This window comes from Falco biarmicus, chromosome 5 (assembly GCF_023638135.1).
Source record: "Falco biarmicus isolate bFalBia1 chromosome 5, bFalBia1.pri, whole genome shotgun sequence".
Lineage (NCBI taxonomy): Eukaryota > Metazoa > Chordata > Aves > Falconiformes > Falconidae > Falco > Falco biarmicus.
In genome coordinates, this window is record NC_079292.1 from 17,241,788 (window position 1) to 17,370,897 (window position 129,110).

General features: G+C 39.2%; 1 protein-coding gene and 1 long non-coding RNA gene across 3 annotated transcripts; one reads left to right on the plus strand and one right to left on the minus strand.

The window, feature by feature from the left end:
- Positions 1 to 25,346: 25,346 nt before the first annotated feature.
- LOC130149904 (uncharacterized) lies at positions 25,347 to 31,760 on the minus strand. The gene is made up of 3 exons (XR_008822057.1): positions 31,637 to 31,760; positions 28,605 to 30,613; positions 25,347 to 27,818 (listed from the first exon to the last, which is right to left on the minus strand). It is a non-coding gene; the product is annotated as an uncharacterized LOC130149904 (long non-coding RNA).
- Positions 31,761 to 31,891: 131 nt separating this feature from the next.
- PTPN12 (protein tyrosine phosphatase non-receptor type 12) lies at positions 31,892 to 109,489 on the plus strand. Of its 2 annotated transcripts, none has more exons than XM_056340108.1 (18): positions 31,892 to 31,913; positions 64,677 to 64,785; positions 68,403 to 68,479; positions 69,812 to 69,907; positions 70,766 to 70,804; positions 72,582 to 72,653; positions 75,503 to 75,562; positions 78,666 to 78,808; positions 80,255 to 80,321; positions 80,942 to 81,019; positions 81,119 to 81,217; positions 91,119 to 91,204; positions 99,827 to 100,785; positions 104,173 to 104,250; positions 105,554 to 105,642; positions 106,378 to 106,408; positions 107,467 to 107,583; positions 108,187 to 109,489. In XM_056340108.1, exons 4-18 carry the CDS (start codon positions 69,884 to 69,886, stop codon positions 108,246 to 108,248), a joined length of 2,004 nt encoding a protein of 667 aa, XP_056196083.1. In that variant the 5' UTR covers positions 31,892 to 31,913; positions 64,677 to 64,785; positions 68,403 to 68,479; positions 69,812 to 69,883; the 3' UTR covers positions 108,249 to 109,489. The 2 variants fall into 2 exon arrangements, with proteins under 2 accessions (XP_056196083.1, XP_056196082.1); XM_056340107.1 differs by lacking the exon at positions 31,892 to 31,913 and adding an exon at positions 31,987 to 32,285.
- Positions 109,490 to 129,110: the final 19,621 nt, after the last annotated feature.

Sequence of the window (129,110 nt, forward strand, 5' to 3'; positions counted from 1 at the left end):
TATTCATGAAAAACCCCAACACACAGAGCCATAAATCATTGATGTGTTCTGCATTAGGAAATTATACTTAAGACTGCTTATGAAGAATGAATATCTGAAATAATTATTTAAACGCATGACAGCTTGGCAAATAGCTCATGACTACTTTGGGAAGTCCTGCTTACTGAGGGCAACCTCTTTTCCTGCTATTCCAGCAACAGAGGGTTTATTGTCAATGTGTCTAGACAGTTGTTTCCTTGAAGGATGTTTTCAGCCAGTCAAACACAAAATATTTAAATAAATTGTTTTTCTTAAGGAGGTGGTCAATATTTATTAAACCCTCTCTGAAACACAAATAAGATGTGATTAGGAATTGGTATTTTGGTAGTGAAAATAAAGGCTGTGATTCAGGGTTGGTGGAATAAAATACCTTTATTTCAGTGTGTGAGAACAGCATTTTTTTCAGTATCTTCAATCACAGAATATCAACATAAATTGAAGTAGTTTCACTGAAGTCAGTCAGCATCCGTTACAGATGCCAGTGCTTCATGGATGTGCTTTTCTATGCTTTGTTTAATAATTAATCATAGGAAATAGTCTCTTAACTACTAAGGAAAAAAATTCCATTTTGCTATTCATGCTTATACTGAACAGCACCTTCTTCTTTTAAATAGCTTTATTGAAGTCAACATGCTCAAGCCGGTAACATATTTCAAGTCAACAAGGCGTCTGAAACAATTAAGGTATTCCTCAAAGCAAGAGAGGGGAAGAGAATGGGACCTATCGAAGTCTCTGACTGTTGTCCAAGTGGCCTTTTTGTTTCCGCCGGTTCTCCCCTCTGTTGCTCCCTCTGAGGCTCCTTTGTTCTTTCCACAGACTAACCCCTGCTAGCGCTGGTGAAAGCTCTGTGAGTGCACACTGCCTCAACAGCTGTTGAAGGAGCTCTTTGCTCTGTGTTTATTCTTCCAGCTACAGCCTCATTAGGACTCACCAGTAGTATCTAGAAAAATTGCCCTTTTTTCCTTGTGATCTTTTGGTTTTGACGTAATTTCGCATTGCGAGAGGACAGTGTTGATACTGTGCAACAGACTTGCAACTTTTTTGGGAACAGATATAATAATGCCTTTGTCAACAGACCAGTTCCAATTTCTTTCACTTTTTAGGTGCCTTTACATTTTCATTGTCATTTTTATTATAAAATAAATATTTTGTACAAATGCATTCCTTCAAAATGTAAGGCTACAGCATGGTACAGTGAAGACTACAGACAGGGACAGTGCAGGATGAATGTATCAGCTGAGTTTCATCTCATTGAGCTTCAGCTGTTTTGAAACTAGGGTTCTACTATGAGTTCTTTGTCTAGGCTCCTTCTAGTTAATGAAGAAAGATAAGAGCTCCAGAGGGCAATTGATACAACATGGGTTTTGGCACTTACCGTATGATGAATTTTGCTTGAGTCTGGGTGCTGGGTCTCCTGTACCCTCCCATCTGCTGTCAGGTCTACCAGGAATGTGCAGCTGGAGGCCTAGAAGGAAGTGGGACTGTCCCTTTCTGCGTCTGCCTCCAATTAGATCATGTACAGTGTAATATGGAAGGGGGCCCTGAGGGTGTGGTTTGACAAGCAGCTGATCTAACAACTCATGACTGTTGAAAGGATGATCCCAGCTTTCCATCCCTTCTCATTTTTTTTCTCCCTACCCTCATCTCCAGGTCATCCAGCCCCTTTGCCAACTCTGCTGCACCTCTGGTGCCTCTGTTATCCAACTCTACTTGCTAACCCACTAAAATCTGTTTACTTTTTATCTAATGGTTTAATTTTTTGCCAGGTTATGAAGGTGCCTCTAGTCACAGAAGCCTACAGCCATTGTAAAGGGAAGTGGTGATAGTGTGCATCTGGCAGCAGGGCGGGGGGTGGGGGAACAGAAGAATAGAAGACCTCCCTGTATGGGTAGCAGTGAAATGTTAGGCCTACATGGCTAGTTCAGAGCCTTTGCCAAATGCTTTCTTCTGACTTTCAGGTTGAAAGAAGCAGTCATTTTTGCCCGGCATTGCTCTGGTCCATTGCCCAGCTACTGCTAGAATAGTTTCCAGACCACAGAACTGATCCAACTGAAAAATAACCCTGAGGGGAGAAAGGAGAAGGTGGGAGATGTTAGTTTCAGTCATACCAGCTACCTGTTCAAGTTTACTGAACCCTTATATCACCAAGAATGAAGATACTCTACAGAACTGGGAACAAACTACTCATGCTGGGCAAAGGGATTTGGGAAACTGCCTTTCCTTATGTTAGTGCTCACTTAGGCCAGTTTAAATTTATGCCAAACTACAGCCTTAGGATGGGGTTAGTTGTCTGTGGACAGCACAGAAACTTGCTTCTCTTGACTTACAGCAAAAGAAGTCTAGGTATGTCAGACAACTAAATCCCATTCTTAGCATCCTTGGCCTGATTTCCTGTTTCCATCAGGATCAATAGAAACGACTAGTTTTTGATAGCTTATTTGAATGCTGTAACAACCATTCCTTTGATGCAGTGCAACACTTTAAATACATTCAAATTATTCTCTCAAAATCTGAATACATTTCCTTGGCACATCCTAAAAATATCTTTTATTTATTATATGTGTTGGTTCCAAACAAATGTCACATTAATAAGCAGAGAGGCTTGGGTAGGTGTACGTCATTAGTCACGCAGGCAGTGGTTTCTTTTTCCAAAATACTTCCAGAATTCAATCTGACCTCTTCTAACAATGAACTATTTATAGGATTCATAAGGGCCTTATCCTCCAACCCTGACTCAGCCAAAACTCACCACTGACCTTGACCTCCTATAGTCTATTCTTATAGCCTTACTCATGTGAGGAGCTTTTATTCGCTGACCTGATTTAGGGAGTGTATTCTCATGAGTATGATTTTGCAGGCTTGGTTCCCAGCTCAGTGGGACTTGGTAAATGTCACAGAATTGAGTCCTGAGATACATATATTATTTTTACAATGTTATAAATAAAAACCAGGGGGAAAATGAGCAGCTAAGATCTGCTTCCAACACCACAACAATAAACTGAGTGTAATTCCATCAGGTGTTTACCAGTAGAAATAAAAGTATTGAATACTCCTTATTTTGGAAGAGAGTGCGCATATTTTTAGAAGAAAGCAGTCACTAAGTTTCTGAATCATAACAATTATTACTAAATAAAGTAGCTGTTTTTTCGCAACAAGATATAATTGTTTTTAAGTAGAATATTATTGCAGTGTTAGGTGATTACACTAGCACAGTATGACAATGGCAACTTTTTTCTGTATTTTTTGCGTCTTCTTCTGTAACACCTAAAAAACCTCTTGATCTATAACTAACTGCCCCTAGTTATTTTCTGTTCTTCATTGTGATGCAGGATGGTACCTTTTTAGAAGCTTGTTGTTAGTGGAGCTGGGTAACCAGTGTGTTGTCTTTAACAAAAAAATACTCTCACCAGTCTACTATCTTTCAATTTTTTTGAATGAGTCTTCATTTATAAAGAATATAATATACTTGATGTGTCTTCTTTCCAACTTATATTGTGTTACATATCTCTTTCATTTCCTTTTTTATTTTCTCGCTTTAAAGTGGAAGAGTCCAATTTTTTAGGTGCTTTCGTAAGTCCTCAGTGCTTTTTTCATTCACATTTGAACCACTGCTTTTTATTTCCCTCCATTTTATTGCACGTGTTGAAAATGTCTTTATTATATACTTGAATCATCAGTATATTATATGGTGGTCTTTTGTAGCTTCTGTATTTTATTTGTTCTTTGGAATATAAGCATGCAATGAGCAAGTGTCTTCAGTTAGCTGTCTACTACAATGCCTAGGCCTTTCTCTTGAGTAGTTACTGTAAAGGTGGAATCCATTATGCTTATGAGTAACTAAAGGAATGCCTTCCAGTCAGCACTGTCGTGCATTTATCAGCATTTGACTTTGTATTGATAAGGAGCATGGTTGGCTCCTTAGTAGCTCCATAGTAGCACCCTCTACTCTGCCCTGGTGAGGCTGCACCTGGAGTGCTGTGTCCAGTGCTGGGCTCCCCAGTTACAGAGAGACAGGGAGCTACTGGGGAGGGGCCAGCAGTGGGCTACGGAGGTGATGAGGGAGCTGGAGCATCTCCCTGATGAGGAAAGGCTGAGGGAGCTGGGCCTGTTTAGCCTGGAGAAGAGAAGACTGAGAGGGGATCTTATCCATGCATACAAATGCCTTAATGGCGAGTGCCAAGAGGACGGGGCCAGGCTCTTTTCGGTGATGCCCAGCGACAGGACAAGGGGCAATGGGCACAAACTGCAGCACAGGGAGTTCCATGTGAATGTGAGGAAAAGCATCTTTACTGTGAGGGTGACAGAGCACTGGCACAGGCTGCTCAGAGAGGCTGTGGGTCTTCTTCTCTGGAGACATTCAAAACCCACCTGGATGTGATTCTGTGCAACCTGCTCTGGGAGACCCTGCTTTAGCAGGGCATTGGACTAGATGATCTCCAGAGGTCCCTTCCAACTCGACCATTCTGTGATTCTGGGATGGTTTTCCTTTACATGGGCAGAGCTGTTTGTCAGGCTCATGGTTAGGCCTTTTATGTCTGTTGTTAGAGACTCTGTCAATCACTTGACCTGTGATGAAGACCTCATAATTCCTAGAAATCTTTTTTAGTCTTGATTTTCTGGATATATACACATGCTACAGATTTATAATACTGTTAGATAATTAGATGATTTACATGAGAAAGTTTGTATGTTAGCTCAAGAGCTTTCTCATTCTAAACATGTGGTTAGATGTATCCTGCCCCATTTTTATCATAAATTTATCAGTTTATATTAACATGTTATTTACTCTGTAATCCTTCCTCTGTTGTATTTTTATTACAAGTAAAATATTATTGTAACCCATGTTCTCTACTGGGAAAAAAAAGCTAAATAAAGGTGATTATTTGCTTTCCATAGCACTTCAGCCTAACTATGCCAGTCACATCAAAGGTCCATCTAACTAGCATCTTGCCTCTGACAGTGGCCAGTAATGGATGTTAAAAGAAAGCATATATAAAACATAAAAGGTTTTGTACTTCCTTGTGTTGTACCTCTTCCAGATTATAAAAATCAGGAATCAAGACAATCTGGAACCTATTAATTCTTTTGGCACCCAAAAAATTCCTGTGACAATTAGTTTAATGATTTAATAAATGTGAGAAATTACACCTGTCTGCTTAGTTCTCCTGACTGATAATTCTGTGCAAGGTACTCCAGTTTTTATATTGAGAAAAATAGTGCATAATCATTCTCTAATCAGGATTTTATATACATTTACCACATTTTCCTTCCCTATCATCTTCATTCCAAGGTGAGGAGTCTATTTAATGTCGCTTCATGTAAAATCTATACCTCTTATCATCCTTATTACATTTCTTTGTGGTTTTCTGTGACTGCATATTATATTTGAAATAGGATACACAGCCTTTATTCTTTGTAATTGTTTTTATTTTCCTGGGAGTCTCATTGATCTATAATCTGTATCTTTAATATTGTAATAAAGTTCCCTGTAATTTCTCTTACGTCAATGCCTATTTGCTTGTCAAATTTTCACCTAGGTCTTCTAATTTCCATTTTATACTTTACTTCCATAAGTCTCTTTTATGAAGGCATGTAAATAAGTGGTTTGCTTTTCACAGACACAAAAGCCATCTAATGTTAATTATCAATTGTAGTTCACACATTGCTTTTAACTTTAGCCCTAGGGCAGGTAGCAGCTGTCTAGGACAGCAGACTGGTGGGGACAGCAAAATTGGTGTAGAAACAGTCTGTATTTAGTGCCATCCACAATGAAGGCTTCAGAATACCAAGAGGAACTGAATTCTTCAGCCTCAGTAGTAAGACACTGTAGCAGCATGTGAACCTCATGGGGTTCAACAAGGCCACGTGCAAGGTCCTGCACCAGGGCCAGGGCAACCCCTGGTGTCAACACAGGCTGGGGGATGAAGGGATTGAGAGCAGCCCCAGGGAGAAGGACTTGGGGGCACCGGTGGATGAAAAGCCGGACATGAGCTGGCAGTGTGCGCTCACAGCCCAGAAAGCCAGTCATATCCTGGGCTGCATCACAAGAAGCGCGGCCAGCAGGTCGAGGGAGGTGACTGTGCCCCTCTGCTCTGCTCTGGTGAGAGCCCCCCTGCAGTGCTGCGTCCAGCTCTGGGGCCCTGGGCACAGGAAAGACACGGACCTGTTGGAGCGGGTCCAGAGGAGGCCTCAAAAATGATCAGAGGGATGGAACAGGTCTCCTATGAGGACAGGCGGAGAGAGTTGGGGTTGTTCAGCCTGGAGAAGAGAAGGCTCCAGGGAGACCTTATTGCAGCCTTTCAATACTTAAAGGGGCTTCTGTGAAAGATGGAGAAAGATTTTTTACCAAGGCCTGTGGTGACAGGGCAAGGGCCAATGGTTTTAAACTGAAAAGGAGTAGATTTAGATTGGATATAACGAAGAAATAATTTACCATGAGGGTGGTGAGGCACCAGAAGTGGTTGCCCAAGGAAGTTGTGGATGCCCTATCCCTGGAACTGTTCAAGGTTGGATAGAGCCCTGAGCAACCTGGTCTAGTGGAAGGTGTCCCTGTCCATGGCAGGGGGGGAGGACTAGATAGTCTTTAAAGGTCCCTTCCAACCTAGACCATGCTATGATTCTATGATCATTACTTGCCAAACCAATTTTCTTACCTGCTTCTTGCCCAGCAGGAGGAAAGTGGCCACACAGAAGAGTAGTGTCATGCAGTTACAGTAGGGTTTACATGGTCACACAGTCCTGGTGGGGACAGTGACTAGGGGAATGTGCAGGGTGGTGCTGGGCACACAGGCAGTGGGACAGTGGTTCCTGCTTATGGGAACAAGAAGCTTGCTTAGTTTCCATGCTCTGAACTGTTTAAGGACCTGAAATTAGATGCTTTGAACTGCTTTCTGGACTGAGAGCCTAAGGAGGTTAGCTAATGAGCTGTATGTCCCATATTGTGCAGAATGAATGTTTCTACACGATTTTATTTTAAGAACTCCATGAATAATAGACTTGAGTGGTATTCTCAGGCTGAGGAAAAAAAACCAACCCCAAACCCCCACATTTACATCAAAAATGTAAATACAGCTTTAAAAAAAAACAGTTTTAATTATTTAGGAGCTAAATGCACCAAAGAATGCCTTAATTCTAATCATCTGATTGTTGTGTGACTTCCCTCTGAAGTGAGGTTACAGTTGTTTAGGGACCTTAAGGTTACATTGCTATTTTAACTTACTTTATTTCTATATTCTGGGCATAAAAAAACCCATTTCTTTTTGTTAATTACCACAATCTTATTCTTTATTCTACACCTTAATTACTGGTACATAGTCTGTATCAATACTAGTCTCCTTTTCTCAAAATCCTGAAATAATATTTTTCATTCTCAATGTAAAGGTCAGCTTCATGTGGGTCATTTTAAGTATCAGTACATCTCAAATTGCCTGAACTCAAGCCAATGAAGTCAGTGGAAAGTAATACAGTGTCCTGCTGATCTGCTTTTTGTCATTTCTGGAAAGGTTTGAAGTTGTTTAATGTATGGAAAGTTTGCAAAAGAGTAACCTTTCTTAAAATCTAGGCGGAGCTAGAAAATTGGCTCCACAAAACAACATGATGAAGTAATCCTCAGGGTCACCAAGAAGGCCAAGCAGCATCCTGCAGAGCCACACTTCCAGCTCACTGATCAGGCTCTGCTCATGCCACTGAGAAGTGCGTTGAGGAGCACTGTACAAATGCACATGCAAATCTAACCAGTTGTACTTTTTGTAGTTCTCACATGACTAAGAAACTAATGATCATGAGTAATGTATTTCAGTCTTTTTTCCTATGTCTTTTTATCTAAAAGTGGGATCCCAAAGACATCACCTTCCCCATACCTTGGAAAGCACAGAGCATTTATTTGTAGAGATCCTCTCAGTGCTTCACTTCAGATGTGTCAGCCTGTAAAGCCACCACTTCTCCAGCACACCCAGTGGGCTCACCAGGCACGCTTAGTTTACCTCCCACTTTCAATCAGTGTAAGTACATCTGTTTCAGTGGCCTGCAGACCCTGTAAGAGTAGCTCTGTGTCTGCCAGCTTTTGGTTTGTTCAGGGCACCAGCCCTACTGTAATGGCTGATCTCTCACCATCCTTTCAGTTAGAGTTGTCACAAGCAGGGGAAGCTGAGTTTTGAAACATGCTGTTGTTCCTGGAAGACCAGTTTAGATAGAACAGGCTGGTCCTTTCAGGTGAAAAGCCATTCATTCACTTCGAAGTCCCGGATGCATAAGAAAGAGTCAGTGTGAGGTGGAAGACTTTATCTTCTGCAGTGGGAGCTACAAAGTTTCAAAACATAGCCAAGGATAATTAAAACATCCAAGTCATTGAGAATTACCTAAGAACCTGGGAAACTATTTAGCCAGTGAAGGAAGAGGGGAAAGGCTTGTTGTTGATCCTCCCTCCACCACCCAGCGCCTTTGTAACTATCAGTCTTGTAATACAAAGCCATGCAAGCAACGTGTAAGATTAACAAACTCAACTGGCAAAATGATTGCAACCAGAGCTGGGCCTGCTAATGAACAAAACTGGGCTTAGTAGTCCGCGAGGATGAGTTGTGTTCATAAAGGTGGTGGAAATGTGTGGTTCTTTCTTACAGGTTTGTTGGGGTTGGACTAGACAGGGATATAGATGTTGCAGAAGCAGAAAAGCGCAGGAGTTACTGCTGGGCCTAAAAGATAAAGCTGCAAATTTTAGCACAACTATGCATGTGTAAGGCAGGGGTCATTTTTGCTTAATATGGGGCATCTTTGAACTGTAAGAAGTAGTTATTTTAGGGTCTGTAAGTACTACAGTTAAGTATCTTCTATTTTTATTTGCCCAACAGAAAAGAGAATGTCATTGTAAATTAACTGGCTTATTGGTTTCAGGCTCTCCTAGAAGCTAGATTCATTTTTCAGCTGCTCTTACCCCATGAATATATAGTTGAAGCTACTAGGTGTTACATTTTACAGCATACTTTATAAACACTGTAATCCAGTCTTTGGTTAGGTTTCCATCTCTCCCAACCCATCTAGAATACAGAATAAATGCAAAGAGAATTAGAGGCAGATATTAAACTCTTGGCAATATAACTAATAAATATAAAAGCTGGGAAAAGATCCTGCACAGCAAAAATAAATTAGCATGATTAGTGTAGCATCTTTAAACTTTCTTTTTTTAATTGAAACAATTCCAGAATTAAAGTTACTTAAGGCTTGTCTTCAGGCCAGATTGACTGGAAAATGTTTCAATTTCAATAAACCACTGTTTCGTTTAGTCTAAAACTGGTAGGACGTGAAAAACTTCAACAAAACCTCATTTAAATATAGTAATGCCCAATTTCGGTAATGTAACATGTATAAACAAGATGTCCATCAGTTTACTTTGCAATTTTGAAAGATTTCCACTAAATACCCTGCAATCCTCTGAAGCATTTGAGAACCACAAATACTACGCAGTTATTTTGTCTGCTATTTAGAGAATAAATGCAACTTACTTTCTACTGTTATTTTATGCTAGTATTTTTTATTCCTGCTTCAGTGTGGTTGGTGCAGTAAAGCTTTTGCTCAGAGCTCAGCTAGAGCCTTTTGTTCGGTTGGCTACTGGTTGTGCCTTTGACCTGTGCTGGGGATTTACTGGTGCAAAACTGGAACATAATTTGGTTTGGGTTTGAAGCAGAATTTGATGTAATGTTTGTAATATTTGCATTCCATTTGCATCTTTACAGATTATACTTATGGGTAAAGTATGGATGCACATTTGAAAATCAGCTACTAGCTTTCTAGACACTAGCTAGACAGGTAATTTGCTGGTGAGAATAAAATCAGGATTTACAGGGGAACATTAGTGAAGTTTATCTGCTGCTGGTTTTGTTTTCTTTCCTCTAATATTAATTAGAATGACTGTATATTTTCAAATGTATCATTTCAGCTTTCAGTTTCTAATTGTGCAGTATTGAATGGCCAAGACTGCATTCAGGTCAGAGTTTGAATTTTTACTGACAAATGTAATTTGTACCATAAAAAACACATGAAAAGTCAAGACACAAATTTGCAATAACTGAAGAAAGTGGAAGTCAGGTTTATACACATCAAAGGAGTTACACTAGCAAAGAATTTGGTTCAGAGGCCGAACTCTGGCAACTCAAAAGGATTTGCCCTCTCTAAAGGGGCGATACAGACAACATGACTGCAATAAGGCATCAGTTTTCAGTTTCGTTCATTTAAACTATTTCTTTACCAGAAGTGCAGGCAGTTAGCCATGAAAGTGGCCAGACCAGGAACGTATTGTTCTGATGTTTATGCAGTAAAAAAACTCCAACCTCCATGTAGAAACCCTTCAGCCATTCTATCCCACTCTTCTAAAGTCTTGCAAAGACAGGGTGATATGAAATATGTTTCATTTACGATAAAACGTTCCCAGAGAAAATTCTGAGGGCATAAGCCACATTGCTGAAAATTGCAATGACTCAAGTGACCTCTTGTTCTGACAACTGCAATTTTAAGCCTGTGCTACTCTGATCTGTAATCAAGATAGGGAAAAAGAAACAGTGATGTGGGCAACATAGACGGGACTGGATTGCGTCAGAATACGGTATTTGTTTTCTTGGCTGACCCAATATAATACATAACTTCGAGATAAAGAGTAGTAAGAAAACTGTAAGGACATTTCCTTTCTCTTAACTTTATTCAGTTGCCCAATTGTTTCAAGTTGGTCACTTGCTTTCAGGATTGTTTGTATCGCACCAGTCTAAGGGTAGTCTTGCCACTGTGGAATCACAGTACTGAAAAGCTGGATCAGATTTCAAGACACTGGTGGTCCATTCCCTTTACACAGAGTTGGTCAGCTGTACTCTAGACCACCCTTAATGACAGTATGCCTAAGTGTTCTTAAAACTTCCAGTTTCCTAAAGCCTTCCTAGTCTATGGCCTCCTGAGCTCTTCTGTTTTGTTTAACAATCCTCTAGGTTGGAAAGCATTTTCCTAACATCTACGCTAAATCTGCCATGCTAAAAAATAAGCCAGTTATTTTTTTGTTTTTCTCTTGTGGCCACGTTTAAGAATTAACCTTGTGCTCTCATTTAAAGAGAGATTGTTTAATTTTTTAAAATCTACAATTAATTAAATATATTTTTAATATGATAAAATGCAGTAATACTGGTAGGATGAGGATTTGCTGATTTGGACCTAGTTAACAGTCTGTAGGCTCACTCTTCTTTCTCTGTGCCAGTCTACAAGTGTTCCTTTGCAATAAGAGAAACTCTCCTTTCTGCTGGATGAATGTCTGCCTGTATCTACATGCACTCATATAGCCATGAGTAAATTCAGTAACATCTTGCCCTGCTCTGAATTTTTACACTGATAAGGCAGATGTAGCAAGGACCTAGGGTGTTGGCAAGTTTCTGTGTTCAGTGAATTTGTCTCAGTGGAGTTTTATCCCACATAGTAACCCCTTACACAAGCTTAACCTCAAAATGAGTAGACCCTGCCATTGCTTAAAACTATGGAATCCTGTAAGACCACAGCAATGCTTTTGCAGATCAGGAAAAAATTTGATTCAATGTTTTAACCTCTTTAAAATATTTGTAAACACTAAAAGCCCACTTATATCATCATATAAAGCTGGATAAACCGAGTTCCGCTGAGTTAATCCTGAGTAACACTGCTGCCCGTAAAAACAAGTTTGACCTCAATGTGTATGACAGGATTAATCAATTAAAATGCATTCAGTATTTCAGAAACATTCAATACTATGTCAGTGGTAAATATTAATTTATTTACATAATGTGGATTTTAGTTGACAGTGGAAAAAAGTATTTACCCCAGTGACCAACATTTGGTCTCGATCTGTTATGAACTGTAGCTCTGCAAAATGGCTGTGATCATCCTGCTCTTACTCTGGACTGTGTAGATGGAACTTAGTGCAAGCATAGTAAATGGGGATAGTAAAAAGTTTGGATTAATGAAAGCTCAAGACCAAGTCAACAAAACAAAACTAACTCCAAGAAATAACAAGTATGTTTCAGCAGATCCCTTTACTTCTGTCCCCCTGAATGCTTTGAAACAGGATTATCACATACATGGAGTGCACAATAGGTTTGTGTCCTTTAAAGGGGCGTTTATGGGGACTGGCAATAAATTCAGACTGCCCAGAATTTCAGGAATAATTAACAAAAAGGGATTTCTTTTACCTCATAGTTATGGAAAAATCTCCAATGTAAGCCATTTTGTCCAGGCTGCAGAACTGATGCTGCACTGTCTTAATCAATTTGCAGAGATACCAGAGATCTCCAATGTGAATATTTCTGCCGTTCTTTAGATCCTGTGACAGTTAACACCTTAATAATATTTCTGTAGCAGTATCATCTAACTGGTTAAATGCTGGCCAGATTCTATACCCTTGATCATTGTACATACCATCCCCTGGTAATAACTGAGAAGTGACTAGGGCTGTAAAGCGCAGACCTGGAAATTCTGCATTCCCTTAGCCTTTCTGCAGCTCTGAACATCCCTGGCAAGATGCAACATCATATTCCTGAGTGTGAACTTAGTGTGATAGCTTCCCCAAAGGCATCCACATAACACAGTCTTATTCTTTGGTTTCATACACTTTCATACAAACCTAAGTATTGTGTTTAAAATTCAGTGGGATTTTTCCAGACAATTCAAAATAAGTGGGTATTTCCATGTGGGACAGAGGAACAGAAGCAACACAAAATGGAAATAACCCCACATCTTGCACTTACTACTCTAATGGAAAACCCAAGCACTCAGTTTCCCAGTAAAACTTCTCAGTGCTAATTTTCATGCAAGCAAACTACTGCTTAGAGTGCTAATGTGTCTTTTGCTATGACTTCTGAGACATGTTTCACTGTTTTATGATATTCTTTTGTAGATGCAATAGCAACCTATCGCCTACATAAGATTACATTTTCAAAATGCAGTCTCTTTTAATGTATGCGCCATTGTTCTGGCAATTTGAATTGCATATAAAATTGCATAAGAATTTTTGCATTGTAAATTGGCTTTTAGTGTGCAAATTATAGTGCATGCACAGAAGTTTTGAGTAAAAACACTGGGAAAATAGACATAAAATGCATTTTTTAAAAATTAACTGATCAGGAGTTATGTGGAATATGCACAAATATGTAAGAAAGGGTAGATAAAATGTCATTTTTTTCACTGCTCATTTACATGTTTCACAAATGAAATAAAGTTCAATAAAATGCCAGATCAGCTTTTATTTTCCTTACTTTTAAGCTGCATTTTTAATAATTAAGGTTAGACATTTACTATCTAGTGCAGAATTGATCTTCTATAGACCTAGCTTTAAGCTGTTACTTTCAATGAAAGTTTTCCAGAGTAAAGACTTTGAGATTTGGTTCTCCCAAAACATGGCATACAGTTCTTGGATTAATTCCTTCGGCTTGAAATGGGCTTTGCTTCTCAAAACAAAGAAGGAATGGGATGGTATAGCTTTATTCTGTGCTTGCTGCAGTCACTAGGAAGTCTTCTACAGAACAGCGTCAACCTCATAGGGAACTTTATAACCAGTAATGAGCATTTTTTGCAGCAGAGCCTTGATTGCAAATTCTTCTTTGTATCAAACGCACAGCCACCAAGCTATTTAAATACATTAGAGCTCTTCGGAGTTGCAAAAAACCCTCGAGTGGGCTTTGAATTATTTCCAAAGGGCCTTCAAGACTATCTATACACTTAAACTTGTTTTTGGAGCCCTGCAAATGCATTGTATTAATTTTTTATTAAATTTCTCCTGACTTGTTGTGCACACAGTACAAAAAATGAAAAGATGTTTTAATAATATAACTACAGACCTCTGAATGATAATCAAATATTAATAATCGTCTTCTCCTTGTTCACTTTTGCTAGAGGCTAGGGAAATGAAGCCTTCTAGGTGCTGTTCTAAAATGGAAAGGCCATATGAGGAGAAAGTTCATATAAGTAGACTATACAAAATAATACAAAAAAGTAAACACCTTGGTCAAATGGATATGTTGGAGAAAAATCAACAAGACCTCTGTATGTGATGTGGTGTTTCACAAAGTTATTAAAGATCTTAGAGGTCAGTGGGCAAGGGTCATGCAGTGTTTATAGTATACTGATGTTTTCAAGTTTTTTAAAAGCTTAGGTTCCTCATCAAAGTCTTTGAAAGAAATTGTAGTATTATGTAATAAAAGAGAAAGTTCTCTTCAGGGTTCTTGGCTTCACAATGAAGGATGTTATGAGCAGTATCTGAAAATATCTGTACTAAAATGGATACTACTTGATAAACTAGCCATAAGCAATCTTGGATACACAGAGAAGATCCCAGTAATAAGTTTGAAAATGGTGGAGAACTATTCAGGATAGTCAAGTCTAAAGATGACAGCTGAAAATTGCAAATATTGAGCAGCTAGAATAGCTTCTGTATGAAGAAAGCCAAAATAGGTTTGTTCTAAACAGCTTACAAAAGAACATTTAAGGAGGGATTTGAGAGAGAACTCTGAAATTGTGAATGCAATGGAGGCTAGTCATCATCTTCTGTAATACAAGGAATTAGGAGGAATCAAATGACATCCTATCAGGCAACAGACTTAAAATGAACAAAGGGATGTACTTTTTCACATAACATATAATTACATTGTGGAACTCGATACCACAGAATGTTTTGGACAACAATTATATAGTGTCAAGAAGAGGAGCTGATAAATTTGCAGATACTGTTTGGTAACTATAGCACAGGAATGTCAAAGTATAAACTCTAATTAAGGGTCTCCTTCAGCTGCTGAGTGCTAATGCCTGTGGAGGACCACTCTATGGATGTGTCATCTCTTGCATTCATTCCCTTAGCATCTACTGTTGGCCACTTCAGAGACAGGTCACGGGTGGACATGGACCCAGACAGACTGTGACCTGACCTAGCATGATGAAAAAGTGTAACACTTTCTTCGATGACATTTTGGAAGGAAACACGATTAAATAAGTTTGCTGAAATTCACTCTTTGACCTCTGTGTAAAGCAAGTACCAGTACAAAAAATTAAGAAGCATAAAAATAGACCAATTGTTAATATTAGGGCTTTTAGTGACTATCACTGAGTTACCATTAACTGATCATTATGGTGGGAGACCATTACCTATAGACTGCCCACCTATTGAATTTGAGGGGAGAGGAAAACTGGGAAGGATTTTAATTTGTGTTGTTAGTAGTTACATGTACAGCAGTATGTCAGGTACATTCAACCGACCTATACTTTCCACACTCAATTCCTAATCCTTAGAATTTTATCTTATTTCAACTAACATTGTTGGAAAAAATCCTTTTCTGTTGAACTATTTCTCCTGATAGCAAAAATTACCTGAAAATGTTCTCTCCACCTGTCTCACAAACAGTTGTTTAAAATGTAGAAAGTAAGATGTGCTGGCTTTTTAAAGCTTGGTTCATGAATCTTTCTTATTCAACTTTAGTAGAAATGAAAGCCTTACTGAGCAGAAGTCTACATTTAGTAACCACCTACCATAATCCATTGAGAATGGTAGATTCAGAAAGTGGCAAGAAAATAATAACTGAAAATGTATTAACATAAACATTTCTGAAAGGTAGGTTCTTCTGTGAAGAACAAATGAGATCACTGGTAGGTCAAAATGGAGAAGTTTGTGTTAGACAAGTCTGTGATGAGCAATGTGTACAAAAATGACAACAAAAGGAGCGAGAGGATTAAGTATTTGGCATTCATAGGCCATAATCTACATCCAACTAAATTATGAAGTAATAATAATGAAAAATAATTAACTGACCTTTGAAAAGCTGTTTAAAAAAACCCAGCTTTTTGAGACAGATGTTTCACAGGTTTTCATGCAGAAGCTGAAAGTATTTTAAAATGTTAAAGCTTCTTTGTGCATTTTCTGCCAAGATGTATTACGGTATTTATGAGATTGATTTTGTTTCTGCCTTTGCAAATTACTGTTAATGACAGAATAAAAGTGCACATCAGAATCCCCCAATATTTATGTTCTTAAGCTCAAGTCTTTGTTTCTTGTGGCTGCACCACAAAGAACAGATTCAGAATTCAGCCGCTATTGATGTACTGTTAATAAACAACTGCCAAAGCCAAAGCCGATGCCGACTAGACTCCAGCAGCACTATCAGTAATTCCCCGTACCCCTTTTCCTGTGGTTGACCCAAATGAGTGTTCAGGCTGGCTACCTCCATTCTTCCTCACAGAGTGTGTGGAACAAGAAATCTAAGCAGGGCTGATCTCCTCTGGCAGAAATACTGTACAGGAGAAAAGGCCACAAGTGTCTGCTCCCTCATTGTCCCCTGTCTCCTTTCCAGTTGTTGGCTGCACTGGAATCTCCCGCAGAGATGGGATTGCAGTTGCTGCTGGAGGGGTCTGCAATCAACATGTATTGTCATTTGGGATGTTTTTCAGCTTAAAATATGACATTCTGTAAATATAAACTAGGCTGTTCATTACTGATGCACTAAATTTCCTTAAGCCTTCAGGAGGTGAAATGAGAAGAATCTGTAATAAATACCTATACCCATGTATAACACTTCCTTTAGAAAAGCCAAGAAGTCGAAATCAATGGAGGCCTCAGCTTCTTGGTGATTGACTGCTTCTGCTGAGCTGACTGCTGAAAGCAGAGCATGCGCTGGAAAGCCTGATAACTCCTGAATGTGTGTGAAACAAGGGAAAATGCTACAGGTTTGTAAGCTGCTTCATAAGCAGCCCTTGGAGCAGCCTCGTGGCAGGAGTGGAGCAAAAAGGAGAACACTGATGCTGGGGTAGCAGAATTATGCTGAAGCAGAAAAAGAATTATTTCACATTGTCACTAGATGTCAGAAAGTTTATCTGTGGTCATTCAGCAACAGTCAAAAGCACCAGCCTCCTCCAACAGCAAGTCACGTTAGTAACAATAAGAAAACTTTCCATTCTTTGTTGTGAGACAAATGAAAATTATAATGTGTCTACAAGAACTCTGAAGAGAGACACAATGACAGGGATAGCAAGGATAACAGTCTGGACAAGTTCTGGGTAGGTGAACTGTATAAATAATTCCTAGAAAATGTTCTTGAGGAAGGTTTGGTTATCTCTGCTGCCAACTTTTATGTGAGAAAACTTAAAAGATCGAAAAATATAGCTTGTAATTTAATGTAAACATCCAGGTTTAGATTACATTTTGACAAACAGGTCTCACTTACTCATTTCAGAGTACAAGGATATTTAAAAGATGTAAGACCAAGGAGAAACAAAGGCACAATGCACTTACCATGACCTAAAAATAATCTGTCAAACATAGAAAGAAGCAATGCTATGCTTTTAAAGAAACAAAAAACCTTCTGGATGGCTGGTAGAATACTTCATCAATTCTTACAGGTACCTAAAATAAAAATAGAGAATTGACTGCAGGAAGTGGACTAGTCCTAAAAGAAAAGGAGACAGTTCTTCTGAGGAAAATGCGTACATCTGGGGAAAGTCCCAGAGAACTCCTGCTGGTATTGTGCTGACTGAAGAACATGCAAAAATAATAATTAAAAAAATCCAATACAAGACAGAAACAGAAGAAATTATTAAAGAGAATATTAAGGATAAACTTACAATAAGCCTGTGCTCATTTGTGAGGCAGCTAGCAGAGCCTGGAAGCATTTGGTAATGGATTTACATGAATGTAGAGGTGACCAGGACCCGCTCTGAATTGACTATTGTGCTAGTTTTATTAAAGAAATTCAGCTAAGCAATCTGTTAGTCAGCAAGAAAATCAATCATAACAGCACAGCATTAGCCAACAACATCTATGATAAAGCTGTTTCAGATAACAGAACATATTAAATATCTCAGGAATTTCAAATATTTTAAATGTATGGAAGTTTCATAGACACGCTTGCAGCCTGTATTATTCAGAGGTCAATGGACTTTGAAAACTATGTTGAAACAGCAAAGTAAACACCAAGGCAAATGAAAATGATTAAGCCCCTATCTTGGTTTGCTTCACAACAAAGCCACACCTCTGCATTCAAAAGAGCCTCATTCACATGCGTGATACGGACCAGGAAGAACAGCCTAGCAAAAACGCAGACATTTAAGGGTGGTCTTATGAATTCAACCACCTCTCATTATAGGAGTGCAACTTGGGATGACAAAAATGGCGAGGATAAAGAAAAGTAACTGTCTAACCAACCTTTAGATCCTACCAGCAAGCAGAGACAGAGGCAGCTCATTTGCAGACAATGAAAACGAGAACCACCAAATTATATAAAACCTATCTTTCAAGTCAGAGAAGCCACATTCACTTCAGATAAAAGAGGATATTCCAAGTAGGACTACCACCCTTCTGTTTTCTCATGAATACATCTTTCTCACTTAGAAAGCTTGTCTGGCACAGTATAGAGGAACTCTGTATTTATCTAAGATTTCAAGGTATGCAGCTGCCCTTTTCCTGGTAAATCTGATGGTTTTGCAATGACATACATTGTCATTGCATACACAGTTCCAAGTGGAAGCCTGACTTAGTTTTGGAAACCCTAGACATTCACAACACACTGGAGATTGTAGCTCCAGGTGTACATAGGGCTGATGTTTCCCCCAAAAGTGCGGGTGTGTGGGCACACTGTGATAGCACTGCCCAGAAATTCCATGCTCATTCTGCAAGTCCAACACAGAAGACTCTCATTGTGCACAATGACTCTACACTGACAGCGTGTAACCCCAATTCAAATCTGAATAATAGCAGAACAGGTAAGATCAGAGTTTCATCTAGCTCTGCACCTTGTCTCCAATAGTGACCACCAAGCGAGCATCCTGAGAAGATTATAAGGACCCTCTAGAGACCTCTCCCAAAATATATTTTGAGTATATAGTGATCAGTTTTCCTAGGGCTTCCTAAACTAGAACCTGTAGTTTTGTATTGAATAGCCCTTGGTGTCCTTTTCTTCCATAAATTTATCAAATTCTATTTTGAATTCAGGTACATTCTTAACATCCACAGTGTCCTGTCGCAAGTTCTGCTGGTTAATTGTGTGACAAGACACAGCTCCTTTTGTTTGCCTGGAGGATGGTATCTTCTGGTTTCATTTGATATCTTCCAGATTTTGGATTGAAAGGTTTATTTCCTACTCACTTTGCTCAGGCCACTCCTGATTTTACTGATCTCTATCATATGACTTCTTAGTGCTTTTCACAACAAAAACCTCATCTGTTTTATTGTTCTTCCTGTAACCACTCTGCATCTTTAACCATACTTGCTGCATCTGTATCTTTTACAGTACTTCTATATCTGTCTTCAGACGGATGCATAACTATAAACACTATTGAAGATGTGGATGTGTCATGTACTTATACAACAGCAAAAGGATATTTTACATTCTTGATTCCTTTTGTAGTAATTTCTAGCATTTTTTGCCTTCATTTTACATTCCTCTACAGTGAATTTTTGTTGCCTAGTCATTATGAGGTAGGAGGTTCTTATGTGAGTCTGCAATCAGCTGTAGTCTATATCACTATGACTAATTCAGAGTCATCCGCAAACATTTTCCTCCCTTTTTGACACTGTTTTCTGATCATTTGTGATCTGTGTTGAGCAACATAGACTTCAGCACAGAGCCATGTGGGACTCCACGTGTGATCTCTCTACTGTGAAAGGCAACTATTAATTCCTCTCCCTTCTTCCTATCTTCTGAACATTTCTTCTTGTCTGGTTATCTTCCTCAAGAGCCTTGAGAGAGACAGCTCTCTGAGTGCCTTCTGGAAATCCAGGCAGATGGTACCAAACAGACCTGTGTGGCCAACATGTTTTATTGACTCTGTCAGAGGACTTTGGTAGATTAGTGAAGCACGACTTCCCATTACAAAAGCTATGTTGACTCTTCTTCACTGTACCATATTTACCCCAATGTCTACTAATTTTGTTGTTTATTATCGTTTCTTCTGGTTTAACTGGTACAGGTTATTAGTTCAGAGTACTGAAGACCTGCCCTGGAGTCCTGCTTAAAAACTGGTGTCAGGATTACAAGCAGTAAGTTTAGCAATGGCTTCTCTAAGCTGTCATTTATGGGCGACGTGTTCGACGGTACACAGTTAGGCAGCTGGAGCTCTGTGCCTTTAAAATACACACAGGAGACAGCTCCAAGATGCTACGTCCATGCTACAGCGTGGCTTGAGCAGTGTTGCTGGGATCACTGCATTTGAGAAGCCTCTTCGTAAAAATCCTGCTGAGTGTTTGCTCTCCTGTGCGGATCTCCATTTCTGTGAGCAACACAGAAGACAGACAGACATGTTTCATTCAGAATGAAACAAGGCTAAAAAAAAAAAAAAAAAGCTCAGGCAGCGTCTAGATTTGAGCTTAACCATAGATCAGGCTTTTCAGGAATGGTGAAAATTAATGGCATATTAAAAGACTATTTGGTTCTACTAGTTTTACAGTACTGTGATTATTGACTTCACTGGATTTGTATAATGGAAGTAAAGGCTAAAATTAAAAGCAGATTTAAACCTCAAGTACAGCTAATGTTGTGAGCGTTCTTCTTTAGCAGTTGTGTGTGGACCCGAGAGTAGTTTGGGTTTCTCTATATTTAGTATTCAAAGCATTCTGTCATGATATTACCTACTCATTGGCTTTTTTATGGAAAAAAAAAAATCTGGTTTTATTATGATACAGGCTTTTGGGTTCTTGGTCGTTTGGGAGAAAAATAATGTAATCCAAAGAGTTCCTAATGGATTCTGCAGGTATTTCCAATAAAATAGTAGTAGATTTGATATATTAAATGTTTGTCAATTATGTATGTTATTCTGGGAGACTTCCTGGCCAGTTCTTCAGCAGATATATCCTTCCAGCATGCTGACACCATAGTAATTTGTAAAAAATACCAACAGTCTATCACAGGGCATGTACCATTACTTTAAAAAACATTAATGGAACAGATTTGCCTCATTTTTTTTTATACATTGCCTGTCATTAATGCTATCATAGATTAGAAGTATTCAAGTGTGCTCTCCATCATGCACTCTTTTGATTTGGCTTGAATGTTGTCTGTAATGAAAGGCACAACTTTGTCTTTGCTGCTCTGCCCATGTGCTCATGCCGTCTTTCTCTTTTGTGATGTTAGTTAGTAATTTCCATCCAGTTACAGCCTTTGATACATAGTGCTTTGAAAATGCTTAGTATATGCTATGATACATAATGATGATTTATATCTTGCTTATTTAGTGTTTGATATTACATCGATGGAGGAGGAAAAGCCATTCTCAATTTGTAAACACAAAGTCCCTGGACAATATAAGCATCCAGATGGCAGTGAGTATGAATTTTGCATTTTGATTGAGATAGTTAATATTGATGTGAAAACAACAAAAAAAACCCCGTGTTCGCAGAAAATTGCCTACTGACTATGCATCTGGCAATGTAGCAGGTACATCATTTATTTCACATACAGAGAACATGTTGTACTTAGGAAACATAACAAAGTATAATGGTTTCTGACTCTAATCAAAGCAGAGTTTCTTTGTGATGAATGGAAATCGAGGTGTTCCCTGCTTACAGAGTATAAATTGGTACAACAACCAGTAAGCAAAAAACCAGCAAGTGAGCGGTTTTACAGTTAAATAATTAACCAGAAAACATATATACAACCAATACTGCAACCAAGTTATGTTAATGCTGAAGTCTTAGCACTTTCAAGAGAGCATGCTCAAAAATGATAGCCAAATACATGTGCAAAATAGCTTTATGACTGATTTATTTGAGCAATTACTGCATTTCTGTACATAAGAGCTCAATAAAAGGAGGAAAATAGATCATTTCAAAAGACCTGCACGCTACTTTTCTTCAATGAGTGATGCTGAAATGTAACAGCTGCATTGTTCTGTGCAGATTTCCTTTTATTGCCACTGAATCATTCTTTTCTTCCTCTTTCTATTTTAGTTCATAAATTTATAGATTTTACCATCCATTTTAGTTTGCTATGCAACTAAGAAGCACAAAGTCTGTACTATGAAAATGGGACAGTTTTAACTACTGAACATGCAATGCTAACATTTTTGATTCTTTGGATTCTTTTGTTCCATCAAATTTAATTCAACAAGTGTCAATATAGGTGCCAGCAGACAGAAATCAGCTTTTTAAAAAGAATATTCCGTCATAATAGTCCAGTCTGAGAAGCCAAAACTGTATGCCAGCATTTTTTAAAATGATCACATATGTTAGTATCTAGCTTCAATATTGATACTTATTTCTTCATAAAACAAAAACAAAGAAAAGGAGATAAATCTAACCTTTATAAACAGTCAGGAAATGCTTATCAATAACCAGTTACAGTAAGGAGAAGGAGATCAGATCAGGAATTGCAAGGTAAGTATGAAGCTGTATGAAGAAGGAGTGGGCTGTCCTTACAAGATGATCTTCTGGGTTGCTACTTGCAAGTTGAATGTCTCAGAATTCAGTCATGGGCAGAGTATCATTCAGTGGTTTTGTTCATCACCTTCACTAATGGTCAAAAATAATAATATACTAATGAAAATTTTGGCAGCAGAAGGATGTAGTATATCAAGAAGGGAGAAAGGCAATCCCTGAGGACATGAGGACTAAGAACAGGGTGGAAGTCAGAGTGAACTGCTTTAGACTGGAGGGCAATTCCTCTACAGGCCTTTGTCATGGTCTGTGTTTACACCTTGTAATCATCTTGTCATCTTCTAGATGGTGTAAAAATCCTTCCCCCTCAGAGCTTGCACATGAATGAGAACATGCACCATCTCTAATATATCGTGATTCCTCTTTCTCATGGCAGCTGCCTAAATTCTGCCCCTGCCGTCCAGGATGCCCTTCATGAGGTTCTAGGCCAGAACTGTGTCTCCTGAACCCGGACATTCAGCTCATGGCCAAATCTGTCTGGACTTTTCTCCTTCCAGAGCCTCTAGGTTTCTAAGGAAGTTTCACACTCGGGGAGAGAATACCAGGAACCTTATTTACTTACTTACTTTCTCAGCATTTTCAGTGGGCCTGAGGTGCCAAGACTGAATGGTATGGACTGTTTCCTGCAGAAAGTGCCCTCCTTGAATGCTGGACCAGCTGACTTGGTTTCTAGGTCCTGTGTCAACACAAAATCTGTGGCAATGCCACTGCCTTGATTAGCTGTTAATGGAGAGTGTTATGAATGCTTATGGTTTATTGATATGTGTTGTGTTTCTAGTGTAATATGTGGTTTATGGTGGCAGTAATGACAGCTACCCATTAAGGTACCTTTGGCCATTCCTCGCTGCTGTTCTCAGGCAGCAAGCATAGATCCTGTAAGTGACATGCTGGTCTGCTCTTGCTTACCACTAAGCAGCAAAACTCTTAATGAAAAGCTTTCTCCTGTGTTTGCTTTTCCCTCTGAACTGCATCTGTTCGTTGTATCTTTTACTTTTTATCTATGGGAAGCCGTCCCAGACGTTAGGGAAGTTTTTAAATAATTTGGAACTTGAAACATATCTAATATTCCTTATCGAAGAAAAATTGATTCAGCTTAAAGAATTACTTAGATTCTCCAGCCTCAAAGAAGACCTGTTAGAAATTATTAGAAGTTTATGGTGTAAAAGGAGAGCAAAAGTGTAGCTTCTGTAATATAGTAAGACAAAGATGATTGGAATGAAGAAATATTTTGCACAGGAAAAAATAACCTTGAAAAAATGAGTTTGGAAATAAGAAAAACCTCCAAGCATTATCACAGTGGGGTTTTGGAACAGTATTCTTATGTGAGCAGTGGAGACAATATGGTTTATTTTGAGATGAAGCTTGACAGTGTTATTAATCGAATTATATCCAAGTTTACATGTGATGGCAGGAGCTTGGACTTGGTGACTTTTGCTGCTCTTTTCCAGTTCTTACCCTGTGTTCATCTGTTCCTAAAGTCAGGGGACAGTTGTGCCTAATTTCAGTCCTAGAGATTTAAGCTATATATGAGGCTTTTTTACTCTGTCACTAGCAGTTTGTCATGCTCCAAACCTGTTGTATGGCATCTGGCATACCTGATGGAGGTGGTGAAGTAACAAAGGCTAAGTGAATTGCCACATTTTTTCTACATTTTCATTAAGAACCTGATATGTGTCATGTCACAGTGTTTAGAACAGTACTGCAAATAGATTTCTGCAGAAGGGGAACTTCACTAATGGTTTGTGTATAAATATGTTTTGCTTGGTGGTATATATACTATATTTTGTTTGGAGGTATATATTGTTTTGTGTATATTTCTCATGTACCTAAATAATTGTGAAGAATTCTTCCTTTTCTGAAAGACTTCCTTTCTTAGATAGACCTGATCAGCAATCAGAGAATTCATAAGGAAGCAAGGTCTGCAGGGGATCTCGCAGGTGAAATCCATATGATGGTCTTGAAGGCAATAGTATTAGATAAGTCTTTTACAGAAAAAACAGCTTCTCTGTTCTTCCTCAGTCTGTAAAGGCTTCCTGAGAACTCCTTATTCTTCTCAGAATAAGATGCCTAATCATTTCTAGATTTCACAGCCTGTATTTATTTATTCTTATGATAATGTCTTTTAGCTTAACTAGAACATCTTTCCCTTTGAGCTTTTCAATCCCTTGTTATATTTATAAAGCAGTCATGTCCCTTTTCAATGTTCATCTCCAAGTCCTTATTATTCTCTGGAAAGAGAGACTTTCCATTCTCCTTTTCAGGCTAGTAGCCCCTCTGGAAGTGACCACAATGTCATTACTGACATACTGATAAAGCAACTTTAAAACTAATTTTATTTTAATTTTTCTGTCAGGTCTTGAAAAATTCAAGTTGAAAAATGAGTTTACAGAGAGAATTAGCTTTCCTACCTCTATTCAACCTGTTTATTTTTAGCTGAGTATTACTGAATATGGAAGCAGTCCAGTTTACATCCTGGTTTGATTTCCTGTTTACATGAGCCAGTCTGGTGTCACCATCATATTTCTGGACCAGTGTGGAAGCCTGTGTGCAGCCTTCCTTCCACCTCCAAGGAGAGCTGCCCTACACAATAGAACTATTGTTGTGCTCTCTGATAACAAAATAGGAATTTTGTTGAACACCGTGCATGTTGGGCTTATGTCACTTTATTAGATATGCACAGCTATAACAGCAAACCTGTCACTGAAATGTGGGAGAAAACTCACATTGGAGAGTGAAGTCAGAATTGTACCCATATTTGTTTGAAGTTAACATAAAACCAGACCAGGTTACATACAGGGTGGTTCCCCATGGTACAATTTTCACGGGCTTGAGCAGGAGGGGTGCCTTTAGTTTTCTTCTTCCCCCCTCCCCCCCCCCCCATCTGTTTTTGTTTCCCAAGCTATAAAGCTCACTATTTTCCTTAAGAGACGATAAAAAATATTATTTTTTTAAAATCTAAAATAGTCAAGAAACTGAACTGGCCATTATGACTACTAATGGTCCTTACAGCAGGCATTTCACAGGAGCAACTCTTAGGAAACCGTTTCACCGGCATATCTAATGCATCAGGAGCAGCAGTCTCAGTCCTTGTTATTATTATTTTAATAGGATTTTCAGAATAAAATGGAATAGTATGTACATCCAGAGAATGCTAATGCCAGGTAAAAAACCAACATTTAATCATTCTGGCTCACATTTTGCCTGATTGTTTTTAGTTTTATTTTCAGTAAAGATATGTTTTAGAGAAGTGGAAATATTTTAATTTGTATTGATTAATAGCCTGGGTTTGTTTAAGGATAATACAAATATTGCTATACTAATGGATAAGAACTGGTAACGAACAGATTCTTTTGTTCTTGAGGCTGATACACAAAACTAAACAATAAATGATGTGAAGCTCATTCAGTTTTTACGTTTCAGATTCATTGATGCAAGATTTTAGTACTAATAATTTTTGTTTGGTTTTGTTTGATACTGCAAACTTGATTGTTGTTCAATTACCTGTTTTCAAAATAATTTTTTGAATTACTACCTCCCAACAGAAAATCCAGATTCCTTCCCTGTGTCTTTTAAACATGCCGGGTTTTTTAATGATGCTTTTTCTGATACTTGCAGGCAAAGATTTGAAAGCACAAATAACTAGCATGCCCTGTGCACAGACTTACCTTCTGCTGCTGGTATTTCCATTTCAGATGTGGCGCAGCCGTGCCTGGGGAATACCCTCAGTGAAAGCTTTGTCACAAGGAGGCAAATGAGGTTCCTCCAGAGCAGCCCACTGTAGTGCTGCAGCTGGCTGCTGGCCGGCAGCACACCAGGCCTGTGTCACATTGTCAAATGTACAGCGTAGTTGCAAGGTAGAAATATTCCTGCTTCAGGAATCATACATCCAATTTTAATAAGGTCAAAAAATACAGATGGAAAATGGCTCCTGATTTTCCTGATCTTATGTCCAGTAGTGCGATGTAGGTATCCTACTGAAATCAATATTCCTACATTGTGACATGTATAAATAAAGCATCAGGCCTTTCAGTGATTTACAATTAAACCATCAAAAAATAGCTATTGAAAGGACACACAGCAATTAATCTGGGGCCTGTATGCCGTTGATTTTAATACCGTTAAAATCTTGCAGAAAATATTCATTGTATTCGGATGCCCCCCCCTTTTTTCTACATTCACAAAAATAATTAAAAAATACCTCAATCAAGAGAGAATATATTTATTTAAATGAAAAATGTAAAAAGTTAAATAGAAAAATTTTAAGTGTGGACATTATTTCGCTGCTGTTTTCTTTTTAGAACTGGTTGTGGTAAAGGATTATGTTGATGACCATAACGTACACACTTATTTTTGTTTCAATTGCATGTTAGCAGTACCTAAAAACCACTTTAAATCTGAATGCTGCTACAGTAAGTACAGCAGCAAGAACAAAGTTTCTTCTATGTAAGGAAACTGTGTGCATATGGTGTGTGTGTGTGTGTATGTTACAGCTAGAGAGGAATCTAAATTATGCACTGATTATGAAACTCAATAATTACGATCTAAAATATTTATTAACTGTATAAGAAATGTCACAATTAAAGTGTTTTAGCAATATTGTGCAAAGAATCCCAGAAGATGGTAAGTAAATAAATAAAAACGAAGCAAGGCAGGTAAAATTACATTGTAGGAGTAGTATTTTCGGTGGTAAATATAGAAAAGGAGTCTGTCATTGCCTAACAGAGTAATAGAGGAAAATGTCAAGAAATCCAGCAATCACGTGGCACTTAATTAATATGAATGGAACTTATTATACTGACATTGATCAGGTCTTTATGACTCATTTAAAATGAGATTAGCTTCAGGTTTAAATCAGAAATTCAATCTGTTTGTTGTATACAAAGGATAGTATGTATCTTCTCCAGATTTATTGTCTGTCATGTGGACAAAATACTCATGTGTTCAACATTAGTACTTTGAATATCCATGAGGACTGCTGGTTTTGTTAGCTTGTTACTTATGATCTAAGTGGCCAAATTGTAACTGAAGATCAGCCAGAAAACATGATACACTGTTTTTATCCTCTTTGGAAACAAAAGTGACTAAATGCCAAAATGTTTTGAGTGTCAGAGTATTCAAAAAGTACTTGATGCTGATACTCCTGAATGTTTCATTTAGCTATTTTCAGCCAGCATGAAACATTTTTACATTTGTGGAAACGTTGCATTTCAGTTTGTCAGATCAAAGACAAATGTTTCATTTGGACTTAGTTTTTATGTGTATCCTTGAGCTGTTCAACAGCTTCCTGGCTTTTATGCTCCACACTCCAGCTCTGTCATGTCCTGGGTCCCTGTCCCAAGTTGTACTGTCTTCAATGGTAAAGACATTTCTGCATCTGTAAGTATAACAATACATTGTTCTTGTCAGAAAGCAGAAAAACATTGGCAAAACTGTTTCCTGTGGAAAATTTAATTTATACAGAAACAGCATTTTCCATTGAAACAGCACATTTTTAGAAATCTTCCAACCAAATGCACTTAAAATATATTCCAGGAGTGTTATTTTAAAATCCATGAATGCTAATATCTATTTTTGATCCTAAATGATCCTGATTACAAAACTTTTTCAGACTCTCAGTATAGATAAAATTGAGGTTTCATGTACAGGATATATTGATTGTAACTTAGTTATAATTACAGTAATATGTTAGCAATTACCACCGTAACAAATATGTCACTCCAAGTAGGTAGTCAAAATCTAAGAGTCTGTAGATTACTGCAGAGGGGAGGAGAAACTGGTGGCAGTGAGCTATCATTGTAATCACACCAAATTACAAGGAACGTACAAAGTCTTGTGTTGCTGGACACATGAGGAATCAAACCATAGGAGATGATGCCCTTACTCAGAGCTACAGGGTTCTTTCAGCCTTCCCTCCCACCCCAGTTCTTTGATTTCTCCTGAAACACAGTTTTGGGTAGATATGCACTAGGTTTTGAACATGGCTGCAAGCCATACAGACACTACAGTCAAACAGCTTTGAGGTGAGCCTGTGCTCCGTCTCAGTCTTCAGGGACCCCTCTGAAGCTTGGTAAACTCGGCTGTGTGGTACTCCTGCCCATGGACTGGGCATAACCACGGCGTGCATGCCAGGAAACACATTTACCAGTTAACACATGCTTACCTTGCGGGAACGTGAGAGGCCACCTTTGCACAGAAAAAACTGGCTGTCTTCCTTTCCTGCAGCAGCTGGAGTAGTGCGTGGCAAGGCAAAACGAGATTAATAGCAGAGAACCTGCCAGTGATCTATCTACTTGCTTTTCTCCAAGGACCATGCTTGTGTGCATTGTTAAGACACAACCACAACTTTCTTTTACAGATTTGGGTTCCAACTTCCTGTTCTGTCTATAGGGTGAGTAATTGGCCCTGCGTCTCTCTTGCTTTTTCCACCTCGCCCCTACAGCTACACAAATACACACTCATGCACACATGCTAGATTGGTCAGATGTCTGGGTTTAACCCAGACAGTTTGAGTTTCAGATCAAAAGTCTTGGTTAAAGCACTGCTTTTGCTGCTGAAAGTTTAGGTTTCTGCGTTCACAGCCAAAATGAGACAGCCTCATGCAACATCTGCAGGGCTGCGGGAGATAAAACTGGTGCTATTGGGTTTGTGCTCAGGACTGGCAGCTCTCACAGGTACACATGCATATGCAAACAATGCTAGGCAAAGTTCTCCACCCAGCTATTTCTATTTTTTTTGTTTCATATATGCCTTTGTTTTGGTTAGCAACTCATGCCTAGTCTGGGGGGCTCTTTTTTTCTTCTGAGATTATACATTCTTATCAGTTAATCCAAATGAAAACTCAGTTGCACTTGCTAGTCTACAGAAGTTTATTATAACGTAGTGATAGATTACAAATCAGGCCAGACTGATAACTGGATCCTTTCAATGTGAGGCAATAATGACATCAGATTCAAATACAATAAATCATGATCTTTCCTTCTCCCCTAATCAAGTCCTCTGTAACTCATATTGTGTGAATAAATGAGCGGAGTGAAGAAAACCATACTACATTCAAGACTTCATCAATGGGTTGCTTAGTCCCAAGTATCACTTTTCTAAAGCTACATGCCATCTGGCACTGGGAGCAGGTTTGCCAGGATAACTGCTGAGCAAACTAAGCAACCTTCCTGAAGCAGATGGCATTCAAGCAAGGTAGCATGAAAAAGGTTACATGATGATCCAAGTCACAGTTATCCTTGGTGATCTCTGTGCCCTATCTGTCTATCTACCTTGTTTCTGAATTTCCGTTTAATGCTGCTTTTTGGTAGGGGAGAAGGAGAAGGTTTGGAGGAGGAAAAGGAGAAGGAAAAGAGGAATTAAAGCAGCCATCTTTGTGGCTCTTCAGGGCTGATTGATTAGCTTACTTATGGAGGCTGGTGCAAAGGACACGGAGAGGAGACTGAGGTCTGACAGTTGATGTGTTTGTGTGGGATGCTTAGGCTTCAGTAACTCTCAGCACAGAAGAACTGATGCCCTTTCCCCATTCTTTGATGTGTCCTTATGTCTGCTGTTATGTTAGGCTCTATGAACATCAACTGCTAAAAAATAATGCTTTTATAAAAGGCTGAAGTCTGCAGCATATCATGTGAGAATGCTAACCCTCTCAATTTTCCAACCCGCTCCTCTACCAGAGATGACTGCTTCTATAGCAGATGCAGAAGAAAATGTGTGTCCATGCATCAGCAGCTACAGTTCAGCATCCTACACTGTAGCTCAAAACTTGTTTCCATTTAGGAAGATGATGAGTTGATGGACACGGAATTGGGCTGAGGATGGTAACATGCCATTTTGCTCATTCTGGTGTAGAGGTGGTGATCTTTGGCAGTCATCTAAAACAGTAATATCTTGCACCACCACAGGAAGACCAAGCTTTTATGTAGGTTTGTTTCAGTAGCAAAGCCAGCTTAATTGAATCATCTGAGAAGAAAGAAACACAGATTTTCTGTGGGTTTACACTGCAGCTGAATCAATTCCCTGAGCTGGTTCGATGTATTGTCCAACAAGCAGTTGTGCCGATGTGACTACAAGCGCAGCACAGTGCAGTGGGTGGAAACGAGTAGTAGAAACATGCAGTTTGGTAGGAGTGCCTTCAGTGGGTTATGCTTCTCATCACAGACCTTCATCATTAATCTGTGTGACAAAGTTTTATTGGATCAACTGCATCAATAAAGGCTATGTAGTTCTTCACCAATAAAATTACACTTGAAAAGACTTGACTTAGTATATTTGTTATGCTATAGGGCTATACACGCACACACCTCTGAAATTATTTTGCTTTGCTGAAGCACAGGTTATAAACATAACCAAGGCACCGCACAGGAAGATGTTTTAATGTTTAACTATTTCACGTAAAAGGCAGGAATAGGCTTTTTACCATGCTGGCTCGTCATGTTTTGACATTGCCAAAACATCCAACATGGGGTAAGAAAGACATTTTAAAGCGTTTCCCAGCGGGAAGGCCCGAGGTGCCCGCAGCCCCCGCGGCTGGGGCGCAGAGGGGAGCGGGGCGCAGAGGGGAGCGGGGCGCAGAGGGGAGCGGGGCGCCGCCGCCTGTCAGACGCGCCCAGCCCGCCCCGCCCCGGGCTCCCCGCGGCCCCCGGCCCTGTGCGGGCACCCACCGCCGGCGCTTCCGCGTCCCATCTTCGCGTGCCGACATCTTTATTAAGTGTGTGTGTGTATATATGTATATACATACACACATACCCGTGGGGAGCAGTGCCCACACACGAGTCCGCGCCCGGCCTGTCACCTGCCCGGCCCGCCATCTTCCTGCCGCCCGGCTTTTACCACAGCGGCGCCCGCGGCCCGGCCCCGCGGGGAGCCCTTGGCCCCGCCTCGGTCACCGCCACCCGCAGGGACCCGCGGGCACTTTCCACGGCTTCGGCCTTCCCACCCGAGGAGGAAGTCCTTTTCCTCCGGGCGCTTCAGGAGGACGCTTCGTGAGGAGGCGACAATCCCCAGCCCCCTAGCCCTCCCCCGCTGCGGGCCGCCGAGGGCGGGGGACGCAGCCGTGGCGCGACTACAGGTCCCGACATGCCGCAGCGCCGGTCGCTGCCTCCCGGCCCCAGAGCTGTAGGCACCCACCGCCGCCCCATTGTACTCTAGCCAGAGGAAACCGCACTTCGCTGCGCTCAGCCTCCCCTCCCCCCCCACCTTCCAAGTGGTCCCTTCCAGAGCTCCATTCGGCGCCCTGCGGAAGGTCCCATCCGTGGGAAACGGGAGGGGCTGGCGGCGCGGGGCGCGGCGAAGAGCGCAACGATTTCTCCCTCGAGGCTGGGCTAGCCGCTGATTGGCGTGCGCCGTCACCAGTAGGACGAGGAGGCCGTCAGGAGAGCCAATGGACGAGCGGCAAGGGCGGGCCGATTCCCGAGGAGGGGCGGGCGTAGGAAACGCCGGAGGAGCGGGAGCCGCGCCTGCGCGGGGGGAGGAGGTGGGGACTTCGTCGTGTCCCTGTGTCGGCGGCGGCGTCCAGGGAGGGTCGGGCAGAGGGAGGGGAGGATGGAGCGGGCGGTCGAGCGGCCGTAAGCGGGGTGGGGAGCCGTGCCGCGCCAGCAGGCCGCGGGGCAGGCCCGGGGGCTGGGAGAGGCGAGGCAGGGCAGGCAGCCGGGTGTCGGGCTTGTGCGGCGGGGGGGGCTGGTAGACGGAGAGCGGGCGGGCGGCCGGGGCTGGGGCTCCCGCTCCGCAGGGCGGCCGGCGGGGCAGGATGAGCCAGGAGGAGATCCTGAGGAAATTCATTAAGCGAGTCCAGGCCATGAAGGACACGGACCACAATGGGGAGGACAACTTCGCCAGCGACTTCATGGTGAGGGGCGGCGGCGGTGCCGGAGGGGCGGGCAGGGCTCCCGCCTCCCCTCGGGGCGTGGGGGGGAGTCCCGCCGAGGTGCCGGGCTGCCCCTGCAGCCCCTTCCCCATCCGCCTGTGAGCATCGCTTCCCTGGGAGTGACCTGCTATTGTGTAGCCCGGGAGCTCGGCCGGCTCCCCCGTGCCCCCCACCACTTTCCGAGCTCGGCGCGGCGAGGGGGGGGGGGGGAGGTGGCCGCCTTAATTTGCCCCTCTTCCTGCCCCCACCCCCCGGGAGGGTTTGTCACCGCAGCCCTCTGCCCCGGCCCTCCTCTGCTGCTGAGGAGGTGGCAGGGGATCGGCTGTTGCAAAATTAAACGAAAGCCCCTCCTCCCCCCCCCCCCCCCCCGCCCCCCCCTTCCTTCCCTGAGCAGATAAAGGGGACAGAGGCGGCTCGGGGAGGGCTCTTAGCGCTTCCTCTCCCCTGCAGCCCCTTTTCTGGCGGGGTTGCCATGTATAATGTCATCTGGGGATAATCGGGCACTCCTTCCCTCCTTTCCCCCTTCATCTGCCCCTGTAGCTGCCTGCTTGAGCTCTCTCTTCTTTCTGAGATGTGTTAAACGTATTGAATAGTCCTTGGAGGAATATTCATCTTCCCTTCCCTAACATCTCCCTTCGCTCCCCATCCCCCATCGCAGCCCTGCCTGTATCCCTCGTCCTTTCTTCCTTCCAGATCAGTTCACCGTCAGCCTTTGGTTAACGTGTGTGCTCTGGGGAAGAATTTATTGGAGAATTAGCTCTTTTCCTGGTTTGTTTTAGCTGTTTAATCGAGCTGCTCAAATGTTTGAGGAGATTTATCTTTTGAATAGACGGTCTGAGCTGTGAACAATAATTTTGATTGGGCAGATGTCACTGGCACTTTCCAGTATTGTTTAAATACTTCACATCAAAATACGGTTTGACCTACAGAAGAGCTGAAGATGAGCGGGTTAGCAACCTCTGTATACGCGTATCTCTGTAGCTTTATTATCTGGTGCTATTTGGGATTAAACCTACATTGTTAGCCTTTTTAAGCTGTCGGTCTCTGCCAGTGGTCTGGGAACAAAAAAAACCCACCCCAAAACCTCAATGTAAGTGTCGCACGGGAGGTAGTCTGAAATGTGGGGAGGAGGCCACGGATGTTGTGCAAGGCGGAGGGTTTGGGAGTGCTGGCAGGTCCAGGGGTGGAAGAGGAAGTGGAGTGGACTTTGGGAAGTAACGAGTTCATCCAGGGTGGGGTGGGAGCCCGTGGGAAATCGGCCACGCTCTTTGGGCAGGATTTTGCAAATACTGAAAGTATGCTGCTGAAACATCTGAGCGTGTGGGAAAGGAAGAGAGAAATATGTGAGATGAAATATGTAATATGTAAATGGCGTTGGAGCAATAGGACACATCTAAATCTGTTTTGCTGAACAGAGCATCTTTACACAAGAATTTAAAGGTTAAATACTTTGACAGGACAGTTGGACAGTTTAGTTAAGTGATAGTTTTAGTAATATAATTGTTACTAAACACAAATTGATGTCTTGTACTGATGGGTCTGTCTTGTTCACGTAACTACGTGTACCTTACAGTAAGGGTGGCCTAGACTCCGTGGAAAACGGAGGATTTTTTTAATAGCCTTTATGTTAAATACTTTGTACTAGATCTCCTAACCCACTTCTGCCATTTTGTATCTGATAAATAGCTTAATGTTGTAGCCTTCTTATAGTTGAATCGTATACAGTAGTTTTGTCATCCTTTCTTCTAAGTAGTGGCACCTCTGTACGGAAAAATAGCTTTTGTTTCAATTTCTCTATCGACAGCTCGTTGTTTCTATAGCTGTCCACTGTATAGTCAGTACGCTTTCTCATTGCTTTTATAGAGCAGCAAGGAAAGAATGCTGCTAGAAAATGGGAAAATAAGATTGTAGGAACTGATTGTCAAGGCATTTTGGGTGAAAGGTGTATTACCTGAAATGATGCTAAATGCTGTGGAAAATACTGTGTTCAAAATTTCTTTTGTCCTTTTAACGCTTTGTATTCCAAACATTCATACTTGATTTTTGTATAATAAATTATAGGAAAACCAGGAAACTAGGATGCTGATCTTTGGCATTAATAGTCACATAAGTCTCAATATTCATCTCTATTTAGTAAAGCAGATGCAGATTAGTGTGGCGACCAGAATTGTAATTGCTGATTTCTTGGGTTTGGATTTTTTTCCCACTGTGAACATGCTAGGGTATTGTGTTGATTTTTTGTGTATGTGTTTTGGAGTGGTGAATTGTGTTTGATTTTGATTTTTTTTTTAAACAGAGCCATGCTTAGGTGCTGTTTAAAATGATTGAAAAGGGAGACGACAGGTGAAGGGGGTAAAAGCTTCAGTATTCTGTTTTCTTCAAGACTTAGAGATTTTTCGGCAGGGGAAGGGAGGAAGTTGTATTTCCTCATTTCAGTGCAGGATGTACTGTTCCTGTGAAGCAGTGGCAAATTTGTGGAATAGGAATTGCTGTTACTCTTCGCTTCACTTCCAAGTCAAAATGGAATCTAAAATAGGTATGAAATAGTGGGTAAATGCAATTGAAAACAATTCTTTATTTTCACATCTTTATTACCTTTGAATGTGTTGAGTAATAGGCTTACAGAATTATATTTAGGCCTGAGTGAATGAACTAAAAGTACTTGACAGATGGGGGCCAGGGAGTGCTGGAAAAGAGGGTAGAGAAGCTAGAGTTATGTGCAGGTAGACTGAGTAGTCTGACTGTTACTGAAAGTCCATAGCGTAGATGACTAAGACTGCTATTTAATACTGCTATTGACATACCTGAAAACATATTCTACTTGGAAGGTGGAAAACTGATTATTCCCCCTCAACTCTCATCTTATGAGATAGATTGTACTGGAGGGCGAGCAGGACTTAGTAGGAAATCACTTCAGCACTATAGGTGTACATAGTTAGGTTTAAATGAAGGAGATTGTTTGAAAAGAGTATAGGCTTTGTGTTTTGCTGGTAAGCATGTATCTGCGGATATAGGGGCAAGTGGGCTTTTTCGTAAAATAATGTCGGTTAGGATTTTACTCGTATGGTTACAATACATCCAAGAGTATACTTTTTCCTTGATTTCTGCTGACATTGCTGTTTAGGCAAAAGGAAGTAAGTATAGATTGCTTCCTCTTGGTGTTTCATGTTGTATGAATACAACCAGCACGGTCTAGATTCTGATTTTCTCTAATGAACATGTGTCTTAAATCAGACAAGGGTAGGAAGTCAAAGCTCCGTATGGAGGCAAAGAAAACAATTTTTCTAGATTTTAGAAAGACCTCATTAAATATTTTTGCTGGTTTTTAGTTTAATGTTTCCACAACTAACACATTTTTGGGTTTTTATGTGATTTTTTTTGTCTCAACAAAAGCATTCTGATGCTCCCATTTCTATTGTTTGTCTGGTGTAGACTACCACTGTTAAAGAGCATGAATGGTGTAAAGCTTTACCTTAAAAAATCAGATGTTATGTTTCAAATGTTTTGTGGTCTATGACATCTTGCTTAATCTTTTGGTTTATATCTCTGGCTAATCTGTTGTTACGGAAGACAGAGAATGGTTGGAAGTGTTTGTGGTGTTTGCAGTGGGTACTGTGTAGGGGACCCCCAGCTGTTGTCTGGAGGTAGTGGTGTCAAAATGATCCTGTCGTAGATCATCAGTCCAAATAATACTGATTTTTAACAACTTTGGAAGGAGTTACTAGGTAGCTATGTCTGGTGTCAGATCTTTTTACACCTTTCTTTCAAGAGGACACTGGTAACTAACTCAAACAACTGAATATTGTGTATCTGTGTTCTGTTCAGTCCATCTAAGCTGGAACCCTTAATCTGGGAATAGTAAAGAACTTGATGTGCTGTTTTCTAAAGTATGAAAGAGGGTTTGAACAGGTCATTGATTTGAAAGGGGTAAAAAGGTAGTTTCTGTGCTTTTAATCTCTTAATGTTTTTAATTTTAAGTACTTCGTTTTGTGAAAGTCCTGTTTGAAAAAACGGGAGGTGTGGAACGTGCTTGACTTCTAAGGGTAAAAGCTAAGTTGATCATAAGCAGTGCTAGGCCAGATGTTACAAAACTTGCCTTCCCTAGTTTTTTTGTCTCATTTCTCAGGAAAGCGCGTCTTTTCTAAAATGTCCAAGACTACTAAAAGTGAATTGGCAATCTAGACTATTCTAAGTCACTGATCAAGACTACTAGGATATGTAGCGAACATCCCAGTACTAATGGCAATCATGACACTGATTTTGTTCCAATTCCTGTACATTCTGGAATAGCATTAAAGATATTGCTATATTCAACCATAGCCCTTGGGAAACAACCTTCTTAAAAGCTCATCTGTATATTAATGTGCGTTTGTGTAAATCTTTCTGATTCAGATACCACTAATGCACCTTTTGAGTATCTGTGAAGATATTTTTCAAATTTATAAGGAAGCATATAAACTGGAAACTTAGTGAAGAAAGATAGAGTATTATATCTCTCTGCATTACTTTAAGCTTAAGAAAAGATAGCACTGTGTAGACATTTTTGGAAATGATGTTTTCTAGTATTTATTTACATAATGAATTGTTTCATGCTTGTAGCACATAGTTTGAAACATGAACTCTCAACTTAGGCTTTATTGTATATGTTATACGATATGCTGTCTTTTCAAGAGCAAAAAAATTAAACTAGGAAAAACACTTTGGTAGAATCAGCTAGATGATAAACTGTTTCTTGAAACTTCAAAACTAAGATTTAATTGGTGTAAGTATAGGTCTGCATGAAACTCCTGGGGGCTTTTGAATGAACATCAACAGTTCCGAGCACTTCTCTTCCCTTAAGGGTGATAGAAAAAGTAACTGGAGAAAATGACTCGTATATATGTTGTACATCTGGTCTGTTATAAGAAGCTCTGCTTTTAGAGATGTGTTAATAGGCCACAGGCAATTGTCACTTTAGATGTGCTTTAAGCCTTTTTATAATTTCAGGGTAAAAAATGGGTCCTGTTACTACTCATCTTCTGTATTATGCTTTAATTTTAGTGTTGGTGTGTTTTTTAAGTTTTATTTCCATTAACCATATTTCAGCTAGATGCTGTTAATTTGATTGGGGGACACACACATCAACAGATTACTTCATTGTGTGCAGTGACAGTCATCCAGGCCGTTCATAAAGCTTTATTTACATAGGCTACATCTGGCTGGAGCAGTATGACTGAATAGTAACTTCAATAACCCTTAACTTCAGAGGCTTCTGAAATTTTGTGAAATACCATTGTTTAAGTGTTATCCAAAAACACAACTTGCTGTGAACAACCATTCAGTTTAAAATATTCAGCTTTTTTGTCCCCTTCTTAGGAAATGAGAGCTGTTCCTGTTGTTTCCAAGATGCCATTCAGAATTTTCATAGAGGCAGTTGACTAGAACCACAAAGCTGCTGTAGTGACCCTGGGGTATAAGAACTTGGAAACTCTGCTTAAAATTGCGGTAGTTTTTTCAGCTAAATGAAACTAAAACAAATCGGGCAATTCTCTGGGTTGTGTCAAATAGGTTGCCTGGTAGTAAGTTCTGTTTGCTCAGTCTCTAAAGATAGCAGCATGTAAGTCTGCTGTTCTTATGGAATAGAGGTGTTGTATACTGATTTTGTTGAATATTATAGAATTTTTCAGAAGGAACAAACTGTAATCTTGACCTTGCACTTCATGGCATACTATATACACTCCAAATAATTTAAATAGCATGTCAAATACATACTTTGCTTATAGTCAGATCTCAATCCTACAGTGCCTTTTGCTGTATATAGTTATATACGTATATAGGTATTTAGGTATCTCTATATATAGATATCTCATGTGACCATAGTTCGTCAACCCTAGACCCTAATCTGTAGTTCTGTAGATCTATGTACATGCAGACATATAGGTATATACCTGGATGTATGCTTATATACTGCTCCGCATATTTGTGTGACTGATTGCTATAGCACAACTTTCTTCTTTTGGAGTGTACGTCATTTACTTTAAAACTTCAGTAGGTTGAGGGTGTTTTTCCTTGATGATGTTATCACTAAATAGAAGCTTAATAGAAGGATAGCGAAATAGAAGTTATAGCTAAATAGAAGCCAGGGAAAGGTTAACCTGAAATTTACTTGTCTGATGTGTATGCATTTGTTAATAGTAAGTGTAATAAAAGACCAAGGCTTTTAACTTCATCTTAAAGCTATTGATTTGTAGTAAATGGACATTCTGGTTGATATTTTTCACCGTTACTATTTAAGATTTGTGGATTTTATATTGTGTACTGCTACAGTTGCACTGTAATGTGCTTAGTAGCTAAGACATTTTGGCATAGGGAAAATAATAATGCACTTGTTAGCACTGGCAAAAGGTGGAACTATAGTAGTGCCCTGAGTACACATTTGTAGAACTGAAATCAGAAGCTGGATGATGTTGTTTTTCTTGGGTTTATAAAATGGCCTTTAGTTAGGGAGAGGCATTGGTGTAAAAGGTCAGATACAGAATTGAGTAAGGCGTAACTTCACTGGGTAGTGCACAAGGTCTTTGTGCTCTTAGGAAGCGCGGTGTTTGCATCCTGATATTTTCTTCTGGCTGTTCTACTCCACAATTGCTATGGTTATGCCAGGGCAGGTTTGGCTAACTCAGCTGTGTATATTTGCCCTAAATGAAGCATGGATATGCATTTCTATTTCTGTTAACTAGCATGTGAACGTTGCAAAGAGATTAAGCTCGTTGTTTTCCTGCTTCATCTGGCAAAAAACTTGCCAATGTAAACTTAACTCATTAATTATTTGTTCAAATTTGGACAGTTAGGACATGTTCACAGAAGGAGAGTGCTCTGGTACAGCTGTGGACTTCTTGATCCAGAACTGGGAGCCTCAGAGAGCAGCTTATTGTTGAAGAGTACTGTCTTGAGTCCCTCTACATCTTTGAGAAACAAAATTGTGTTCAGACTGTATGCTATTGAGACAGTACAAGTACAAGTAGCTGGTAGCTTTACTATGGAAGCTGAGAGTGCAACAGGAAGGTTAAGGGAAGAGCTGTAAGAGGAGAAGAGCGTGGTGAAGTCTGTCAGACTTCAGGACCATTGTTCTGCGTTGAGAACCAGAAGTATCTTTGGATACTGATGTCAGGATGTTTCAGCCACTGCGAGGTTTGTGTAGGAAAAATTAGTGCTTGTCTCTCTGAGGGCCTTGTTCTAGCTACCCTTTTGCTATCAGCTTTGGAATGAAGAAGTTCTTACACAGCTAAAAAGATAGAGAAATAAGTTTCCCAAAAGGTACCAGCTAAATAGAGGTATAAATGGATGACCTAGTTTGGTTGACCTAATTTTTCCTCTTATCTATCTTCCTACAAACCGATACTTCTAATTTCTTTAAAAGGTAATTTCATTGGTGGTAATCAATTTTTGGGAAGACTTAAAGGCAATAGTGTTCTAATGGAAGTGTCTTATGAAAGAAAAGCCTAGAAGAATTGAATTATCAGCTGTAAAAAGTAGCAAGCTGGTGTAGCCAGTTACTTTAGTGGGGGAAAATATCTAGCTGTTGTGAGAGGACTATGAATGATGTTGCCTCATGGGCTAGACATGTTGTTAGGAGCAAGTGCAAATAAAGATACATTTCATTCATTCAGATTTCTAGAAGGAAACATCAGTGATTTTGAAGGAAATCCTACCATGATGCTTCTGACCATTAATTTTTTAAATTTATTTTGTTGGAGCTCCCTTAGTTCAGTAAAAAGAATGGAATTGCTTAGTGTTAGGAATGCGCCAAGGGCAACTACATTAGTAGACTGAAAGTTGTAAGTGCTGTACGAATCAGTTGGCTTGTTCAATTTTTAATTTGCTATCATTTAGAGAAATCCTGTTGCAGTTATTAAGTGTTCATAAGCATATCCATATAATTTAGTTTCCTTTCTCTTTGGAGGAAGTGCCGTACTCTCTATTTTTTATATGTTGGAGAACAGGGCTTGATTGTTAAATGTTATGGAAATGTATTAGTTTTAATTGTACAGTCTTAGCTATGAGTTTTGGTGTCTGAAGTCATGGATTGGAAAGCATTAGTTTCTAAGGAGGAGTTATTTGAAACCATATTGCTTTAAAGAACATACACACTACTTTAATCTTTTATTTAGTTATAATACTGAACTTGTCGATTCAAACTTTTTTACATTAACTTCCTCCTTATGTAGCCTTGTAAGTTGTAGCTGGTTTTGTTTGTTTTTGTAAGGTCAGAATACAGTGGTGTCCTCTTAAATGATTTTGTTGTCTTGCTGCATTTGTCTGTCTTGTTGTTCTTACTGCCTCATGTGGATGACATCTGCTTTTTGTTTTTCATCTGAAAACACACAGATGTTTTTTATTGTTTGTGATCACAGGAAGAACAGCTCCTGTGGATCAGTGAGATTGAGAGCAGTTCTTTGGTTCTGAACAGGTAGATGGCGTTTTTTCAGCTGTGTAGTTGGGCTACAGTGGGAGCAAGGGGCCAGGACTTTTTCTTCTGGACAGCTAATACAGGGCAAGCAATGGGAAGCTGAAAAGAATGTGGCACATCAGTGGCATTGTCTCATCTTGTGCTTTTATTTGGGTTGGGCAGTTAGCACCTCTGCTGTCATTGCTATCTTTCATATCTGCTATGGGGTCAATATCATGGATGAGAAATTTATTTTTTGTGTTGAGCTGGATGTCTACAGCTGTTTAGACAAGGTTTTAGTTCATGCAGGTTTTGGCTGGACTTTAGACACCAATAGGCATGAGTCCTAGCTACTCACCACATTTGAGAGTTTCAGGATGCTGTTGGTCCAGAATTTTTGTATTGTTTTCAGTTTTTTTGAATTTATCTTAATTTTTTTTCAAAATAGATGTTGTCTCTCATTTATGTTAGTATGGTATTATTTTTATTCCTCTGATAGCTGTGTCCTCCAAGAACTATCTTTGAACAGCTGGGTTCCTAATTCAGAGGATGCTGCGTGGGTTGCCTGTCTTTAAGTGTTAGGGGACTTGCCAGTGTGGATTATGCATCAAGTTGAAATGACTGATAGCTATGGGAACTGCAAAGCTTTTGAGAAGCTTGAGTCGTGTTCCACTCTGTCCTAAATGTTTCACTTCTTATTTGACTGTATTTGACTCTTTAATGCATAACCCTGTGGTGGAACAGTATTGTTTTTTCCTCAAAGCACTCAGTGTTCTGGTAGCATATGTGGTGTTTGGGTATAGCATTCTACTTAGAATTTCTTACTGAATTAGCTGTCCAGTATTTCTGCGGTCTTATGCACAAAACTGAGAAATGGATTAACATAAACAACAAACAAACCCAAGTGCCTTGTGAGTGAAATTGATCATGGGGATGCCTCAATGGTATATGTATTACGTCCTGCATTTTTGCAGTCCGTAGCTTTTTTTTTTTTTTTTTTTTAAACTGCCTTTCCACATGTAGAAAATAAGTCTCGATTCTTCTATTTTCTACTTGAATCTTTGCCTTCCTGCCTAGGAAGTAGGATTACAACTGGAAGCTATGCTTTCATTATTAGTTACTCCCTCATGTGTATTCTTATAATTTTAGCAAATAGGTAATTGTTAATTGAAATGAATAGCGTTGTCCAGTAGGAGTACTCAAGGGAATCATTTAGTTCAAAATAAAGCTGGAAAATGAAACGCTTTTCTGGAGGGCAGGGCATATGTAGGTTAGTTTAACTACTTCAAAAACCTGAGAATTCCTGCAGAAATGAATTAATTATAAATTGCCTATAGGGCAGTACCCCTATTGCATAAACTGTTAAAGGAAGGAAATAATCTCTTAGATATTGTGAGTCTCCCCAGACAGCTCTTAGTATTTGACAATTTCTTCTAAGACTTCCATTTTTAGTAGAATAGGTGGTTACACAAAGCCACGCTGATTTTTATTGTCATCAAATTAAAATGTAAAACTAATTTTAACTCATTTCCTGTGAGGTTGCATAAACATAACCGTGTGTAAATATTAATGAACATATAGGGAACTATACGTAAGTCTTAATGCAGAAAAATGGCTATGATTTTAGACAAGTGAAACAATTTTGGAAAGTACTTCAGGCGCTCACTGGAGTTTATTTTAGTAAAGAAATGTGTTGTTTTATAGATACTTTTATTTTTCTTTTCTTTCTACTGCATGATGGGTAGGCCCAGAAGGGAGAAATGTGGTTTACATTGTGTCTTTTAACAGCTTTTTGCTGTAAATCTGGAACACAGGGCCTTTGCACTTAAAGCTTTGGACAAGAGTCTGGTTTTCAAAATGAAGGTTCTGAAGTAAGTTGTCATTAAGGTGGATGTTAAGCCATATAGTCACTCACAAATCGGTCACAGCCTTTGATATTTTCCTTATAAACAGAAGAACCTTTCCCAAAGGCTATTTCACAAAACTGCTGTGGGAATTGCCCTGATATTCTGTAGTGACATTGCTCCAGTTGCTTCTTAAACTGGTGCCTTATATTTTCTTAATGTTTTGATTAAGGTGATGAAATTTGAGCTTTCATTTCTATTCTTTGGTTTCTGTTACAGTGAAAATCCAACCTGCAAATTATTTGGAATGTCAACTTGCTGTTTTTGTTGTTCTGAAAAGAACAGGTAGAAACTTGAATACTTGAAACTGGCAGAGAGAAGCCTAGTTGTATTTCTTAGAAATTACAGAAATCTATAGCTTGTTAATAAATGATTTCAATTGATAAAAATGTATGTATCCTGAAGTTGGCAATCTGTTGCCATAAATCCATGTATGAGCTGTGATTTCCTAAAGGCAAATAATATTTGCTTCTAAAATTCAAGCTAATTCCGTAACTATTTCTAATACGGAATACCCTGAATGAGAGTTTACATTTGTTAACATATATGTTGCTAAACAGTGTGGCATTTTTGGTGCAAAGCTATATCGATGTATCTTTCTGGCACAGGATTTTAAAAAGCATTACCATTGTTTAAATTGGTGATTGTGTGAAAATGAAGCCAGCATCCTGTTTGTATGGTCTTATAGCATACATAATAGGCTTTGCTTCCTGTATTCATAGAAAAAATATTCCATGTCTGGTTAAGTAAGGCAATATGATCATCCAATGAAGAAAGTATGTGGATATAAAAACCTCAGTGATGATATTTTTAGCTCTTAAGATAACTTCCAGACATATTAAGTGTACATCAGGCCAGGATGTGTTTAGAAGTGAGAAAATTAGCAATGAAGTAGAAAGGAAACTCAGTGCAGGGATATAATTAAGTAGTGAATTGATTTATTTCTAGGGAGACAGTATGTTTGAACTAAAAATGACCATGATTTTAGTGAGGTAAAGGATTTTGTAGGACATGTTGTCTTGCATTTTAGTGCTATGTCCTTTAGATTTTATGGGGCCATTGTGTCACTGCTTTAAAACCTCCAGAACCTGATCCTGAAGCCACAAGTTTCCCGAATCATGTAATGATGGTATAGATTTTCAAGTAGTGTTCCTTGCAAACTAGTCCAAGACAAGTGATAAAAACACAGCAGACAGTATTTACTTGTAAGATTTGTATGTTTTGTGTTGTTTTTTTTTTCTTTCCCTCTTATCAGATTCTTACTAGTGTGGTATTGGAATTCAGTGTTTATTGGTAACAACTGAGAAGGTGAAATGTTCTGTTTGTAGGAATGTAGTTTACCAACTTCATATGCTTGAACTGAAGATTTGTTTGGATTAGACATCACAACCTTCTCTCCTTCCTGTGGTAGGTCAGTTTAATGGGTATGTGATTGTCAGATTGTGTGGAAAGTTAAGTACATAAAACCTTTCAAATGATAAACTGGACTTAAGAAAATCTCCAGAAGAAAGTTGGAGAACTTTGCTTATGCAAGGTGTGTTGTGAATTTTAAGGGTATCTCAATTGCCATGGAGGAAGGGTTTTTTCAGGAGAAAAAATAGAAAACATGACAGCTCGTGTGGGCTCCCTGTTGCATTCATACTGCTGTCTCTTGATTTGTATTTAGCTTGTTGGATCTAGCTTCTGGACATTGTATAAACAAGATATGCTTTAGGAATTCGGCATTTATGTCAGCTAGTTGTTGAATCATCCCTGCAAAGTGTGTAGTTTTCCACTGGGCATAATACTTCTGTCAGAACTTATGCAAATTGCAATGTGTATTTTTGATTCAACACGTCAATTCTGATCCATCTTGAATATTTCATTTTCATTTTGCTTCTCTTTTTCTGTTTTTCTGATTTTCTTTCTTCACTTCCCTCCTGTGCTTGTGCTATCCTATCCCTGTACTACTAGAATTATTTCTTTATTTTTTAAATCATTGGCTATTACTGTTTTTGGAAGACAGAGGCCATTGCATGATAAGCGGATGAGTGGAAAACCATGTGAATAAGTTAAATATCTTTGTTCAACTTCCTTTGCCTTGCTTTTAGACTGGAAGCTCTTTGGAACAAGCATTAGCTTTATACAGGTTGTTATGGATTTAATACACTGAAGGCAAATGGTTGCCTATAGTGTAGTTTGGCACCCTTTTGAGCTGGGCAAGCATTGATTGATTGATCAGTTGTTGGGTTAGAAGAAGAGAGAAGGTATATGGGTTTATTTTTTGTGGGGTTTTTGTTTGCTTTGTTTTAATTTCATGGTCAAAGCAGAACTGGCTGGTCTATTTGAGCCTGCTTTTAAATTCAGAACAGAATAGATTAGCCATACATATTACTGGCTTTATTATCATCTTAAAGAAAAAGTTAAGGTTTCAAATGTTACCTAGCTCTGACAATCAGCAATTTTTAATAAGTAAAAATCTTAGAAGCATGTTAGGTCTGGACGATGGGACAAGAAGCCTGGGAGGCAGGACAATAAGGCTTAACCAAACTGCTTAAACACAACTGGAAGAATTGAAAGGGTTTCTGCAAAGCTGTTTTGAATGTAACAGGCGGTTTTTCCTTCGTGTCTGAAAGCTGGTCTTTTTTGATTCTCTTTGGAAATGGTCTTTGTAAGAATTGTCATGCAGACTGTTGCTTATGAGTTTTCATGATATGGTTTGCTCATTTCACCAGGATTAGTATTCCAGAGTTTGTAGTGGACCGGTGGACCAAGTAGTATTGCTTATGGATCCCTCTCCTCAAAAGAGGAACTGTGGTATTGAACTGTTGTCTAAACTTGGTTATTACAGAAATTCCTGGATACCAAAGCCTAATTTGAGTGTCAAGAAGTTAATGTTGACCCCCGAGAGCTAGAAGGGATGCAGTCAATATTCAGAGAGAATAGCAGTGCAGCTTGCATTGGGGTCGTGATGCAGTCTTTTAGTAAGTAGTGTACTTGAGTGTTCTCACGTAATGTACTGTTTGCCATAACACATCTATAAGAAATGCTTGCATCCTGATACGATACTTCACTGCTCCTCTGAATTAATTCACTTTAGCTGTAGAGCATATATTTCTGTATTTTGCATTTTAAAGCCAGGATTTAGCAATCCTGTATGTCTCATCCTATTACTTGTCATGCAGTTACTGTCTCTTTAGAACAAATGTGTATTCGTGTCTGGGCTTATTAGCATTAATAGCTGTTCTGGTTACCCAGTGGAATACTGATGCACAATGCTAGCAACTGGGAATGAGAAGAAGGTAGCCTTTAAGGGAAGGCACAATGTAAGGATTAAAGAGGGCATTGCTTTAGAAAAGCTCCTGTTCCTTAAAGTCAAACTGCAGCAGACATTGGGGTTGAGGTTAAACTTAATTGACGCGTTTGAAAATAAATTGAGATCTCTTAAAGCAATTGATTTTGTTTTGTCACTTCCATCAAGGGAGAATAAGATTGAGAAATGTGGTTTGTATCCTACTTACAGTGTGCTTAAATAGTGCTCCTTTTAGGAAGTGTTGGGAGTTCTGATACTTGGAAGGTGTCATTGTTTCTCCCTAATTCAATCTGCACTCAATATCTAGCCTATTTCCCAGTTAGAAATACTGCAATACGCAGTCTTCCACATCTGTAGGAATTTAGAAGTTTTCTAAATAACTAAATAATTCTAAATGTTTTCTGACTAAAGGCATATCTGTTTCCACACTGAAAACCAAGTCACGTAATTTTCATGGCTGTAAGCAGCAGTACAACCTGTTCCTTTTAAGTTGTTCAGTGCTATGTAGTCTCACTTTCCCAGTTCTGGTTTTTTTTCTTGTATAAAAAAAGAAGCTCACACTTTGCTTGCTTTTAGTGTTTCCTATCTTACTTTGTAAAATTTGAGATTACATTCTTTCTTATCTAGCCTTTCCCAAGAGTGGCTTTGATAGATCTGAGGAAGTAACTTTGGTAATGCGACTTTCCTCATTTCCTGTATTTCATCTACTGATTTTGTCATTCTGAAAAGCCATGAGTAGTCGTTTCACAAACTCACATTACCATTATCTAAAAGTGTAATTAAGTATCAGTTCTCCAATTTTAGATCTCTAACTTCAATATGCAGTAAAGTGCTGTAAAGTGTACTTTTCCTTGAGGGAGGTAAAAAACCCATCTGATGGAGAAGGAAGCAATGAAGAGTAAAAGTTAGGAGGAAGCTATTCAAAAACAGGAGTTCTTGTGGCGATTACAACGTGTTTCGGTGAGCTAAACCAGAAAGGTATTCATAGCTTATTTGCGTGCAGGTTAGCAGCCTGCTGTGCTCTCTGTGAGTAGATGTCTGTTGAGCAATATATTGAGTTGAAAGAGCCAGTAAAAAAAGTGGAAGAAGTTCTGCTTGTGTCAGGAACTGTCACCGGTATTTTACAGTCAAATAAGGCCTGACTCTGGTTTCTGCAGGCAGTGGGCTTTGTGATGCTAATCTACCTGCTGCCTCTCTTATGTGCCCACAATCGTAGTGTCTCACCCAGTCACCCTGTTGATTCTGTGGCTTGGCTGAAATGGTTTCCACTTTTCCAGAATTAGAATGTGAATTTGGCCACAACTGTAGTATTTTCTTAGATTATTTTTTTAAAATATATCTGTAAACAGAGAAAAGAGGAATACTTCATCTAGTGTTGAGCAACTTTCCTGTTCCTAGATGGGCAGTGTCAGTAGCAAGTTACTATACAGACAGAATTTGCTCTGATGTGAGGAAGGAATGGCAATAGAGTATTAGTGGCTTAGAAACTAATGTTAAAGGAAACACAACTGGAATAAAAGGCTAAGAGGTAGAAAACTGTTAAGATTTGGTGCAGTGGTGAAGTGATGGGTATCTGACATCTCAGTATATAATTAGCTGTTGTCATTGATGTTAACTATTGCTACAGTGTATTAAATACAGTCCAGCTAATCTGTGTCTGTAGGGGTGGGTATGAAACCATCCTGGTGACAGTTCATTGTACTGGAAATTTAACAGTCTTGCATTGAAGGAAGCATGACTCCTATCAAACTTAAAAAAAATCTCAAAGCTGTAGAAGTAGGAAACCCCTCTATATCTTATAATCATGTAGATCGTTAAAAACTCCTTCCTGTATTCCATTTTTTGCTTCCATAATGCATGATGGGAAGAAGCAGATGAATAGGAAGGAGTTTATGCACTTATGGTTATAACTAGAGGGAGACTTTTTTTAAGATCTGAAGTATGCCATAGAGTTGTATCCAAAGTGGTTACTTGCCTTTCCCTAAAAGATGGAAAGGCCTAGAATCTGCTACTTTTGCTGATTTCAAAAAATAAGAAACTTGTGAATTCTAGTAATCCTGCCAATCCATTAGCATTTGTAACTTAGAGGGGTTTGATGGTGTCTAAATGTTTACATACATAATTAATAATTATTAAATCAGAATTAATAAACCACTGAAGACTTATTGCTTTGTAAAGGCTACTTGTATGCTGAGGTGATGGGTTTGTTTCTTGAACACAGTAAATCAGTTGAATATTAATATTTTTAATTGTGGTGATCAAGACTGTCTTATGCTGCCTGGAAAGGATCTCAAAATGTTATAAACATTTTTAGTTCCATTTTTGAACAGTGTTAAAATCAGAATCTGCCATACCTGATACAATATATTCATAACTGGGGAGAAAAAGGAGTACATGAATCTATAGATCAGTTATGTCGGTGCTGAGTACACCTGTATTTGACCAGCCAATAGTGTCAGCATTGGTGGATGAAGATACAGTGTAAATGAGACTGACAGGAAATGTTGTTGCATTTGGAATGTGGCTAGCATGCTCTCCTTACTGCCTTTGTTTAAAGGACCACTTGTGTTTCCAAATTATCAAAAGTTGTCTTGGAAAGAGATGGACCAGCAAGCAAGGCATTCCTGTAGTGCATATATGCATGTGGGAAGAAAAACCTGGACTTATGTCCATATTGAGGGCAGTTTTCTTGAGATTTCTTTGGTTTTGTAGCATGAGAGTGAAAGTGTAAAAATGTCTGAGATTTGCTCAGGCAAATAGGAGCTGGGTAGAAGACAGACGGTCCCTTAAAAGTAACTTGGTTATAAAGCAATGAACAGTTGAAGTGATCATAATTATATTTGTGGTGTTTGGGACAAAGCAGTAACATGAATGAGATCATATTTTGCTGCCTGGAAAGGATAAAAAGTAATCTGCCATACATGGTGCAAGAGGCATATTCTTAACTGGGGAGAAAGATAAGCAGCTAAATTTTAGGATTATATGATTCTTCATGGTTTCTTCAGAATACAAAAAAAAATCTGTAATGTGTGTTCTGACTGGTGAATACTGAGAGAAAGAATATGAGAAATGAAACAGCCATCCTCCCAGTTTCTCTCAATGGGAGATGCTGAGTAGGAGCTCCCAGACTATATACATGGTCACAGCAGCTGACGATCACAGGACGGCAGGACCTATCACTGCTATATTGACAGTCAGGATAGCAGCAGTTACTGCTACCTGGCATGTGTAAACAGGCCCTGTGCTGCTTAAAAATGTTTTATTTTTTTAGTTCTGTATAATTTCCTTTCACTCAACTTCATAATTTTATTTATTTATTTATTTTATTTTAAGTTCCTATTTCTAAAGGAAAAAGTTGTGGTGAATTTTTTTTTAGCCTTTTCCTGTCTGGCAAAGATACCAGATATGAGTATGCAGTAACTAGAAATGGTTCTTCTGGAGCTGTGTCTTAAGGCAAGTCCTGCATTGCTCAAATCTGCTTTAAGGTGTTTTTCTTGCTGGGGAATCAAGTGAGAGAGTTCTCTGGCAAGTTGGTCTGATATCTTCACAAGGAAAGAAATCTCTACTTTTTACCCTGCTGAAATTCTTAATTTCTTATTTTTCCAGCTTCATAGCCTTCCAATTCTCCTCCACAAGAACCACCAGGTTTCTTGTGTGTGCTAGATCTCTCCCAGCATGCTCTGGCCCGTCAGTCCTTCATAATTTCTAGAGGTGGCATTAGTTTCCGAGGTCCTGCTCCCAAGTTTAAGATTCCTTTTATATCCTTAAGACTCAAATGTAGACCTTGAACCCTTGAAATCGTCAGGCAGTTGGACTAGATGATCAGTTTAGGTCCTTTCCAACTGAAATGTTCTATTCTAAGCATATAGTTTATCTCAGTATCTAGATTTTTTGCAGGTGAATAGAAACATTAGTTTCTTCCTGCAACAGGCGCTTAATGTGCCTGAACTTTGGCTTCTGCTCTGTCCTTTAGGGTGTGGTGTTTTCATGCCTATCACAGAGGATTTCACACTGTGCTATAATAATTTATTTTATTGCTTCTGAATCTAAGTCTCTTTAAGCTTGATTTGTATTTGGGGGGGGGGGGGCATTCTTGTGTCTAGTTTTGTTGTTTCTTTTTTTGTTCAAGTGTTATTTTGTGTTTTGGGGTACTCTGGGAAATATACAAAAATAGCTATATCTTGCAGCCTTTTTATCACCCATTTACAGTGTGCCTTAATATCTATTGACCAATGGGCTGTACGTTTGATCAGTAATGTTGCATGAAACAGCTGTTGGTCTTTAGCCTGTTACTATAGTGGCTAACATTTGTGTCTAGAACTGTATTTGTTCTGTGTCTGGTGTTCACAAATGCTGCTGTTGCTAGCTGCTTCTATTGTGGCCCAGGTGATGCCCAGGGATGCTTTTTAAGAATTTCCTTCTTTATAGTTGACCTGATAACCAAGGACTATCAGCGGCCTTCTTGTTCGTTAGGATCCAAGGTTTTCCTCTGCCCAAGAGGACACTGACATCTAGTGGATGGGTCCCACAGACACAGGTCAAGCAAACTGCTGCTTTAAGGCCATCTTTTTTCTGGACTTTGATCTCAATTTTGCTTTAGTTTAGATCCTGAGGGTTGTTTGGAAGAAGGGGAGGGGAGGGGGGAAGCCTAGAGAAAAAACCCCAAACCCTAGCCAGTTTTGTGTAACTTCTGGGATTTAAGGTGTAAGGCTTGTGCAGTCAAACATTTTTTTTTGGTGGTGGTGGGGTTGGTTTTTTGTTGGTTGGTTGTTTTTTTTTCTGCTCAGTCAAGTTGCCTGTGTGTGAGCCTCAGGTGTTTGTAATAAAATGATTCAAGATATTACATTCCCCTGTTGTCTTCCCAGCCTGTGAAGAAAAGTTGTCTGCATAGCACAGCAAGAAAAGACAAATGTTCTAGTTTCTTACCCAGGACAGACAGTGCCCCCAAATACCTTCAGTTCTGGGCCTATCTTCTCAGTGAAAATTGAAGCCTTATAACATGTGGTAGTGTAGCTTTGCAGCTTGTCTCAGGAATCTGTTACTTTAACTGGGAACTGTTACTTTAACTTTAGCAGGAAAAGTTTTAATAAAAACACAGTTTTTCCAGGAATGTTTCCAAGCAGAGAGCAGTGCTTAAGTACTGAAACTTTCTGAAAATGTTCATCGAAACGTTAATATCACTTTAAAAATAAAAATAGACATTTTGGTTGAAATAGTAAAATCCAAATTTCTTTATCAAAGAAACACTGCATAAAGCTTGACAGTTTAACTATTAAACATCAAATCTTCTATCAGAGACAGTCAATGTGAACTGAGTAATTGATTGTGTCTGTGAGCAGTTAACACCATTGCTGCAGATTATTGTTTGATCTGTGAGGGTTTAAGCCATTCTGCACTGGTGTTTGTTAAACAATGAGGCCCTGATGTTGGATTTGTTGACTGTCTAGTAACTTTCTAAATGAGATGAAAACAAGAGACAGTTTCAAGGCACTTAAATTATGACTTAAAATCAAAAGAAGCCTTTCAGGCCCCATTTAATGGTGGGAAAAGTCAGAGAAAGTGTAGACTGACAGTGCTTAGAATCAGTGTGTTAGACTTAAATGTTTGGTAATGAAAGGCCTTTAAAAAGGAAAATCTTGCTTCCTTGTCTGGAGAAGACATTGAATTTTTTACTGAAAGATGCAGAGATTATTCTACTGTTTGCAAGCATTCTTTGGTGATGGTGAAAGTTTCTCAAGTAAAAACAGACTATCACAAGCAAAAACAGTAACAGAAAAATGAATGCATGTGTTATAAGAAATACCAGAAAATAAAATATAAAGGCTAACACATTTTCTATGCTAAAGGGCACTTAAGCAACGCAAGCAATGGATAAAATAGAATACAAATGTTTCTGTCCTAAGGGGAGAATTTTAGTAATCTCACGTTGAATTAGTTTTATTAATATTAGACCATGAAGAAAAAATAAGAACATACAGTCCATCAAAAAAGAAAAATCACAGCCTCAACTGACTTGTTATTTTAATTAAGAAAGAAGAAAAATAACTATCTCCTGTTGACTGTTAAGAATTTATATTGGCTCCTCTCTAGAAATTTCCCAGTATCCTGGGCTTACTGCTAAATACAGCTTCTTTATCAGTAAATACGCTGTGTCTGTATTTCCTTGGTGACTATTGTAAATGCTTATGAGATGCCACTTAGTTAATTTGTGACAATATACATGTGAATTTCCTTCGTTGTCAGCTTCTAGTATACAACTGTATTTGGCATTTTTTGTTCAGTCTTATTTCTTTTACCCTGAAAGTCTGTCTGCTTGGTTTGTTACAGTCTCATCTTCCCCTCTTTTGATTGTTTTCTGGCTTTGTCATCAAATGTCAGTGTGCTCAGCTTTTCATAAGAAGTCACGAAGGAAAATGCCTAATTAGCTTGGGAGGTTTTTTGAGAAACTCCACTCGTGAAATCTCTCCAGTCATCTGACTCTCCCCCCCCCCCCCCCCCCCCCAATATTTTTTCCTTGTAAAAACAGACTAAAGAAACTTTTGTCTTGCCTGAATTTATGTAAAAATTCACATACTCTTCTTGCGAATTGGCATTATATCAAATACTTATTTGAAGCTCCGATTAGAAGAGCTTCCTTTCCCAAGAAAGGAAGTGGAGTCTTATTACTTTGTCACTTATGCCACATAGATGAGAATTACAGATAACAACTTTGAGGTATTCCTGTGCGTTTCTGAAATATCTGGAAGTAAATCTATTATCTGGAAGTAAATCTGTTATCCAGAACCCTGGGACGTTGAATAAAGTTGTTTATATTTCAGATAGAAAAAACTTAATGAGGGTTTGCTATTGTTTACCAAACAAACTATAGACTTCTGCATTCTGGATCATAAATATTCACATCTTTAAAGTGATGACAGTTGAGGGTTATTTTAAATTTTCCATCAGCTTGATTGGCAAGGCACTCACCTGAACCAGATTCATTTTACCAGTTGACTTTAGTACTTTTTTATTTGTTGAAATTTGTTACTGTAGAAGGACTTGCAAATTACATTTCTAACAAACATAGGCTGCAGGGTACAAACATCAATGACAGGCTACTTTAGAAATCTTTTATGTGATTGAGTGTATACTTCATATGAGGTAAGCATTTTCCTGCTCTTCAAAATAGAAGAATTTCAGAAGTAATTACATTATAAATGTAATAAAGACATCCTAGAATCTGTTTAGAAATGAATTTAAGGTTTTACTTCCAGATTTGGTTTATGAAGTGCAATAAAATGTAAAATGTATATAAAGGCTTTATTTTAGAAGTATCAAAGATTTAGGTTCTCAACAGTAGTTTTTAAAGAGGACCCAGACAATGTGTTTGTATGGACCCTTTAGTTTGCAAGCTTTTATGAGTCTTCAGGACAAAAAATTTCCTCTGAAATGTTCATGATTTAAAAAGGTTAAACTTCAAACAACTTGATTAAAAGAGTATCTTATTTTTAAATTATTTTTTTTTTAGTAGCTTCACTGTGATATTCTTGTTTGGGTATTCTAATGAAATGATATAGGGCTGCAGAAGAAGCAACTATTTCTTTTGCTGGTCACTTGGATTTGCATGGCCTGAGAATACTTGTGAGTAAGGTTACTTTGGAACTTTGTGTTAATGGTATGTCAGACAATGTATTGGAAATAGTTATGTTTGAGGAAAAATCACAGCCTTTTCTTTATTTCTTTTAAGTGGCTTGTTGAATAAAATATGAGGAAAGTAAGAAACATTTTCGGTATGTTAGTACTATAAGGTCATAGAAAATGCATATATGCCTATGTTAGTTTTGTAGAAGAGAATTGCATGTGATATACATGTGTGGAGGAGGTTTAAAGACTTTTTTTAAATTCAGCAGAAACAAACTGAATGGCAGAGTTTTTGTTTTCAGGCATTTAGCAGTGTTACTTTCAACTTTTGAATATTTAGCCATTAAAACAAAAACTTCCAAGAGAAAGAAATAATCTAAAATCATGCTTGTTGAGTAACTGATTATTTAGGTCTGTTATTTCTGTACTAGACATTGCTGCTTTGGTCTTGTTTGAGTCATCGTTTTATAGCTCTTTCTGCTGGAATTAGGAGAATTTTGTTGGCCATTGCATCCCCTATTTTATCCCTTTTTGAAACCAGAATTGGCATGATCTGGTTGGAAGGTGTGTGCTTTTGAACTGCTGGGGACATACTTGATAGGCAAAAATTGAGAGATACTACAAATATAAACAATTAAAACACAAAATTCTTTTGCCTATCCATAAACGTTGTGCTGGTTATTAGCTAGGGTTATTACAGTTGAAATCTTAGTACAAGTTTGTGTCTTTAAAGAAGCTACTTCTTTCTGGCTCTTAAAATGCTATTGAACTCCATCATAAATGGCCTCTTTATTACTAGCACATTCCTTAGCTTCCAGACACAGCCTCAACGAAAGGGTGAAAATAGTTGTAAGCATGCTTTCTCCAGTTAGTAGAAATTTATTTTCTGTTTGATACCTCCTCTTTCCCTTTACATTGCTTTACATACACCCTGTGTATATGTTACCACATGGAAGTACTGATTCAGTGCTTGTCAAAACTTTTCTTTATTTGTATTTGTGTCTGGTAAGGTTTTACACTTGTGGGTTTTTTGGAGAGGGAATAGTTGTTGAAACCTTGTGAATGTTCTACGTGCCTGTTACAAACACATGTAACTATTAGCAGTACCTACCCTAATCTTGCCTGCTGAATAATTCTGGGAGTTCTAAGCTACTGCAAGTCTGCAGGTCTCTACAGATACTGGATTTCTATCCAAGGTTCAAGCCTGCATTGGGGGGGGTGGGGGGTGGGGAAGCAAGACTTCTGGGGAAAGGTAAAACTGGTGTATTTTTATTGGAATTACCTGCATGTCCAACATCAGCATATTTAACACTGAACTCATGGCATCACATAGCAATTCAACTGTATGCTACAGGTTGTCACATAACTGAAAGGAGAAGCACCTTTGAGTTCTAGAGATGTTTCAGTAGGGTAATTTGGACTCAAACCCAGATCTCAGTTGCAATGTTTCTTGACTGTACAAACAGCTATGCTTTTTACCTAGAGCATTTGTTAGGCTCCAGAGTTTCAGCTTGAAGTCATTCTTGGTGACAGTCTTACAGGGCAGGATGGCAGTTTCAGACAAATTGGCAAGACATAGTTGTTAAAAAGCCCTAATGCCTTTTTGGGAGGTAGAACATAATCTCTATAGCAGAAGGTTTTTTGGGGGGTTGCAGGTTTATTAAAAGGCTTTAAGAGTATTCTCCTGTGCCTTTATTTATAGCAGCTTTGTTAATGGGAGCCATCAGGTAGGAAATTCTAGTTTACTTCTGTTGGAGTGAAAGCTCAGTGTTTCCTGCATCAGTTGTGGTGTTTTTTTTTTTTTTACTTGGTGTGAATTGGGCCACAAACAAGCACTGACCTCAAGGAAATGTGTTCCAAGGCGTGGGAAAAGAGGAAGAGTTCTGCAACTTATGAAGGAAGAGGGAGAAGAACTTTGGTTGGTTGTTTTGATTGTTTTTGTTTTTTCTTTAGTGCTGAGCAGAAACAAAAACAAAATATAGTCTCCATGGAACTTTATGCTTTATTCCACATACTATGAAGTCACAAGCAAGTAAAGACTGTGGGGAGAAGAAAGTTTTGATGGTAATACATTATGAAATTTCTCTGCAAGAATTTATGTGGTTAAATTAAATGTTCTTCAAAGACAGAGGCTTAGCTGATACCTATTTAGATATTTATGTTGCTTGCTCGTATGAATTGTACCTAGTCTGTATTGGCTATACAGGTCTTCCTTTGAATGCTTGTCACAGGGTGCTTTTGACTGTTTAAGGATGTTGTGTCTCTTAAAGCATGAGCACTGAAACCGAAGAGAGAGTCATGTCCAACAGTGACTGGCCCAGCCAGTCTTGTGTGGCCCTGAAAAAAAGCGTAGCTTATGTTCTTTTTAACTGCCAGATTGAGCTGGAATAAAACCTCTTGCCTTTGGGTTGTTCTTTGTGGAAAAAGTCTCAACTTGCCTTTAAATAATCTTTGTGCTTCCATGGGCTTGTCCCGGTGATGCTGATACTCTGGTATCTGTTCTTACTATGTCATAGCTGTTGGATGTTACCTTCACTTAGAAACTTACATCTGATCTGAGGGAGGTAGGACAGGTATCTGCTTTCATCTCTATTTCAAGTGAAGGGCACACTCTGTAGAAGTCTTCACTCAATTCAGATGTTACACTGATGCTGTCAGCATTGCATCCAGGATGTCAAAATTTGTTTGCCTTCAGAACTAGTCTGTCTAGATAGTGGACTGTAGTATGGTCACGTCTCCTGGATGACCCAAAGGGTGGCTCTTGAGAGAAAGTTTACCTGGACCTGTAACCAGTTTTTCATTTTAAAACATGCAAACAAAACCCACTTCTAGCCTCAGAGTGGAAAGTTCATCGCACCTGTCTCATACTTGCTCTGAGACTTGCTCCTGGCAAGGCTTTCCAGCAGAGCTCTGCTGGTGTTGCAGGTTTGCTTGTGCTTGCTTTTGCAGACCAAGTTGAGAGAAGAGGTGGCCACTTAAACTGTTCTCTGCATCTTTGTGTTTAAGGCTAAATCTCTGCTTAAAATCAGTGATTCCGCTTCTGGTTATGGCCTTACTGAGCAGCTACAATCACTGGGACCATAACAAGACTGGGCAGTCTTCCTCTTTATTTTGGATGCCTTATAGCAAGATGCTCTGGATTCAAGGTGTTTGTGCACACTCCCAACTGACCTGTTACTGTGTTGTTGCGGAATTCCCCCAGAGATTCCGAAGGCTTTCATGGTCTAGGGTGAGATAAGCAGTTTTGTTTTGCTTATACTGTAAAAGCCTGCATTGATTACATGTATAGATGACATCTCGGAGAACAGCTACAATACGTAACCTTTCCTATTGTCCCCTATGTGTGCCTAACCCTACTCTGTAGGAAGCTGCTGAAGGTAGAAGGGTTATACGTCTTTGTACCTTTGTTATGTGATAGTACAGTAGTTTCCTGCTACAAAGGAAATACACATGTAATGAAAACTGGATTGAGTTTGACAGTCATTTTTGCAAGTCATTAATAGCCATCATATGATAAACCCTGAAGTTTCTAACTGACCTGAATGCAGATTCAACCTAAATGAGGCATAAATATGCATCCATCAGTTTCTTGAACAAATCAGCAAAGCTGGTGAAATGCTGGCGATAAACTGTATTAGTAGTTCTTGTACAATCTTATCTACAGTGTTGTGACAAAAAGGTCTGGAGGTGGGGAAAGATGTATTTTGCTTCCTTATTTCAAGATATTTTGTATTCAGTAGATTGGCACGCATTGCTATTCTGCAAGTTCTAAAAGCTTAAAAATTTTTAGGTGTCAGTAATTCCCTTCACACGTAAGAACAATCATCATTCATTTGCCCTAAAATGAATGATGTTAGTTGTCTTGAAAAATTGCAGAAAATTGTATGAGCTCAAGCCTTTAGTTACCATCTTGACTTGAAAGTTCAACTACTTGTGAAAAATGAATCGGTGAGGTGACTGGCATAGAAGACTTAAATATGAAGATGGCCTATTTTATATGCTACTGTTAACAGACTTGCTGCATTTAGTAGCTGTTTTCTTAAGAAACAAGCTGCTGGATTTCTTGCAGAGATGTTGATTGATTCCATTAAAAAGTTTCATCAACTGGAGTGTTGTAAAACCATTCTCTTAAACTATTTGCCATAGCTTTTTTTAGGAGCATCTTCCCTTTTACTCGCATAGCAAGGTAAGATGAGTAAGAGCTGTATATGTTCAAGGAAAGACTTAAAGGGAAAATCAAGATTCAATGCAGTTTTTTAATGTACTTGTGCCGTCAGCATACACAAATCCACCAAAATCTAGGACTGAAGGAATAAGAGGAGAACAGTGAATCTGGTAACTTGGAAATTGTGCTTTTAAGCAGGTTCCCTGGTTATGAGTTTCCTTGTTTGTTTCTTTAAGTACTTTGCTTCCTTATGCTGTTTGTGTTTGTTGTTGGGTTTGAAGATCATCTTGTTGCAAAAATTCTGAGGCTTATTTCTGTTTTGAATTATCAAGAACTGTTACAGAATTGCTTTAACACTGTTAAGAAGCCTGTTATTTTATATTATTTATATTTATATCATGTCATTCTATTTATATATAATTTATATAATATATATAATTTATGCAATATAAAAATATTATATTTATATTATGTTATTAAAAGCATACATTACTATACATAAGTAGTGTATGCTAATTTTAAATGCCTCCTCTGGTTTTGCATCAAGACATGCTTCCCAGCCTTCAGCCCAAAGCAGTCTTCTAATCGCACGATTTCAGATAATAGAAACTTTTGTGTTCTTCACTCACAACCTATAATGATCACTGCTGTCTTGTCCTGCATGTTTTCATTTGATGCAATGCTTTCATAGTGGTCTCTGCAATAAATTGACTGTGCTAAGGAAACAGTATGGTTCAGAAACAGAAAATTGTAATCACAGTTCTTGCATGTGTTATGAATATGCTGCAGTGTTTTCTTAAAGTATCTTAGAATGTACATTAGTAACTTATTAACTAAAGCCTGCTTATGCTTTAGTAATTTCTATGTTTTGCTTTGTCTACTCATTTAATTATTCCTCGATAGACCACATACTTTAGTTGTCTTCTTGTAAAGCTAGCCCGTTACTAGCAGTAGCTATGTTGCTTAACTATTATGCTGAACATAAATTAACTGCAGCTGTAATTGATAGTACTGCTGCTGGGTTTAGCATGCAGGTAGCATAAAAATAGTTTCAGAAATGAGGGAGAGAGAAGACTTGAAGCAATCAGCCTACATTTTGATAGTATGCCTGTGTAAAGTTATTTTTAGGTAGCAATGTGGGAGACATGCCTGGTTCAAACATCTTTGGGAAAAATACAGGTTTGGAAAGATGGAAAATACTGGTCTTACTCTGGCAGCACTTAATTCTTGAGAATATGCTGGGTTTTGTTTTTTTTTTAACTTGTTCCCAGTTTTAATGTGATGCCAAAGAAAGAAGAATGTACTCCTTAACTGGCTCCTTTCAGTACTGTCATTTGGCCTTCTCTGCATGAGGGTGTACCGGCATTGTCTTCATTGATGGATGCTTCCTTATTGAATATAAATATCCAATTAATAAAATAACATGAATTCCCTTCTTCCCTGGGAAAATACCAAACAGATTTAAGATCTTATAGAGTACACTATACCACCTAATACTGAAATGATGCTTTTCTCAGTTCCCTGGGTAATGTTGGAGGGATTTTTCTTTTCATGTGGTTCACACAAGCTTCCTTGAATGCAGTGGGGTTTTTCTTTTAGACCTGTCATTCTCCTGCTATGAAACATGGAAGACAGAGCTCCCAAGGGACTGGAGTTTTCAGGCTCATCTGTTAATCATTTCAGCAGCAACTTCCCTTGGAACACCTAGAGCCTGAGAGTTAGTAGGTGTTGCTAAAGAGAATACCAGGGTAGTGAAGACTCCTCCTTTTATTCTGTTCTTTCTATCAATTCAGTTTGCAATCTTCTTTCAGAGAAACAAGTTAAATGCAGACTCTTCCTACACAGCTTTTGTTCTGGTAGAGTGACTAAAGGAAACCCAGCTCACTGTGTTCACTTGGTACTTGCTATTGCAACCTGGAGCTGCGGAGGCACCCCTGACTCAGAATCTTAGTCCATCTTCCAGCTAAGCTTATTGTCTTGGTGTTTCCCAGAGCCCTCACTGATAAGAAAGTGTTATAGGGAAATTCCAGTTGGATTTGCAAGGACTTAAGCTATAATACTTCTGGATTCAAAGCAGTTTTAGAAAGTCAGAGTGCCATTTGTACAGTGATATAGCTGAGTCTGCACTTGAGCTGTCTTTTGACGAAGGCATCTCTGGCATCTCAGTGTTCATAGTATTGGTACAGAATCTGAAACCTGTGTAATCTGACCATAGATAGCCAGAAGATAGTTATTTTGACATCTTTGTGGTAGTTTGCTCCTTACAGATAGATTTTTCTCACTGTATAAAAGTACTGGAAAATTTATTCTGCTCTAGTAATGCTTATCTAAATGTTTGGGACGAGAGCACAGCTGAATATAATTCATGCATTTTTCTTCCCCTGCTGCTAGTGAGAAGAATGCAGTGTCAAGCTTATGATAGAAATAGCTGTCTTATTTCATTAAATAAGTGCGTTAATACAACGCTTTTAAAGTGTTTCCTAGTATCTTTTATGTTTTTTTTTAAAGGTAATTTTTATGGAAGCTTTTCTTTTCTCTGAGTATTTCTTAATGCACTTTAACAAATTTTGCAAAACAAAATATGTTCTTGTGTGATTGGTGTTATCTCCATAGCTGGCCATGTAGAGTTTCCTAAGCCTGGTGCTGTTGCCTGTTGGCATGTAACAAGTGAAATGTGGAGTATTATAGCAGCTGATGTTTGACACAGATATGTACTGCTCCTCGGGTATCATCAGAAAGGAGATTCAAGCAAGTATCAGTGTTTTACTAACTGATGTTTTGATCATCGGACCTGTCAGCTAAGGCTTAGGAGACCATTCGAGGACTTTAAGTGAAGCCCTGGTGAAATATTTATTGTACTTTCCTTGAAAAGAAGTCCAGAAAGGAGTCACTAGTACTTTCGTATTTTAAATAATGTTCAGGCTTTTAAAGTGGGCTCTTCAAATCTCAATAGCCAGTGTATATATTTTATTTAATCCACAAACAACATTTTGATGGCATTAAGCAATGTGTCTTTCCAGGCTTTCCAAATAGATTGACTGCAAAAGTCAGAGATCTGTGTTTCTTGAACTGATCGGACTAATTTCTCCTCAATATGGTAGGATCCACAAGTTGCATTTCAAAAGTTGGTTTGTCTTTTTGTAAAAACACTGAAGTAGATTTGTAGTACAGGCTGCAAAACCACTGTGGAAGTTGGAAGTATGTTTCTGAAACTCAAATTGTTTCAGAGGCTCATCTCCCCACCATCACATGTAATGTAGTAAGTGTTTGTCACCATTCCGCAAACCACTTTTGCAGTGAATAAGCAAAATTAAGCTCAAACTTTTCTAATGAGAATGGAACTTAAGGCCTTGTGAATGTAGTTCTTGAAGTATAATGAATCATGAATATACACTCACTTTTTGACTATTTTGTTCTTAAAAGAATATATAAAAGAAGCTTTTTGTGATACTAGAATAGCAGTTCCAGTGAATATGCAAGTGTCACGGAAGCATCCACTGTTATCTGCAGAGACACCAGGCTGGATCTCAGATGTCCCTGCTGTTGGTGTCTCAGTATCTTCTGGGAAGTGATTTGGCAGTTTACTGACTTAACCCAAATGAGTGCTGCTTTGTACTGCAGACAGTTGTTTATTATGAATTAGCATGAAACTGGAGTGTGATGGATCTTACTGGCTATTTTGTCATCAGTTTACCATACTCTGAACAAAATTCTTTCTTTTTCTGCCCTGTCATTACCCCCATTCGGCTATTGAGTACATTCTCCTCCTTCTGGTCACTCTAGGCTGTAACCTTGGAAGCACTGAATCTCTTGCATCCTACAGCAGGCTGTGTGTGCACATTGCAGAAGCTTTCTGCAGAAAGTTTCTGTTGCGAGTAGGGCCAAATCTTTTGCTGAGTCTGACACTTTTCCATTCCTGTGGTGGTTTGTTCAAAGCTCAGCTTTTAGAATTCTTTCCTTACTCTTTAGTCAATTCTTTCTCTTCCAAAACATGAAGTAGATCCTGTGCTATGTAGCAGAGAATATGATTTGTGATAGTACTTTTTCTGGTTGCACTCAGGACTGTACGTATCATCTATTATCCATGTCACAGAACAGTTGACAAACGTGCATTAAAAGCGTGGATCCTGAAGTATTTTGGGAACAGGTGTTGTTAAAATCAACCTGTATTTGGCTTCCAATTTTTTGCCTTAGAGCTGGGCTATGCTAATCCTACTTCTCAGTCTGTTTAGCAGATTGTCAGCTCTTTGAGTCATGCTGGGGAGAAGATCATGCTGAATTCCCATAGCATCGCCTTCTAGAAAATGAAAGTTGGTACTAGTCACTCCAGCCTTTTTGGCTTATGATAGGTCCAGTTGTACCTGTGAAAGGTTTTTTGGTTTTGTCTTTTATTCAGCTAGTGTTTTATCATTCAAATGAATTTCTTGCATGCCTTAAAAATGGGCTAAAGCAAAAAGGATCCTCTTACTAGGGTGCGTTGTTGATACCTGACCTTTTTCCTGTATCGCTTCCTCAAGTGTATCCTTTCTAGAGGTCGTTTTTTCTCTGAACTTCTTTCTGTTACTTTTTCTAAGCAGGATCATGGCATTTGTCCCATAAAAATTAGTAAGATGAAAAATAAACCAAACCCAAAACTCACAACCAGGTTGAGATGTAGAACAACATACAACATCATAGTGGCTCTGCTTGGAAAGGATTGTTTTTCTTAACCCCCACCCCCTGCAAACTGGAGGCTTATTGCTCAGTCTTACACATAATATAGCTATATCAGCTAAGAACTGCATTTATTTTTCTATTTCAAGACTCCAGTTGTTGCGTCCGGTCTTTGTCCTGTGTAACATAGCCCTTACCTGTGTCAAAATAAAAAATACTGCCTGTACTATCTGCCATGTGTAGTGGTATTCTTCATGTCTGTACCATGTTACAAACCAGGTTTTTCTGCCTGCTGTGTATACAGATTATGTTGTGAATTTGTTTTTAGTGATGCAAAGATTAGTGTAGTCTGGATGGAAGCTTCCTTTAACTATTTACGTGTCTTTTCAAGGATTGAAGCATCCTATTCTTTACTGTAGCTGTGGTTTCAGATAATGTGTTTAGCACTTTGATCACTGTGTGGTCACAGACTTACTGTCCCACCTCCAAATATTAAGTATTTTTTCTTCATTGACTAACATTTGCAGTTATTTCAAGAGCAAGGTGTTTTAAGAATATGCCCCCCCCATCCCCTTGCCCCCAGTGTGATAGTTCTGTTAATATTTTTAGTGCTCAGTGATTTTAATAAGTTATAAAGAGATCTGAGACAAGGGAAAGAAGTCTGAAAATTGGTACTTGATTTGCCTTTTTTTATTTTACCTTGCCATTGTTTCTGCTCTGTAAGTGGCACTTTTATAGATTATTAGATGCATATTATTCAACTAAATTAACATAAACTTTTATCCTTAGCCACATTTGCATATGAAATTTGCTGTTTTTTCACTATATTCAGATGAATTTTAATAAAGTGTTTTTTCTGTTTGTAACAGAAATGCTAAATCTTTTCGTGTGTTTTTTCTTTTCCTTTTTTTGCTGGAAGAATTATTGGAGGACTGACTTGAGGTGCAAATTCGTTTTTCCTTCTTTTATAAAAAAAATGAACTGTGCAGTGAGTCTCCCAAGTGTTTTAGTAGTTTTAGAAGAATTCGAGAAGAGAACTGGCTTTCCAAGCAGATCATCTTATTTATGATGCCCTTCTGCCTGTGTGTGTTGCATAGTCGGTGATAAACGAGACTTACGTTTTTAACTAGCAACAACCTCCCCCATTATCCCCCTTCTTGAAAAGAAAGCAAGCAATGAACAGTTTGGGTCTTCAGGGATGATAATCAATCATTAAAGATGGAGGGAGGGAAACATGAACAACCTCTATCCTTCTACCTGTGCTGAATACCACTCAGTGGAGATACTAAACTACTTCGGAGCTCCGTTCTCTTTTTCCTCTTGGTCATCTTATATACTACCACCATGTCAGTGTCAACAGAACGGTTGGTTTTGCAACCACCTAGGTTTAGCTGGAAGCCAGAGTTAACTTTCTGATTCCTTCAGGTTCCTTCTTAAATCTCGATGTCTACACAGTGTAAAATAACAAGTACTGCTGGCTCCCCTAGTATTTATTTTTTTTTTTCTCCAAAGAGAATTTGTACTATTTTCTTTCTCCTCAGTGTTAAAGTTGTAAAAGCCTAATGTGGGTGGGATGAAAAAAAACATGTATTGCTCATGCTATTTCCTAGGTTGCTGGAAGGCATGGGCTGGCTTTTATTTTTAGGTGTTTTGACCATTTTAAATTTCTAGGATTTGAAATAGATGGACAGGGGGAAGTGACCTATTGTGAATATGGCAGACCTCCTGTCACTCGTGTTAATTGCAAATACCTTGTACCTGAGAGTCAGGGACCTTCTTTCTCTGGGAGAGCTGGAAACTCAGCAGGATTTGGCTGTTAGGAGTAGATGCCTGTTAAATGAGATTATGCTTTCTGTTCAGTTGTCAGTGTTTAGAAGCCATGTGCTTCAGAGCAAAGTTCAGTTGCTAACAGCTGTTCCTGAGCCAGTCTGCTCTGTGCCCTTCTTCCAGATATTCTGAGCAATAACAGATTTTTCTCTTTGTTACAGGTATCGTTAATGCAGTTACTACTCCCTAGCAGGCAGTGTGTTTCCTAAATAAAATATCTCTGTATTCCAAACTGGTGCTGTAGTGGCTTTTCTAAAGATCCATGTCTCATGATATGTAGGACTGGCATTAATTTGGTTGTAAACAGATGAGGAGCTAAAAATACTGGATAATTAGATTGTTAAACTTCTTCATGGGTATTGTAGAAGGAGGGAAGGGGTGGGGGTGTGGGTGTTGAGTGATCTTATACTTCCTCAATGAAACTAATGCCTTGTGATGTTTGTGTTATCTCGAGACTTGAGAATATAACATTTTTGTTATATTTCAGAGGTTAAGAAGATTGTCAACAAAATACAGAACAGAGAAGATCTACCCAACAGCCACTGGAGAAAAAGAAGAAAATGTTAAGAAGAATAGATATAAGGATATATTGCCATGTAAGTCTGATTTACATGTTAATGGAAGACAAAGGAAAGTGCTTGTTATTCTTAATGTATTTTGAAATTCACTATTTAGTTATTACTGAAAGGTGAAATTAGAGACAATGTGCTGAAAGATTAGTTTTTTTATTTTTAACTCAGAAAGCAAAGTACATGGGAAGTATTTTCAGGAAAGCTATCACTTCAAGGTAAAATGTGTTCTAGGTCCCAAGCTGTTTCAAGGTTACACTTTGATCTTAGCTTGGAATGGTCTAGAACGTGCTTAACAGTATTTTTTTCCTTAGGAGCATGTTATTTGTGGTAGAAAACAAACAATGTCAGCATAAGTGCGAGATGAAATTTTAAGGACCTTTAAGGCACCTGGTTTTGTGGTTGGCAGTAAAACAGATCTTTTTTGCTTGTTTGTATGCTGCAAACGGTGTCAGAGAACTCTCAGTGCTGGATTGTCTTTGGTTTGTATTTTGCTAGAGCACAGATGAAATTCCACTTATGTACAAACACAGAAAACAAGGGTCAGAGCAGAATTTAAATTCTGAAACCACCAATGTGTGGATCTAATAGATCAGTGATCTGTAATGACAAGATTAACTTTTACAAGTTCACTTTGTTTAGCTCATGAGGCTGCGTATTTAGGAATATTCTTCCTGTGCTGCTTGATATCAACAGCCAACAGTGAGATTAAAGGATAGTCTTCTGGCAAATGCCACTTTTCATATCCCACAAGGTTTGCAACAGATATATTTTACTCTGCTTAGCTTTCCCAGAAGTGCTAGGAGGTTTATAACCAATTTGAAGTTGAAAATTGTTTAGGCATCATTAACTTTCATTTTCAAAATATGTTCTAGCAGTAAATTCCAGTGAATTATCCTGTGTTTCAGATTGTTGTATACCTGTGTGGTGTTTTTTTCTAGTGCTGTTTATTTTTACTGTTTATTAGTGCTTGGAGCAACACTTCTAGCAGTAACCTTTGCCCTAAAGCCACAGACCCTAGATTCTTTAACAAGCTGGGCGTAGTGCTTGCTGCTGCACTGAGAAGGAAAGGCATGTGCTCATATTTTGCTGGAGGATATATGTGTAACATACATCACATGTTGAAGAGTAGTAATGGTACTTAACTGCAGCAAAATAGTTAAATATCATTGGGGGTTTTGTGTGTGGTTGGTGGGGGGGTTTTGTTGGTTTTGTTTGTTTTTAGTTGAGAGGAAACATGTTTAATGGATGGAGTAAAAACACATGGGGAAGTTGTTATTGTCTTCGTAATAATAATAGTTGTTATATTTGTTCTTTACTGCCGGCATTTTGGTAGATAATCAACAATGTAGTAAAATCTTGGTAGCACCTAGGCTCAATCTATGAGACACTTAGTAGCTACCACAATAATGAATGGCTGCAACTATCATGCTAGATATGCTTTTCTTTCATCTACATAAAAATAAAAACTGAGTCATTAAAATGTGAAAGCATACACAGATCACAGTGGGGAAAATCAGCGAACCTCAAAGCTGGCATTTGGGAAAACTGAAAGTATATTTCCAGTTGAAGTGAAAACATCTTCAAACATCCGAAGGTTGCAGCAATAAAGTGATGGGAGACCAGCTTGACAGAAATGACAGCCAGGAGATGTTTTGGAGGAAGAACGGGGGTGATACTTTGCCTGTCTTTCATAAATCCAGAAAAGAGCTTACAATGTAACTTAATCAGAGATTAGTGGTGTATTTATCAGAAATTTTTACTGCTACCAGAGAGATCAGTACCTCAATACTGGCTTCAGAATAGAAGATGTGTGCATGTTCACGTTACGGTTTACTAAGCCATCCTAAATGCTAATTAAATGAAATTCAGTGTTCACCGGTTACCGGAAGACACCAATTGGTAATTGTGAACTGAGGCTTTAAGCTATATATAAATATCCAAGCGCTTTATCTTCTGAAGCTGGAATCTGCAATGGTATTTTTCTTTGAAAACTCTGTTCCACGCCTAAAACTCTGCAAGAGCTGAGCTGTGGCAGATAAGAGGCAGGATGGAAATGTTGACATTTGGAAACTGCACTAGAATTTTGCATCTACTGTTCTGGGAAGATAGGAGCCCTCATTAGCCTACCACTTTAATTAGTCTGTTCCACCATTTAAAAGTATTTTTTAGTATTAAGTCTGTACTAATATCGCCTGCTTATAAAGTGTTCTCTCACATTATCTGTATGAGTTAATACAGCGTTATATGTTCTAAGGATTTCTCTAGGCCGTTATGTGAGAGTGCATTGTCTTTAGGTCTGTGATCCAGTTGTCTTGTAACCTACACTTGTGCTACTTTAGGAAGCATTACATGGTAACAAAAACATTTTTTACTTGTTATCAGGACTCTGGCAGAAACTTGCTTCCAAGATGGTGAAATTATTTTGGAAGCTTTTTGGAAGAGCTTTCTGTATAGAAGCAGTTCTTAGCATGTACTACTTGTGGGAATGTTTCCCTGTTTTATTACCAACGATGATTTGAAAAAAAACCCAAACACAACAACCATATTTCCTACTTTTAAATAGACCTGTTATTTATGGGTTTTCTTGATTTTAGCTGTAATAAAAGTTTTAGCAGCTGTTCAGTGGTTGAGGAATTGACCCTGAGAGTAGAAGGTAACAAATTGCTTGAGCAGATGCTGTTTCTGCAGATACTTCTGTTTCCCAGTTCAAAGATAATTATTTTTGATCTGGGTCTCTAACTAAAACAGCCTCTGTTGTAGAGACAGTCTGAATGATTTTTATGTGATAGATAGGAAGTGTTGGTATCAACAAGAGGTGGAAGGACTGACAGACCTGCCAGCTACCTACCCTCTTTCTTAGTGAGAATCATCAAGTTGTTTCTGTATTAAAGATACACTTCATTTTTTTCAATGTCCAAAAGAATTCCAAGATGTTTAGTTTATTCCGTCAACAAGTAATAAAGGCTATTTTTAAGTCTGCTGAGGATTTTTGTCTAAAAAGATCTGCTGCTTTTTATAAAGCTTTCACTGAGACAGTCAGTAATGCTTGAGGCAGAAACTTGAAATGTAAAAACCCCCTAAATAAAGGAATCTGCTGCTTCTAGTTTAAAAGTACCTAGCCCAGTGTTTGGGGGATAGAAGTCAGTCTATACCTGAGCAATAAACTCCAGTGCACATTTCATGGTGTAATAGTTGATGAAGTCCTCCTTGGCAGAGACTTTTAAGACCTGCCAGCTGCTTTAACTATGCACTAGTATTTATTCTTTATGCTTTCTATAAATGTGCCTTTAATTCTGACCATCATGATTTATGTTAATATTGTGCAACTAAAAATTTGATGACTTCTGATCAATTGAATTTTGACTCTTTGTAATTAATCACTCTTGGAATTTGAGTAACTGGTACTTTGTAAACTTGAGCATCAGAGGCATGTAGCAGCAGGAGCTATTCTGCTTATACCTACCTGAGTTGGTTTACTCGTAAATTAAATTGACTAGCTTGTGTGACTTATCTTTGGGGAACGTTCTTTAATGTTTAATTTCTTCTATGCATACAATATGTGTTATATATTATATTTACTGTTACAGATTGGTTTACATGTGTTGTAATTCTTTTTTTAAAAAAAATAATTATTCTTACAGTTGATCATAGCCGGGTTAAACTGACCTTAAAAACTCCCCCCCAAGATTCAGACTACATCAATGCAAACTTTATTAAGGTATGGATTACTGTCTTAACAGTTCTTAGATTATTTTTAAGGTTTTATTTTGTATCAGTGCAGTTTTAATATAGCGTAAGATAAAAGAGAATTTAAAGCTGTGAGGGAAGATTTTTATTATGATCAGTAAATTTGCAAACGTGATGCCATTTATAGAGTAAATATTACAACTTTAAAAATTGCTTTAAGTGTCAGTATCATATAAAATACTTCATTTTAAAGTACCAGGCTGTCATGGTATGAGTGGTTTAGGTCAGGTTGCTTAAAGAATCTCCACTGAAGGGCTTGAGGGAAATGGATTTTATGTGAATTTGTGGAAATGTGACTGCACAAGATTTGACGACACAATTCACTCTACTATTTATTACATGGAGCAAATGCACAGAGGTAAATCAAACAGAAATAAAGTCAGAATAGAATTGGAAATAGGTTATAGAGATCAAAGCCGTAAGAGGGTAAAGGAGATCTTCCCACTGAGTCATGAGGTTCAAAGTAGACCCCCTTGCTTTCTCATTTTATGACACAGACAAGCAAATTGGAACTTTATGCCATAGGAGAATTCAGATACCGATTATTTTAACAGTTGGTAGTGTTAAAAATACCGTATTTTGAGAGGCTGTTTTTAGGGATAATAAATGAGGCCTTTGACACAAATTGTCTATGTTAATATGCACTTCTTGCTGTTCATGGCAGAAGTGTGGCAATGGAATTATATTCAACATTCTTAAAGAGAAACCACAATTTGGCTAAAAGCCTGTTACACTTTTGTTTCAAAGTGTGAATATCTTTGGCTTTCCTTGTAGCCTTATTCTGGTGCTGTTTCTGCACAGTAATGTTTATTCAGAAACAGGTGTTCTTATAAACCTTATTCTCAAATGTTTAGCTTGAAAAGCTGAATGTAAATGTCTTCCAGCTTTATATAAAATAAATTTTAAAACTTGTTTTACTTGAAATGTGATATTACTGGAAGAAGGGAACTTAAATTTGTTGAAGGGGATGCTTTTTAGCAGAAAGATTTTGAAATTTTTGTTGTTAAATGTTTGAGTAACAAAATGTGGACTTAAAGGGCATCTTCAGAATCTGAACATGCAGAAATTTAATGTTTTCTGTTACAGTCTCTGGCAGCACAGTAGCTGTTGTAATCTTGGGCCCCCTTGAAATCACCAGCAAAATTCTCGCTAATGTCAATGGCACTAATTTCATATTCACTCTTACTCTTACTGTTGAATCAAAAATAATTCTAATTTTGCATGATTATAACCTAAAGCCTTTCTTATTTGGTGCAGATAAGTTTTCTTTATAAACATTAATGGTTCCTTTGTGCAATCCTAGGGAGTACATGGGCCAAAAGCATATGTTGCTACGCAGGGACCATTAGCAAATACAGTAATAGACTTCTGGAGGATGATATGGGAATACAATGTTGCTGTAAGTACCTACTTAAAAACCAGAATTCGGTATTGCCCTATTTCATGGCACAATGATTGTACCATTACCGAAATTGTTGACAGTGATTTAGTCCATTGACTTCTCAAATCTTGACTCTGACTTAATGTGGACTAACAAAATGAGATACAGAAGCAGCATGTGGAAAAAAAAAAGTGCCTACCTTTCTACTTAAGCTAATTTTGGTTTACTTACTGTTTTATATATTCTACATCTGTTTAAACAGCTATTGTCAGGAGTCAACTTTGAAGTACTGTTAAAATCACATATGTTCAACAAATTATTTCTGAAAATATTTTTTTGCTTTATTAGACACTTAAGTCATGGTTACTTATTGTAACAAATAGCTTACCTGTTGGTGCATTTTTATTGTGCTGTTCATGTTAATGTATCTGAAATAGCTTCCCCCAAGAAGTTTGATTCTTGTTTTTTAGATAAGTTTTTGCACCTTTTTTATGTAGTCTATGTCATTTTAGGTAAATATAGTTATTTCTTCCAGTTAGAAAATGGTTCTATATTTTTGTTATTAAGTTCAGACTCCATAGTCAGGCTGAATAAATAAATAACGTGTTTGTACAGGATTACAGTGAGTTCAAATTAAGTAACCTTGAAACGTTGTATTAGTGTTGTAGATCATTTTGTCCAGGATAAAGCTTGGATACCATTTTAGAATTTAAAGGAGTATGCATCTGCCAGTAAGAAAATAGTATTAACTAGTCTCTTCAGTAGTAACCAATTAAGGAGTAACAGTAGCTGCCCAGGCAGAAACAAGCAGTAAAGCGTTGGTGAAGTTACTCCATCTAAAACTTGCTAATTTCAAGCATTTTTTTTTCTTTTCAGATAATTGTAATGGCCTGTCGAGAATTTGAAATGGGAAGGGTATGTATGCAAAACTGAATGAGCATTGGCTGTGCAGGCAGTATGCCAATGCCTGTGAGGCTTCATGTGCCAAATCCATAACTGTAAAAATAATCTGCAAGGTTGAATGAGAATGGCTATCCTTATATTAGTATGCACAGAAAATAGTGAGTGTGACAGCTTTTCTTTGCTCCATTTATAGTGTTACGTTATTATTTAGATGTCCTCATAGTGGAATAAATATATGTGTCTGTGTGCAGAAGTGTACCAATGGTTTCTTTCTGATCATGTTAGTATGGAAAAAAATCTTGCTCTTTGTGGGATATAGGCCAACTATCAAAACCCAGAGTCCTTCAGAATTTCCTGTTAACTCATACAGGTGCAAAACCAGCCTGTCTTTTAAATATCCACAGTATAGGGGCCAGCCCTGTTTAATGTCTTCATCAATGATCTGGACGAGGGGATGGAGTGCACCCTCGGTCGGTTTGCAGGTGACACCGAGCTGGGGGCAGTGCTGACCTGCGGGAGGGCAGGGGGCTCTGCAGAGGGGGCTGGGCAGGCTGGGCCGATGGGCCGAGGCCACTTGTAGGAGGTTCAACAGGGCTCAGTGCCGGGTCCTGCCCCTGGGTCACACCAGCCCCGCGCAGCGACGGGCTGGGGCAGGGGGCTGGGAACTGCCTGGGGGGAAGGGCCTGGGGGGGCTGGGTGACAGCCCTGGGCAGGAGCCAGCTGTGTGCCCGGGGGGGCAGAAGGCCAGCAGCGTCCTGGCTGGCATCTGAAACAGTGTGGCCAGCAGGGCCAGGGCAGTGACCGTCCCCCCGCACTGGGCACTGGTGAGGCCGCACCTCGAACACGGGGTTCAGCTTTGGGCCCCTCACTTCAGGAGGGACGTTGAGGGGCTGGAGCGTGTCCCGAGAGGGGCAACGCAGCTGGTGAAGGGTCTGGGGCACAAGTCTGGTGAGGAGCAGCTGGGGGACCTGGGGCTGTTCAGCCTGGAGAGGAGGGGGCTCAGGGGGGACCTTACTGCTCTCTGCAGCTCCCTGACAGGAGGCTGTAGGCAGGTGGGGGTCGGTCTCTTCTCCCAGGTAACAAGAGACAGGACAAGAGGAAATGGCCTCAAGTTGCGCCAGAGCAGGTTGAGGTTAGATATTAGGAAAAATTTCTTCCCTGAAAGGGTGGTCAAGCATTGGCACAGGCTGCCCAGGGAGATGGTGGTATCACCATCGCTGGAGGTGTTTAAAAAATGTGTACATGTGGTGCTTAGGGAGATGGTTTAGTTGTGGACTTGGCAGTGCTGGGTGAATGGTTGGACTTGATGATCTTAAGCGCCTTTTCCAACCTAAGTGGTTCTAAGATTCTAAATGTCTCTGCTAAATTCTGACCTGAGGGGGAAAAAAAAAAAAAATGGCCCAGAATTGTGAACTCCAAGCTTTCTCAAAAGCTAAATTAGCTCTCTTTGCCTCCCTCTGTATGATGTGTGCTTGTGCATATGTAGGCAGTCTTATTTTCATACCTATAAGTTCATGTCCTAATTTACAAAGTGTCTTTTGGCTATATTAATTGGTAATCTAGGGGTTTGGCTTTGGTGGATTTATTTTTTTTTTGGTGTCCAAAAGAAAAGACATTTTACTATCTTAAAAGAAGTCCAGCAAGGCACCAGTAGGCAGATGGTAAGGCAAAACACCAAATAAGAGAGAGAATAAGGCATTTGAGGTTATCGTTGTGTCTACTCTGCTTCTGTTAATCATCATTTTTCAGTACTACGCATGAATTAAATTAGTGTTCTTTGCTTTAACAGAAAAAATGTGAACGTTACTGGCCTCTGTATGGAGAAGCAGCTGTAACGTTTGGACCATTTCGTGTTTCTTGTGTAAGTATAAAGCTTTAGAAATTAATTTTGGAGTATTTAATGCTTTTATAACTTAAAATAACTGTTCAACTAATAGTTTGTATTACAAAACAAATGCTTGTTTAATTGTTTGGTACCAAATTTTACACAAAGACTCTCAAAGGAATGTAGTGGAAAACAATGTGTGTGTTTAAGCTGTGTGGTTGTGTTGGTTTTTTTTTTAAATCCTTCATGATTTTGTAATTTTTTTTAAGTAGGAAACTTGTGTGTCTTGGTCTTGTATCTTTTTATGTATCATTTCTTCAGCTTTACATGATGTGATTTTGAATGTACCATACTTAAGAAATCAAATAATATTTGTATGTGTTGTTTCTGTCCATTATGACTTGCGTGTTCCAGATGTGCACGAGTAATGACAGTAACACTGGAACAGGCGATTTTCTTTAAGTTGCATGAAGAAAGAAAATGGAAACTAAACTAAATTTCTTCACTTGTTTCTGTTGGTAACAGATACAGGTTTATTTGAAAATACTTCCTTTGTTTCTATTGTTGCCTTTAAAATCAAACCAAAAATGAATAGCAGATCACCATGAGGTCTGAATCTTTTCCTGGAGAGGTCGCTGGGGGATAACTGTCAAGTAAGCTATGATTCCAGAAAGATGGAGGAAACCTTGAAAGTTTGTCGCACGTTGTGTTTGTGTTATCAGGAGTTCTGATTGCTGAGCTTAAGTACTAGGGCCTCTTCCAGTTCTGATATTTGCTCATAAATCATAACAGAAGGGTATCAGGCAGATTAATAGGCAGGAAGGGGGACCATGGATGTCTGCTACACCAGGCACAGTAGGGAATTGAAAGTAATTCTTTTGGCAGCTGTCATCTTGGCATCGCATGAGATGGGTGTGGGTTTCTGCAATCACCTTTCCTTGGTAGTGAAAAGTCATAGTGCAATCACCATTTCACAAAAGAGGACCGCTTACATACCAGAAATTCACTTCATGAATTGGGAAGTTTTCAGGGTATGAGTGAGGATATATGGTATGTGGGAGCATAGCCACCAAAATCAATATGGTTAGCATTCCTTACATGTGGGATAGCATCCAGTTTCCTCTGTACACACCTGTTTATGTATCTTTATTCCCTCTGGCCTATCACATTGTGTTCAATGACTGCCTAATTACTTAGGGGAAGAGAATAGAAAAAAAGCCATATATAGGGTGATCCTTCTTGTATTTGCTGTCAGCTTCCAGCAGCAGACTAACAGGACTTCCTTAATTGGATGTTGCCTCTGGATTATCAGTATTTTTATAATGCAGTGGATGATGAATTTGTCAATTTTATTTTTGAGTTATGATTTTCGTCACTTACTCTTTCTGACATTCACATCATTGTGTTGTTGGAGGAAAACACTTCTTCATGTCTTTATGTTTAATCTTGCCACCTGGTAGTTTAATCAGGTTCTATTATGTTCTATTAGTTACTATTCGGATATGAACAAAACCTGGCATTGAAGTGTTGATTATAACTGTCATCAGTATAAATTATCTTACTGTAACTTTTTACACTGCAGTTCATGATTGGCCTTTGCCTGCTCACTTACTCTAATACAGTGGAATTGTTCCATTCCAGATTGATCTCAAAACTATTTTGTTTAGTTTTTTTCCTTCTCCTTAATTCAGATGTACGTGGGTTTGGATGTGAATTGCTGCTGTCTTCTAGCCGAAATGTTTTAAGGTGCTCAGAAAGAGCTAGCATGCCAGTTTATCAAGCTATTCCTAATACTACTTTGAAATAGCCTACGAAGAATTAAGTACGCTTCAAGTTCATCTTGTCAAGAAAGCATATACTTAGAAATTTTGGTCTGTAAAGATTCCAAGTACCCTTTGCCTACCTTAATTTGATTTAAAAATTGACTTGTGAGTTTGTTTTTTTGTGGGTTTTACTTTTGGGTTTTTACCCTGTACCTAGTAAGTGGTGGTTGCATACCTGGTAAGTATTAGAGAAAAGGAATTGTGTGTATGTTGTATTTGACATCTGAGAATGTCTTATCTTTGGATACAATGATGTATATGGGCTCCATTAGCTGCTAGTTAGGCATTATCTCCTTTAAACCTGTAAAGTGTTGCAATTGCTTTCTTGATTGGTAAATGGTAAAATCCCAGTAGCCGATGGGAACATGTTAAAGCATATGTGCAGTCTCCTAAATTCACTGTGGAAGCTGTAACGCTAAGCTTTTGAATGCATCTTCAAATTGTGATATTACTGATATTTTAGGTACAGTAATATTGTTTGGTGTCTACAGCATAAACTTTCCTTGATGTTCCAAAGGCATATTTGAACATCCCAGGAGCCTAGAGACTGCTTTTTGACCACAACGAAGATAATTACAATGATCCATTCAGATGCATCCTTAAGTGAAAATAATAAGGGGTGTGTGTGTGTGTGTGGAATGAAAGATGTCATAGGATAAAGTGATTAGAGGCTGAAGAAGCAGGAGTGTTATAGAAGGATGGCTGTGGGAGGCAATCTGTACATTAAATATAAATTTATGGAGAAAAAAAAAGAAAAGGGAGTACTTTGAAATACTCTTACAAGGTTTACTGTTGGTTTCAAGACCAGGCTAGACACTTACTGGTTGAAAACTCCCATTTTTATTTTAAGTAAAAGTGACATCTTCCACAGTATCTTTTGTAGCAAGCTAAGTTGCTGCTGTTTTAAAATCAGTGTTTTGATTGCTCATCTTTTGGGGAAATTGTAGTACAAAACCAGTACATTAAGACACCTGAGTTTAAAGTTTGGGTTTTTAGTTATAATCTGTGTGGTGTATATTAATCTTTTTTTTCCCCAATTTATTACTGTTTTCTCATGTTTAGGAAGCTGAGCAAGCAAGAACAGATTACTTCATTAGAACATTATTACTTGAATTTCAAAATGTAAGTATATGATCATGTCTGGTGCCAACAAGCGGTTGCTCAAAGGTTTCTGAAATGATACAATGAAGGAAGCTCCTGAAAATATCTTCACTTTTTTAGTTCTGTATGTAAAGCAACAAGTTTAGAAGTGATGTTAAAAGCTTAGCGTCTAAGAAAAGAGTAGTGAAACTGTTTCCTTGTCTTTTATATATGTTCTTGTTTAGCCAAAGTTGTGTGATGGTCTTCAATATCATGTGTTAAGAACTACAAAGCTACTGTCACCCTAGGAGAATTTCGCTGTTTACCTCAACTAAAAATACCATGACAAACTGAATCAGACTTTTTGTTTGTTTGTTTTTTAAAAAAAATCAAACAAACTTGCCATCTGTTTCCTCTAACTCCACCTGGTTAGCTTCTTTTTGGATGAAGTCTGTGTGCTTGTTAGAATTTGCCCTATACTTATTGTCATTGTTTTACAATGTTAAAAAGACACTTCTTATGTCCATTTCTATATTTGTATTGCCAAATAAATAAAGTAATAATGACGACAACTTAGTGGTATTTCCCCTCCACCCCCAAAGTTTCTCATTCTAGCTTGTAAAAAGTCACTCTTCTTGTAATTGAAATACATGTAAAAATATGGAATGTTCTCGATTAAACTGAGTTGCACTGTCTTTTTGCTGGGGGAACTTTTGGATGGGGGAATTGTATGTAGCATATTCAAGGGTCAAGATAGAAATGTACTATTAAGAGTGAGCTCAAGGCTTTGGAATTCTTGAAGATTTGATATCCTAGTGTTCAATATGTAGAATTGGCTTACCAGACAAGTATTTGGTAAACCTGTTTATTTCCACTGTTTGTTAAGTTGGCAACTGTAAGTGGTTACAATTAGTCTCTTTATGGAAGAAATTGAGTTTATTCATCTTAGTGAAAACTTGTGATGCAAACTACTGTAAAACATGAGACCTACTTCATAAACTGAGTATGTTATGTTAATTGTGGAAATTGTCATATTTTCAGTGAAATGAAAAGCACTTGCATTTTCATGTAACTGTTAAGAATGGATGATTTAAGCTTTTCTTGCAAACTTATACATAAGCGTCAGGTTTGAGGTGACTTGATTTGTCTGCAAAGCGACTGTCAGTAAGTGTAGAGCTGTCCTAGAAAAACATGAAGGTTAACTGATGAGATGTCAAAAACCCCAAAGCAGAATTTAATTTAATTTTATTTTAATTTAATTTAATATTACTTTTAATACCTGAATAGCATGAGAACCGGTTACTTCAGAAACTAGTTAATTTGTTTTGCTTGCATATACTATACATGCAAATCATGTTTGACCACTTCCCTGAGTTCTGTTCCGGTTAATTTTAATAGTTTGTATACGATACCTGTGTACTACATAAAACTTAAGTAGTAACAAAAAGCTGCAATTTGTGCCATGGTTTTGATCTTAGCAAAGAGCCCAAAGTTTCTGTTCCTTTAAGGAGTATTGTAATTGAAAGAATTAACAAGATAGGTTGATATTGAACTTATGTGGCTGATAAAACTATCTTTCTTCAGACTTAACCTTTGCTTCAGGATTTCTGTGGGCATACAGAAAACCCACATTTTGGTAATGAGTTACAGATTTCATCTTACTTTGAGGAATTCTAAGTGTAGAACTGGGGAGGAAAAATAGGTATTTGTGGTATAGAGTAATATCCTTTTAAGTTCCTTATCTGGTTTTCCAGAATAACAAAAAGTTTTGTCACTTCTTTAAACTTTTTGATGGAGAATCATACAAAATACTACACAAAAGAATTTTAAAATTCATTTAAATATACAAAGTTACTTTAGTTTCTATGAGGAAAACCAGTTTGAAACTTGAAGATTATTTTAAGCTAAAACATCAGGTTCTTTCTTAAAAAGTGGCAGTAAAAAAGGACTATGAAGACTCCTTTTCATTTTTAGTTTCCATATAAAAAGCCTAAATTTGAATAATTCTTTTTCCTGGCAGTTCTGCTAATGTGAAAAATCACTGGGTTTGTCTCTTTTAATCTAATTAAGTTAGTTCTTGGTGGGCCTTATTTAGGCAGCGGTAAGTTTTCTTCCTCCTTACTGATGAGGTTTTACATAATCAGTTGGATTTTTAAAATGCCTTTTCTTAGGCTGGATTTTCTCTTGCTTTTACTAGCTACAGTGTTTCCACAAGTCTGGCAAAAGTAAAGCATCAAAAATAGTTTGTTCAATTGGAAGATTATATACATTTCCATGCTCAAGGGGCCCACTATGTTGCTTCTCAAATAACGACGTAGAAGGTAGCATAGGTCTTGAAACTTGCAACCTGTAACGTTGATCAAAAAAGTCATATGCTTCTCTAGGACATTACTTTGAGGGCATACGAGAATCCAGAGGTGTGACAACAGTGTGGAAAGGTGCAGTAGAACTAGTTGTATTGCAGATGATTTAGGTAATAGTGAGAAAGAGGATTTGGCCTTTCAGGGATTTAGGTAGCTGAGTGATTAGGCTGTTCCAAAGCTTGCTTCTTAGTTGTCTTTTAGTACTTCTGTAATATGAGCTAAATAGAACAAAAGTGTACCTGCTGTTGTTGCAAGTGTGATCGGTGTTTAGATACCGCCTGAATTATTTCTCTCACTTTCTTAATTTCCTTCTGCATGTGAATGTACACACTTCATTTTGTAATGTGACAAAACAGTAACTATTCCCTGCCCCCCATTTTTTTTTAATGTAAGTTACTGGAGTATGATTGGAGAAAGAACCTTTCATGGTGGACTTTCCCTTTCTTTCTCTCTTTCGAAGTTTTAGACTGTAAGGACAGAGAATCTTCTAACACAGTTCAATGTTGTAGGACTTTTAACCAATATATTATAGAGAGGGGCTTGTGTGAACTGCCCCATAGTTCTTTCTTCTGTGCATTAGCAGCACTCAAAATACCACAGCATTTGCCTTGAGTTTTTCTAAGTGGTATAAGCTGTAAGTTTGGGGTTTTTTAATACAGTAAATGGCTTTGCTTGTCCACACTTTATCATGGAAAAAGTGAAAGTTCATTGAACTAATTATCTCATGCAGACTCCTCAAATATGTGTTATCATTAATGCATTTCCCCCTCCTTTTCCCTTAGGAGACTCGTAGTGTATATCAATTTCATTATGTTAACTGGCCTGACCATGATGTCCCTTCATCTTTTGATTCTATTCTGGATATGATCAGTTTGATGAGAGAATACCAGGAACATGAAGATGTACCAATCTGCATACACTGCAGGTATCAAATATATTTAATTTTTAAGTTTATATACATTTAAATTTTTTTTGAAGTCTAGGCTTTTGGTATGAGATGAAGTAGTTTGAGTCTAAATCAGTAGTTAGTTTCCTAAAAAGGAATATTTCTTCATGTCAAAACTTGGCTCAAAATCAGTCTTCACTGTCTTAAAACGCATGACAGTGAAATTTTGCTTCTACTTCAGTTCAAGACAGAATATCAATCAGAAGAGATTTAGTCTTTGAAGGGGAAACAATTTTGTGGTTCTTAAGACATTTAAGTCCTCATTAGGGCAAAACAGACTTTGAAGATCACTGCAAATCAGGTCTGGGAGTCAAGGTTCCATTTTCAGTTGGAAAGACTACATGGCAGGTACATCACAACCTAAGCACTCTTCTACCTGTCTTCTAGTATAACAAAAAATATTTCTAATGAGCAGGCTGTAGATTCTGGTTGGTAAGTCTTTGCTTCTGAGCAGCAGTTTCATCTTGGATCTGAAATATGGCTAACAGAAGGACTGTTGAAGCTAAACTGCCATAAAAGTGTTTTGGTGAATTGACAATTTCTGACAGTAAGTCTGGAAAGTTCTTGCCTATGATATTTGATGCTTTTTTTAAGCAACAAAAGTTAATGCATTATATATCAGAATAACTGAATTCAGATTCATAAGCCAGGTAATGTTAGGTTGTTGGGGCTTATTAACTGTTTAGAACTTGGTTATTCTCTTAAAGTGTATAGAAATATATTGTCTTTAGCTGCCTTCTTTTTCAGCTTGTCATTTTAAAGTAATCGAGGTCCAAAAGCATAAGAAACTTACTTAGCACTGAAATCCATTTCACTTTGTCCTATTTCTCTTGAATGTCAATGTTGTAAAGAACCAACATTCACGACTGCAGTGTAAATATAATGTAACAAGTATACATGTGTTAAAACTCTTTGTGTAAAATAGAGAAATTCATACTGCTAGGTAGGATAAAAGTGATAGTTCGCTATCATTTTTATAACTTTCAGATTTAAGTTTTTTTAATAACAAGAAGAAAATACAGAGATGATACTAAATCAGAAAAATGTGGGAAATCTTTAAAGGTATTCTGTTCTGTCATTTAACATATCTATCATTAAATTTTGACATCCTTACTGTTGTAGCAGTGGTCACTAGGAATAGTGCGACAAAAGTGGGAATAAAAATGTCAGCATTGAAGCATCTTTCATGATTACAGTTCCAACTGGCTATGAAAAACTTGCATTAAAAATGTCAATGCTCCATTTTGCATTTTTCACTGTTAATTTTTTCATTTTTAAGACATTATAGTGTCAGATTGAGTTTAAAATGATAATTGAGAAATTTTGATATTTGTTTTCACGTGGACTCTGGAAACATAAAGCGTATAGTGTATATTTAACCAATTAAAATAATTTCTAACATACCGTAACTGTTTATGTTCATAGTGCAGGGTGTGGAAGAACAGGAGCTATTTGTGCCATAGATTATACATGGAATTTGCTTAAAGCTGGGGTAAGGAATCTTAAAAGAGCGGATTTTTTTGTCATTCTGTCATTTTATAACAGTGATTGAGCTCTTGAATGTTCTAGAAGAGTAAAATGTTTAAGACCAGAACTTTTTTGACAGGTTGACGTTTGGTTTCATTGCATTCATGCTTCAGTATGTACTTCATTTCCTTTGACAGCAAGCTTATACCTAAAAAGTCACTGTAAAATTACAGATTTATAAAATATATTTCAATATAAAGTGGTTTTTTAAATTCAACTTTATCAACATCTCTGCTTGATCTTGCAGCTCTTGAGGCCTGATACTTGAAATATACAGGGATAACTTAGTTTTGGGATTTTTCAGTTGTGAAGCATCATTAATGTTGCAGTGTCATATTAAAGCTTTCATTACATGTCTAATTTTCAAAATACTTGAAATGCTCTCATCTGTTCTAAATCAAATGTTTAAAACCAGTTCTGGAGAGTAATTGCTTTTTTAAAAAAAATCTTCATAGCTGCAATGTAGAGAGAACAGATTTGCTTTACCTACAGAAGCTAAACGTACTTTTGGATGTCTAACGGCTTTTGTATTGCTGTTCTGACAAACGGTTTTGTCAATGTAGTTGACTTTCTTCTATGTTTCAGAAAATTCCCGAAGAATTCAATGTATTTAATTTAATACAGGAAATGAGGACACAGAGGCATTCTGCAGTACAGACAAAGGTATAGCTTGTTTTGAAATAAATCTCTACAAAGAATGATGGTATATTATCATATGATAAAGATCTTGCGCACTAATTTTTATCTGGTAATCTACTATAGGAGCAGTATGAACTTGTCCATCGAGCCATAGCACAACTGTTTGAAAAGCAACTGCAAAAATACGAAAGTTGTGCAGATTGGAAGATTGCAGATGGAGTGGTAGGTGTCTCTCCTCTATGAGTTGAAGCTGTTGGCTTCTGATAAAGATTTTCCTTTACAGTCTATTTTTTTAAATTTATTGTGAGGCACGTACAAAACTTGTTTGGACTACATGTGGGTTTTTTTGCCGAGTAGGGACACCTAGCCTGTGCTGAACTTACACTGAGGACTTGGTTTTAGAAGTAGAGTCAGATAATTAAAGGAATATTTACCATGTATAACAAATGCAATTGCAATGGGGGAAGCAATTCTAGTATGGACGAAATGCAGGACTTAAATATTTCAAGTTGTGAAATGTGCCCTTGGTGAGGTGGCAGTAGTTGACAGCTGGTCTGTTGCTTTGATTGGCAGTACTTACCCCAATTTTGATACATTGGCAGCAAAAGAAATTTTGTTGAAGCCTGAGCTGCTGCAAATTACTTGTTAACCAGTGTGATAAAAAGAAAGCTAAGTAAAACTCCAGCCTGCATATACATATATATACACATAGAATTTATCTATATACACATATGTGTATTTATTTTTATCTGATCTCTGTTTAGGTTAAACTGTCTTGAGAGGGAAAAACTTAATGGAATTTTTCTTTTCTTCCTTCTCCCCAGTGTGATGTTGGGCCCAATTTTAAACCAGCCAATAAGCATTAATGTGACACTGGGCTATTACACGCTGTTACGGGCTGCCTTGGTCTTGGCCCAACCCAGCTTTGATGTAGTTGAGCAGGACTAAAAGTGCCTTTGATAGGAAGCTTCATACTGTACCCTTTTAATAAAGGAAATGAAGAAAACCTTGGAAAAATAATATTCTTCATTGGTAATCATAGTGTTTGAGGATTTTTCTGTCTTTTTAAGGTTTAAATTTTTTTTCCCCCTTTTTTATGTTTAGATATTTTTTTCTTGGCTATGAATGGGCACCAAGTTAAAAATGGCTTTTTGGATCCATATATTCTTTCTCTCACCCACAGTCCAGAACTGTGTACCATGCTTTATCCTTGCACTGTATTTTGTTTTTGCAGTAACTTTATCTGTCCCTTCAGTATCCTATTGGTGTAGGTCCTGTTGCTCTCTAGAGGTATGAGAGTTGTATTTTCAGGACCATTTGAAATATCTGGAAGCAGTTTTAAATCTGCCTTTATTAATAAGTAGCCTTTTAATTTTAGGGCTATAGCTATTCTATACTGTGCTTTCTAGGAAGCCTAAAATGTTTTTCATTCTTAGAAAAAAGGCATATACCCTTCTGTTAACTCCTAAGAATTTATATCAGTTCCTGCAATAAGGTCTTTAGTTATGACAAGAAACCTGATGGACTAAGTGCAATATGTATAGGGCAGGCTCTTTTAATGTTACTGGTTTGATATTCAGCCTAGCTGATCTGTGAATTTTCATTTACTTCTGAATGATCTCATTGTGCTGGAAACGGGGCAAAATGAATTTGTCACTCTGACTAGATAGAGCCTTTTTTGCATTAGGAAATTATTCTTCTTCATATTGTAGCTTGAACACTTCTGCAGGAGGGTTGAGGTAAAAAGCCTTATAGGCGAAGAGTTTCTCTATCTAAAAATTCGGTACTTAAATTTGCTACTATTCATTTGTTAGGAAATTTGCCTTCAGGGGATTAACTGGTGTAGCTTAGCTTCTGTTTTAGTTTTACAAGGTAGTCTACCTCACATATCCAATTAAATATCTCCTTGTAGCTTTAACCTGATTCTCAAAACTTTGAGGCTTACTTGAGACAGTGTTTTTGCTATTCTGAAAAAGCTGGCTTTTTTCCTCCAAGGGTGTTACGTAGCTTCTGTTGTATATAATATCTGTTTTTTCCCAGAAATGTTGGGTGTTTTTAACTAAGATATATTCCAGAATGTTTGGCTTTGAAAAGGAAACAAACTGATGCAGAAAGTTTTCACACAACTTTATTACATATAATGTAATATCCTAAGGCTCCTTCCCAGATCTTACTCTGTCTGCAGGTGCTACAGCAACTGTGGAATGGTGTACATGTGAAGAGTTTTAATTATGTGAAGAGTTTTAATTATGTTTAGTGGAAACAATTCCAAATGAAAGAATGTGCCTTCTTTGGATATATTACTGTTATATGGGAGATAGTACTTAACTGAAGAGGAAAGTTTCTTTCATTTATTGTATTTTGATGGTACTCTGAAGAGTTGGAGTACTCTGTAAGGTTGGTTTCATGGTTCTGTTGTCCAATTGCTTTTCCCGTTTCAAGCAGCTTTTGAAATAAATTGTTATCTAAGCCTTGTAAGCAGTGTTTGCCAGTAACATCGCAGTAAAAAGTTAATCTGATTGGCAACGAGTAGCAGTATTCATAGGGAAGTAGCTTGGACGCAGTCCTGAACGTGTGTTCCTGTGAACTTGCCAGCTTTGCCCTGCTGGAAACAATACTGTAAAAAGTCAACAAAAACAACACATGCAGTGTTTGAAAATAGGTTTATCATAGGGTTAGAATTTCTATTAGCATTTGATAGAAGGATTCAAAACCATGTAGAAAATGCACATGTGATGTAACGTAGTAATTGTATGCTCTTGCCATATAATTAGTTATACGTATTGTGAATGTAGAGAACTACAAATGTGCTTAAAATAATGCTAATTATGTAAATGAAATTATATGAAGAAAAGCTTTCTTCAGATACCAGGCAGAGTACTTTCAGCAGTCCCCACAGTAGCCGAATTTCAGGGCAAAGATGAAACTGTTGCTCAGAAGCAGGTTTTTTCTGATAAGAAAAGACTCGGATGCTGAGTTTGATAATTGGAACTATTTTTCTCCCCCACACCCCCATAGTAGGACGCTTTTAAATTTGATAGACTCAGCCCCCTTCTCACTGAAACTCTTGATCATATCATCAAGTATTCGAAGTCATTAACTCTGCTTCTCACAATCAGTGGTTTTGTTAGTACTGTTGTGAAAATATTACACTTGGTGTTTGGAAGTTTTGAAACATGTGAGCTGATTAGTCTTGATCATCTGATAAGATACTGGTCAGGCTTGTATGAGTAGAATATTTTGTGAGTTATTTGAGGCATCTTTGTGATCTGAAGTGAAAAACCATAGTTGTCTTGGAAATCTGAATCAGATGGAATTCGATAAAGTTGGATGTTCTGTACGTAGAAAAAGGAAAATTGAGCGAAAGACAAAACAACAAAAAGTTTACTATCTTTTTAAAAATATTTCCTGTTGAATTTTGTCTCTTGACAGTAAAAAGCATGTTACAGTACTGCAAGTCCTTTATCTACCCTTATCCACTAACAGAAGCTTGTATTACTAAATACTTTCTCCAATATACGACGTTCCTAGTACTCTCAAGTATCTCTTGCATTTCTTCCTGTAGAAGTGACAGAATTCTGTTGCTGCGGTTGATAACACTTTTAGAAGCTGTGGAGGAATCAACTGCTATAAGAAGAATTGATGGTATTCAAAATGTTAGTGGTTCGGAAACTAAGTGAAAAGACTGCTGTTCAGGTTCTCTTTGCTGTTTTGCAGCTTGGAAAGAGATTTTTGGCCATTGCAGCATTCTAAAAAATCATATCTTCAGAGATATTTATCTTGCTGCCTAAGCTTGGAAAGTTTTATTTAATTTGAGTGTATCGTTTCTGTCTGAAGTATTTCTCATCCACTGATGCTCTGTGGTTCCCATGCTGCTTTATGATAAGGGCAAAAGGAATGCCTCAATTCCTTTTAAGGGAAACCAAGATATTACTTCTGCAAGAGCATTTGCAGTAAATTTGCTAGTACTTTACCAGTACAGAAGGCTTCTGAATGACATTAAATGTTTCCACTGTGAGTTCCAAAGTAAAATTATGCATTGTAATTCCTGGGCAGAAGACTTTGAATTGTAGGCAATGCCTGTGGAATCTCAGTATAAAACTGTGATCCTCTAATTGTTCCAAGTTAGTGACAGCTCTGTTTGGTGATTAAGCCGTTGGAGGAAGTAGGTGGGGAGAAGAGCCATCTTTGGGAGGTGACAGCACAATTTAGGTCACCTTAGGAAGTTTAATTCAGACGCTGCATCTGCCATGAGAATTCCTTGTTCCTCTGCATTACCACAGGAGCATGAGTTACCCTGTATTGCTGTAGACTAGATGTAATCTACACTAAATATTTAACTTTATGGTCTTTTCATTTGTTAATGTAGTCCTTTATAGATATACACACATTTCATATATATATATATATATATAAAAAATATGTGTGTGTAATTCAACAGAATACCTAGAAATTCTGAACTATGAGTATTTTCACTTAATCTTGGTAGCTGCTCCCTCAAATCAAAGAGGACATTGGAACTCTCAAACTGTTCAGGAGTTAATGCATATAGAGGTAAAGGTTGGGGAAAGCTCTTTTTCTTTTTTTTTTTTTTTTTAACCCACTTATTATTAATGTTTTTGTTTCCTTATAGTGAGAAGCCTGCCACAGTAAGATAGGTATCATCTGTAAGAAAGCAGGGCGCTGCACCGAACACTTATTGACAGAATTGCACATTTGTCTGTATGATGACCCCTGTGAACTAAATATGTTGTCCTGGTTTTTATAAGCTGATGCTTTTTAAAATTGCATTTTGCGAGAGAATGCAACATCTGTCTAGAGAAGCAAGAGTGCTGACTGATGCCAGTAAGCTGTGATTAGGAAGGGTGGAAGGCTTTTTCTTAATATTGCCATCTGCTCTTCTCAAGGCATGCGTCCATCCCAGTGAAATACCCTATATTCACTTCTACAGTTGAGATTCCTCTGTTTTGCTCCATGCTAGTTGTTCTGCATGTTTGCTAGTTGACTTAATCTGATACATGACAGAAGGGGAAATCTGTGAGTTGGTATCACTCAAGGGTGCTCAAAATACTGGTTGTTCACTGTATTTTGTGACACAGAACTGAGAACAAGCAAGACTTGCTCTGAGCATTCAGCAGGCAGTATTCCTTCAGTTAAAAGCAAGAAGAGATCCAGTAGTAACTGAGCACAATTACTTAAAAATGCTGCAACGCCATAGAGCTGATAATAAGTGCTGTTTTGTCTTGCATGGGTTAGTGCATTTGGTTACTGCCTTAAACTTCTATCATCTTCAACTTTTGAAGTAAAAATCCTTTACTTACTGGGGAATGAGTTGCCTAAAGGTGAACAAAGCCCACACAGAAACGTAAGTCTGTTGAGCTAATTAAGCAAAGTAGTGAAATTACCTCTTTTTTGGTGATGGCAGTTCCTGTACCATTCTTGCTCCTGATTTAATTTAACTAGAGCAGAACTGATCTTGATTTTAACCTAATGCAGAAGTGAAAGCTTTTGAACACATATCTGCCTGAATTAGTGTATGAGGTTGGGATAACCACTGACTTCTAGGGTTGAATTAAAAAGTACCATTTTGTGTGTGTGTGTGTCTTGTTGTTTGGTTTATGAGGGGGTTTTATTATTTTTTAAAGAATTGTCTCTGTGGTTGTAAACGTGCCTCAGACGTTTGAGTTTATACCTATTTTGCAAGGTATATGCGTATGTTTTATTACTAGTATCAAAAAATGGCAGTGCGTCTTCAGCTACTTCTGCCTGTGTCAACTAGCAACAGCTTCTTACTGTATAGAGTTCAGAAAAGCTCTGACAGATGGTAGCTTCCTAAATGGGCTCTTTCTTCTGCCTGTGAGAAAAACATATCTCAAGAAACATTCTATTCACAAACACTTCACTTTACAAACACAGAAGGATAGGGGTGCAGCTGCTGGTTTGTTTTCCAGACAAGTTAGTCTACACCACAGCCAACAGGCACACCCTTTCCCTTGCCAGTGCCTTTTAGAAAACTGAGTGCCTGAATAAGAAATCTGTTCCTCAAAACTTCTGTGCAGGCAGGACTGAACTGGAATAGTGTTCTGATCTGCTGTAGGATGGAGAAGTTGAGGAGGAACTCCTCCTGTGGAGTTTATGTCTTTCTAATATCTCTCTGCCTTAGGAAACTTGGATGTGCTGTGGTGCTATAACAAGGCAAATAGCCCACTCTGTTCTTAGGATGAAGTTAGTTACTATCTCTAGTTACTATTCTTAAGATTAAGGAGGGCCCTATTAGTACAGCGTCAATGCATTTAGTGCTGTCCACAGTAATGACTACATATGGGAGAGATTCAGAGATCATTTTGCACAACTCGGGGAAGTGGGGAGAGGTATGACATGACTATTGAGCAGGAAACTGACTTGCTGCTGTTAGATTCCGTGAGCCTTTGACATCTCTGACACCAGCCTTCAGAGTAGTGTTCTGTCTGAATGTGGGCAATAAAATTCATTTTCATGTGTGTTAAGGGCAAAACAGTCTGTCTGATCACCCGATACCTGATGTTAAAAAGGCTTAGAAATAGCTTTCCTGCGTATTTGAGTAGAGGGGTCGAATGTCCACGTTTCCTGGTAATGTTTCGTTCCATCAGTGGCTAGAAAAAAACCCCTCTGAAGTTGTATTTTTTTCCAGTTGGCATGTCTGCAGTAGTTTACAGCTACATTTTAAAAATTTTCTGAGCTCTTAATGTTTTTCAGTAAGTCAAGGAAAACTGACAAAGGACTTATCTAGGAACAAAGGTACCCTTTTAAGATTGAGGGTCCTGCACTCAGTTGATGGATCAAGCATAGCATTCATAGTTGGTTTCTTTTTATTTTAGTACCTTATCAGCCAATTTTTTTCATTCTTTCTCTGACTTTTGGACACTATGTCTTGATGACAGCACTTTTTGCTGTGAGTAATTGTTAAGGTAGTGCTGATGCAATACGTTTCTGAAGGTAATTGGCTTGCAACCAGTGTTGTTCATTAAGAAGCTAGAATGATGCAACGCCCAGTACTTTAAACGTATTCAAACATAGTTCACAGTACGCTTCACTTTGAGAGGCAACCAGTGGATAATAATCATGTTGTACCTTACTGAACTAGGATCAGTTGACCTGATATGGCTATTAGTATTTTTATGCATTAGTCCAGGAAAACCAAAAATATTTTTTCATGGAAGTAACAGAGACTTAAAGAAACAATGTATTGTGACATAAATTAAAAAAAAAAAAAAAGAGCTATTTGCAAGTTGAGCAAGAGTGCTGTAATGTTGCAAACCTAAAGGCTCAGATTTGGAAACAAAAAGGGCAGAATTTGGTTTGCAGCAGAGGCTTTGTGTGTGGTCTGGATGTCTAAGTTCCAAATGTGCTCAGTGGAACCAGTTCTGTTACCTTTATCCCCAGCTTACTGGCTGGCTGCTCACTGGTGGATGAAAAGCCGGACATGAGCTGGCAGTGTGCGCTCACAGCCCAGAAAGCCAGTCATATCCTGGGCTGCATCACAAGAAGCGCGGCCAGCAGGTCGAGGGAGGTGACTGTGCCCCTCTGCTCTGCTCTGGTGAGAGCCCCCCTGCAGTGCTGCGTCCAGCTCTGGGGCCCCGGGCACAGGAAAGACACGGACCTGTTGGAGCGGGTCCAGAGGAGGCCTCAAAAACGATCAGAGGGATGGAACAGGTCTCCTATGAGGACAGGTGGAGAGAGTTGGGGTTGTTCAGCCTGGAGAAGAGAAGGCTCCGGGGAGACCTTGTAGCAGCCTTCAGTACCTAAAGGGGGCTTACAAGAAAGATGGGGGCAAACTTTTCAGTGGGGCCTGTTGTGATGGGACAAGGGGTAATGGTTTTAAACTAAAAGAGGGTAGATTCAGACTAGATATAAGGAAGACATTTTTTACAATGAGGATGGTGAAACACTGGAACAAGTTGCCCGTATACCATGCTAGATGTCCCGTCCCTGGAAACATTCAAGGTCAGGTTGGACGGGGCTCTGAGCAACCTGATCTAGCTGAGGATGGCCCTGCTTACTGCAGGGGGTTGACTAGATGACCTTTAAGGTCCTTTCCAACCCAAATAATTCCATGAAAACCAACCAACCTTGTTGGACTGCTGTGGGAGCTTCAGTTGTGGTCATGTAAATGTAAGTGGCTTTTATCTGCAAATTGAATCTCACTCAAAAAAAAAAAAAAAAAAAAAGAAAAAAAAAAAAAGATAGTTACAGCCAGTGGTCAGTGGGACAATGAACTTGCTGTGCAGTTTGCCTGGAAAGGGCCAACACAAAGCATTGATACAGAACAATAGGGTATTTCTGCTGGAGTACTTCTGGAATATTTTTTTGGATAACTAGTTAATGGAGGAGGTTAGTGAAAAACAAAGACTAAAAGATTTATTTTATTTTCTTCACAGGAAAAGCTTTACATAGTACACTGAGGAATACAGTTTGATAATAGACTCTTCCCACTAGCAGAGAGGGATATGACAACTGTTTTAAGGCTAGTAATGGAAATTAAAAACATGTAACTAATTAATCTAAATTTAAGTGAGGGTAGTTAGCAATTGAGAACTTAGTTATGGTTAATCTTCTAAAGCTGAAATTGCTTACCAAATTCAAATGCAACTATCATATTTAAAGCAGAAATTAACAGGGAATTCCCTTTGTAAGACCAGAGGTCAGTCTCTGTCATCCAGTCTGAACAGGTAGGCTGGCAGATAGTAGACCCTGGTGCATGAACCTGGTATTGTGCTTTGAAATACTTTACACAGATTTTAAATGTTTATGGTTCTTCTTTAAAATTGCTTTCCAAAAGAAAACTCCTGCAAGAAAAACCTTTAGGTAAAATGCATATTAAACTCAAGATAACACTAAGGTAGGTCCTTGTCGGTTTTGTTGAATCTTTGGCTGTGGCATGTGTATGGTAGTGGTTGACAGCTTTAGACTCTTGCGTGTTCTGGTTTTATTTTTATATATTTATACATATTTGTACCGAGTCTGGCTAGGTTGGAGTTAATGTCCTTCATAGGTGCTGTGTTTTAGATTTGTGACGAAAGCAGTGCTGATGACACACTAATATTCCAGCTATTCCTGAATGATATTTGCACAGTGTCAATGTTGCCTGTCAATGTCTGTGATCCCAGTGAACAGTCAGGGGTGTGTGCAAGAGGTTGGGAGGGGACGCAACCAGGCAGATGAACCAAACTAACTAAAGAGGTAGTCCATAACACCATATAAACATCATGCTCAGCAAGAAAGAGGAAAAGAGGGTGAGGTTAGCCATTTTTTGCTCAGGAACTGGCTGGGCATAGGTCTCCCAGTGGGAGGTGGTGATTTCTTTTGCATCACTTCAGTTTGTTTTCTTTCTTTCTTTCTTCTCCCACTTCTCCTTTGGTTACTGAACAATTCCATTTTGACCCACAGGTTGTCTTGTCATTCCTCTTCCCTGCCCAGGGCTGAGGGTGGGGAAGAGTGAGTGGCTTTGTGGTACTTGGTTGCCTACCAGGGTTAACCCACAACAATATTTTATGTGTATATATGTATAAATGTGTATGCATATATATATTTACAAATATGTAAAATATGTTGTATTTGTAGTCCTAAAATTAAATAAAAATCTAGGTGCTTTGCTGAGTAAGTTAAACTTCATTGTATGCAAATGGAGGATTATTTGTAAGTGTTCTAGAAAAATGCGTTAAATCTTATCTGCTTGTTGCTTTAAAATAGCTGAAATTCTCAATCTTTTACTGTATTTTCACTTGTACAATCACTCCATTGAAGACGAATGTACAATAATTTGACTGGAAAAATAAATGCTTTAAGTATGAATAATTGGGAGGGCATAAGGGAGCTTGGTCACTACTAACCTGAAACATCAGCTTTTGAGAATTTTCTCTAGTGCATTGTGCAATTACGTGCTAAACAAAACGTTTAATCAGAAAAATTTGAAGTTGGATACAGAAGATACAAAATAATATTATGAATTTAGAGTAGAATTTTGAAATCATTCTCTAGATGATAGCCAAAAATATGTAATAGTCAAAATTGTTTTCAAGTATCATTACGGACCTTTGTGTTTCAGCTTTACAGCCATGAATGAAAACTTTTTTCTTTTAATCAGGATGAAAATAATACAGAGAATGCTGTCAGTTCTTCAGATGCTGAGAAACAGGATTCTCCTCCACCAAAGCCTCCACGGACCCGCAGGTAGTTAACTGTGATAATATGCTATTGTAAGCTGACAGATTGACATGCTTCACAACAAAACTGTTCCCACTATAAAGACTTTTAAGATGCAATTTTTTTCCCATTTATAGCTAGAAATATACATAATACAAATAGAAGTCTTGTCGTTGACTCTATAATAAAAGCTTTAATATCTTTGCAGAGTCTGAATATACCAACATTGCAATGACTACATGTGAGTAGACAAGCATACCCCTGTAGCAGTCAGATATGTGCAGGACAGGTTATCTTTAAATGTGTAGATCTCTTCATTTTAAAGCGTAGCTAGTATCAAGTTAACTTTAATGTCTCTACTAAGTAAGGATGAGAAGCCACTAAAGGCTTTTGCTGTATAAGATAGGAAGCTTACTCAGAGAGGGATAATTAATCCTTGTAATGCTTGCATTGGCCTTGGGGAAGAAGTGCTACAAAGTATAACTTCTAATTGTACTTTCTAGGCTTCTTTTATGTCTGTCTGTTCTTGGAAGTTACAAGTATCTTAAGGCTATTTATATAAGTCAATATTGGAATTTTGTTTATTAACTCACCATGAAGCATCTAGCTATACTTGATTTGCAGAGGTTCTGGAATTGTTTTGCCTTCTAACCTGTGACTTTGTAATGTTTTAATGTGATTCATATTTGCTGTACAATATGTGAACATAGACATGTAGCTTAACATCTATCTGTATTTGAAGTCAACATAAAAAAATTCAAATATCAGTCCTTGGTTATTATGAAGGTAGACATAAAGAACAACTCATGAATGCATACATACATCAGCACCTGATTCTAGAAAATGCTTGGCTTTGCAGTTTATGATCTCTTCCTGTGAAAGTCACCTTGAACTTAACATCTGTGTTAATTTCTTTGGAGAACTTGGTGGGAGGTAGAAAGTGTTCTTTGTTAGACATGTTTAACTGTTTTCGGGTTAAGGCAGGAAGAGGGCATAAGTAAGTTTTTATTTGACTTTATTGCTGTCTATAAGACTGTAAAGAACCAAAGTTTTTAAATTACGATTTGGGACTGTACATGATTTTACATGACTACACAATTCAAGATTTTACTTCAAATCTAGAAGCAATGATTGGTACTTCAGAATTCAGAGGGAGCATCTTAATACCTTTAAGGAATAGTCCTTGAAATATTTATGTATTTCGTAGTTCATTCTGAAGTATTTGGGAAAAGGGGTTGTTTGTTTTTAATCAGGCATGATTACAGAAAATTTTTTTACTTTCAAGCTCAAATGCAATTGAGAAAAAAAAAAAGAAATGGAGACATAAATGCCCAAAAAAAGACGAGGTAACAATTTTTTGTAAGCTGTGAAATGAAGAGCTATGTGCTACTGTCTGAAGGAGAAAAGGTGAAATACTGTAGGAGTTTAACTTTTCTTCAGATTATGCTCAGACTTCAATGTAATGACTTAGAATTACACATGACCCTTGAAATGTATTTTAATTTCATTTCCAGCCCTGCAGAACTCTCTTTTTGCATCTTCTGCAAAGCTAAGATAAAAACCATTGATTGGTGTTCCTTTTAGCAGTGTGATTTACATGTCACAATTAAAGAACCAAAAAGCCTCATGTAACTAACTTTTACAGGAGAAATTCACCAGTTGGTTATTTTTATTCATTCCTTATACTTGTATATAAATTACCTGTAGTATGGTTTGTGACAGCTTCACTGAACTGCAGCTTTTATTTCACGTGGATGGGAGTGATTTAAGTAGAAAAATGTGATTGTCTAGCCTCAGCCCGCTTACATTGAGTTTAATTTTCCTATTTTAATTATGAGGGAGGATGTAGAGTTTAATATCTATCTTTGGTTGGTCATAGCATGTGCATTCCGTGACCTTGGCATCACACTCTCTTATTTGAAAATAAAACCCTGCAGTATGCTGCATAAAATAACCGTGGATTACCTAAGGGTTTTTTTTCCTTTTGGAAACTGGCCAAGTTTTATTTAAATCTGAACCCATGTTATGGTGCCCAGTTTTAGTAATAAAGCTCTTTTCTATTAAGGCTACAATGGCTTAGATTTTAAAATGTTCTAAAAATTTATAATGTATTGCAGGAAAAGGAAGAATAGTGTTGCCATAGCTTCATTTTGGTTTTGTTTTTTTCATGCGTACATTTTTAGTGTAAAGTTGTGTGAGGGCGCTTTTTTTTCAAATTATAGTTGATTTTTATTATGACAAATAACTTCAAAAAGTTATTATTACCTAATGCATGGTTTGCCTGACAGCTGAGAAGCTCTAACGCTGAGGTCTTTGGCACTAAGGCACTGTATCAGTTGCTCAGGTTGTATGGCAATAAAAGTGTATGAAAAAGCTGCCTTATCACCTATCCTGTAGTTCTGCATGAGGAAGTGAAGTTACAAGATAATCAGTAGTAGTTGTATAAGAAGAGATACTTTGAGGCTGAATTATGAGAAGGCTTTCTATTTTTTTATCGCACGGTGTCGTTTTACCAATGTACTTGAAAAATGCTTGCTGTTGCAACATAGAAAAACAATGCAGAGTTAATTTAAAGGTCTAATACAGGAAAGATCACTTCTCAAATGGTCTGGCATTCTTTGGTTCACTGCCTCTTCTGTGTCAATATCCTCTTTCATCAGCTTCCTATTAGTTTCCCGTTAACTTAAATCAAGCTGGTTTTACTATACTGTCCCCTGTTTGTAATAATATTAGTAGTTCATCTTCAAATGATTTTCTGCCTCTGGGGGGAGAAGTGTCTATAGATCACAGCTGTTGAAGGAAGTGCCCAGGGAAAGCATTATGCAGCAGCCCAAAATGCCCAAGATTTTCTGGCAGGAGTTTTAGAAAAAGCTACTGCCAAACAAAGACCTCTTAAATGTATACATATCCTAATATTTCTGCTTTGTAAAAGGAAACAGAAATATTTCTTGCAATGCAGAACATGTGAAATAATAATACTATTATGTCAGTAAAATGGAAAAATTCTTACATATTCAGAGAAAACCAGGAAATCCTGGGTGGCATCTATTTCCTTTAAAAAAGAAATTACATCAGAATTCTCAATATGAATAAGACAAAGAATTAATTTGATACAGAATTTCTCATTTGATCACTGTAAGCTCTCATTGAAGAGCAAAGGAAAGAAAATGAACTTCAAATATAATGGGGAGCATTTTAATAGCACTGTTTGGCTGTGTATGAGGAATATGATGAAACAACTTTTGGGTTGCGGACTTGTGCAGCATTTCCTGTATCAGCAGTTCTGTGCATACCTCTAAGGGGGCTCTTTGTATACGTGTGGGGTTCTGTTTAGTAGTGAATCAAATGAGAGAGTCATATCATCAAACAGTAATCAGTGAAGAGCTTCATGAATTTTGACTGATATTATGGGCATATAGCCTTGTCATATCTAGTTTAATGCTAATTTGCTTCTTTAGCTAATTGTAACGCTTAGTGGTATGTCTGTACCAGATAAGAAATTAGTTTTGCTGATTGCATGTGTAACTCTGGGTCAGGAAAATGAGGTCAATAAGGGAAAAAAACTCATTTTCAGTAGGAGGATTTAGTGGAGATTACTGATGAGTATCGCTGCTGGTAAAGGGGGCATGTAAATATTTGTGGAAGTGAAATTCCCCTTTCTGTGCATGCGCCCCCCCACCCCCATGCCCCCCCCCAAATAGAGGAGAGAAATCCACAATGAGGGAAATTATCCTGTCCTTGTTAGTGTATACTACATTGGAGTGAGACTTGCTTCCCTCCCTGCCCCGGCTTATCTTTACTAATTCAAGCAAACAACTTATTCTCAAGCTTGTTCATTTTTCAAGAATGTCTAGAGGCAAAAGAGTTTCCACGTTACTTTCAATTAAATTGTTTTGATGTGCTTTGTATTCCTCCTATCTTAATAAAATAACAATATACAAGCACAGGGAGGCGAGGAAGAGAAGGAATCTGAGGCCCAGCCTTTTGTGACAGGAATCAGAGAATGAAAGAGGGCACCTGGGAGAACTGCAAGGGGATCTGGGGTTTTCTAGATACAAAGTTACGATAACTTTTAGAAGATAATTTAGAAGCCAGAGAGCTTGCAGTACTTCAGTGGGTAGGGATTTTAATAAACTAAAAATCCAAATGTTTCTCTTCAGTTTGGAATCCCTTGTAGAAGGATTTTAATTCTTCTACCCATGCTGCTATAGCTTTGGTGCTAATAACATCACAAGGATGAAACTCGTGCAGCGGTCTGTCCCAGGACAAGTAGGCTTTCAGTTCTGTAAAAGATTAGAGTGTGAGGCAGTGTTGGGTGTTGTGTCCTGTCCTGTCCCATCCCCCCCCCCCCCCCCCCCCCCCTTTTTTTTTTTATGTAAGTCACGACAGTCTCAAGCATTTGCTCTGGCTAAGTAATTTTTAGGCCTTGTTTGCAGGTAGGGGAGCTAATAGTATTACTTCAATTTTGTTTGTGATATGACATGAAGATACGTAATGAGAGCCTGTCTGATGCCTTTCACTTGTGAATAGACAGGCAGGAATTCTTGTGCAACTGCGTGGTCTTCAGCCCTCCTCCCTGTAACTCTTAAAAGCAAGCTCGCTGGTTTTATTCCAGCGTAGTAGAAACAGCATGTTTGGTACTTAATGCTTTTTTTTGTGTTTCACTTAAATAATGCCCTTGGGGAAGAGGTAGCAATTAAATTTTTTAGCTATAGAGGGTTTTTTTTATTTTTCATCTACACTCTTCAGTAACATTCTGAAATATGATCAAGTTTTCTGAATCATTCTGGCTTTTTCTCCTGCTGTCTGGCAAGGATAGGCTGACATATCTGAGCAGTATGAGAAGAAACCTCACCATGGATTGCTGGATAACACAATACTGAAGGGGATATATATATATATCTTTGTACTTTGCATTTTTCTTATAAGCCTTTCTATTTGTTTTTAATTTAATGTTTTCTTATTCATGTTGGTTGAGAAGATGGAAGATTCTTTGGCCCTAGAACTATGTTACTAGCCCACGTTCTCTTGAGTAAAAAGACTTTTTCCAGACTTAACAGGAGCAACAAAAGGAAGATGGAAACTTGTCTTGGAAAGCCAAGTGCCTTAAGTCCAGGATACCAATGCTAGCCTTTGGCACTCTTCAAAGTGAGGTGATTGTTTTATCAAATTTCGGAATATCTGTTTTAAATATTTGTTTTATCATAGAATAGTTTGTGTTGGAAGGGACTTTTAAAAGTCATCTAGTCCGCCCCCTGCAGTGAGCAGGGCCATCCTCAGCTAGATCAGGTTGCTCAGAGCCCCGTTCAACCTGACCTTGAATGTTTCCAGGGACGGGACATCTAGCATGGTATACAGGCAACTTGTTCCAGTGTTTCACCATCCTCATTGTAAAAAATGTCTTCCTTATATCTAGTCTGAATCTACCCTCTTTTAGTTTAAAACCATTACCCCTTGTCCCATCACAACAGGCCCCACTGAAAAGTTTGCCCCCATCTTTCTTGTAAGCCCCCTTTAGGTACTGAAGGCTGCTATAAGGCCTCCCCGGAGCCTTCTCTTCTCCAGGCTGAACAACCCCAACTCTCTCAGCCTGTCCTCATAGGAGACCTTTTCCATCCCTCTGATCGTTTTTGAGGCCTCCTCTGGACCCGCTCCAACAGGTCCGTGTCTTTCCTGTGCCCGGGGCCCCAGAGCTGGACGCAGCACTGCAGGGGGGCTCTCACCAGAGCAGAGCAGAGGGGCACAGTCACCTCCCTCGACCTGCTGGCCACGCTTCTTGTGATGCAGCCCAGGATATGACTGGCTTTCTGGGCTGTGAGCGCACACTGCCAGCTCATGTCCGGCTTTTCATCCACCGGTGCCCCCAAGTCCTTCTCCCTGGGGCTGCTCTCAATCCCTTCATCCCCCAGCCTGTGTTGACACCAGGGGTTGCCCTGGCCCTGGTGCAGGACCTTGCACGTGGCCTTGTTGAACCCCATGAGGTTCACGCGGGCCTACTTCGTGAGCTTGTCCAGGTCCCTCTGGGATGGCATCATGTCCCTCAGGAGTGTCAGCTGCACCACTCAGCTCGGTGTCATCTGCAAACTGGCTGAGGGTGCACTCGATCCCACTGACTGTCATTGATGAGGGTATTAAACGGCACCGGTCCCAGTACGGACCCCTGAGGGACACCACTTGTCCTCGATTGCCGTCTGGACACTGAGCTGTTGTCCACTACTTGCTGGATGTGACCATCCAACCAATTCCTCATCCACTGAACAGTCCACCCATTCAATCTGTATCTTTCCAGTTTAAAGAGAGGAATGCTGTGGGGGACTGTGTCAAAGACCTTGCAGAAGTCCAGATAGGTGACATCCATAGCTTTTCCTTTGTCCCCTGATGTAGTTACTTCATAGTCAGAGAAGATGTGATATTAATGGCAAGCCTTTTGTTTGGTCTTGTCTGTCCATGGCTCTGAACAGCCTTATTAAGTTTTGGCAGTAGTGACGGCCAAGTCAGTCTAGGTAGTTGTCTGATTAAAAAAAGTTTGAAAGACATGCCTCTGATTTCTGACCAACTTAAGTGTGTGACTGACTGTGACAATCCAGCTGAAATTTCTTGGAGCTCCCTTGCAGCTGCTGAAATTTATTAGGCCTGTGTTAGACTCTTGGTTTCAGACTGGGTTTCCTCTGTGCAAGACTTGTAGGAACGAGAGAGATAATGGTAGAGCTGAATGCTTTCTAACTGTTCTAAGCTGAATGGCAACCTGCACGTGGATGCCAGACTTCACCTACAAGCTCTGAGAGTGTGGTTTCATTATGTAGCCGATGGCTCATTGTGAGAATTCTTTCCTCCACAGAATCTGTCAAGTCTCTAGAATGTAAATACATTCTTATTTTTGGTCTGAATTAGTAATGTATGACTAACTACTACCTGCTATCATGGAAGTTTCATTTAAATAGCGTGAAAGCACAGGGCTTGAAGAATATAATCTGCACATTGTCCTGCTGGTCCTTACAACATGAGACTTATTACTGGCATGCCTTCTTCCAGACCTGCTAGATATGCAGTGTTCTCCCAGGCTTTACACAAATGCAGCAGGAGATAACATCACAGTGGTCTGTCATGTAGCAGGTAGGAAGAGTTTTTGCCTTTTTGGAAGCCTCTGCTTTCTGGCTTTTGGTGTGTAGCCTTGAACTCATTTGTAAATAAAAGTCTGTTCCACAAGAGTACTGTGAACACTCTTCTGAGTAGACTCGGTTCTTCAGGTTGTTGGGTCATGAAAAGAAGGTAGAGTCCAAGGTCTACCGGTGACTTCATTTTCAAGGGAATAGTGTCTTGCTGTAACCTTACCTCCAATGGAAGGTTCCAGTTCTCCTGATGCAAAGCTGGATTTGGGTGGTTTATGGTGCCTCTGACATAGATTATCCCAAAAACCTAAAGGTATATGTGGATTTGGCTAACTCCTGCTTGTTCAAGCTTATTCTAGTGCTGGGACCACCTGAACATGTCAGTAAAGGCTCTGTTACCCTGGGAACTGTCTGTTCCCCTAGCATGGTGGGGGTCGATCATCTGTCTTCTAAATATCACTATCTTGGACAGTATGTGCTGGCCTGTATAGAGGGTTTATTACTTCCCCATGAAGGATATCTCTGCCAACAGCAGGAAGTGATCTGAGCTTTGTACATAAAATGGGCTGGTTTCTCAGCTCAGGCATGTGGTGAAATCACACTCTTTAGCAAACTGTTATCCTTTGTGCTTTGGTTTATTTGCCTAGAGTGAAAGTATGATTTCTTTAAAATATTTCATTGTATTTCTGTTCTTGTCACACATTTGTTTTGCGCTTCAGTTATTCTGTTACTAGTCTTACAGTATGGGATGAAATATTTTTAAAAGCTTTGAATGAGAATGCCTAATTCCTGTTTGTAGACAAGACTTTAGTCAGTTGTGCAAAATGTAATCTGAAAGTAAATTGACCGTATGCTTAAAGACCACCTCCTTTTAAGTAGCTTAAGATGAATTGTAATACTAAGGGCTGCAGTCTCGCTAATATGCACTTTAATTCGGATCATATATTCTACTGTGAATGGTTTTTATACAGTGTGTACCTCGTGTCAGCTAAATTTGGTCTGCATGCCAGAAACTACCAAATACACAAATGTAAAAATAAGATCCTCCTGGGCATGTGCAGAAAAATCAAAATAAAGGACGATACTTGTAGGCTGTAAGGATATATTTTTAAAAGAAATTTCTCTTGGCATTATTGAAAATGGAATTCCGTATGACAAGTTCCTCTGAGCCACTTCTTAAAAAAGAAGAAATAAAAAAAGTACTGAAACCCTGCCACAAGAGGGCCTTTCTTACAGAGCCTTTGGAAAAAATGCTTCTGGGAAAGGATGTGAGCAATCTTTGAACTATCAATGATGTCTAGTTGTGGCATGGATGTATGTCTTTGTGGTATTCTGAAAGATGTTTTGAGTGTGGTGACTTAGTTCTTGCCTACCCAACTAGTCATGTTTTATAACCATTGTCTGTACGCAGTGGAAGCGCTGCTTGGAGTTCAGTATTGATATGGAAGCATTACTGCTATAGAGATGGATGGATAGGCACTTAAAATATTGTCAAAATACAAAAACTTACACAACTTTGTTTTGGGATTTTTTTGTGCAGTTGCCTTGTAGAAGGAGACGCTAAAGAAGAAATCTTGCAGCCTCCAGAGCCTCAGCCAGTACCACCAATTTTAACACCATCTCCCCCATCAGCTTATCCAACAGTCACTACTGTGTGGCAGGACAATGACAGATACCATCCAAAGCCAGTTTTGCACATGGTTTCATCAGAGCATTCGACAGACCTCAATGAGAATTATAATAAGTCAACAGAACATTCAGGGAAGAGCGAACCCAGTGAACGTGCAGAGAAAAGGCTGGAGCGCAACTTAAGTTTTGAGATCAAGAAGGTACCTCTTCAGGAGGGACCACGAAGCTTTGACGGGAACTCCCTGTTGAACAGGGGCCATGCAATTAAAATTAAGCCTATGTCATCCTGTGTAATTGATAAGAGCTTTAAGCCACAGGAACAGGTTTCAGGGGATTCATTTGTAGATGCTTCTCAAAACTCATGTATGGAATGCAGCATGCCACAGTCTAACACAGCCTTAATACCTTCGCCGGAAAGTCTGCAGAGTCAGCAGGTTTCTGATGCTCCACCAAGACCAGATCGTCTGCCTCTGACAGAAAAGGGACATGCCACGTGGTCACTGCATGGGCCTGAAAATGCACTGCGTACATCAGTGTCTGAAGACACCTCTTCAGACATCTTATGTCATGGTGTTAAAACTCTGGTATCAAACACCACAGTTGAACATCCTTCCAGTGATAATGTTGATCGTACTACTATTTCTGTTCGAGCACCCCTCTGTTTTACTAATCCTCTTCATTCAGATGATTCTGACACAGATGAGATGAACTTTGATGGAGCCATGAGCAAAAGCGCATCTAATGTTTCAACCGCAAGTGCCACAGTTTCTGCTGCCACTAACACTGAAAACATTTCTGCCAGAAAAGTGTTGCCAATGTCTATTGCTAGGCAAGACTTAACAGCTGTAACATGTTCTGAAGATGGTGAAGGTAGGTTTCATTGTGGTTTAGAAGTGCTACTCTTTAACGTGGTTGCATCTGTTGGACAACATGAATGTCTTTACAGTGCAATGTTCTAAATGTAAATTTGAACAGTACAGTACAGCAACTTCAGAAAGGGCACAAGCCTTGTCCTCCCAGATTTTGATTTGCATGCGAACTGTGTCTGTTACAAGGTCTGTTACTACAGACCTTGATAAGCTACTTCAGAAGCTTTATTTTGAGGTATGAATGCATTCTTAATTGCAGGTTTCTGTTTACTGGTTCTCCACATTTTCATGGAAGTGTCTATAATAATGGCAGTTTTGGCGATTTAAAGTATTTTAAACGGGCTTGACTAAACATGTATCAAATTCATGCTTACTGGTTGATGTGCTGGTCCTAAAAATGTAGACATAACCTCTTTCACTGTACCAGTCTGCAGTTGCTCGTGATTCAGCTCCTGCATTTTAATGGCATTGTAAATATTTAGCCCTACTTTCCTTTTTTTTTTTCTTTTCTTTTCTGTACATGGCCGGGGAGACAAAGTAGTGTTGCTGTTCATCTAAAAATCTGAGTTCTGCTTCAGTAATGCTTTGAAAATTATTCAGTTGCTTTTAGTCTGTTGCTGCTGTTGGGAATTTTTTGAGCCAGGAAAGTTTGCAAGACTGCTTCTGCAAGAAGTTACGTCATTTATTAAAAGCAAAAGAGTCCTAAAATGCACAGATTCAGATTTTAGTCAGGCTGGCACATTTAGATTAGATGGAGGATGTAGCTGGGAAGGACAAATTAGGCCTTGGTAACTGCGCAAAGCCCAGCAAAGCGCACAGTAAGGCTGTGGAGCTGAAAGGAGAACGTGAGCTTCTTTATTTAGAACAGACTCATGTGGGAGCTCCTTACAGCGACGGCCTCGCTTCAGGAAGCTGTGCAGACTACGTGACTTTTGGAGGTGAAATGGGCTCAGTGTATGATGCAAGATGCACAACCAGCTGAATTGAAAATACTTGCTTTGTGCAGTTTTCATCACAAGTCATATTCAGAAACATGAACTACTTTGCAGCTTTCAAAACAGTCTGTTTCTATAGATTTTGCGATAGCATGTAGAAGCACAAAACAATACTTGCACATATGTATACGTTTTTAACCCTGTGATGCTTTAAAAATGCTCTGCATAGCCGGCAAAGCCCTGTATGTCATAGTTACTTCAACGTTTACGCAAAGCAGTCCTCCTTAGATTTGTTTTTGGTAGATTTGTGTGCTGTAGTATTTTTTCCAGCACTGCATTTAGCCAGGCTTTTTTTGTCTTTCCCAGGGTAACTATTGTTTATCGCTGTTTGAAAATCATTACTTTTCTACACATCTCTTTATGTACATGCTGTAAGAACATGCCAATAAAATAAGAGATATGTCATAAATATGATAAAGAATGGGAGAAATGTCACTCAAGGATTTGTTTCATGTAACTGCATATCAGAAACATCCTGAAATAACAGTACAGCCTTTGTGCTGCTGGATGTTGCCGATGTCCCAGGAATGGCTTAAGATTTTTATATTAATGTCTTTATAATTCATCTCTTGTTATCAAAGGTGTATCCATTCACTTTTGTACAACAGTGAACACTTCTCATTTTATATTCAGGTTGCAGGTCTAGTAATCTCTCTCGGACTCAAGAACATAGGGTTAGATCGCTTTGCAGTGATTCTAAACCATGTTTTACAGTGGGCTTTTTATTGTCACACTTACTCAGAACTGCTCTGTCTAAAGCTGGGATTGTGGATACAATCATCAACGAAGCTTGTCTGTGAACATATTAACACCCTAGTTGCTTAACCATAACTGGTGGTGTGCATGATCTTCCTGTGTAATTTAATCCTCTTTTTAATTCAAAAGAAGTGAAAAGTAGTACCCTGAGGTTAAAAAAAACCAAAACAGCAACAACCCCAAAGCAACAGTGACAAAAGAAAAAACCCCAAAACAAACCCCAAAACCTCATTTTTAGTTAGTGCATACTCCATAGTGACTTTATTTGCCGATTATATAGGGACTAAATCAATAAACGAAGGTTTTCTTATGCTGTAACTTGAGATGGAGCAGGTCTCAGAGAAGTTACTTTGAACACAGTGGCTTGTGAAACACGATGGAGTTCTTGTCTGCTGCTGGCAGGGCAGGCTTCATGGCTTCAGCAGTTGAAATGTGTCTTCATCTTTTTATGAATCCTGTATAGGATGCAGTTGTAAGATGAGAATTTTTTAAATCTTTTTTTAATGGCAGCAGCTGCTTTGAATGGTTTTAAACCTTTAATATCTAGTCCAGATTCCTTAGCAGGCTGGAGTGGGGCTTTTGCTGCCAGAACAGCTTGTGTTGGTACACTCTGGAGAGGTGAGAGGGAACAGGCTGGGGACAGGATGTGTTACTGGTCCCACTGGTGGCCATCTCCTCTGGCTCGCGCTTCCCTTGTGGTTACTAAACCTTGCACTGGACTGCTTAACCAGTTTATATCGGTGGTGTGGGAGTCAGCCTGGGTGGGCCCTGAGTTGGAATTGGGAAGCAAAACTGAGACTCGGGGCTTGAGAAGAGCGGGTAATGTGGAGCCTGCCTAGAGCTCGCTGTCGCACAGTGCAGACCTGAAAAGGAGTGTTGCGTCATGTGCTTGCACTGTGCAATTTAGCTGTGCTGTATTGACTTTAGAAGTAAGTATCCTTTGAGCCACTTAAGCAGTAATTGTTATTTTTTCTTATCAGCAGTAAGTTACTGTCTTCAGCACAGCTGAAGAGCTCATATATATTTCCAACATGCTTCTTACCATGGTTTGGGAGCTTCATCCGTGGTTCTGTTTGGTAGGCACCAATTGTGTATGGTTACTAGTATCTACAGAAGAGTTCGAAGAGCCAGTGTGTTGTGATGAGCTTAACTCACTTGCGGTGGCTGTACATAGAGGTGTAATGAACTGCAATTAAATTACGGTAACTACTACGGTTACAGTTATTGGCAGGTTACTTGTTCAAGAAACAAATGGTATCTCTCCAGTGCAGACTGGAGATAAGATTCTGCTTATCTTCTGTTTCAGAAAGAACGAAGAGAAAGTATTCATTGGAGTTGCTGAGGTTTTTTTCCTCTAAATTATTTAGACTGAAAATGTATTTTACTTTCCTTTCTCTCATAACACACAAACTGATCCTATACCCTTAACATGAAGATAATGGTGTTAGCGTGAAGTTGCTCCCAAGGCATTAGTATGGTAAACAAAAGTGTTTTGTAGGATTTGGAGCAAATTTTTCTCTTGCTTTAAATTTAATATCAAGTTTAGAATGATTTAATGCATAAAAAAATCAACTTTTTAAAATATAGGAGGAAAATCTGTGTTCTTTTAACTTATCTAAATGTCATATTTGATTTAGATGCTGATACTAGCGAAGATTCCTCTCCCCCGCTCCCAGAAAGAACACCAGAATCATTTGTATTAGCAAGTGAACAGAGTGAGTTCTTAATGTTTTGTGATAACTGGGGATAAAATGTGATGAAAGACATTTCAGTATTGTATTTGAATGCCCCTGCTTTTTGGTTAGCGTTGGAACAGATCGTAAAATGGAATGAAATCTAGCATGCGTGATCGTGTATTTTGAGGTTTAACTTTCACAAGCCCTTGAAAAAAGTTAAATTATTTCTCATTTTTTGACTAAGCATGATGTTACATGATATTTAATAAGTATATTGGAGACTTCAATGTTGATTTCAGCGGAGCTGGTTTTCAATCTGAAGGGTATGGAAAGGAGATACAGTGAGGAAATGCAGTAGTTAGGGGATTCCCAGGCTATTTTAGTTTCCTACTGCTCCAGGGCAGAGAATGAGAAAACACATGAGCAGTGCTTATCTGATTCTTCTTTCTTGGGCAAAGGAAAGATGATGACATTTCATACCGCCCTGTAGTGAACAAGCCCAGTTTAAGTTTAACATAGTTTACTCTTTGCCTTGTCAAAAGGGTTACTGAAAGAGAAAACTGACACAAATGAAGCGCTTATGTCTTCGTATTTCATTCATTAAGATAGTAATGGCAGAATACAAAAAAGATTAATTGAACTAGTAAATTAGGTTGAGGTTTGGTATCTTCCAAATAACTTAGTGTGATATAGTTATTTAGTGAGGCTGTTATTTAGTGTCACTTTGGCAAAAACATTTTTTAAGTTTCACAAAGTAGTCAATATAGATATTTTCATCATAATAACATGCAAGTTTTGTAAATACGTCCCTTGAGCATCATAAGCGTGTAGGTAGCTCAGTCAGTGATCCTTTCTTTGGATATTATGGATTTGCTTGTTTTCTGTGAGAACACAAGAAATAAAGCTTTTTTTCTTAAAAATTTTAAAAATCTGTTTGGGACTGGAATCACTAAGAACACTTTAATTTTGATTGTGTTCTTGCCGTGAAGTCATTAAGGACAGGTATGGTTGTCATGACTTGTGTGTTTTCTTTACTTCGTAGACATGAAAAAGGCATAGTACTATTGCATAGCTGGTGTGACAATTTCAAAAACAACATTGAAAAAGAAGCTAATTCTCCTCTTGGCTAGAAACCCCCAAACGAAGGAAACAAACATCCACAATGCAAACACTGCAGTCTTGTGTTTTGAATTAAGTTGTGAAGCTTTCCCTGACCTTGAATGCTCTTCATGTAAAGAGAGATTCATGTTTTACAAGCATTTAATTTTTAAAAAGTTACTTTATAGCACGTTTCTAATGCCTCATCATGGAGAGAACTCAAGTTTAACTTAATTTTTCCTAGGCACACCCTTGCTGAAGCCAGTTATGATTGCACAGTCTGAGTGGAGCATATTGCGTGATCAGCATCTGCCAGAACAAACAGTCTCTACAGTAAGTATGGGAGTAAGTCTGTACTAATCAGTTCTAGTTTGGTTGAGAGCTACAACAAAGAGCAAAATACATACTTGTGAAAAGTACCAGCTGTTGATCACCTACAACTAGCTTTCTTCTGCCTGGGCTGCTGAACTGATGATGTTAAGAGCACGTTCACTTTCCAAGAAAAATACCTGGTTTTCAAAGTTCAGCAGTATTTTTTAAAGTCATCATTAATATACCTTAAATCATAGCTTTAAGAGCGTAAATATGCTGCATTTATGGAGCTTGCTGTCTGCCCTCAATCGTAGACTATTATTCAGGCTGGAGGAGAATTGCAGGCTCTAGTTTAAACCGCTGCATGAAGCCTGGACTCGGACCAGGCTGCTTGGGGCTTTATCCCGTTGGGCCTCAAAAACCTCCAGAGATGGAGACTTCATATCCTTTGTGGGCAACCTGTTTCACTGCTTGATGAAGTTTTCCTTACATCCATATTTATCTAAAACAAACCATTTCCTGCCCATCAGATTTCACTTCTCACATCAGTCGACTAGTTGGTCAATGCCATCCAGTGTAAACAGCTGCCAAAACTTTAAAAGCATATGAATCCTCTTTATATTCATGCCTTTTTTTTCATGCACTCTCAATTTTCAGGGACTGTAAATTTATTATGAGAACTAACTAAATTTCTGGTGTTCTTTTAGTATTTTGGAAGCATTTTAAAGGATTATTTTAAATATTTCTCATTAACAGGGTTTGAAAACAACTTCACCTGTACTACCTGGTAAGTGATAGAAAAGATTTCTTTTTAATTTTTTTTTTCTACAAAATACTGAATAACAATTCACCTGAACTTGGCTTTTGCTCTGAAGATTTTTAGGTATATTGTCAAACAACTGGCACTTTTGAAAAAGCCTTCTGTTTTTCAAGTTTATAGAGTTTTCCGAGGAAGCCAGTTAAAATCTCATTTAAAAATAAGTGTTAAACTTTGGGTATGCTAAAATAATGAAGATCAAAATAGTGAATTTAAATACATATTATAATAGCAATATTTTGTCATGTTAATTACAACCTTCCCATGTTACTGCAGTAGAAATTGTAGAAGTTGAATTAGTTTATTTAATTTCATAAAGACAGCAGCATACATGAAATAAATTCAGCAGTGGGGTGTGTGTATGTATATGTATGTACGTTGCAGATTTACCAAATTGTTTAACTTTTCATCTTCTGAAAAGGCTTTAGTAAGAAGTGTAGTCTATCAGCTGACATATAACTTTGCAGCAACCTGCTTCAGCTACAAGCTTATGTCTGCCATGTATTTTCTGCATATGCTTGAATGGGCTTTTACAGTGCGTTTGGAGCTGCCTGTTAAATACCTAGGTGATTTTTAAAAAATAAATTAGTTTTCAGAAATACTGAAGACTTGCTAATAGGGTGATCATACAGTAATGCAACACATAGTTGCCAATCACGTCTTAAGCACCTTTAGTTTAGGAAGAGTATGGAGAGATGCATTTATATTGATGTTTTAAATAGTACTGTGAGCTGTTGCTATAAATAGGTGCTACATGTGATTTTAAATATCCATCCAAGCTTTTAAAAAATAAAATCCATATTTGATGAACAGCAGTGTGTCACTGTCGTTGAACATCTGCTTCATAAACAATTTTCAAGTATCTTTTAAAAGAAATGATAAATTGGCTTTTAAATCTTTATTTCTGTAAATAATACTTCATGTAAGTTGTGTTCTGGACTGAACTGTAATTAAAAATAGTGTTCACACAGTGCTGATTAAATGAATGTTACAGTAAGGGGGTGTGTGTGTGCATGTGTGTTTTCCAGATCGTCCTGAAAGAAGCAACAAAACACCAACTGACATCTTACCTCAGATTTCTTTTTCTGGTTCCACTGATACAAGAGGTCAAATTTCAGAATTTCCTGCGGAAGTAACAGATATTGGTAATTATAATTCAGTCAAAACCTAATCACTATATATATATAGATGATTTAAACAGAAGATTCATCGATAGTATTAGTATGGATAGCTGCTACTCCTCCCTCCTTCCAACTCACTGAGGTGCAGAACCCAGCCAAATTAGCCTGCCTTGTCTCTTCAGCATCACTGAAAGAGGTTTGAGTGATTTAGTCATTCACTTTGGGTTTTAGACTGTATGAAATACAGAATTAATCAAATGGGATATAATTTCTGTAGAGCACTGAAAACTTTCAGAAATAATACCTGAGAAAATTGCTTTGGTATGCAGAGAAGGAAAAAAAAGATGATAACAAAGGCTGTACTCCTGTATTTACTGAAAAGTACTTTACAAGTGAGGTTTAAATAGGGAACTGTAATTATATACAGATTCTTCATGTTTGTATTTCCTATGACCATAGTGCCTTTACAACTCCTCATACCACTAAGTCATTTTCTAGCCCTGAGAATACACGTCTTCCCTAAGAACTGGCACATGTCTTGCAGTGTTCCTTCTGACTGCTGCCAGCATTTGTGAGACTGCGTTCTCCAAGTGGACAGAAGTATTAAGTACTTTTTTTTTTCTTTAGGTTTTGGTAACCGCTGTGGAAAGCCCAGAGGACCAAGAGAGCCACCTTCAGAATGGACATGATCCAAGAAGCAATGGACATACTATCAATGAATTATACTGGAAAACTCAAGTGCCACTGAGAACTAGAAAAATAGTATTCCACTTTTCTGGGGGGCGACTAACACAGAGCAGTGTAGATCTGACTACCAAATGGTACACTCTTAGAGTACATCCCACGCAAAACCTTAAACGTTGTTCACAACAGTGGATTCCAGTATTACAACTTTTTGCTGGGGCCATCTACCTGCCTTATTACACTTAGGAGAAAGTATTACATATGATTTATTTTGTAACTTCAAGTATTATTGCCTTAATGTCTTTTAACCCTGTTACACGCTGCTTGTAGACATATGTTAATATAGTAATACTTTTGACAGATTGTGTTTATGGACTACTTTTTGCTAACGTTTGATTACCATGTATGCATTATTTTGTATATGTACAGGGCAAGTAAGTATATAATTTGATAAAGTTGCAATCATAAAATATTAACAGAAGATGTAAGAAATCTCTGCATGATCTAAATTTTTGTGTACCTTATTTGTAAATTATTTGCCCTGAAGTTTTAGAAAATAGTTTCTGGGGTTTTTTACAAAAATTGCTGGACACACACAGCCAGAGTTGCAGGTTAGCAGAGATAAAGATTGTAATACATTTTGTAAATTGTAAGCAAAAGGTTATTTTTATATTATATGCTGTTTAATTGTCAGACCTAATTTGTTCTGGTTTTCATCTAGTCATGGAGATTCAGTAAGTGCCTTGGAACAGTATTGAATTCTCTTAGCCTGTGTATGTTACTTCAGTGTTTTGAGTTCATCTGGAATTAGATTATCAAAAATATTTGTACGTTTCTAGTATATCTGACCTGCCAGTAAAAAAGAAACCGTTCTACATAATCAACACTCCTTAGTTTTCATTTTAATGTTTCGTCAGTTGCAATCTTTAGAAAATTCATCTCTATCAACTTTCTGTATAATAGGATTTTACAGTTTTAATATGGCGTGATTCTAATTTGGGAAAACCAGAATACTGGTAAAAGGACTGTTTAAGCACCGCTGTCTTCTCTTACAAATGGTAAATACCATTTTTGTTGTTCAGCGACTGTGTATGTAAGAAAGCAACTTATATGAAGGTTCACATAGAGCCCTTGCAGCTACACTGTATCTTGGCAATATATTATGTCAAGAGTTAATCCTTATAAGGATTCCTTACTTAAACTTTTCTGTAATACAGTCTTTAAATTAAAGAACGTCAAAAGCTCACTATGGGTGTTTTTACTCGTAGGAAAAAACCCAAGTTTTCGGAAGCAAAGTAAAATAGCAAAAATTTGGCTTAGCTTATAGACCTCATACCTGAACAAAACAGTGACCCTCAGGACCTTATTTTTAGTAACTAATTTAAAAGTTCTGGCTAGCAGTAATGCCAGAGAAGCAAAGAAGAATGTTTAGAGGAAAAAAAAACCCTTTATTCTAGGTAGTGAAACTATCTATCCATCTGAACTCTAGCCATGGAAGCATTACATCAAATTTACTACTCCTTTAGGGCTGTCTGCTAAAAAAGAACAAATGCCCTGCCAGCACCCCAATTATAACTTCCAAAAGGTACGTAACTTGCAATTACTGTCTCTGACTGTGGATTAATCGCCATGCATTCAGTACACACGACAGGCTGCCTAGCTGGGCAGCTCTTTCAAAGAGCTGTACGCACTATAAATACTTAACTTCCCATGGATATACTTTTGCAATTATTCATTAAAAATAATTCAATTATATATGACATTTGGGATAACCTGTATCAACTAGAGTCCTGCTTTGTAAACAATTCGGACAGCTGGAATGCCTTGCAGATGGCAGAATAAAGCTGGCCTGAACTTTGTTCCCCTGCCCCTGTGCTGAAGACGATTAGCTTAAACTTTCACTCCTAGAGACCTCCTGCTGATCTGGAATGCACGATGGGCCGTCATCACCACTGGACGGTCCAAATCACTGTAACTTTTTGAATCAACTGTTTAAATAAGAAAATTTCCAAACACGATTTGGATGTACTTTTTAAGGATCGTTTCCGTATTTCTCCACCAAGGAAATACGGAGCTGTGCAGATTGTGATTTTCCACTTTTCACGTCTGAATTTCACTTAGAGGAAAGGTTGACAAAAACTCTGTGCACTATATACAGAGTATATATCTGGTAATGTTTAATTAAAGTATGGCCAGGTTCATTTTTTTTTCCCCTTAGATTTGCATGAATTTGGATCATATTCCAGACTAAGTTAATCACAGAAAGTTCTCAGCCTTTCTTTGCTTTAGCAATATCAAACTGCGCTTTTCCTGTATGGATGTCTATATCTTTTGACAGACTTGTCTTACAGCTCACTGTTGCCTGCTTACATTCACCTGAGGTTTAGATTTTCACCTGTTTTACTTCAGGTAAACCGACAGTTTTAAATGCAAGGTGAAACCTGCCCAATGTCATTACTTTCTGTATCCATTCTGGGGGGGGGGGGGGGGGGGTACAGGGCAGTGCGGGGTTGGGTGCTGTATGCGGGATAGTTTCACATCATAACTTTGAAATGTTATCCAGTCTTAACAGCTTCTTCAACAAACAAGACCTTTCTTTGCGGTGGTTTATTTTAAATTCAGTTTAAAGGGGTTTAGAATATTACATTAGTTTGAAAATTAGCACTGAATGCAGATCTAGACCAAGTAATTTTATACACATATTGAAATCAATCATGAAATAATCTTTCCTTTCCTTGAACTCCAGTGTTCCACGTTATTTTTTTCAAAAGCAGTCTTCAACTTCAGTCTCTGAAATGCAGCTTTCACCAGGCATACAACTGACTTGATCGCAATAGCAAAGAACCAGTAATGCTGCTCAACCTTGCTGTTCTTATTAATAAGCACTTCATTGGCTTGTTTATTCTTCCAGTGTTTTTCTAATATTCCATTTATTAAATTTCCTAAATGTGTTAATATTGAAAAAATGTATGCAGTAGATTATTGCATCAAGAGTGAGTTCTCCGTGTTTTAGAAACGTAAATACTCAAGTCTCAGAAGAAAGCTGATCTCTCAGGGCGTCATTGCTCACCTCTATTATACGGCACATTTTAGGGTTTGCATTGGTCTGGTAGGTAGCCTTCTGCCTTTTAGTAATTAGAGCATTGCTTCAGTATTTTTATTTCTTATTTATCTGTTGGGAAACCGTGCTGCATTTACATGTGATTTTCCTTAAGGAAGTTTCTAACTTGGGAATTGTGCAGAACAATGAAAATTTCGAAGAATTGCCTCTGGGTGTTTGTATACTGAAATCTTGGGTTGGTTTTCTTTTGGAGACAGATTTCTAAAAGAATGAATGCAGAGCAAGCGCGACACAGTGACTGGGCAGTGTGATAACCCTGTGCTGCTGGAGCAGTTGCTTTTAGTTGTAGATCGTACTGTATTTAAAGAGGCTCCTGGCAATTGAACACTTTGCATTTGAGGATTAAACTGTGTGTTTCAGGTTGTAATTTCCACTGTGCCACATAGCACTTGGTATGAAGTGGTGACTTAGGTTTTAATATATAAGTTCAAATTACATGTTTCTAATGGAGTAATGTTACCGCTGCTGATTTATTTCAAGGTCACTTAGCACAATGATGTATCTCATCTATTTTGTTGTGCTTTTCGCATACTGGATAATACTGCACTGTTGGTGACAAGTGGTGGCTCTTGTATTGTTTGGGGGATGTGGAAGGGCAGTTGTACAGCAGTTAAAGCCACAACAAAGGAAGAGCTGGGCAATGACTGTATCTTGGAGCATCTGCTCTTTGTTGTACCTGAGGATTAGGAAGATGGTTGTAAGGGGGATGGTTGTGAGGCGGAGCTGAGATGAGGGAAGCTCCACGTAGCCTGGACTCTTCTGAGACTCTTTGGCCCAGTGCCAGGCAGACCACCCAGAATCCAGCTGTAACCACTCATAACTTACTCATATAACCACTCATAACTCCTGATTAATGTTATCTGCTTGATGTAAGACAGTTAAGATGTTCTGAGGACCATCAGCCAAAACAGTTACTGTTGTTGAAGCAAGAAAATAACCTGCTAAGAGGTGAAGATCCTGAGTGGTATGCGGGGAAAAAACAATATAAAATTACTTTTTCGTTATTATTATCATTATTTGCAGTCTGAAAATATTCTCTCCACTGCTAGATCACAGGGAAAATGAGAGTTTAGCGTTAGACTTCCCGGCTGGAAAGAGGGGGTGGATTGTCAGTGTTAAGCAGGTGATAAGCCTTGGACCACACAGAGCGCACTGCAAACACGACTGTGTTTCCCCCAGTTTGATTTGGCAGTTTGGCTAGGTTAAGAAAAGCTTGCAAACACTGGTAGGGATATTCTAAGGTGTAAGGACTCAGACATAAAGGCCTTTTTGTTATTTTTGTCTGTGCTGATTTGTTCTTGCAGCAGGGGAATAAAAGAGTAAGGAACTTTGAAAATGTAATTTGAGTTTAGTAACTGACTTGCTGGCTTTCAGAGCACTGGAGTGAAAGGGCTTACTTGTTGCAAAGGCAGCAGGAGCAGTAGTAAGGGTGGAGGAAGGAAGAAGAGTATCTCTGAGATCTAATCAGAGTAGTTGGATGATGCTTCTGAGTGGCCAGGACCGCTGTGTATGAGGTATGTTCAGGAGGGAACAGAAGAGGTACTGAAGATCAGTTTTAACCTTAAAAAAAAAAAAAAATAGTTTGAGTAAGTCACAGTAAGTAGTTACGAATACAAACTAGCTTTAGAATAAGAATATAGCAAGTTACTTGAAACTGATGAGCTCAAGAACATTTCCACAATGTTTGAACACAGAATATTTCCATGGTAGATATTACACAGAGGCAAACGAGTGTCTTTTCGGCAACAATAAATGCTCAGCTGTAGCTGGTTTTTGTTGTAGTCCAACTGAATTTGTCTGACTAGCTGAGTAACTAGGTGTTTGTGTTGACAGGCTCTTCTTTCTCTCCTGTAACAGGGATATTTGCAGGTCAAGGGGCTGAACTCGTAACAATCGTACCTCTGAAGCGTACGGTGCCTGATGGACTCCTAACCTGAGGCACTGACCCTGTTAGCAGGAGCTTATGAAGCGAAGTAGCCCTGTCGTCTTGTCCGGGAGGCTGGCACTGCGGGCAGGCAGAGATTCAGCTGCTGCCGTTGCTGCCTGTCAGCGCATGCGACTCCACCTGGAGCTGCCCCTGTCCTGGTGCTGCTCCCAGTTGTCTTCCTCCCACCTTCTCTCTTGACTCAGCATTTCCAGTTACCGTGAAAGCAACTTCTTTCTAATAGTTGTCTTGATTTTATTTGTTTGGTATTTTGCTGTGCAAAATTTTACTTTGACGAAGTCTTGCACCTGCATTTGTTCGCTTGCTTCCTTTTAGCCACCTTGTCTTTATGGCCGGGCCAGTAACTCTTATTTAGGCAGATGTCATACCTGATACGGTGGGTGAGAATGAACCAAATTCAAAAGTGCAAATGCTTTCTTCTACTCAGACCTTACTTTGCAGATTTTGCTTTAAACAAACAATCCCACATGGGATGCATCTTTCCACTGGCCTCACAGGCTACGTTGACAGGTTATAATTAGTATGGGAGCGTGACTCAAACGTCTGGAGGTCTGACATTTAGGTCGTGGAGAGAATCAAGTGTAGTTTGTGCGTAATATAGCATCAAGTCAACAGAGAAATACTACGATACAAGTTAAATGGAAAATTGATACGCTGTATCTTAATTTAGTGTTTATTTTATTCTTTTTTTCCCCAACCATTATTTCTCAATCATACAGCCCTAAACTGGTGAGAGCAGAGAGCCTACTCCTAAACAAAGTTTACATTCAGAGTTTAAGTACCTGAAATGATCTTTGTTTTTCTTATCTTAATGCTTTTTCAAGATATCAAGTTACCTAAAAATGTATTTCTTTAGCCTTGCAGCAGCTTGTGGGCCAAGAAATTACATATGAACCCTAGGTAGGAAGGCAGCTGATGGAAAGCTGCTTATTTCCCCAAAGCAACGGGTTTTGGTTTGAACACACGTCTCTTTTGGCTGGGATGTAAATGTGAGCTGATTTAACTTCAGTTAGGTGATAGTCTGCTCTCCCGTATGGCATCAAGTATGTCTGGCAAAACACTTTTTCTTATTTAGCTGTAGTAAAGAGCATTTACTCTGCCCTTGGGAGTAAATCAGTAATGCAGTAGTAGGCAGGAAGGTCAAGTGCGAGCAGGGGAGTAGGGTGGATAAGTGTTGGATGTTTAAAAACCAGCACTCTTGCAGAAGTGGAAATGACTGTATTTAAGTAAATTTTCTTTAGTGATGACAAGATAATTACTTGGGGTATGGGTAAGAAATACACCTTCAGGCCAAACTTGGCACTTCTGAACCATGAGCATGACTCCCTCCCGGGGAGGTCACCTTGCCTTGGCCAGCAAAGGGCTTCTGGGCCCATCACTTCATGGAAAACAGCTTTTTGACTGCTGCGTTGGTAGCCATGCTTGCTTTAAATGTGCCTAAATCCCTGTACAAGTCAGTTATTAATATCTGCAGGCTAAGGTAGCTTTTGTGCTAATCACTCCTTGGTATGTTTCCTCTCTAAAAATATTTGTCCTTCAGTTGCATACCTATTTTTTATACTTGCCCTTCTCACGTAGGACCTAGAAAGCATACAAGGTGATCGCAGGCAGTGTTGATTACACCTTGGGTTATGGGACTGCACTAAAGCCTCTCAGGCTTCTAGCCAGGACCCATTGTGCTAGAGGCTGTACAAAGCAAAAAGGATGTGGGCGTCTGTCCCGTCGCCCCCCCTGCCAGCCCCAGTCATGGGCAGGAGTGCAAAGGAACCTGTAGTAGCACTGTGGTAGGGAAGAGAAATGACACGTGCAATCTAAACAAGATGGTGTATTTCGGTGAAGGGAGATCCTCAGAGGAGGAATACCAACGGTGAAATGGCTTTGGGAGGATTGAAGGAAACTTGCAGACTTGAGGCAGCATGGAAGAAATGAGGAGGTTGGCCTGAAAATCTGGAGAGGGCCATGGCATGGCGGGTGAGTCACGCAAAAGTTGGCCTCTTAGAACAGCATGAAGGGTAGAAGTAAGGGTGTGGAGGTCACTGAAGCTGAGAACGAGTAGTTCTGTTAAGCATGATGGAAAACAACAGAACAAGAGGTAAGATGAGGATAAATGATGCAATTTGCAAAAGTTTGGAGGGCCGCTGTTTTCTCGTGGGTATAAGCAAGAAACTTTTATTTGTGAAGGTGAAATGAGATGCGAGATGGACAGGAACTCTAGGAAAATAAGGTCTTATATGTTCAGTGGGAAAGACCTGCGAGATCTGTCTAGCCGAAATCAGAGCACTGGGAGAGAAGTCCAGGTGGAAGGAAACAGACATCAGGGATGGTGGGAATGGTGGCAGCAAGCACAATGGTGGGAAGAGTGGGTAGAAGAAGGAAAACAGAGGAGAAAAGGTCTGACTAAGCCAAATGGAGCTTCAGCTGATGGCTAGGTGTCTATAAAAAGAGAAAAGAAATTGTGTGACACCTTTGTGCAGGAGGAGACAAGTACGGGTTGGAAGCACACCCATGTGATGATAGGGTTTGTTAGGGACTGCTCTGAGTGCCCATGCTGCTGGAAGCCTTGGGGGAGGACTCTTCTGAAGTGCACTGAAAGGGTTAAAAAGATGGGAAAGAACTCAAAAAAAATCATGGGCCACAAGAAGAATTTTCAGGACAGCGTTAGAAGAAAAGGATACTGCGTTTGATGTGTCTGAAATCAAAAAGCCTTTGGAAGCTGGTTTGAGAGAAAAGCTAGATTGAACATAGCCCAGAAAGAAGTTTCAGGAGATGAATGCGGGAAGTGAGCATGGAGGTGAAAATGAAAACAAATACTAAATGTTTGGGGAGGCAAAAAGCTCAGGCATTACATTCGCCTACAGGCACACACCCACGCAGCCACTAAAGAGTGCGCTGTGAGGGAAAATGGTGTTAAGGGGAAAAGCAGAAGACAATGACAAGATGGAGATGAAGGATAGGATGGAACTGAGGGCAAGCAGAAAAAATTGAGGAGAAAAAACAAAAATGTGCATGCACGTGATGTAAAAACTACCTGAAAGGGGTAGGTCAGTGGGAGAAAATGGTGCAGTTTGTTACAAGGTTCCCTTCAGCTAAGGGAGGACAGAAGTTGAGAATTTGAGGAGCTAGAATTTGAGGAATTAGAGGTATTCCAGCTTCGACAGGGGGGCGCCTCCCCTGTCATTATTGTTTGTGTAAAGCTCGCTTCTGCGTTTTCCCTGTTATCCCTTAAAGCTGCGCACGTGAAGGTTTAAGACACTTACTGAAACAGTTTACTTCCCTTTCTTTAAGTATGACCAGAGGTATACACCTGCAGTGGAAGTCTCTCAAGCCTCGATAACGAAAAACCCTCTAGCTCAAAGCTGCTTCGCCCTGCCCCAGCTGAGCTATGAAACGCAACTGGTTTTGGCCTCTGAGCTTTATCTGGGGTGTTACCATTAAGACATGTCTGTGGGAGCTCTGGCTCGCTCTTTCTCAAAGGTTTGTCATAAACAACGTGCAAACAATGTGCAGTTCTCCTTGTGGCAGCTGTTGGCTCTGGACACACACAGAGCTGGGGAACGTTAACCTGGGTGGCTTGGACTGAAATGAAGGGTAATGTAAATCAGAGTGGGTAAATGTGATGTGGCATTGATGTATACAGGCTCAAAGACAGGAAGATTTACTGTCCGAGGGCTCTTTGTGGCGCTGTAAGTGCGAACCACTTTAAAATCTAAATTGATAAAGCATAAGCTGAAACTTTCTAATAAGCTGTATAGAAGTAAGTTCCCTACATTGCAGGGTTCTCCGTAGGCACAGGCTGGAAATAATGGCATAGCTTTTCTCCAGTTTGTGTTCAACATCATCAGCGTTCCGCTAATTCAGTTTGAAAGTCTTAAAAGCTGCGCTTGACAATGACTGTGAGATCAGTATGTCTGTCTGTACCACGACATCATTAGTGCTTCTGATACAACTGCAGCCGTGTAAACTGTAAACTGTGTAAACCGTACACTCACTTACACAAGCCCTCGAACAGACTGCTTCTGCCACGTCCTCAGTGCCAAACTGCAGGAGGAGCCTCGCTCAGCTGCAGGTTCTAGACGATGCGCTTTCGATTCGGAGGCTTTTCTTGCTCTCTGAGTACCTCTTCACCTCCAAGCCTGAAGAGCAGCGCTGACGAGGCCATGCTCAAACTCTCCTTTTGGGGGTTTTGCTGCTGCTGCCACGGGTGTGAGTTGGTAGTGAAAGCTTAAATACAGTTGGGTGAAACGAATGCAGCCGTTGCGCAGTGCTCGGGGTGCAGGCTGGCTGCTGGTAGCCAGCAGGTCGGTACAGTTCTAGGCACTGTGCGGTCCCAGCAGCCTGCCTTCTCAACTGGGATTTGCCCACAGCACTGAGACCTCCTGACTGTAAAGCTCTTGCCTGCGGCCTAACCCAGCACATTGCAGCCAGAGAGAGAAAACAGAGCGAGAGAGGGCTGGACTGGAGAAGGACTAGAAATGAAAATCACCTTGAAAAGGGGAGTTGAGGACTTTGGGCAATACCAGCTTCTTGTAACTGAGCAAATACACTTGCATGTACAACTGCACGCAACTACCGCTTTGAGTTTTCTCGGTGCTTGAGGGAGAAGTAACATCAGCATTATAAGCCGGCTGCGGCTACTGCAGGCAGTCCTGCACCCAAGAAGGGCCCTTCACGTGATCTTGAAATGCCTTTCAAGTCTGAGGTGCTGGAACAGCTTCCACGGGAGGTTATGCTGTGGGGGCTAAAAAGGAGGGCTAAATGCGAAGAGCGCGTTAAACTAAGGAGATGCCGTAGCTGAGGCAAGGCAGTGCAATGCACCGACTGGCCTCTGGGAACCCTCAGCATATTTTAAGCCTGTTAAGACAGTTGGAAAGTCTGCGAAGTGGTTAGCAACAGTCTTAGTAACACCCAGAAACAGCCCGGCGTGCTCTGGTGTGACTTCTGGTCATTTCAATGCACGCACTGCGTCAAAACACGGGTTTCTTGGGGGTCGGGCCATCAACTAGAGCTAGGAAGTACCATGGTATTGCAGCGCAGAAAACAGTATCCCCAAGCACCCTCCAGATCTGCACCAAATGCTGAACTTCATCAAAGGCTTAGTATTCGCCGTCTTAATACAGTGAGTAACTAAAATCTTGTCTGCCTGTGTGCTCAAATCTCACAGTCTGAACTGCTGAGGTAAAATGGTCTTTCCTTGAGGAGACGTAGCTGAAAACACCTTCTGTTTTGATCTATTAAGTTGTTGTTGCTGTAACGGTTGATTTCTTTAAACGCTCAACTCTTGCATCTGAAAATCCAGCATGTCTGTCTGAATTGCTTACTGTGGTGAAGCCAAGGCAAGAAATTAGTTTTGCATTTTGGCTTAAATCCTGCAAACAGTTACGTGGGTAACTTATGCGTGTAAACAGCCGTAGTGAGCTCAATGAGGCCATTCATCTGCAGGGTTAAGCATGCGTGTAAATGTTTGCAGTTGTGGGGCTCTCGGAAGGAGAGTGGTGAGCTCTCGGCTGAGCTCCACGGGTTGCAGCTAGTGAGGTGGAAGTTGTCTTTCACCTCTACAATTCCCACTTTCATCCACAGAGTTACAGTCCTGAGCGTAAAAGATCACAGGCGTGTCAGAAAATTGATTTTTGGGGCAGGTAAGGCCGGAATCCCATGGAGAGCCTGACTGTCAAGTCAAATGAAGAGCTGGCCTGTATCCTGATGTTCAAACGTGGAATATCAAAGGCTGTGCTGAGCTCTTCTGCTTGCTGGCTCTGCTTGCTTCTCACCAGAAGATGTCTGGTGTGTGGTTCCATTGCAACATGTACTCCACCTGCAGCATCTCTGGCCTAATGTTTAAAGGACAAAAAACCCCACCCAGGTTCATGAATCTGAGTATTTTCAAATCTTTTGCTACATTTGTTCAAATTTTTATTTGCCCTCTTGCTGTTTTCTCGTTAAGCGGTTTATTCGTTGTTCAAGTGAGCCTGGAGAAGTTGGCAGGAGGAAGACACAAATCCCATGAGGAAAGTTGCGAGTTTTCTGGCGTCCGTTGATTTAGCTGCTCTGTTCTTGCTGCATCTCCAAAACAGTCCCATCATTCATGGTATATAGTTTATGCTGAATATTTAACTTTGTAGTATCACTTACACATTTGAACAGCACTGCCCAGTGCACTTCTCTTTTTAGCATTTCACTCTTACGTGCACTGAACACAATTATTTTGCTGTAAGTGAAGGAAGGTTGGGTCTGGTACAGTCTAATTCCACATTTTACTCCAGTTTCTGAACACAGCCAAACCCACCAGCAAAAGGCTGGCAATTCTGTTAAAAATAGTAATGTAGTTTCTGATCTGCATTTCATTAGACAAAATTAAAATAGCCATCAAAGCTAAAATATCCATTGTGCAACCTGATCTAGGAGAATTTGCTTTAGCAGTGGGGTTGGACTAGGTGGTCTCCAGAGGTCCCTTCCAACCCCAACCATTCTGTGATCACCCTGTACTCCAGTAAGGAATCTAAGATTACGTTTCCTACGGATGTGAACAGTCGGTACCATCAGGCTTTTTTGAAAAAGCATTTGTATGTTGGTTTTGTATAAAAGTTAATTAAAAAATTACTCATAACACAGGTCACGAGATCTGTGGGGAGTGATCTGTGAGCCCTCCAAAACTCGAGCAAGTTGCCTGGATAGAGAACCTGACCCACAACACGTTCATAAAATATCCTGGCCTCTGCTTTGGTATGTGTTAAGTGAGTGTGGCAGAGCTGGGGCGAACGAGGAGCACACAGCTCAGGAGGAGAGAGGTGGAAAGACGTGAACTGTAGCAGGTACAAGGAGGAAACTCTCCTTGCCTGTGGGTAATAAAAGGCTGAAGGGAACTTGTTGAGCAGGTTCGCAGATCTGTAAGATCCTCAGAAGGGCAGAAGAGGTGTGGCTGGGTAATAGGAATGCAGTACAAGGAAGACGCTTCTTTAAACAAATTGGTGGTGTGTGAGTTTCTAGAAAAAGCATAGTTGTGTACCAGCCTTTTTGGGTTTGCCTGATACAGCCTTGGGGAAGGTTACTCCCCAGGGTGGGAGAAAAAATGGGGGCGGGACCTAATAAGGGTAAACAGATCTTTGAAATGGCCTGTGGTGGGTGGGAGAGGTGGAGAAACGAAGAATGACAAATTGAGAAAGCGATTTGTTGTCATGTGTAGATTTTGAGACCTCAAAGTGACACCTGAACAGCAGCACTGTATACCTTGCCATTTAATGAATATGTATTTATCTAAATGTCTGTTGATACGTAATCCACTGATAAGAAGGAAGCAATGCAAGTATTTATTTTGATAATGTAAATCAACTTTTAGTGTACTTTACAGCTAGCGAGGCACCTAACAGTTCCAAAAAGTGTTGCTGAGCAGCTCTTTCCTCTTCAGTGTCCTCAGACAGCAGATCAATACCAGTTTGGTGATGCTGGAAAGAAGCTCAAGTGGATATTTTCATTTTTTTTTAAATCCACCCTCTTTGGAAATAAGTTTTGAAATTTCAACCCTACAAAAATATCTCTGTGGATAAATTGGTTCTTTACAGTTTGGATACAGTGTGGCAGTCAAAGTTGTCCTGCATTTATGTCTCCATCGTGTCTGCCCTTCATCTTTTCTGTTTAGAAAAACTGAACTCCTGCTCCGGCAGCTATTCCACAGCAGGGAGGGGACTCTGGGACTCCTTGGTTCATAAGACAAGGGGTTTCTACTCTATCATTAAAAAAATGAAAGAAGTCAGGCCTCTTCTGGACCTCAGGCACCTGCCAGCCTTCTCTAGGCAGCGAAGTCGGAATGGCTACATAAGCCAAAATGGTCTTTCTCACAGATCTTGCGGACTGGTCCGCACGATCCAGCTCAGTCCTGCCCGTGGGAGGGGGCTGGCTCCTAGAGAGACAGCTCTTCCCTCGGGCCTGTCTGCAGCCTCAGGACCGCATGGGAAGTGTTTTGGAAGGGACCGGCTTTTGTCACTAAATTGAATGCTTTGTGTTTTGGCAACTCGGGGCTCCTCTCCTCACCGCTTCTGGAGCATGTGATGTGCTCCAGGGATATCCTCGTAGCTCATAACATGTATAGGGACTTTTACAGACCACGTTATACGCCTATCTAAATTTATATTTGAAATAATGAAACAAACCCCCGCTTTGCTAGGGTCCGAAATATGCATAACGGTGAGATCCAGAGAGGACACCAGGGTCTGTGGCTTCTTGTGAACTGGCTGCACGCTTCAGTTAAATGGCTTAGAAGGCTGGCTGGAGTCAATTTTTATCTCAATAGTACAGTGTAGATGTATCAAGCAAGCACTTTTCAATGTCTCTTCTTCCAGTGACTAAGATCCATGTTATGAGTGAGGTATTTTTCCATCCCTTCCCCTCTCTCCCTCCCCTCCTCCTCCTCCTCCCTCCCCATTGTCTCCAAGCGTCAGAAGCGACCTGCGCAAGGGAGCTCACTCGAAGCAGCCTCTGGGCCAGCCCGTGGTGAGATGACAAATCCTCTCTACATGTTTACTGGAATTTGGAGCTATCCATCACATATGCTTAGCATTCCTGCATCTAAGCCAGGGCAAGCCCATACAAGTAACAACATATGGTACAACTGCAATTTTACATAAACGGGCTGGGAGGAGCCAGGACATCTCCCATGTTTGAGACAGTGATCCGAGGGTGATAGTGATGTGTTAGGTTTACATTAACACTATTCATTCCATTCTGAATGGATCCCAAAACTCCTAACTGCCATCCAATACATATATTTAAACATTTTGGGGTGACTTGTTCAAAGAAAATGGTTCTAATGAGAATTAAGTCCAGTATCTTCCAATTAAACCTCGCCTGCAGTCTCTGTGAGATGCTTTCCTAAACCCATGGTCTAGAAACTTCAGGTACAATTATCTTCCAGTCACGTTGATACATCTGAGATAATCTAAGGATGTTATGGCAAATGTATTTTTACTTGCGGCAGTTTGTCTTGAATTAACTGTTTACCAGAACCACCGAGGCCGCTGATCTGAAGAGCTGCTGCCTCTAATGCAGAATAAAATTTGCAAATAGACAGAAAGCTCTTTATTGTGGATTTTTCTATGTAGATGTTTTTTATATCTGTCAGAAGCTGAGGTGAGCAGTGAAAGATTAGCTGGTACTTATAAGTAGCCATTTATTTTTATATATATATACACACACATGCGTGCGCTTATGAATATAAACTGCTACTTTACAACTAAGTGCCACTGTCTAAGACACAAGACCTCAATTTCCTAGCACTAAATGTATTCCAAAAAACTGTCTCTAAAACAGCTTCTATTGTAAGCATCTAGGGATAGGGGAATAAAACAATCAGGAAACCCATTGGGATTTCAGTTTTTAAAAGAAACTACACCAACTTGCGTGGAAATACCTCACCTCTTCCGTTGCCAAAAGTGGCAGAAATGGAGGAAAGTAGCGTTTAAACCAGTTGTTTCAGGGAGTTGCCTTTATTCCCTTCTAGACACATGAGAATGTCTGGCCAGCTGTGTGTACTAGTCCCCTACTTCTATAGCCCTTCTGAAGGCAGAATGACCCGGTGACCGCACACAGGTCCTCTGTGTCCCTGTGGTTGAGAAGAAAGTCCATGCTCTGTGATTCAGTCCTCCTCTTCTGCCATTGATTTGAACTCTGGCAACAATAAGGGGTATGCGTAACTCACAGGAGCTGCTTGTTAAGGAATAAGTGTTCTTCTAGAGTTTAGTTTGGGAGAATCTATGACTTTCCTTTCATAGAATCATGGAATGGTTTGGGTTGGAAGGGACCTTAAAGCTCACCTAGTTCAAACCCCCCCCCCCGCCATGGGCAGGGACACCCCCCACTGGACCAGGCTGCTCCAAGCCACATCCAACCTGTCCTTGAACACTTCCAGAGTTGGGGCATCCACAGTTTCTCTGGGCAACCTGTGCCAGTGCCTCACCACCCTCACAGTAAGAATTTCTTCTTTATATCTAAACCAAAATCTACCCTCTTTCAGTTTTAAACGATTACCCCTTGTCCTGTCACTGCACTCCCTGATGAAGAGCCCCTCCCCAGATTTCCTGTTGGCCCCTTTAGGTACTGAAGGCTGCTATAAGGTCTCCCCGGAGCCTTCTCTTCTCCAGGTTGAACAACCCCAACTCTCTCCGCCTGTCCTCATGTGTGAGGTGCTCCAGCCCTTTGTTCATCCTCGTGGCCCTCCTCTGGACCTGCTCAAGCAGGTCCATGTCTGTTTTATGCTGGGGGCCCCAGACCATAATTTTTTTCTTTCCTTTGTATTGTCATTAGAGTTGACTCATTTGAAATCATTATTTTTAAGTTTTTCCCTTCTGCAAGGCACCATTCTGTGGTATTGGTTGTTGCTTTGGAGGTATAGGTTGTTGTAAAGGTTTCATAAGCAGCAATTCTGCCACTAATACACTTTTATTTTTTTTTCCTGAAAGGATAGTAAAGAACAGAGGTTTGGTTGTGATGCCTCTTTAGACACGATTCTTGTGTTATTAGTTACTGTCTTTTCTCTTGGTAAGATACCCTCATGAACTCCAGCCCTAGAGTCTTCTGAGCTGGAGAACATCTGGCTCCAAATCAGCACCTTCCCTTGGTCCAGCTCGGGCTCTTATTGCATTTCTGTTTGTACTGGGAACAGGGGATGAAGGTTGGAGACTCCCTGAAACTGAAAAGCAATGGAAATGCTGGGCTTGTTGGTGTCATATACCTACCTGTGCGTGGACACCACGTTCCAGCTCTAGAGAACAGTGCAGGCAGTTTGCCGCTGGTGTCTGTCCCTTGCTGCACCAGCCCTGTTAACGTCGCTGGGGTTTATTCCTTCTGATCCCACAGATTTGAAACAGTCTTGTTTGGTTCTCCTACAAACATTATGCACAGTTCTAAATATGACCTCAACAGTACTGACAACTGCCATCTGTTTTCTGAACCTGTATTTAGTTTTAGCTTTTGTTGTTTCCAAAGCCGTAGCATCATGGATTAGGGATTACAGACACTCACCAAAGGATTCCTCCCCTGGATTGCATGGGTTGAAAGAATGTTGGATTTAACTTGGACAAAGACAGAGCTCTCAGGATGTTAATACTCTGATAACTTGCTCTGTGGACTTCAGATTACACTCGTGAAGCTTGCCTCATTGCAGTCATCTCCCTCAGTGCTACGTGTCCTAGACGGCAGCTGCCCTTTCCTGTTTGTTCACCTAGTTCACTCAGAGTTGTCTACATAATCTGAAAATTAATCATCCGTTGTCACCGCCTGAAATAGTACTTTCTTCACTTTCTAACTTTTCTAAAATCTGCAGTGGAAAGCAAGGGATATTCTAGAATTTAGCCCAGGAACGCCCAGAAATCACTGTATAAATTTGACATTTTAAGTGAGTGTGTTGGTGGTTTTTTTTGCGTTTACACTATGTAACACGCTACTTTTGTCATTTCCAAAGATCTACATGAGCAAGTTTGTGCTACAGTCTCCGTAAGACAAAATATTCAACCTGTCTATATAGCATAGTTTAGCACACATCTGATGCTTAACCTACTGGGTAGTGCTTCTGCATATAGGAAAAAAAATACTACAATGGCTGAAAAGAAAAAAAAAAAAAAAAGACACAAAGTGCCTTCATTTATTTAGATAAAATTGCCCATAGCTTTATTCCCAAGAGAAGCAACAACAGCAAAAGAAAAGCCTGAGATAAAGCATTAACATTCTGCAGTGGAAAAGCCTGATCAATTCAGCCCTAGAAAAGGGTTTGAAGGTTTTATGAGAGAGGGGAAGCTAAACAGAGTTCGTGACATGGATGATAGAGAAGGCAGCTGTATGCCAGAATTCTGGGCTTCTCTGTAAAATCTTTGCAAGCAAATAAGAGAAAGTTTCTTATGGTCTAGACATCTTGAATATAAAACTTCAGTTTCCTTTTACTTGCTGACAGCTGCTGGATTGTGCTTTATTTGCTTCGGGGTATACTGAACATATGAAAAGAAAAGATGTTCCTAAGCTTCATGGTACAGGCTCTCAGATGTAACTTGCTTTTCCTTAACACCATCAGAGGCAAAACAAGATGAAGGTGCAGTTTGCCTTAATCACACTATCATTTAAACAGGTTTATTGGGTGTTGTACATAACCAGACAGCAGTTGGATCAACTCTTACCTTTCTGTTTGTGCCACAGCGCACGAAAGTGCTTGAGGTTACGTGTAACCCCATGACCTCAGCTGCTGCAAAGACTCTGCTTCTGAATTTCATATGAGGTATAATCAAAGTACTTCCTCAGAATGGACAATGCATTTTGGAAAAATTCACATTACTGTACCTCTCATCTTCCAAAGAAATCATTATCCTTTTGCTCATCAGGCTCTACCTATGTATATGTTAGAGTTTCACAGATGGCTGAGGTTGGCAGGGACCTCTGGAGGTCAGCTGGTCCAACCCCCTGCTCAACCAGGGCCACCTAGACCAGGCTGCCCAGGACCATGTCCACACGGCTTTTGAGTGTCTCCAAAGATGGAGACTCCACAGATTCCTTGGGTAATCTGTGCCAGTGCTTGGTCACTCTCACAGTGTGAGGGTGTTCAGAGGGAACCTCCTGTGTTTCAGCATCTGCCCGTTGCCTCTGGTCTTGTCACTGGGCACCACTGGAAAAAGCCTGGCTCCACCTCCTTTGCACCCTCCCTTTAGGTATTTTTATATATTTATGCATACCTATATAAATATATATATGTTGATCAGATCCCCCCAAGCCTTCTCCTCTCCAGGCTAGACAGTTCCAGCTCTCTCAGCCTCCCCTCACAGGAGAGATGCTCAGATGCTCCAGACCCTTCATCATCTCTGCGGCCCTTTGTTGGACTCTCCCCAGTTTATCAAGTTTGTCAAGCATGACTTCCTCTTGGTGAATCCGTGCTGACTGCTCCTGATGACACAAACAGGTAGGGTTTGGTCAAGGTTGTTCTGTGGTGTCTGTGTTACAGCTGAACAAAGGACTTGGTTTACATACAAAAAAGGCAGTGTCTGCTATGAATTTTTTACACCTTCATTGCAGCTACAGTGGCCCTTGAAAACACAGGCCCAGTAAAACGATATTCCTTCACCTCCAAGTCACAGCCTGAACCCAGCTGGTTATCTCTGATAGGAGTATCTGCTTGCCTGCAACTTCAATCATTTTTCTTCTTGGTTCTCTAGTACATTCTAACACATACATACTTATAAATCAGCTCAGTTAAAGCATGAATTTTCCTCAGAGTAGCTATTCTCCTTATTGCTTTCCTCGCCAAATTTTAAATTCAGCTGAGCTGTAACAGAGGAGCAGTCAGAAATAGTAAGAAGGGGCAGGAAAATTAATATCCTATAGTATCCAATCAACTAATTTTATGAACCTGTAACTTTGTCACCCCAGTGTTTGTGAAGGGACTGCACTTTAGGAACAAAGAGCTGTTGAGGGTATATGACAAGAGAGACTGGTTAGGTGAGGATGTGTGTCCTATACTGTCTATTAATTGTATCCTTTACACGTGAAGACTTGAAAATCTACATCCACAGTTTAAAGAAGCCTAAGGAAGGGGTGGGTGCTTGTGCAGGCACGTGCAGCTGCTCGGTAACAGGGACTGTAACTGACTGTAGGCTGATTGGGAAGAGGCTGACTAAAATGTGATGTTCAACTTTTTAAAAAAGATCTTGTGAATACATCTTGATTTTAAAAAATATCTTGGTATTTTCACTGTGTCAGTAAAACAACAACTAATTCGATTGAAGGACGTGGTGCTATGAGGACATCTGGTAAAACTAGGATTACTGAATTATTCAGCATTGCTGCAAGAAAGGTTTTGTTAAAACTTAAACCAAGAAAGTCCTTAGTCAGAACCAAACGACACCCACAACCAGTTGTGAAGCCCCCAGATTCTCTTGTTATGAGACTCCTGCAGAATTTCCAAGCTGATATGAAAGAAAGGATGGGCTGATAGAGTTCAGGTTATTTGTTCCTGGAAGCGTGGCCACTGCAACCCCTTGCCATAGCTAATAGATACTGATTCCTGTGCCTGCTTAAGCAAAGGAGATGACTTGCAGGTCCTTCTCTCCATGACATTGGGGGTGGTCCGCAGCTGGAGCCCCAGCCAGAGGAAAAGATGGTGATTTCCAGGTGCAGCCCCGCAGAGCACTGCCTACAGAGAGGGCCCTTCTCCTGCCGCCTCCCGTGCTCGTCCAGGGCCAGTCCCAGCCTTGCTCTAGCAGCTGTGGTATATACACCGCAAGAAGCTGTAGGCTCTGGATTGTGTTTTTAAAGATGCAGATGGGGTATGGTCAATAAACCTTAGTGTGGTCAGACCCTGGAGGAAGTTCCGTGTAGGTAGCTATAATGGTAGTGGATTCTAAGGGAAAGGGGGGTGGGGTGGGGGTGGGGAGACTACTTGTGTAATTCTTTGTACAGATCTGTGCAGACTTGAACAGAAACTGGGTATCTCAAATGGTAGTGACGAGGGTGTTAACCTGTAAAAACTCCAGAGGCATGAATATTTACTGAAATAAGAAAATGAGCAAGACTTTTATCCACTCCTCCCCCTGCCCCTGCAATGAAATAAAGCTTTGCTTGACTTGCATCCTCTGGCTTCCATTCACAAATTTTAGTCATTAATTATGTTACTTTTGAACTGAAAAATCCTAAGTACCTTTCAAATAGTCTAAATGTTTTGCATGCTATGAAGACAACAGCAAAGCAAATTACATTTTTGACTGCAAGAAGACATAATTTGAAAATGTGTATATCAATACCTTCCAGGTTTGCTCCATTGCTGTGGTTATTATTACACTTAAAAAAAAGAAATCTAGGAGGTAAGGCATTTCACATGTTAAACACAAGTGAAAAAAAAAGTTTATAAAGACTGAAGAGCTGTTACAACAGTAATATGTAGCTGTTTGAAAAAAAACATGAAATAAGAAACAATTTTTGTAGGTCTTCTCTGAAGTCTAAACTCCCTTTTGTGGTTTTTATGGATTCTACAAGGTGTTGGCAGATGAACAGAGTAATAAAAAACATTACTGTCCCCAGCTGTCTCCTCTGCCCCTCTTCCAAATGTCTAACACGCTACCCCTGAGCAGTTAGAAAAGAGACATCAGCTGCTGCTGTGAAAAAAAAAAGGCATTTTAGCATAAACCTGGATTTGTCACCTGTTTAATCAAAGATGCTGGGCTGCACATTCACATTGCTTGGGTGTGGGGAGGGTGCCCTTTGCAAAGAGCAACGGAGGATGGAAATCCTTACCACCTGCAGGAAGGCTTGTCAGGCTGTCACCAGCTCCCAATTACAAACCAAGTTAGTCCCAACTGTCTCATTTAGTTCAATTGTTATATTTGGATATGCCACTGGTTGTTCTGAAAACTATGGAAAATGAGGCTTTTCTAAAATCACATTTTCATATGATGAAACTACTTTTGTAAGTGCATACCGTGCACATAAGGAGGCTACTTTTCACCTCCATTTCCAAAGGTGAATAAACGTACTTTTAATGAATTGTAAGAAAAAATGAATAGCGTTAAACATTACATTTAGCTGATTCTGAAGACAAAAACCAGCATAAAGATGTCTAAGTGTCATCAAATGTTTCCAATTTACTCTTGGCACAATTATTTTCATGCTTGAATTGGGAACTGAACAGATGCCAAACCAAGGAAGTAAGCGCATGGAAAGCAAACTGTTGAAACTATAAAGAGATTAAATAGCATTTCTGAAAATTGTATTTCTGTTTGGAGACCTGAGTAAGGTTTTGGAGCATCACTTCGGTAGGCAGCTAAGAGCATAAAGCCAAAA

What these genes read in the sequence shown, in the direction of transcription:
- PTPN12 (XM_056340107.1), top strand. Translation starts at nt 32,187, where the DNA reads ATGAGCCAGGAGGAGATCCTGAGGAAATTCATTAAGCGAGTCCAGGCC. An exon ending in ATATAAGGATATATTGCCAT is followed by an intron (nt 64,786 to 68,402) that starts GTAAGTCTGATT and finishes TTATTCTTACAG; the next exon opens with TTGATCATAGCCGGGTTAAA. An exon ending in TGCGGAAGTAACAGATATTG is followed by an intron (nt 107,584 to 108,186) that starts GTAATTATAATT and finishes TTTTTTCTTTAG; the next exon opens with GTTTTGGTAACCGCTGTGGA.